Source organism: Vidua macroura, chromosome 4 (assembly GCF_024509145.1).
Source record: "Vidua macroura isolate BioBank_ID:100142 chromosome 4, ASM2450914v1, whole genome shotgun sequence".
NCBI lineage: Eukaryota > Metazoa > Chordata > Aves > Passeriformes > Viduidae > Vidua > Vidua macroura.
Window position 1 is genome coordinate 30,674,818 of NC_071574.1, and position 126,930 is coordinate 30,801,747.

A 126,930-nucleotide genomic window follows, 5' to 3' on the forward strand; every position below is an offset into this window, starting at 1 on the left:
GACGCTTGTAAAGTTCAAAAAACAAGTATCAAACAGAAATGCTAAGAAAAACGCTATTTTCAGGATTTAGAAAGAGGATTCTAAAAAGCCAAAGGCTTTGCAAAGGCCTGAGGAAAACGATGCAATTAGATTATTAGATCACTTTGCAAGTAACCAAAAAATCCCTGTAATAAAAATTACAGGATGTACAAAACAAAGCAACTGTGAAACACTGAGATGCTGTCTTTCCTGAGAATAATGATCAGTTCGTTGCTATCAAAACAAGATATAAACAAACCTATGCCAAAGTGATATTGTAGCATGAGATGATGGAAGTATATAGAGGTAGGGAGAGATAAAGGAAGGAAGGGTTTGGGTTGCTAGTGCTGCAGGTGGGGAAGCAGCACGAGGACTTAGGATGCTCCAGGAAGAGACTGAGCAAGGGCTGTGCCTTTTGAGTGGAAAAGACAGAGAAGAGGAGCCAATTCAGACCAAGTTTGAAGTCTGCAGGTTAGTCATTATTAGAATTTATAGCTTAGTTCTTTCAGATGTTGAGAGTCAAGAAGTTAACACATTACATTAAACACTGAGTTAGTTCACCTACTGTAAGCAGCAGCTCTGTAATACAAAAAAAACCCACACATGCTTTCATTTAACTCATTATATCACTTAAGTGGTTGAAAGAGGCAATGCATCCAAGGACATCTGAAGATATTACTGCATCTTTTTGTTGCACTCTCTTCAGTGTGGTCCTACCGCTAAGCTTTGGCAGACATTCTGAGAAAAAAAAAATTGCATTTTTAAAAATTATATATCAAATTTGCAGGCCTAGCTCTCACAGCTGGGGGCAGAGGAGGGGCCGCCTTAGACTTTTTTGTCAATTTTGGGTTGAGTACTAGAGCTAAAAGAAAAAACCATTTTCCCCCAATGAATTTCTGACAGAAGGGAAAGCTGAGAAAACTCGTTTTGGCTGCTTCATGCTTAGCAACATGTAAACTCTGCAGCTTGTGCCTGGCACGGCTCGGCTGCCCCGGCCAGCCCTGACGGGCGCCTGCAGCCTCGGCGACGAGAAAGGTCACGAAAAGCCAGCACAGGCGGCCGCTCCGCATCGCCTCCCGCTAGCAGATGGCATCGACGGGGCTCTTTAGAGAACACCTGGGAGTTTTTTTTCCCTCCTGCTCGTTAAGGGGAGAGGAGAGCCTGGCCAAGGGTTAATTAGCGAAGGGGGTGTGGCAGTGTGCTGCAGCCGAGCTCTATTCCAGCTGGCCCTGGGCGGCTCTGGGGCTTTGCTCCTGGGGCATGAACGCCCCCAAAGGCACGTTGCCGGCTCTTTGGGGAGGTGCTGCTAGGAAAATGTTGTTTTGTGGGGGCACCAGGCTGGCGGCCCGGAGCCCGCCCCTCACGGCCGGGCCCGCCCGCACCGCCGCTGGGTGGCGCCAGAGGCCTCGCAGCGGGCGTGCGGCCGAGGGCCATTCCCCGCTGGCCGGCGGCCGTGCCGTGAGAATTCCCGCAAATTCCTGAATTTGACGTGGGAGGAAGGAAGTACGAGGCACACTAAGGGCATGGCACATGGCACAGTGTAGCAGAGTAAGAGATGAGGCTGGGGTTGAGAACCGTTTAAAGTCCATGTTAGAGCTGTTCATTGCGTGGGTGATGTGCGTTTCACTCGGGGTTTAGGTATCTGCTTGGAAACAAAATTTTGCCTTTCGTGACATGCATTAAAAAAATGGTCGTGCCTGCTCACCAACCTGCTTAAAGGTACGTGGAGTGAGGAAAGTAAAGAAACCTGAGACTTGCTGGTGGGAGAGGATGAATCTTAGCAGCTTCTTGGTGACTGATACAGGAGCTGGATCTCAGCACTGTGAGCGGGACCAAGACCATGCAACTTCTGAAGTTGAGCACCACAGGCTGAGAACTGGTGCTTTTGGTAGAATTTCAATTTTTTTCCCCCTTTAGTCTGAAGAGTCAGACTCAAGCTTCTGTTCTCCATGAAGAGATTAAGTCTTTATTTGGAAACACCAAGCAAAGATGAAAAAACTTTCCCTGGGTACCTTGCTTTGGTTAATCACCTTGTAGATTACACCTTTGTCTGATTTCACAAATTAGTTTTCTTGGCTAGAACTACAGAGTTTTTCTAGTGTGCGTGTGTGTGTGTCTTTCTTTACTGTGTTAAAGATCTCTCTAATTTAATTTTCTCCTTTTGAAGGATTTATATACTGTAACTGATTAATCTCTTTAGTCTTCCTTTTGATAGCCCAAACAGCTGGAACTCCGTAGGCCTCTCCTGCAATTTTCTTGAGCTCTCAACTTTCCTTTGTGGTGCTTTATACCTCCTCCCAAGTTCTTAATCAAAGATCTGAGAAACAAGCACTTCTTCCACTGCTGCCTTCCCCTGCAGCACAGGGCAAAAACAGAGACTGTGTTGCACACTCATTGTGCTTCTTCAGATGTGTCTGTAGTGTCTTAATTTTATCTTAAAAATTCTTTTCAAGTTCTTTGCTTTCTAGAATATACTGTTGTCCTGCAAGACTTATGCTTGCTATTCTAACATTTATTGTATTGCATTTGCTTGAGTGCTATGTATTACTGAACTGTACTCACTTATTATTAAGTTATTTTACTCTTTGTCAGTCTCAGGATGTTAAACATACACGTGTATGCATCAGATGTACAATCATGTATGCTAGGTACGGTTTTATTTCATAGAAAAGGGAGGAAAAGACTTCTTTTTATAGGCTGTGTACCCAGAATGAAACCCTGCAGAACCCCACTAGAAACTGGCTCAGCTGATAATGTTTCCCCAGCATCTTTGTGAGTCTGCCAAGTTAGCCATTTCTGAGTGCATGTGTTGTGCTTTTGTTGTTGCAGGGTAAGTGCTGCCTTTTAACGTGCAGTGCCCTTCAGCTCTGTGTCAAGCGCTCTACGGAAGTTGTTGCACTTCCCTGATAACCACTGGTAATCAATTCCGCAGTCTCAGAGCGTGCAATCACGTTTGTGAGCCCGTGTCTATTTCCCGGATAATCGGACAGGCCAGCCCTACTTATGTTCTCGTCCTTTCATTCTTTATTGATTGCCTTGCACCGGTTTTGCCATTATCTTGCCATGCACTGAGGGTTATAATTACTGATGTCAACCCAATCTCCTCTTCAGTGAGTATAGTACAATGCTTCAGTCTCCTGGCATGTTCCCAGTTGTTTGACGGGGAATCTCTTCTCAATGTAATCAGAAGAGGTATGAAATTAGATACTGCTGCAGCCCCTAAGTCTCATGAGCAGCTTGATGCCGAAGGCCTGGATAAATGAAAAGTAATCATGACACTGATACTGTTCTGATTTGTTGTTCCACAAGAACATCTTGTATCTTTAAACCTCTATTTGACCTTCACGTTCCTGTAAATTTTATACTCTTTAAAACTGTAGTCTGGAACAGTAAATACTGTACTTTTTCTATGGCAATGTGTTTTGCATAATCCCTAGCAGATATTGAAATTCCATTTTCATTCTCATCAGGGTATTTTATTTTCTTCATATGGATAGTAAAGAGTAACTGAGGGACTGTATCATTTTACCAGACTCAAATCTTTAACTGGGTTGTAACCAATTAATCTGACTAGTAACAGACACAGTTATCAGAGCAAACAGCCATCTGTTCATATCATCCCTTTTAGCCACTGCACAAAGTAGGCTGAAAGATGTAGGGCAGGAAAGAGAACGGGCAGATAAACTGGTCTCCAGAATGATCCTCCAAAGAATCTTATCTTTCTTTCCAGGAGAAAGGGATATGAATTGAATCCTCAAATCTCATTTGTAAAGAGGAGTTTCATAATTAATTTCCTTCTGCTTTGCCTGATTCAATGCAATTGGAGCTGTACCTTTTGCTAACTGGAAACTTCTGTTTCAGTGGTGAGCACTGTTTGCCGTTACCAAACCCTACAGATAGGTGCAGGCAGCCATCTTGGATTTCACAGTATGGCTTAGCCCTATCCATTAATATCTATAAAAATAATTTGAGAGTTTTGGAAGGTCAAAGATTCACACATGCAAAATAGAGCGTTAATTAGACAGGGGGGTTTTGGGTTGTTTGTTTTTTTTAATTAGGAATTTTTTTTTTAGATATAAAAAAATCCTTCTTTAAAAATTTGGTTTTAAAATTTTGGAATTATATTGCTAAACTTAGGAGATTACATCTGTGCTTAGTCTCTCGAGGTGTGCACCAGGGTGGTTTGTAGTGGTGACTGTACTTGTGGGTATACCTAGAAGTTTGGAACAGGAGCAAAAACCTTACAGACAGTAGACAGCAATTTCAATATTGATTGAAATGGAAGGTCACTTAGCCATTGGTCTTCACAGTGTGGTTGTTGAACAAGAGGAGGGAGGTGTGATTTCAGTCATATTGGTAATTTTTGGCTTTTTCATGTAATTCTGTGATACAATGTGTGACTTTTGTGGTCATGAAAAAGAGAAGTGTTTTGTATGACAGGTGCTTTGTGAACCTAAAAGAATAAGCTTGTTCTGCATCCTCCCCTGATTTTCCTGTTATTCCAGTCCTAGCTTTAAGTCCTTCCCTGAAGCGCAGACTCAGCAGCATGTTGGATGCAGGGCTGCGTGGTGACGTCAGTCAATTGCATGTGCGTCAGAGCTCTGAAATGCAATATGAGCTATTAAGTGAAGCTCCTGGCTAAATCTGTAGCTGCTCCCAATCTGTAGAACTGCAGCTGTTTCCTCTGGTGGTAATGTCCCTTTGGTCTTGCACCCATACCCCAGGCCTGCTGCTGTCACTACTCTGCATGGGGTGCCTGTGGTGATGGCTCTGCTCTGTTTCAGGGTACAAAGCTGGTGTGCCCAGCTGTGTGCAGTGAAGGGATAATGGGCAACATTGAAATGTTGCCACAAGGAAAGTTCCATTGTGACATGGAAAAAATGTCATTCCCATGGGGGTGGCAGAGTACTGGAAACAGAGCCAGAGATGTGATTGCTCAATCCACATTGACCCTCAAGTGGACAAGACCCAGGATCTCAATATCTACCATGGACTTAGCCCTGTGTGAAAAACATTTTGACTAAGTAACCTCCACATATTATTTTCGGCCAACATTTTATCCTTTTGGATGATTCTTCTGCAGTCATTAGTACCCATTTCTCATACCAAAGTTCATTCTGACTTTCTGGATGATAGAAGTCGTGTTTTCACCACAAGATGATTAAGAATTGTCCTTACGTTGCTCTCTGAAAATTACTTTTTTTTCCAGGCTTCTTATCTTGGTGACTACACGTGGGAAGTCACTCAGATTCCCAGAGTAGCTGGATTCTTGTCTCCTTTCCCAGGTGTGGGTTAAAGCCTTAGGCTGGAATACAAACTTCAGAGCATAAGGAATTAACAATGATCATTAAAAGAGGTGATTCTGAACTAATGCATGTGTTCTTCACTGATGTGAATCTCCCATTTACTTCAAATTACAGTAGTTAAGATCCAAACAGAAAATATTACTTTAAGGTGCAGAAGCAATAGCTGCATTTCTGGCTTCCTTGCTGGGGGTTAGTGGCTTAGGTAATTGGGTTCATTGCTATTTGGAGCATAATCAGCAAGCATTAATTCTCCATACAGCCAGCATATAAAATTTGCAAGAGCTGCATACCGTGTGTGCTCAGTCAGTGTAAATCATTTAGCAGCCCGCATAATGGATGTCTGGCTTTTGGACTAAAAAATACACTTGGTAATACAGGCAAATGAGTCATGAACAAGTCTTCCACTTATATATAAAATTATTATATCCACAAGAGACTCTGAAAGCTGAAGAGATTTTAGCTTTCCAGATAGTAAAGGGGAAGATGAAATGCTGTTACAGTATTTTCATTTATTCTGAGTACTTTTATTCAAGATGGCATTTTGTTCACTTAGTAATTATTACTGACATAGCCCAGCTGGAATTTCTTGAGGGACTGGAGAATATTCTTCTGTTCAGTGAGGGTTCATGGTAGTGATGAACAGATGTAAGCAGATCTGTCTTGAAAGTAAGTTTGCAGCAGTGTTCAATAGCTGCAGACTCTTCCCTGCCTGAATCGGAAGCTGGTGAATCTCCTTTGTGCTTGAGGAGCTGTGTGCAGTTGCTGTGGGAGTCAGAGCCTCGCTAATAATTCAGCAGAGATTTCCTGAGATTAAACTATCAGTTAGAGTATGGCCCTCATTTAGACCACTGACATCAGAGCAGGACTGTGTTTGCTGAGTATCAGCAGCTGCAAGGGAGGCAGATGATGAGCTTCCTCCTTGCCAGTGGATGTCATACCCCTAAACCTTTTCACTCAGTAGCTTTGCCAGTCAGCAAGTGCTGTGAGCAGTGAAGCATAGATTTGAGCTCACTTTCTCTCCTTCCTTGAATAGCTCCTGTGTAATAGGAGAGGAAACGTTGCCCCCTTGCATTGTATACCCTTCCTCTTGCTTTCAAAGTCACAACATTAAGGAATCAGCAGGAAAATAAAATATCTTACAACTTCTTATTTGAAATGAGGGCTGTTTAGCCCCTCTTCAGACAAAATCTATCCTCACTATATATTTTTTCCTGAATTTTGTCAACTCTCAGAAAATTTTCTTCTCTTGACGTTTTCCCGTTCTCTCTCCCATGCTTGTTTGTGCATCCATATCACAGATGAAATAGGCACATCTTTGTAAGTGTGACCTTTAGCTGGTTTGTTGCAGAGAATAAAATGCCAGGGGTCAAACTCACTGATTCTTAGGGTTTGTCTGGGTTGCCTTGTTAAGCAGAATTTGGCCCTGCAAGTCCTAAAGAAAAAGAGGTTACTTTTTGTATGACATTTCAGTTGCAGGTGTGAGGGGGTTGTTTTTTGGTTGGTTGATTAGTTTTTTTGGTTTTGGGGACTTTAAAGTAAAAAGCACTGATTGGGGTTTTGAGTTATCCTAGAAGATCCTGGGAAACTCTATCAGTTATATTAAAATAAGAGAAGAGGGAAGAGGCTCTCTTGGGTTTTAAAATATATGTATTGACACTGCACTTTTTTCCAGTCCAGAGTCTCCGAGTGCTCCATTATGATAGAGAGCTAGCACTACCTGCTGCATCAGGAAATGAATCCTGCTCCCAGAGAAAAATGCAGTTATGGAAATCTGTCTGTTTAATGCTGCCACAAAAGGCTAAAGCACTTTGCAAAGATCTGGTCTCCCCAGACTCACAGTTCTAGCTCCAAGTAAGATAAGGGATAACAATTGCTCATAGATGTAAAAAGAGGAGGAGGAATAAGAGAACGTGGATTACAGATCAAAGCTGTAACATTTTGTAAATGGTAATGTGAGAACCTCCTCTGGGTCACTGATCTTTTTTGTTTGATTTTTCTTTTCTTCCTGACTAGCAGATAGGGTTCTCTGTGCACAACTCTGTTTCTCTCTCCTTCCCCCACCTCTTTTCTTATGCCTAGAAACACCTGCTGGAGGTCAGGGTGATGTGAGCTAGCTGCTTATCTGCTGTACAGAATGAGTATAGAAAGGGTCCTGCCTGAAAGGGTGATGAGTGATTTGTGTGAATCTCACTAAACCCAGCCTCCAATTCAGTTGTTCTTCAGTGCTAATAGAAATAATTTCTCATTTACGTGGACAGTCTTGAGGTGACAATCAGACTCAAAGCTGCCCTTTGGAAAAAAGTAAGGTTTGTCCCTAGGACATAATGTATACACAGCTGCTTCAAAAAGCCATCCTGGGATGGCTGGTTATGGAATCAGTATCTCTGCCCTGTCTTGCATTGTGCTACAGCTTCAAAGCACTGAGCAATGACAAATGTGAAAGACTTCAGGGAGCCAGTGAAATTCAGCAAAGTGCATTAAAAATGGAGGAAGAAAAGTCTCTGGTAAGGCAATTAATTAGATTAACATTAATTAATTAGATGTTTCTTTCATTCTATTTCTACATGGGGAACAAAGAGATGACATAGACTTTTATTTCAGAAAAAATCACTCTCCAGTGAGAGAAACAAGGACTTCCCAAACTTTGCTGGTGATAGAAGGCAAGGAAGTGTAATTGATGAACCATCATGCAGATGTTTATAGAGCTGTTAAGATTTATGTGTGAAGATTGTTCAACCCTGAAGATGCAGTGTTTTCTGTAAGAAAGAAACTGACAGGTCTGTGAGAGACAACCTTTTTAATTTCTCTTCCTGTACCTGTAATCCTTCAGACCTGAGAGTGAGCTGCAAATTACCCACCTGCAGTTCTTGGGTGGTACAATACTCAGTGCGATGCACAAAGCTATTTTTTCCTATGTGATTTTTTGATTAGAAATAACATGTCTAAGTCTATGACTGGACTGATACAGAAAGATAAAGTCATCATGTACATGACATACCATGTACATATATATAGTGTCCTGGAATACAATACAATACAATATATCTTATATAATCCATATTTTATATATATTTATATATATATATATATATATATATATATATATATATATATATAATATATATTCTATAATATACAGAGTCCTGGAATAGAACATTTAAATATTTTTGTGTTGAGATATTACAGTGTTTATGTTGGTTAATTTAATGTTTTGTGTCTATGTGTTTGAGATTGGTAGCACTGCCAGGGACTCTGGTACTGACCTAGACTAGCCAGCATGAGCTGTCAAATATCAGGCATTACAGCCAAGGGATATGTGTGACTTTCCTCCTCTGAAGGCATTAAAGGCCTTGAAGGAACAATTTGTGTGGAGACTTCAAGTAAAAGGTAATACAATAAAAGGCTATTTTACTTTCTATTAGCATGGGGGAAAAGGGAATAAGAGTGTGGTACTTTTAGGATATTGGACAGAATTGATATAGTCTCAGTGCTTTAAATTAGTCTGGTGCTGAATGTGTACCAGCTAAGTAAGGAAAAAGATATTATCTGTACTGGAGAAGAAAAGTAAGCAAGTCCTTATTTAAAATTTAATCAAATTTAGACTTCAGTCAATTTCTAAAAAATAGTTACATACCTACTAAATTACTTTAATTCTTGACAGATAATGTTGTATTAAAGAAAATATAGTGGGATTGTAATTGAGTTTGGGGGTAATATACTTTGTGGGAAACCAGAATATTAGGATAATTTTTCAACTTGACTTAACCTGTTACCCTGTGAGGTTCCTGTCATTAGACTGTGACAGGCCAGACTGCCTTACTGACTTGAAATCTTTGTTCCACCTGAAATGTACCCTGCTCTTGTACCTACCTTTGCTAAGATATCCCATGGGTATTTATTTGCAGTCCTTTCCCTTCTTTAGACAAAATCAGGCTTGTGAAGTGGAGGGAAAACTTCCTGATGTTATGCCATTATCCCAGTTTTTAATGACATGTGGCCATCTTGAGACAATTTGTTATTTCTATACTGCTTTTTAAGGTCACTACTTAACCAAGGTAAGCAAATACATGATTTGTGTAGATGTTCTGACACCCAGATCAGCTTCCAGGATTCATAAATTATCAGAGGACGGGTCCAAATCTGTCTGAAAAAGTCATTGAGATTAATTGTGAAGATGAAGCACAATATGATATTACACAGTACAAGCCAAAGCAAGGCAGGGTGCAGAATTAGGTAGGGCTCTTAATTCAGCAGTGAAACTGCCCACAGTGCAAGTGAGAGCACTTGGTTGAGAAAGCACCAGTATGCAAATATTTTTCTACTTGCACACTGTTCACAGCTTCTTACTCAAGTCTTCCCTAGGACATTAATTTAAAAGAAAGAGAGTGACCCAGTTTTGGGGAGATCTTAATCTTTAACATTTTAGATTCCTTGCAGGCGATGCTTCTATTTAGATCTCGTATAATATCACACTGGCTGCACGCCTTGTGCAGCTGATGGCCTAAGGCCAGCTACTCTACCTACTTTCAAGCCAACTTTGTTCATATTATCCAGGAAATGGACTGCTGAATGGAGGAGGTTTTGCTCTGTGAAGAGCAGTGGGTTGTATTTAGATGTTTAGATCTTAATAATATGTCCTATGAAATGAAGAAGGCAGAAGTTGAAGAGCTAAAAATGTTGTAGAAGGCTCAGCAATGTTTTTTAGCTGCTGCAGAATTCATACAGGCAAAGTGCTCTGGCTGTATGGATCTGGGTAAGGGCCTAGAGAAATTTTGACCTTTTTTATAGGCTATTCTACCCCATATTCTTTCTGGTTTAGTCTCTCTCTTTTTTTTTTTTTTGTTTATTGACAGTTAACAAGTGTCACTTATCTTGTAATATGGAATGCAGATTGTTTGAACCAAAACCTGCATATTAATTTGTTTTATGAGGTATCTGGTACATAAAGTAATTAACAATTTAACTGACAACTCAGATAGAGAAGTTCTCCTGTCATGAAGACATAATGCAAATGTTAATAGTTTTTTTTTTTCAAAAGCAGTGCTCCCTTAAAGCCATAATAGGGAATAAATGTAATTGGGGATACCTGAGTAGGGAAGAACCCTGAAAGTGGGACATGAATTCAACTTTAAAGGCTCAATGCTATTTGTGGTAAAGCACCTGGGTGCGTGACAGCTGAGCATTGCACACCTGGCCCTTCAGGATGAAAATTTCTGCCTCTAATGCTTGTACTTGGGCCACTGTATAAATCAGCAAGTCTTTTCCCTGCATGTATCACTGCAACATACAAATAGGTGCCTATAGGATGGGAATTTACAGAATGCTGCGAATGAATGATTTTTGTCTGAGCTGCTAATGCAGCTCTTTCACTGGAATGATTGGTTGGATTGTAAGCCTTTTTAAATAAATAATGTTTTCTTATGTAAGAGGCTCTGGTGTTCTTCAAGGCCCCATAGTCCAGTTGAAGAGTAACCTACAATGTGTAACCTACAACATGCAGTTTGGCTGCTTTTGTGGCAGCGTCACACATGGAATTAGGATTTGGTGCTGGAGGGGAAGAATTAGGGGAAACAATAATGGCTAACTTTGTACATGTGACCTACTTTAGCTATTGGTGATGTGATTAAACAAAAGAGAAAATACATGAAGAAATATTTCTTCCTCTTCGTCTATAAACATATATAATACACCAGATACATTTCTGCATGTTTTTAATGCAGAACTCTCTCCTCTGTGAGCATATAGAATTATGCATTAAAATGAAATTAATCCCTCAATTTGAAACACACAAACTCAGCATTTGCCACATGTTTGCTCTAAGAAGGGGATTCAGACATTGTGGTCTCCACCAAAGAATGGCAGATTGTTGGCAGAATCTTTTTCCATTTGTTTCTGCAAGTGAAACAGTTAATAAATCAATCATGTGTTATTACTGGATTAGCAATCACACTCCCAAATGCTACTAGCTATTCTCACTCTTTCTCCTGAAGATTACCTTTAAATCCTATCAAGGGACAAGATTCTTTTTGCCTTGCCTGGCATTAGCACCCTAGTGACCTACAGCCAAAGTCAACAATCACTAAACTAGCTCTTTGTCATGGTGGAAGAACAGACTGCCTTAACCAGATCCACTGTTCCTTAAGAAGATTTTTGTTTCTCCTGTCAGTGCCTCCACTTTTTATTTTTTCCTTTGTTTAATTTTTTTCCACCTCAGCCACCTGAAGCTGAACAGAAGGAAGTTTGCCACAATGAATCACTCAAGAGTCTCTTGTGGGGTCACACAGAATGGGAGAGTTTTGCAAGGCTGAAGACTGCAGAGGAGCTGGATCCAAGAAAATGAGAAGGTAGGTACTTAATGAATTCTTTCTGGTTAATCAAGCTTATTTACCTCTTGTCTGCAGCTGAGCATGGTCTGTAAACCTGCCTGTTCCTCTTGGTCTGAAAGCAGAGAAACAGCACTGGAGACAGTCATAAATTGATGAGAGAAATAATTAATGGTCTTTGAGGTCTCCTTGTCTACAGTTTCATAGGAGAGTTACTTAAAATTGCATGTTGAACATATAAAGTGATATAACACTTTTTTGTTTGTTTTGAAATGCTCACCAATGAAATGGCTTAACTCAGCAGTGACTCCTTATTTTGCCTCATAAGCTACTTTGTGTTTGTTTTCATTGCATTTGTTTCATTATCACTGGGATTCATTTACAAAAGCATTGGAGTATTTTATATGCAAAAAAAAATTCAAAAAGTAAGATTACACTTAAGTTGCCATGTGCTTCATTTTTAAGGAGCAGTTATTTTTAAAATGTTTGGGTTTGAAACCTGAAATATATAGATACTAAAATATTTTTAATAGTAATGAATATTCTTGCAGTTTCATTATGTTTTACTGCATGGAGGATTCATGTTAATATATCTGTAAAGTATTTTTCTTATAGCATCGTAGGTTTTTTTGCTAACCTGTTACTAGACATGAAGGATGGGCTGGAGATCTAAAATCTTCTTAGTATGCAGACAGAGATAACAGGATATGAACTGAAAGGCATAAGCAGCACTTAAACTCTGCTTTGAACCAGTGATGCATGATTGTGCAAGTAACTTCTTCAAGTGCCTCCCAGTAAATACGCAGCCACAGTATGTTTGCAGCACTGTGCTTTCTGATATGATCAGCATAGTTATCTTCTGGGGTGAATGGTTAGATAAAGGAATGGGCTAGCATTCAGATCAGGGATCCCTGTGTCCGACTCTTAAGGTGTTAGACTGTTTCGTTCAGAACTGTTATTTCCTCGATTCACCACAATTTTAGTTCATAGTGTTTCTTCTCTAGAAACTGCAAACAAAAATGGTGGACAAGGAAGTGTGGGTGGGGGTTAATGTAAGAAAGCAAAGACCAATGCAACTGGACAAGAAAGAGCAGTTAAATGTTTGAGCATTGAATCGAAAAGTAAGAGAAAGCTTTTCCAGTCAGCTCAAATATTTTTTTCTATGTGTAGGGAGAGCAATCATGTGAAAAACAAAATCTGGGAGGCACCCAGACTGAAAGCAAACTTTGGTTAGTACCAAGAACTTCCTTAAATTAAGACCTAAATGGGCCAACTTGCTACCATTTAGTCCTCCACCCTCACCTAATACTTATTTCTCTGTGGACAGTCTCAGCTCACAAGACTGCATTGAAAATTCAGGTTATGGGCTCATCATTGTGCATGGAGTATTTTGCTGGCTTTCAAACTACCTCTTCCCTTTCTGCTGTTTAAGCAATGTTTTTCTGGCTGCTTAAAGCTCTGCTTCATGGTGTGTTCACTGACAGACTCGCTGCCTGTCTATGACTGTTGGAGCTCCAGCCCAGCAGACCATGCATGTGGTCCCCACTGTTGTCATGCCAAGCAAAAAAAACATGACAAAAGAGCCAGAGGACTCGCATGATGTTTCTCTAATGCTGGGTTACTTTCTTGCAGACTCAGAATACTTACTCACTTACTGTGTGAAATTTTATTTGTTCTCTTTGGGTTTCAGGGTCCCCTCAAACAGGGTAATAAAATTTTGCTTGCTGTATAAAAAATGTGGAGGAAATGCAGTGCAAGTGCAAATACTATTATACAACAGCTATTTGTGAAATGATGTGACTGTTTTAGATGAAACACGGTTAAGAAAATAGAGAGGTCTTAAGATAATTTTCAGTCCTTTAAAGCTATGAAGCCCTGTAGTGTTCAGGATCTTTTGATAGCATACCACTACCTTACACTTTTCTTTTTAAAAAGAAAGAAATTAGATGTGCTGTGTAAGCATTTGTATCTAAAGTTGATATGGTATGCAAACCTAGTGTGATGTAAGGAAAGGTCATTCAGAGAATAGTAAGCTCTGTGGCCACCAGGAAAATGTATTTAGTTCCTTTTTTTTTTTTTTTTGAGGGACAGTGAGCTGCCTCAGTGCTGCTCTGATGGCAACTATGTAAGTACCTACAGCAGTCAGCTGCTCTCCCTGCAGCAGACCCTACCTTGAGGAAGGTGGCTTCATATTTGGATAGATGATGAATAATACTTCAGCATTGCGGGTTGGTTCCCAGGCTAGTATTCAGTGGGCAACAAGAAATCATGTGTCCACAAAGAGACAAACTTGAAATGCTGAGCCATATTGCCAAGCTGGAGAAAGACGCAGTGCTTCCATCTTGTGGTGTGCATTATTTTTTTCATTGTCAGTACAGCCTCAGGACACTGGAATTGTGAGCCATGGCTAGGTTTTAGAGGTGCTGTTGTAATACAAACAGTACTGCTACCACTAAGCAGCTTGCTTTTTAATAGCGGTCTTCACAGCAAAACCCCAAACCCAAGTTAATTACAGGAGGCTAGGGAATTATTTCAATTAGACCAGGATAGCAGCCCTTGTGAAAAGCAGATTTAAGCACATCTCTGCTGGAGCAAGTTCAGTCCAGCTCATTAAGACCAAGTGTCAAGACCACAGCCAGATCCTAAACTGTCTTTTAAAAACTACCTGTTGCCTGAAGAGCTGCTCTGCCTTTGCTTGATAGCATCTCTTTTCTCTCCTGCCCAGCCAAGCTAAGACCAGTAGCTTTCATCTAATGGTGACTCTGCCCTCTGTACCTGTCCTGGTCTGGGAAGTCAGAATTTGTAAACCTTCTTTCATGCTCTTCAGATAATTTCCCATCTAATGTGTGCTTTTGTGCTGGTTTGATTGGATAAACATAGGTAGAGGAAAATGTATGTATGCTTGTCATTAGGGTTAGTTGCTACAATTTATTTATGGTGCCTTCTAATTATTGAAATTTTGTGGGACAAATGGATATCTTTTCCATTTGTTCCACGAATATTTAAGCAAGCTCTGTCTGAAGATTATGATTTTGCAGTTTTTTCTCCTTTTGAGTACTGACCTCTCGATTTTGTTCTGCCAAGTGAGTCTAATTTGATTTTACAGCTGCTTCTCCCTCACCTGTTTAGAAATGAGTCTGGATACGACTGTTACCATACTGCTATAGCCAATGACTCCTCAAAGGACTGAGGTCAGGCTTTTGATACAAATGAAATTTGTAGTCACTCAAGTTACGTCAATCAGAACGGAAAATTTTAACTGCAATTGTTCTAAAGATCAGTTAGGATAAGGGTTAATATTGATGAAATGTTGTAATCCCTGATTTTTTAAGTCTCCTAAGAGCAGGTTGTATCCACAGTGGCATCTTCTTGGTCTCAAACAGCTGTGAGACAGCAATTCTTGGCTTTGAGTTACAAATACCCCATTTCCTGAATGAATGCTAACTTTGAAGAAATGAATACTGCCCAACTGTCCACAGCCTGTGGACAAAAGAAACAATTTATCAGTTTGACACCATTAGGAACAGAGGAAGGTGATATAAGGCTGAGGAGGAAAAGGACTGAAAGAAAAAAAGAGATGGAACAAGTTGACAACTCCATGGATATGAGAAGTAAGCAATATGAGTGTATTCCTTATGAAATAGGATAGATGGGATTAAAGAAACCCAAGGGAATAATAGTGAGGAGATATAAAATATGCTTGTATCTAGTAAATAAGAGCACAGAAGTGAGAGGGCTTGGGAGGAAAAGAAAACAAAAAAAGAGAATATATAATGAAAAAGGCCTTGCTGAGCTGACAGAAGAATGCCTCTGGAGGAGAAGAATGCAAAAACTATAAAGAATTGGGTATTTTGACTAGCTTAAGGCAAAGCATAAGTTCTGGCAACAAGGGAAATGAAATTCTTTAGAAGAAAGAAAAAGTAGATTTTCAAATAGAATAGAACCGACATAGATTTAGCATTAATTTCAAGTGTTATTCTATTGAAAGTTGGTTGATCAGCTATTTTACTAAAATACTTATATTTGATTTTCCTGGGAAGCAAAATCAGGGACAAGTTTGCTGTCATTTTTTAATAGCATTTTCTACAAAGGTCTGATGTTTTGATTATCACTACTGGATGGTATAGTGAATGATCCAGAGAGCCTGACACCCAAGGATTTGTATTTTCCTCAATATGGGCATGCCTGCAACATAAAGGAAAGATGCCCCAGACAACTTGAGACAGGCTGAATGTAGGTGTTATTGTAGGGTGGTTGAAGCGGCACAAGACTCTGTTCTGTGTATGCCTGAGTAATGTCAGAGCTGAAGCCTCCCCTGTTGTCGTTGCTCTTCTTTCATGTGTACACCATGCTAGTCAGGTGCACGACTGTAGTGCAAAGATGTCAGGATTGGACCTCAAAGATGTGAGAACAGTGTCAACACTTACAGAAATGTGTTAATTAATAATGAACATTATTTAATGTTCTATGTACTGGCTTCTGCTTTTCTGCCTGCTGACAACACAACTTTGTATCTCACTAGTCCTGGTTACTGCTAGGAAAGTACATGCCAGAAGCAAACACACCATTTAACAGGATTGGCTACTGAGGGAAACCTGGACTTCTGAAAGCCTTCATTCACTTTAAATGGGCAGTCTAATTTTTGTTGGCAGGAACAAGGTTACAGTTAGATGATATTCTTATTCTCCAGCACAGTGAAGGCCATAGAAGGAATGGTTTTGGAAATTACTTCCTCTGTTTCTAGCTGAAAAATGACATTTCTTTGGAGGAAGAGTTGCTTTTTCAGCTAAGCTTTTGTTGAGACCAGAAGATTTCTTTTCAGGTACCTCAAACATCTTAGCATAAATGCTTATGAAAAGACCTTTTCAGAACAAGACTTGCAGTATAACAATATGGTTTTAAGTAAAAAGGGTAAAACTCCAGTTTAGTCCATCATGAGTATGGTAAGTGGTGTTTTAAATTTTTAAAGTAACTTTCTTAGAGTATCTTACCCTAATGCAGGAAAATAAACCCCATCAATTCAAATTGATACTGACCCCCACCTCATTACAACCTCCTTTTAGGCAGTTGTAGCGAGCAGTAAGGTCATCCTTGAGCCTCCTTTCCTCCAGACTAAACAACTCCAGCTCCCTCAGCTGCTCCTCATAGGACTTATTCTCTATACCCTTCCCCAGCTCCATTGCCCTTCTCTGGACGTGAAAAGTGATATAAGTAAGGTGTTTTCTGTTTGTTTGCTCTCTTCCTGACAATGCAACTGCTGGCAAATTAAAGGCCAAGTAGAGTATTGGAAAAAGACATGTTCAGGGAGAAGATGTAAGATGAAATGTCCAATAGAGCATGTGAAATCTTAGGGCTGATATAATGTGTAAAAAATTACATAGACCCTCTATAGTGAAATGGTTCTTATATATTATACAATATAATATATAATTATAGCAAATAAACAACTTTATCCATAGGCACTCATAGGCATCATTTTGGGTATTGAAACCCAAGTGCCAATATTCATAATATCATAGAAAGTTCTATTTGGTAATGGTTTTTGTAATTAACTCAGATTTTTTTTTTATAGAGACTGTGGAGTTGACATGTTAATAGGATATAACAAATACACAGATATTGGAAGCTGTGGTGCTTTTACTCTACTGGATGTTCAGTACTGTGTAAGCACAGAACAAAAATCTGCATATCCCAGACAGGGCTGTTCTGTTTCTTTTTTGAATGTTTCATTGCTTGGCTAAGTTAATTGTACACAAGCACAGCATGATTTTCCCTAGCTGCTTCCTTTCGAGCTGAGGGAAAACTCTTGATAAAGGACAAAAAGACTAGTTTGCAGCAGATCAGTCAAAGTAAATCCCATTTTAATTGGAAAATGTGGAGCCATTTATTCTTATTTAGTCATGTTGCCTGCCAAATATGTGCCTTCTATCTCCAGCCACTTCAGCACAAGTCTCTTTAAAGTTCTTTGTGTGTATGTTTAGTAATGGAAAAGTTTGTGTTTATTTTTCAAGCTGCAGAATTACTGAACTGCTTTTACTTAGGTTTGATACTTATCTTTTTAAAGACTAGCTGGAAATTACCACCTTGAAATGTGAGTTTCAAAGCTCCTCACAAACTGTAGAATTATCAGGAGATAAGGAGAGATGAAAGGAACTTTCAATAGAATGTTTATTAATATTGCTTCTTACCTTTGATTATTAGTTACCTACAAGGAGGACTCTTTCCATAGGACACTATGCTAGCATTTTGGACATCCAGACTGTTGTCCCTGAATAGTATTCTGTCAGTAGTTTCCAGTGGCTTACTTGTCTTTTATTTACTGGAAACTACCTTACCTTCACTTGTGTGGCTGACTTCAAACTTTCTGTGAAACATTTCTGTAAAATCATTCAGTTTTAAAATAAAATATGTTCACACTTCACTAGGGCCAACCCTTTTTGCAAATCTGTTTGGAGTGCAGTCCCATCAGTTGCTGGATTGTGCAGGGTATAAACCTCTGCCATGGGGCTGTGGCTGTGAGAAGCAGAGCTAGGAAGCTGTGCCAGTGGCTATTCTGTTGAAGGAACAATGACAAGGAACAACTGCCTGAAAATACAGATTCTCTTTAGAAGTAAAATGATAATATTCTTGCCATTTCTGCAGAGGGTCCTCTGGGTATTTTCTCCTATTACAATAAAGGAGATAGTCCCTTTCTTAGGTAATTCCAAGTTCCAGTTTTACTAGGAGTGTGTTCTATGTGCATGTATGAAGGAGTTGAACAGGTTGTACCTAAATTTGGAAGAGGATGCCTAAATAGATGGTGCTTATTCTTTTAGCATCTGATTCAAAGACCTTTTAAATGTAGTAGAAGGTCACGGTGAACTTCAGTGAATACTAAGCCAGTAACTCCTGTTCAACGATACAGTCACTGCAAGGCTGTATTCAAGTGGATAGAGGCGCTTTTGCAAAGGATACCGATCATCTCATGGCTCAGCCTGATTTCTTATCCCAGGTGCCTCATCAGCATGACTGCTTTCATCTTTTTGCCTAACTTTGCAATAGCCTGAAGCATCATAAAATCCCTCAACTCTATGCCCTTTGTTACATATAATTGTATTCTTTGACAGACTGCTGGGAACAGACATACTTCAGCTAGCCTTGAAGTCTATATAAATAGGAGTGTTTTGAGGTTCTTTTGTTGCTGTTTTTGATTTGTGTAGGAGGATGGTATGTTTTGTTGATTTAAGATGTTTTGGGAATTTTAGAGACTTTTTAGTGGTGTATTTGGTGTTTGAAAGCAGCTGGATTATTTTCTCTCTAAACTTGCCAAACGGAATTTATTCCACAAGCCCATTGGCATCTTTCAGAATATGCTGCCAATCCTGACTTTTTAAAATAACTGTAGCTTTCTTTCCTTATGCTGTCATCTTGTTTTCCAGGTATTTTTGATATAGAATAAAAGCTTGAAAACATATGCATAAGGTGGGTGCATTTCAAAAAGAAGTTCGAGTTTTTAAAGAAAAATGAGATGAGAGACAAAGGCATATCAGAATGCACACCTGCCAGACATTTAGGATCAAATGATGGTCATCTGTTTCATGCTGTGGCATGTAGAGAAATTTTAGAATTCACTTCCAGACAGTAATTGAGCATGTAAAAAGTGTTTTCTGTGAAAATGAAAAATCATAAAATATTGCTGTCCATGCAGTGAACACTGCTATTTTGTCATCAGTTTTCTATGCAAATGATTTTTATTTTGCTTGTATTGGTCTTTTCAACAGGGGTCTAATGCAGAGTTCCTAGTGAAATAGGAAGGAATACTCATTTTGAGCACTTTCAAATGTCACCACAAATATTTCTGCTGAGTATTGTAAATGGAAAGTCCAAAATTGTTAGAAAAGACCTCTCTAATCAAACATGATACAGAGTATAAAGCTGCAACTCATGAACCCTACAACACATAACCTTACAAAACTTTTTTTTCCATTTGTCTGAATGCTTGTATTGTATTGAAAAATCTTAGGAAAGAACAGTGATGATAAGCAAGCTAATAATGCCCTTAAAGAAGTGATGCATGGGGCATTGTTGCCTGCTTTGCAGTCGTGTCATACATTGGAGTTAGGACTGCTAACTACTCTTTCAGAGGGAGAAGTATCTCTTGTCATTGCTGAGCAAGGAACAAGAACATTCGGTCTTGAGGGATGTGCCAAACATTTCTGATGCAGTTTAGGAATATACATGTACACATCAGGTTCTTGCTTGGTGCTGCCTGGCCCAGATGGAGTCATAAGTCATGAATCATTGATGAGGTTTGATTCATGGTCCTGGCATTCTCCCTACAGGTCTCTTGCATGCTAGGATATCTCCAGCCAGTGCTAATCTTTGTGGATGACATTTTCTCCACACTAACACTGGATTGCCAGCTTCTCAGTGGCAGAACAGCTTAGAAAAAGGAAGTGCTCCTAACTTTTTCTTGACTCTATGATTAATAGTGTTGGGGACTGGGCACTTTGAAAATGGCTCCAATACCCATGTCTTAATGATCATCCACACCCATCCGAGCAGAATGTTGTATTTATTGCCAGTTAACCTAAATCCCTCATAAGATAAATCAAAGGATAATATATTTACATAAGCCAAATATGGACAGCAAAGTCAGTAGGTGTATAAGCAAGCCAAAAGAAATAAAAGCAAATCTTGATATCCACCTCTACTTAAGCTCATCTTCAGCTAGCAAGCAGTCAGAATACTTTGGTGCTTTCTGGCTGGGATCTAATTCTTGGACAAAGCCCACTACTTTGCATTTAAATGTCACTGAAAAAAACCCTGTCTTTATGGGTTACATGCATGTGGTAAGTGGCCAAACTTTTCTTGGAATTCTGTTCAGATTCAAGCATTCTGCCTCTTTTTGTTAATGTTTTCCTGTAATTCATCACTTTCTTCGGGGTCAGTTTAAATATTCTTATAGAGGACATGTAGCCATTCACCTTATTGTAGAAATGTTGATGTATTTCAGATGTTAGCTAGACAGTATTCTCTCTTCCAAATGACATACGGGCTGGTTCCTTCACTGGACTCTAAACTAGTCATTATCTCATTTGTGAGATAAGCATTCTTTCATCTGACTGACGATGCACAAACATCAGTACACAGCTTTTCACAAAGCCATATCTTTATACCAACAGTGCTACCAGGTACAGGCATGTAAGAGAGATCAAAAGTTAGGTACATTTCCAATTCTTGAGGCTCATCATGACAATAACCAGCCCCTTTGCTGAGACAGTAGATTTGAGATCAAGGGTTCCCAGTCCTTGAGAGATCCAGTGACAAGTTATTTTCTGAACCAGCAGATGGAAAGGATTTACTACAGTGATCAACTTTTTAGGAGATGTGTACAACTAAAGAAACATTGTTACTAGTTACAGAAAAACAAATTTTCATGCTCTATTTACAAATACCCAGGATAAAAGTAGATTCTATGTAATTTAAGAGAGTCATGGGGGAGGGAAGGAGTGCTTTCATTGCTGCTGAGGAATATGGAATATACAAGGTGGTTTCAGATAAAAGGTGATTGTTTTGAATTATTTAGCCGTGATACATTCCCTCCATCTAGCAGGAATAAACGCTGAGTCTGTGCCCTGGTTTTCCAGTGTGAGGGAGCTAGGTACTTCAGTACTGTGGTATATGATCTCTTACAGAGGATCTAGATCAAAGATCAGAATTAAATGTCACTGTGAAGACCCCTCACCACTATTTTGTAAGCTCAATAACTTTACGTGTGAAAACAAAAAAAGGTCTCTATTCTGTTCTTTATTACCCTTTGTAATTCTAGCTACACACACGGGACTGAATATTAGTGGATCTATGCTAGTGAGAGAAGGAAATGAAAAACAACACCTATCTTGACTTTTTAGCCTGTGTACATGTATGTACTGTTTCCAATTTCTTTGCATATCTACATAGATAAATTCATTGAGAGTTGCTTAAAAACTGTGTACAGCATGGCATAATTGATAGGGGCGGAAAAAAATCTTACCAAAACTTGCATTTTACCTATTAGTGTTTATTGTGACCTTTTTGTTTGCAATGGAAAAGAAAAACAAAACTTTTTTACTTTCTCCTTTCCTCTTCCTCAGACCACAGCTCCTCTTCTTTAATATTAGGTATGAAAGCCCAAATCTGTGGAGGCCTTTAGCAAATATCCCATTGACTTCACTGAAACCAAATTTTTCCCTGAATTTATAAAATGGTTAAGCACTACTAAACCACACATGCCATCATGCACACCCAAAATGCCAGTGGTTTCTTTTCAGGGACTGGCAAAAATGCTGCTGCTAGATCACAGGGTATTAAACCAGTGTTTCTGTTGTCAGATATCCAGCAGAACCACTGTTGCTATGCAGAGGAATGTTGTTAAACACTCCACTCCCCAACCCGTTCTTAATGTCAAAAGGAGAATGTACCTTTTAACATATTGCTTTGGATTTTAAATGTTTGCTTATTTGCAGTGCTTTGGAAATTACCTTTTATCAATACATGAAATGCATCTGCATTTGCCCATAAATATCAGTATTGTCTTTTAACTTTGCTTCAAAATATCCCAATTTTGTGTACAAGCACTGAGTAGGATAACCAACCTCTGAATACCTGTTATGAGCATCTCCAAAGTGTTTCTGATTTGTTTCAGAAGAACTTTGTCTAGGCATAGAAATGTAAGAATCCTTGGTTCTAAGAATTTCAGTAAGGATAGTTAACTGATTCTGTATGAAACCTCCCTAGGAACTGTAACAATTTTGCATAGATCACTGTATATTTCCATAAGTGGTACTGTCACTTCTGAATTCATGTAGATATAAACTGCTTAATGATCATCAACGAGTCTGTATTTAATACCAACTTCCATCTGTACTGATCTGCCCAAGAACTGGGCACATTGTAGTCACAGGCTCGAAGTGCCAAAGGAAACGTGGAGTTGTCATAATGGGGCTGCTTCCAAAGAGTTTGCTAGGACATGTGAAATAGACAAAGAAGCACCAAGGCTGACACATTTAAGACTGTTAATGTATTTTTTCTTGGGTATATGTGGATTGCCCAAAATTACGGGCCTTAAGAATATGTTCAAACCAGATTGCTTTTTGTAAAGGACTTTGCTCACACACTACACTGTTCATCTTGTGTCTCCACATTTAAATGGATCTGTATGTTTCATTCACTGGATTAAAGATTGCTTCCTGCAGGGACTTAATATAGAAGAGAGGCTTCCTAAAGGTGTAGTTCTCCTTACAGTCAAAAGATGGTAGTACAATTTCTATTCCAAGTGGCCCAGCAACACAGAGTAATAGCTATGTATCCATTGTTTGCACTTATAAGAAGGGATAGGGCAAGAAAAGAAAGCTGGGGCTTCATAGATGAGCCAGTTGCCAGGCTTCAAGCAGCCAGTTGTTATTGGTTATGGCGTTGGTTATGACCATGACCTTCTCTGGTAGTCAGTAATCCTGAATGTGGCCAAGATGGCCAGGTTTAATTGACTCTAGTACAGCCATCAAGCCACCTGGTGCCAGAATGGACATCTGTACTGAAGGGATTATTAAAAGGCTTAGGGGGTTGAGAGAGCATGAAATGAAAGTGTCCTTATCATCTCTGACCATAAAGTCTCTAAAAGCAACAACTTATGTAATTAAAGTAGCAAGTTTAATTAAATCTAACTGTTGATTAGTTCAATGTTAATCTCAAAGTATTTTATACTGAGGTGCAGATAGTTCATAGCAAGAAAATGGTGCTTCTGTGGAAAATGGTACTAGAGTTTCCTTAATTTAAAAAGGAGAGAAGTTGCCACTAACTGCTCAAAACAGAGATTTAAGACAGGCTGTTCCCTGACAAATGTGTACTCTTCCCAGCACATTTAATTTTCTAGGAATACAAAGCAAATAAGATGCTCATGCTGAATAAAATGAAATTTGTTTTTTTTTCACTAATCAACAATGGGATTTCAATCTCATTTTGTCTGTAATGGATCCTGTTAGAGCAGTTATTTGCTTGGGCATACTGCTGATTGTAGCAGAATCTGGGAAACTAATTTTACACAGAGGATGCATGATGTTCTTCAGCAAAGTAGGCTCAGTAAGGATCTAATATTCCTAGCACACAGATATTGAGATGCATATGGTGCTACATCTGAGCTGAGAAAGCAGAAACATGTCTGCACGCAGCATGTGCAAAGACTGTAATGGAAAATTTATATCCTTGAGTAATAGAGTGAGTGTTTCTGTATACACTGAAATGCTACTGTGAATCTGCTGAGAAGTAAAACTAATAATTTGAGACAAGTGCTCAAATATCAATACAAGTGCTCTGCTTCTAGGTGTGTAATATCTGTTTCAGGAATTCCAGTTCTGCCAGTGCCTGTAAAAATTGTGCTTGGTCCTAACAAGTTAAGCTCAGGCACCAGTATTAGGCAGTGTATGGGGTCACTGAAGTGCCTTCAGGCTCAACATAGAAGTAGCCAAAAGAAAACAGTGAGTACAGGAGCCTGTCAAAATTTTCTTGCTTTCAAGAACCAAGGTACAGTTGAAAGCCACACATTACCACATTTTTCTACCAAGGACTCCATTATAGATGTCATCCACTGCAGCAGGACTGTATTTGAAGAAGGCAAAACAAGTAGTGGTATTTTTCAATTCTCTGGCTTTAGATTGAAGGATACAATGAAAGCTATTGCCATGAAAAAATTTAGCAGAGCAAGTCAGAATCCCATCTCTGGAGTGGATATGAGAGCATTATGCTGCAAAAGCGTTTGTTTTCTGTTCCCTGATTTCAGGCTCAGCCTTTGAACAGGAGGAAGTTTGTGACTTTTAAGAGTTGAAATTTTAGTCTCAGGTACTGGAGTTATCTGAGATGTGTCTAAACAATTATCTCTAGAAAAGTATTGTAGAAGTAGACTCACTTTTTTGGTTCCTTCCCACCAAGCTAGAGCCCATTTACCTCTAGAAATCAAGAAACTGGTACATGGAGAATGACTTCTGCAAAACCTGAAAGAGATGAAAGATACTGCTAACATACATCCTTGCAGCTCTTTCCTCCCTCTTGCAACAATCTTTATCTTAATTCAGTAGTTTCTGAAGCATTCTAGTTATCTCTAGGAATTTATTTTTTTACGCATGCCATAGTGTGTGGTTCCTAAATTATATGTAATCCACTGAAATAGCTGATTTGGACTGGACTGCTGGAAAAGATTGCTGATGAGTGTTTTGAATGTGTGCTTTTATAATTTCCATTACCCTTGGAACTCCTACATGCCCAGAAAATTGCTCAACTCATTCTAAATTGGAGGTAAAGCCATAAAAAAGTCTTAACTAGCTAGATGCATCAGTCGCATTGGAATATAATTGTCTTGGTAGATAGTTTTGGTTTATGTGTTTTCTTTCCTTGTATTTAACAATTATAAAGACATTCAAAGTAAACAATGCTGTAGAAAGTTCCCTCTGGATGTCTGTGGAGTCTGGAGACATCCATTTCAGTTCAGAACTTCTAGGGCACAAATGGTGTCAGAGCAAGTGACAAGCTGTCTCCATGCTGAGTTGATGAAGCAGGAGACCTAAGGTAACTATTTCTTGTTCTTTTTTGGGCTCCCTGATCTGAAAGGGATACGTGGAGAAGTTGTGAATGCTGGTTATGGTGATGGTGTCAAAGTACTAAAATGCAGGGAGAATGGGGACACTGGACAAGGCTGTTGGACTTCCCTTTTACAGGTCCACCTTCCCCTGTGTATAGCAGCACCTCAGTTTCACCTGCTGTCTCTTACTACGTCCTGCAGTAACTGTATGCAAACCAAACTATTTTATTTAATAATAAAGGCAAGATAGACCACTTCAAACAGGACACTGCATGTACTGTGTTGAAGAGGCTCTTGCTAGATATAATGGCATTAAAACTTTTCCAGATGTGGTTGAAATCACTAATGGATGTTAAAGGCAGAACCTGCAGCACTGAAAAACAGGTCTTCCATGTGACTAAATCCATGAGACCGCTAAGAAGCCATGCTATGCCTCCTGGTTGCAGTGCTCTCTGGCTGTGTGACACATTGATTAGCACTTTTTCACTCTTCCAAAATTATGTTAGTAGATACAATCCAGATCTTAGCAGAGAAACATGGAAATTGATATCATTTTCTGCTGGAATTAGAAACCCTCTGTTCTATGGGAGCTTGCAGAATTGTTTCAGCTTTTTGATTATAATGCTAGTGATTATGTATCTGAATTTCCTGCCTTTCTGGATAAAGTAGTGAGGCACAGATGAGGTTATTACTTTTCATTTCAATGGGTCGAGGCCATCTGTATGAGTTTTATTTGGGCAAACTGCTGAGTCTGCACTTCAGTCACAGCAACCTGAGGCAGTGCTACAGATTATGGGCAGAGCGGCTGGAAAGCTGCCTGATGGTGAAAGACTTGGTGATGCTTGTCCCTGGTCAGATGTGTTCCCAGGTGGCCAAGAAGGCCAGTGATGTCCTAGCCTGTATCAGCAATAGTGTAGCCAGCAGGACCAGTGCAGTGATTGTCTCCTTGTACTCAGCACTGGTGAGGCCTCACCTCAAATCCTGTGTTCAGTTTTGGGCCCTCACTACGAGAAGGACATTGAGGTGCTGGAGTGTGTCCAGAGAAGGACAATGAGGTTGATGAAGGGTCTGGAGCACAAGTCCTGTGAGGAGCAGCTGGGGAAGCTGTGGGTGTTTAGCCTGGAGAAAAGGAGACTTAGGGTGAAATCTTATCACTCTCTACAACTGCCTGAAAGGAGGTTGTAGTGAGGTGGGGGTTGGTCTCTTCTCTCAGGCAACCAGTGATAGGAAAAGAGAAAATAGCCTCAAGTTTTGCCATGAGAGGCTTGGTTGGGTATTAGAAAAAATTTCTTCACTGAAAGGGTTTAAGCATTGGGACAGGGTCCCCAGGAAAGTGGTGGAGTCACTGTCTCTAGAAATATTTAAAAAACAGGTACTTAGTGCTATTGGTTTGGCGGTCATGGTGGTATTTGGTCAAAGGTTGGACTTGAGACCTTGGAGACCTTTTCCAGCCTTCTATGATTTCTATAGTGCTAGAATTCTAATTTCTGCTCAGTGACAAATTTGATTCTTCTGTGTATAATTTTCTTAATGCAGCCTCCTGTGGTGTAGCTGTATAGAACCAGCGAAGCTTCTTTCTAACTCTATCTACCCTGGACCTACGAAGAAAGATTGCTAGATAGCATTCTCATTTTGATGTTAAGTGGTAACTTTTCAAGTAGGGCCAATTTATTTGGCCTGATGATGTAAAAGAAAATCTGAAAGTGTTTGGAATATTATGGACTGGAAAGGGAAATGCAGTCATGCAGTCTTTGTTATTAGAAACTTCCAAACCCACTATCCTCCTGGTAAAGCAAGAAAGATCATCAGGTTACTAGAAGATAGTAGGACTAGGAGACCATTTTAGATTCAAAACAACCTTGCCATAAGCACAGACAACTTAGAGACTTCTTGACATTCTGATACAATAATGTTTGATCCAGTAAATGAGAGATCATTCTCAAACATTTATTGAAAAAAAAAATCTTAAATTATGAGAGCTATGGTCTTTGCATAGGAAAAAAGGTAAGATATCCTGACTGGGATAGACTTAAATTCCTGTGCTGGCCTTTTGCAGGACTGTTGATTCTTTCTCTACATTGCTTAGCCATCTTTGCAATAGACAGGCTTTTATTTAGCTAGTCACAAGGTTTACTTGAGGTGAAGCACCTTGTTCAGAGATGGTGCTTTGTATCTTACACTGTCGTACCATGTAATTTCACAGAGTAATCTATGTTCCACTCTCCAGGCAGTTACACATCATCTCTGCTTCTTACCCTAGGGAGTGACTAGTTCATTGGCCATGTCATGCAATCACATCACAAAAACCTTGGGGACTGTCAATGTTTAATCTGCCCTTAATGAAGCCTGCCAGATCAGCTTACGCTATTTGTCACTATTTTCTGGCCTGGCTGAGCTTTGGCAATGATTTGTGCTTCTAAAACAAGGAAAGAAATAGGCAGACCTGCAGTTGCAAGCGTTAACTAAAACTGAAATCCATGAGAAACCCAGGCAGAAATCCACCTTTGATCTGTTTCCTGTGTGTTTTAGGCTAGATGAAATCAGTTTAGTTTTAATCCTCATAATGATTATTCCTTGGCTGAACTCAGGCAAGATCCATGCAGGGACTGAGGCCAGATGTAAGGCCTGCCTACTCTCTGGGGTAGACTAGAGTTCAGGAACCCTCAATCTGGAACAGTTACAATGGAGCGCAGGCTTGTGCACAACACAAAGGCTTGTTAGTGGCCATGCACAGAGCCAGATTGTGTGTTTGTGCGCTGAACTCCCTGGCATTTCTGTTTTATGAGTCACTATGCAGATCCCTGCCAGCTCAGGTGGCCCTGCACCACATTTGTAGACATGGCCTTAAATACCTAATGGCCGCCTTAAATACTTCAGGCAGGAATGTCAGCCTTCAAAAGCTGCCACGTAACCCAGGTGTCTGGAGATGCTAAGCAGCAGCAAGGGCTGAGCAGCTGGCCATCTCCATCATACTTAGGCACAGAAGACACTGTGCCTGTCCTCTCTGAAGCAGTTAGTCTGGCAGAGCTCAGAAAGCACCTGTTGAAGCCCAGCAAAACAGCTCCTGCTGTCGGGGGCACAGAAACCTGATTCTACACCTAATGAACAGCCAATTACCGAGGCAGAGATTGGAATTTCAAGGTTAGTGCCTTAAACAACAGCCTGACTACAGGCTACGCAGTGGACTTTGTTCTCTCCCACATTTCCTTTGCTATTTGCTAATAGCAAGACAGCAGGTTCAGGAAGATTCCGAAGTTACAATAACCTAAAAAGATACAATTAAATTAGGGAATGTTGGTTATGCTTTTATCTGGCTGCTAGGAGATTTGAGCCCAAATCTGTAATCTTTTGAGTACAATAACTGGCTCTCATCTGTTCCCCAGTCAGCTTTTTTAAGAAAGGGAATTTAAGAGAATGAGTATATATGAATTCCAGTTGGAGATGGGCATTTTCCTGCAGTCCAGATGAGGATACCAAGTTCATGGAGAGAATTTAATATCTTACCATTCACAGTAGCTAAGTTAGACAGCTTTGTGCTAATGTGCTGGCTTTTGTGGGTGTCATTCCTGTGGATTGCTTAAGCACAGAAATCTTGGCAGGAGGATCTGCAGACTGCAAGGCACCTTGTGGTTAGGAGCTGACACCCCTGCCTGTGCCTCTTTGTGAATCTGTCTCTTCCTTTATTTACTGCTAAGATTTCTTTTCTTCATCCAAAGCATGTCAATTTAAGTAGATGGGGAGTAGGACTTTTTCACTATAATAGGACCATGAGAGAGAAGAGACTGTAGTATCAAAAGCAATGCAAATCTGATGAGCAGTCAGTGCCCTAGAAATGTAAGTAACCTGTCTGTGTAAAAGCCTGGTATGGAGTTAACTGAGGTGGTGCAGCAAGAGATTTCCTTTGGAATAAGTGGCGTAATATTGTACAAAGGGTTTCTATTGACACTTCTATCTCTGACCAAAGTAATATATAATATTGTGTTGTTAATACATTTTTTCATAAACCTGATGTAATGGCGTGGGAAAAGATGTGGAAAACATAATAAATACTGATGGAATGAGTGCAAGACATTTTAAATAACCACTGAAAGTCTGCCTTTCTCAGCTGTATGGTAGACTGTAGAGTTGCTATCATGTTCCATGAGGTGTGCCAAACAATGTGCAGATCATAACAGTTACATTTTTTTTTTTCTGAATCTATTTGCTGAGAGGCCATTTTTGCAGATCTTGGGCTGTCAAGAGAAGCTTGAACTCCTATAGTGAACTAACTCCCTGCTGGAAGGAAACTAACAGCAAGTTCACAGGTTACAGCTGCATCTTTTTGTGCCTGAGTCCTGCTATGAATGCAGATCTTTCTTTTGTTAGTCTAACTGCCTTCTCAGCAGTATCTCAGCCAGGTCGCTTACAGCATGATTGGAGTTTGAACTAAGAAGTGTAAGTGCTGTATGTTAACTTACTGGAAGCACACTGGCACTAGTGAAATGTCCACTCCTGAGCTGTGTGCCCAAACACCCTGTCCTTAGCCTGAGGAAGCCACAAGTGTCCATGAGTTGGATACTCACAGACTATCTATGTAGATAAAGGAGAGGACTCCAAGTTCATGCTGCTTCCACACTGAGCTGGGTAGATGTTACTTAGTTCAGACCAGAAGTCATGTAACCATGTTGGCTTTCGCTGTGCTGTGCTTTTCTGTGTTGGAAGACTAGGTGCAGCTATGAAAAGTAGTTGAGCCTTCTCATTCTATGTCAGATGTTTCCTGCTTTTTAAAAAACAAGCTGTTAGGTTCATTGCTTTACCTTGTTGTAATATTCATTTCTCAATTTGTCTCTGTTGCTGTCTTTGTGTAATGTACTCTTTGAAGTTCAAGGTTTTACATAGGAAAATATCAGAACTACATGAGTTTAAGTGACAGCTCAGCTCTTAATCTGCTTAAGGAATCTTTTTGTTTTATTCCTTTTCTTTTTGAATATATTGACTTTCCTAGAGCCACTAAATATATGTTTCACTATACATTGTCCAATTATTCTTTAATTTTGTATATAAGATTAATTCAGAAATGGATGTAGACATTTTGTTGAAAATATTTTCCAATTTTTTTTTAATTTTAAAAAGGAAAAGATTGATTATAATGCTTTGTAGTTGTATGTCTTGTGGATAGAACATGAGAGTCCTGAGGTTTAAAAGTCAAATGCCAGAGGGGCCTGACTCCTGTGTAATGTTTGTCTAGGAATGTGATACTTGATTTATCATAAAGTTTTCAGTCATGTAAGTTTTAGACTGTATCCTGCTGATGCTGAACTTCCTCAAACCCAATTGAAGATAACACAATGCATCAAATCTTCATTTTTCTGTGTAAAGGAGAGAGTATGTTTAATGCTTTTACATCTTTGTACAACCCTTGAGTTTTACAGACAAAAATGTGTGTTTGTGTGCACAGCCTCTGGTAAAATACTGCTCTGTGTGATTGTCAGAGTAAATCTCCTCTATAGGAGGGTTTGGTTGTTCAGTGCAATATATGGAGCAGTTTTCTTCTTTAATTTAAAAGTCCAGGGACTTTTGCCCATTGCAGTGAAACCTCTTTGAGGGATTTTGTATTACAACGTGTCCGATTACTTGTGGCACCAGCAAGTTTTTTGTGAAACTCTGGTCTGGAACAACTGTTAGAAGAAGCTACATCCCAAACAACACTTCACCTTCAGGCAGTGTGAGTCTCTTTTGTAAAAGTACGTCCACCGCACAAGAAAGGTAAATGCTGTGGGCTTTGAAGCAATGCTTCATGCCTGCTTTGTCACCTGGAGAGCCCCCTTTGCACTGCAGAATGTAGGAGGATCTTGCTTAAGTTTTGGGGAAATTTTTTGTAGGTCAGATGCTATCTCTTGATCATCTTCTGAATAGCAGGAGAGAAGAAAAGTCAGTCTTACATGTATATTAATGTGGTTCATGCTAATAACAGTTGCTGGGTTGACAGGTCAGGAGAGATATCAATCCACTGAGTCACAATACAGATATCTCTGAGGTAGGATTCTAGTGAAGTTTCCCCAACAGTATTGTTCAAACTGAAATCACCAATTTTGTGTTGAGTTAAACAGGTAGCTTTGCCTTCTTAACCATTTGACTTTTGATTTGTATAACCAGCATAAGGGTTATTTCCAAGGGCGGCTGCAGATAGAGAAGGGATGGAAGACATCGACCTACCTGTTTCACTGGGGTCACAAAACATGTGTGATGTGACTACTACTTCATGTCATTCCCAACCAGGCAGGTCATCAGTTGCTGACTTAGAAGGCTCACCCTGCCCAGCCCCATTGCTGGGGCCCTAACATCCCCCTGTCCCTGATGTTATCTGACAGACCTGCCCTGCCCTCCCCACCAGGGCTGTGTGTCTCTGAGCTGAGAGGAAAGTCATATAAACAGCAGTGTGCCTTCTCTATTTCTGCTTTGCTGCATGCTACACCTCACTGACTCACACAGCTCCTTTCAGGCACTTCCTTGAGTTCTGATGTAGCATGATTTCATAGTGTAGGGTAAGTGACTTTGAAGCTGATACTTCAGTTTTGAGTGGGGTAGATGTGAGCAGTATTTGGGCTTACATAATTAAATGAGGTCCTGGTTGCTGGAAGAATAAACATAGAGAGAAAATTTTGACTCTGCAAGATGCAATATTGATTGCTGCACTGAGCCATGATGTCAAGTATATGCTTCCCTTCCTCCTTGCTTCCCACAAGTGCTAAATAATAGACCTTGTTTACTGGCATTTGCAAATTATTTTGTCTTTGTGACTGATGCAATGACATGCCCCCTATACTCTCATTTAATTTGTAACACCATTTGGATTTTTTTAATCCTACATTTCTAATGCAATTTTTAAATAACTGTATTTCCTGCCCCCCAGACAAATCAGCTCTAATTTTATAATGAGAATTTCAGGATTAGATTATTTTTAAAAAGAATCTAGGCCATATACATTATGGAAGGTTACCATAGTAACAGTTTCTCCAAGGGGAAAACCGACTGTCCGTAGTTTCCACAGAAACCACTCCCTGCTGAGAAGGTGCCTCCAAGGGAAGTGAAAGGAATATAAATGAGAGAGAGAAAAAGACGCGCACAGATGTCATATGACCTCTGCGGCATCCCTGCACTGTTGCAGATTCAACCGAGCGTTTCTGGGTTTGTTTTCAGTTTGTTGTTTTTGACTGCATGAGTGGCACCTTCTCTTGTCATGTAAAGTCTGGCTGCCCTTCCCTCGCGTGGAACTGGTTTTACAGCTGGAGGTACTGCGATGCTCCACCTTGGCAGTGAACTGACCACAGCAGATCCTAAAGTCCAGTGCTCTAGGAACCACTGTGCGTGGGAGAATTTAAATGGTAAAAGAGAATTTCCCCTCTTTTTTATTAACTTTTTTTTTTCTCTGAAAGAATTCAGCAAAGACAAACAGGTATGGAAATACTTCCTTCCAGTTAGAAACAGGAGAGGAGGGAAGCTCAACTAATTTGTCAGTTAATAGTTTTGTTCTTTTGGGGTACAAGCATACACTGCTAGGAAAAATGTATTCTTAAAGGAATAAAAAAACCTCAAGTCCTAGGATTTGTTAACTGATCAAAAAAAAAAAAAAAGTGAAATGTCTTTAATGTACTTTAATATCATTGAGGCAAGTATGGATTAACATTTCTGAAATCCTTTTGCACTTATTTTTTTTTCACAAACAGCTTCATTTGTTTTTTTTTTCAAGGGCAATAAAACTGTGACATTCATTCAAGGCTTAGTGCAGCCATAACTACAGATTAACGCTCTGGCTACTTCATCCTGTCATCTCTCTGCTGTTTTCTGGGGAAAGCGGGCTGACATGGTTATTAAATCTGGCAGCTGTGTTGTATGCACATGGGAAGCAAGTAGAGCACAGCATATAGAAAATGAGTAGCTTTCAGATAGCAGCCTTCATTTCACTGCTGCAAGACTTGAAAGGCAGTCTAAAAAGCTCTTTCTCTTCTTTGTAATCACCAGTCGCTGGATCAGTGCGCAAATATCACAAATACAGTTGCAAATGTAAGTATTCCTTGCCTGTGTGGTGCTTTCAGATTGCTAATTAAGGTTTCTACCTTAGTCTTCTGCTTGAAAAAGCAGAGAGATGAAAGCTGAAAACATCCTGACAGGGGAAGCTTCTCTGCAGTATTGTTCTGGCTTTCAGTGGAAGAGCTGCTGAGGGAAAGGGATGCTTGAAAGCTTTCCAGAACAAATAGTTTGCAGTTGTGTTTGTTGATTTTGGGGATGTCTGCTTGCCATTTTTTCTGTGAGGGGAGAAGTCCAGCAAATGCAGGATGTACTTATAGAGAGATGTTTTTCTGCTTAGATTAGATATACAGCAAGAAAGATACTTCAGCAGTAATAGATGGTTTGTGAGCACGTAGAAGAAAAATTTTCCATGGTATTTTTCACCTGGAATCTTTTTTTAAAAAATCCATAAATGCAGAGCCGGACTTCTCATTAAGGAACTCAACAGTACTTTATTATCAGAAGCACAAACAAATAGTCATCATAAGGGGCACCAGTAAGTCTGCATCTGACCTGATAAGAACAATGAACGTAGCACGGTGAGCAATGCATGTTTTTCACCCATCTCATTCTGTCTGTACATGAAATGATCTTTATCTGCTACAGTGGCATCAAGACAGGATACTAAGGTGGTTGGGAAGCAGTGGAGCTGAAGGTTTCTCAGTGTTGTGGTGATACTGTAAGGAAGAAAATTGATATTTGTCAGTGTATTTTTGGTCTCATAGCATTGAAGAAGCAGTATGTTGGTTTTTATTCTCCTTTCTAATTCAAAGCTTCTGTATTGCCATTGTCCTATCGAGTTTATGGCTAATGAATTCTTACTGTGCTGTGAATGAAATCTGCTTCTTGAAAACAGCCTGTGATCAGTACCAAGTATAAATGTCAGATAACTACACAAGAAATGCAGGCTGTAGCCAGTTTGTTTCAATTGCTATGACATGTTTCTTGCTTTATTTATGGGTTTTGTTATTTCTTGGAGACCAGTGGTACTGTCAGCTTTTCATGAGCTGTGTGAAAATGTCACTTGCACAGTTAACAGGTGACTGCCATTAAGTGACTAGGGAGAGAATATGTGTGTAGTTTGCTGCAACAGAGGACTAAACATCTTCATGGTATAACCCATAATGATACTGTAACACAGGTATTTGGTGACTGTTGTGTTTATAAGCTGCTTTTGAAATACTTCAGCCTCATCTTACAGATGTATATGTATAAATACCTGTCTTCACTGTAGCAAGTAAAACCTGATTTTGAAGCTTCCTTTTCCTTCCTCTTGTCTCCTTTTTCCCCTCATAGACATAAATTCATAGCTTCCCTGAAACTTAGCTGTGAAAAGGGTCATTTTTGATGACAGCTGTGAAGCTAAGCTTCCCAAGCCTCAGTGGCAGCCAGCCAGCTGCTGAGACAAGTGGTGACCTTTCAGGACAATGTCTCTCACAAAAATGTCAAAATATTAAAATGGCAGGCATCAAATGCCATGTGCGTGGGGAAGGGTAGTCATCTGGCAGGCTTTCAACTGAAGACAGTTAATCCACTGCTTGTTTGGATTATGCATTGAAAGCCCCTGCCTAAATCTCTCAAATATAAAGAAATTATTCATATGTGTTCTGAATAATTTCAGTTCTTCTGGGAAGATTTGGGACATGGATGAAAAATTTCAGAGGTGTTTTATTTAAAATCTGCTCAGACATCTTCCTGACAGATATCCCCAAAAGAAGGTTTTGGCCTTTAATTTTGCTCCTTACGTCATATACCAGTTTCCCTCCCAAATCTCTTATCCAGAATGTAAATGGATCCTGATGAAGCTTAAGCAAAGTTCATTGATGTGCACAGGATGCTGAAATTCTGACTTTTTAGGCATATGCTCACTGAATATTAAACAATCCCCTGCAGTTCTCGGTGCTGCAGTCCTGAGCTGAAGTCTCATTTGCTATTACATGCATCGATGCTTTGTAACTTTCTCTAAATGCACTGAGGTGTGAGCATTCCCGTGCTCGCTGGTGTGTCAGATTCTCAGATACCTTTACCCCTGGTAACAGATCAGTGACACTGATAAGGTGCCTCATTGGTTTCAGCCCTGCTGTATAAATATTTCTGGGAGGTGTGAAACTGCCTGATGCTTTACCTTGGCCTGTAGGAAAGGCAGGCAGTGTGCGTGGCTGATCAGGGAACAAACCCGTTCACCTTGCAGTTGACCTCTCTTGGAGAGTAGGAAGGGGAGCACCAGTAACTGCACCAGACCAGTCTTGTCCAGCTGGTTTGCAGTTGGCCACAGTTCAAGAGATTTTTCAATATTCTCCTTGCAAAGCACAGGGTGAGCTGCCAACATGGATAACCCCTGCAAAGCATTAAATATTTAGATTTAATAGTGCCAAATCCATTACTACTTACCAAGATGCTGAAAAGGAAAATAGTTTCTTCCAGTATTCCTTTCCTTTCTTCCTTCCCTTTCAAGGTAGAAGTTCTGTGTCATTCCACGTTTTTTCTCTTACTACAAACCAGCAGCTTTTTTCTAATTTTGTTTTAGTGTTCTTCTCTTCTACTCATAGAGGAAGCGTTTCCTCCCCCCTCTGCTCTTTAAAACTGGGAACACTACATTCCATGATCATCTTGTCTCTGCTGTAGTTATAGGAAATGGTATGTATCCATGTTCATCTTTTCTTTCGAGTTAGTATTCTGTGATCCCTCCACCTTTCTCTTAATTCCCTACAAGAAGAATTCCAAGGCAAATGAACTATGTAAGGACAAATTCCCATAAACATCTTACAGTAATTAATCCCTCCTCCTTCCCTCACTTTCTCCTTTTCCTTGTCTTCAAAATTTTATCTGCTTTCACACAAATGTTTTTGTTATTTGAGAATTATTAAGATGTAAAAATTTGTTAGGAAGAACAACATTATGCTCATCCAGTTGAGGAGTAAAAAGGTAACTGAAGCATCAGTTAATGTAACTTAACATAGATCAGATAGCTAGGCTGAGTTTTGGATTTTGATTTTCAAATGACAAACCACATGTAGGCCCAGTCTATTTAATCATCTGATAATGTTAAATAAAAACATAAATGGGGATGCTGCTATTTTCTGTGAGCTTTGCTTGAAGAAAAAAATCTGAGAAAAATAACTGCAGCAGAGGTAATTTCGTTTAAATCAAATTATGCAATATTTGGTTGCTTCCTAAGAACTGTGCAGTGTCAGATTGATTCAGTGCAGTTCATTAAACATCTGTCAGTATACCTTATATGAAATTCTGACTTGCATCAATGGCATTTTATTCTGCATTTATATTTTTTTTACTCTTTGCTATTTCTGTAGCATCTAGGAATACCTTTTGTTGTTACTGAGCTAGGTATTGTACAGAAACAGAAGGTAATCCTTGCCCCCAGACTGCTTACAAGCTCTATTACAAATAAATCAAAACCTTCTTTGCACTCACTTACTACCTTTCTTGTTTGGATCTTTATCTGAATTCACAATATAGATGTCGGTACTGTGTTATCTGAATTAGTCTTCAGGATACCAGAATTTGCTTAGGCATGGGCTTGAAATTGCATGTAATTAAAATTAGGAAATGCCATACACTTACTGTGACCTTTTTAAAAGCTGTCATACTGGTTCACTTAAAGTATCTCCCTTAGGCTGTTAGTGTTTAGGTATTAAGTTAATGAATTATATTAATTGAAATTAACTCAACTGACCAAAACATGACTATAATTACAAAATATTTCTGGACCACCAACAAAGATTTCCCTTAAAATTGTTAAGATACTATTGCCAATTACTAAGTTAATAAGATTCATGATAAACTTAATTACTAAGGTAATAATACTCATTATTTAATGAAGTATGTTTACTTTTGATTATTTACAAAATCTAAATTTCAGTGTTGATTATTCACATGAAATAGCAGCAGCATGACACATGACCATCACACACTAATTGACGCATGGATGATGTACTGTGATTTGGGGTGGACAGTGAAGATCACAATATGGGCAAGATGAGAGTCTCACAGATGAGAATCTTCATCTACATGTTCTACAAGACAAATTTTCCCCATCACTCTGGTCCTTATCCATCTTACAAGTAGATTTCAGGAGCAGTCACACATCTGTTAACATCACCTTTTCTGCTACCTTTTGTTTGAATGATACGGTGTAAGGTACACAATAGTTTTTATACTCATAAACTAGGACTAAACTGCCATCTGAAATCAGTCAGGACAACTCTCTAGTTCACAAAGCCCCATTATAATACACTATTCCATGCTGAAGGTATTTTATGTGTTCAGTTTGTACACTCTTCAGATCATCTTTCACAAAGCAAGGCTGTAGCATGTGAATACAAGCTATAACTTAACTGAGCGACGTAATCAACATATCTGAGCCAAAAGGCATATTTATTCTTTCTGGAAATGTATATCACACAAACCACTTCAATTTCTAAGAGCCATTTTTATTTTGAAGTGATAAACTAGTTGTATATGCAGGAATAAAAAAACCTAAAGATCTCAGAGGGCCAAATCGCAGTTGAAAAGATATTGTACCTTGAATTTCCTAGGATTTTTAAATTTCACTTTGAAATTATTAGTTATGATATCTCTTTTTGCATTGACACCACAACTTGTATCATTTTAGTGACATATTAAAAATGAAATTTAAATTTATTCTGACAGTGTCACTGTTGTTCCTTCCACAAAGCAGTTGAAAGGCTCTACACAAATACAAGCTAACAAACATGAAGGGCTGTTGTACTCCTCAACTGACTTTTTTTTTTTTTCATACAGAGAATGATGAATAAAAGTCTGAAAGATTATTTGCTAGCATGAAATTAATGATAAATCCAGCTTGATCTGGATGGATAAAACAGTAGTATATCAATCTGGTTAGCTAGTACTTTAAAATGATTTTGCAGAACTCATTAGGCCAGGAATATTAAGATGGGTGCCTCTTTACTTATGAGACAATAATGTGATTCCCAAAGGGATAAGCTAGAAGGTCAAAGACAAAACAGTTTATCCCCAGGAATGGTATGGATTACTGTTAAGAACATTGTGAAATCCTCTCCCATCATTCATTTATTTCAAAGCATTCCTAAAAGTAATGACCTAATTTTAAAGACAGTAAACCAGAAATAACCAAATCCCTAAAGCTTGTTTGTCTTTTAGGAACATGGGTCGTCTTAATTTAAAGGCTTCAGTACTTTTGAGTCCCCTTTACATATCTAGGGGAGTAATCGAAAAAAGTTAAATACCTTTTCTATTCTGTTTTCCCCTGACTCTTCAATTCAGTGGGAATTCACTCACACAAGGGCCCTTTTTAAGAAGGTAGAGTTTGCAGACTGATATTGAGCTACCTCTGTTGAATACCTGGTAATGAACAAGCTTCTGTTCTTATTCAGAAATAGGTTCACTGAAACAAGTGACTTTGGCAGAATGCAGAGAAGTAGATCCTGCTGGATGTCATGGCCAGGTTTTTGAAAAAGGAAGTTGACATCAACTCCCTTGGCATTCTGAGTGTTGCCCTACTGACATACCTGAAATCCATAGGTTACCATAGCTTTGTTAGAGTATGTGTAGCCCTCAGATTTTTAATTAGTCAGTAGTAATTGCTATGTAAAAGTAAAGCAATGAGGCTGAAAATTGATTAAAGAATTAGATAACAGCCCAATTATTTTTGTATGTTTGGAATTCCCAGGACAATATACTTACTAACCTTGGGCCAAGACATAGCCATCCTAAAAGTGAATGCAACTCACTGCATATTCCCATGGCAAAATTTTACCCTAAATGGGCTTCCAGCCATCAGTGTCCCTACTAGGTGGAATGGCCAAAGTACTCTTTTCCTCTATAAAATGAATAGTGTATGCTTTAAAATGAGAAAGGGAGAATTTGTTCAGCTTTTCTTTTGTTTTCAAGAACATGTTGAGAGTTAACATAGTGAAGCTTGTAACATAGATGCCATTGTATAATGCTTATAATTAATAACATGCTATGACATCAGAAGTCTTCTAGGAGTCAATAATTATTGATGAGAAAATAAGTCATTATTTTCACTGTAATTATCAGGAGACATGTGATGATTTGCTTTGGTTCTGACCTTGATTGTTCATGCACTGAAATGATTGCAGTTAATTACTTCTTTTCCATAAATGTTCATAGCTTGTTCAGCATCAGAGAGTGTAGGTAGAGGAGGACCACCATGTAAAACACTTCTGTTTCTTGGGAAGCATGAGTTTGTCCTTTTGGGGCAACAAAAGGCCTCACCATTGGCTTACAGTAATGCTTTTTAAAAATGGTTCTGTCCTTAAAATGTTTTCTGAAAGGTTTTTCTTTGCTTTATTCTTGAAGATGTGAGGGCAGATAGACACATCTGAGTGCAAGGGCTATGGAGAGCAGAAAGAAAAAATCTCTTTCTGATGTTCCTTGATCCTCAGCCAGCTAACCCTAGGAGAAACCAGAACTGATGTTATGATTTATGGAGCTGGGAAAAAATAGCTTAGATCCTTGAGCAGCAGAGACCATACACTACTCTGACCCTATCATTTGGAAAGCATTTTCCTGTAAATATTCTTCCCCTCTGTTTGTCACTGAGGAAAGTTTGAGTGTTGTCAGAGCAACAAGTGGTACAATATCACTATGTCTGTCATCTGTGCTTCTGATGAATTATCTAAATAAAGGTGTTAATAGAGTGCCTTTATAAAGAGATCCCTTCAGCTGATTGCTTTTATCAGGTATGGGGATTAAAAGTAGGTATAGGGCTGCCTATCACACTGTCAAGGCAATTCCCTAGGTCAGTGGGTTGCTGTCTCTTCACAGGACTATTTGTCAGTGGGTATGTGTACATACCATAGTCCATAGCACTTTGTTTATCTACTGATTCAGAACAGATGCTCAAATCGCACAACTTCCATGAAGGAGAAATTGACAAAGAGTGCAGCTGGGGTGAGGATGGTACAAGAAACTCCATCCATCATTCTCCAAAAGGCACAATGAATGGCTTAATTGTTGCTGCTAACAATTGTTAGCCATTTTATTTGCTATAGCCAAAGTATGATCCCACTAAGAGCCAACTTGGGGAAATACAGTGACAGGGCAGTCTCTTTGTTCTGTTCACTTGGCATTATTCACTGAATAGATTCTACTGGCTTTATCTGGACCAAGACCTTCTACTATTGCTCACCTGCAAAGCATGCTGCTTGACCACAGTGAGGTCTTGAGCTGGCTACCATAGTTGTAATTAGGAAGGAATAGTGAGGAAACAGTACAGTATGCAATAAAACCAGCATATTTCATACTGAGGAGATTTTGTAGGACGGTATGTCTTCTGAGAGAGCTGCCCATGGGAATACTTCTCCTCATACCAGAGTTTCCTTCAGTGCCTTGTGAATTTAGTCTTTCATTGAACTGGATTGGATGTGTGTGGTTTAATATCTTCCTCTGTTGCAAGGTTTGTATTTAAGGGATGCTACACAAGCACTAGGAAAAGACAGAAAGCAGGCTGCCTGTATCACTAAAAAATTCATCTCCTAAGTGAGTATGCATTGGGTCACAGTGAAGTTAATGTGCATACTCATGTAATGTTTAAAAACTCATTGTCTGGATTAAAACGTCTCCCTATTCTTTAGTATCCAGGCTGCTACTGAAAAGCTGAGGCTTTTCATAGTTGTCAAATAAACACACCTGAATTTTTGTCATGCAAAGCAATTTGATTTTTCTTAATCTTGTTCTCAGATGTGTTTTCTCTCTCCACTACAACACTCAGAAACAACTCAATTATTTTGGCTGATTTTTTTTTAATGAGACAAACATCTAGCATGAAAAATTTCACGCTAGCCAGTAAAAACTGTCAATCTCTTAACAGCTGAAATAGGGTCACTTAATGGAGAAATATAAATTTACCATACTTACAAATTATAGTATTAAAATGCACAATTAACAACAAAATTCTGCTTTGGGCAAACATCATGGTATTCAGTACCTCTGTGTACCAAGGAGGTTGCTAAGTATAGCTGTAACAAGATTTCTTAGAAAAACACCGCAAATGGTAATTTATTCTGTTGAGGATGATATTAAATATCTCTGTGGGGTCTTTCCCTTCTCAAAAGTGATATTGGAACTTGCTGTGGATTATGAAGTTACTGTGGATGAGGAGAGAAGTGAAAGGAAAAAAGACTGGACCATCTTCAGTTTCATTTTTTGAAATGCTACTGAAAAAGTTTAACTTTTTCCCTCATTCACAAGTTAAACAGATTTTTGACTCTGCAGAATATTTGCTTTTCAGAGCACACGTGACCTGTTATTCTGTATTGTGGACATCAATGTTCTTGAATCCTCTGGAATATCAAGGGGTTCGCATGTGTTTAGTTTTAGGTATCATCATATCTATGGATGCCAGTGGGATGAATTCAAGATAAGCTTCCTTTATGGTTGACTTGTAGTTTTTTATGTCTTTTACCTGACCTTAAAATGACCAAGAAATATAACTTTAAAATAACTGCATGAATCTGAGCAAGTGCTGAATTTTAGCAATTACATTGCAATAATCATTGCCTCCTTCTGTGAGGTCTTTCTCAGCTTGAGCTTGAGTCGGAAAGCAACCAAGAGCAAATAACAATCCTTTCAATGCAAGAAGCCTCCTTTAAATGTGCCCCATTGCTGACCTTGACAAGCACGCAGAAAGGCACAAATGAATGCACACAAAGTTTCAAGATCTGCTGTTCATCCAGACCCTGGGTTCTATGCAGTATTACCTCACACAGATTTTGTTCCTTGCATTCCAAATAGAATCACAGTGTGTGAGCTATAATTTAATCCATGTTGTAGCCCGGGTCAGCACAAAGACCCTGGTGGAGCACTATGTTGCAGTTGGACAGCTCTAGCTGTTTTAACAGAATCAGGGGATCCTTGCTCAAGGAATGAGGCAGAATAGAGCAATAAGTAGAATTAATGTTGGAAGAAGTGGCCCTTTTTTTTCATAAAAACCTCTGTTAAGTAGGAAAAAAAACCCAGACTGACATGGAACTGATTTCATATTACTAGAAAAATACCATAGTGATGCTTGATGCAGGTTGTAGAGATTATAATTTAATTTCATGCTACATATCTTCAGGAAATCCTTACTAATTTGGGTAGCATTGGCATTACTTTTGCATATACATTTTTATTTATTTGCTTGAGCTAAAATATACAATATTTCCAAGCTTCTTTGCTGGCTAGGTGATATTTCAAAACATTTTAAGTTTCTTCTCCCCAGTTAACATTTGCAAGTAACGTATCTAGAATTTTTTGTTTTCAATTTAAAAAATATGTATTTTGGTTGATTTTATACTCACATTGAATAAATAATTAAATTATATGTCCTTTATACTTTCATTAATTACAAGATGTTCTTATATAGATTTCTCACTTCAATTTTAAAGTTGCTATATAAGCATACAATCTCATATAATACTTTCTTATGGAGAATTTGTTTTAAATATGTGTAGAACTCATAAGAAAATATGTATTTCTGAAGAGTTTTAGCATTCCATGAATTCCATTTCTTTTCAAATCAGTGAGCAGATATTGACCAGAACTCCATCCTTTCAGTATGCATTAGTTTTGTAGGTTTACTTGAATTTTGTAGACCATACAAAAATTTTGTGGTAGGTGCTATCACTCTGAAGTGAGCCATTTATCTATGGACTTCTTTGTTGTTGTTCTTGCCTTTAATTAGAACCTTTGTATGCTCAGTCTGCTGATGTTGTCTGTTATCCATTCTTACCCAGGTTCTTACATGTGTGATTGACTGAAGAATTATTCTAGGATTATTTGACCCCCAGTTCCATTTTCTTAGGCTGCTGTAAAATGGCACTGAATAATTAAATCCAGACAAGAGTGTGATTTGGTATTGATTACATGACAGGTTGAGCTTTTTTCCTACTTGGATCAAGGGGACTTTTATATTTTAATTGAGTTCTCCTGCATAACTGAGGTTTGTAGTATCTTTAATATGAAAGGTTTTCTTTTGCTCTCCTGCTGCTCAGAATACCTTTATAACAGAGCTTTGCTTGAGAACTAGTATGTCCCTATTTTTTGGGGGGGATAAGTAGTCACAAGGAACTTGACTTGAGAGCACCTGGAATTCATTAAAATTTCTCTTACTAGTCTGTTATATGAGGATACTGAAAACTTGGACTGTTGTGTTTGCTTGCAGGCTTATACAGGACACACCACCATCTCTTTGGATTTCTTTGTTCAAATGAATGATTCTGACCTTTATTGTGCCTCTGCAGTTTCAAGCAGTTAAATTGTTTCGGTGTTTCTCCATGCTTGGTTACTGACACGCTTTGTCTAGGCTTGCTGGGTAGAAAGGGGATGTAGAAGTAAGTTGGGTATAGTGTTTTTTTTTGTATCCCACTCACTCTTATTCAGGAAGAAAGCATAAAATGCATCAGTAATGTCATTCAAGGAGAGGTAAACTCCTGATTCAAACTGAGAGAGGGGAGGGACAAGTCACATCTGCACCATTGGGCACAGACCAGTCTGGCCATTATTCAGGGGGTGTGTATGTGTGAAGGGAGTTAATTCCTTTTAGTTCCTGGATAAATCCATGGCTGACCTCATTGATGTGACAGTGAAATCAGCAGGAGTTCTCATATGCTTGACAGAAAGGCATGTATTAAAGTGCTTTCTTTGAACCAAGGTCACTGCATCGCTAATCTGAGCATTTTTCCTGTGATGGGCAAATCCCTCTTGGTCTCTGAGCATCCTTTGCTCTAGTTGATGCAGGAATTTGGTTCTGTGCCAAGGAAACAAGTGGAATATTTACTACCAAGCTCATGATGAATAGGGTTTCTTATGGGAGCAGGAATCTTCAAAGCTATCTTGAAGGCAGTCTTCTAATTAATGCTGTTTGTTGTATAACAGCAAGGTCTTCACAAAAGAGTTCTTTTGGATATTTCCCTTGGGTTCTCCTGTCTGAGCAAGAACATAGCCCACAGAGGGGCGAGAAACTGGAGAGGCGATATTTTCCTTGTGACAAAGGCCATACCTAATAAGGAATTTGTCAGTTCCAAAGATACCACTGGAAATGTTTATACTGATATATAGGAAAGCATTCCTTGGAGACAAGTCATCTTGTCATCTTCAAAATTAGGATGGATGTGTGTGCTGCTGGGTCTGTGGCTCTTTTTTGGCTCTTTGTCAGCGTACCTGACACTCTGAACATAGATCTGCTCCAAAGCCAAAGCATCTGTCCTTCTGAAATATTTTTTGGACTCTAAACCTAATCAGAGATAAGGGGTGTTTCAGCATGGTTTGCAAAACCCTTCTAGAAGTGCATGAATCACCCCATAACAGTGGAATGTAAATGTTGTGTCTAGATTAATTCACAGAATTTAATTGAAAAATGCTTGTAGTGTTGTATAGCAAGGCTTAAGGTAGCTTAAGCTTATAGCCAGCTTGGATGTAGAAGCCAGTTATGGCAGCATGGTGCCCAAGACGAGCTAATTTGCCTTGCTTCTTGACTGAGTTTTCTCCTGCTTTACCAGCACATACATTAGACAGATATTTCAGAGGTAGCTTTGATACTTCTTGCTACCTTGCTGGCACAGTTCCATCTAGAAAAACCTTAAGGCTCAAAAACTCTGACTGCCAAATTCCAGGTGAGATGAGACCTGAGGCCATTGGTCTGCAAATAAGGTAGAGCACAACTGAATGGGGAATGAAGGGCATGTGCAAAGAGTAGCTTGTACTTGAAAGGCCTCCTCTGAACTCTATGGCAATTGAGGCCTATGAAACATCTCTCACCAGGAAATGGGACACAAAGAAGCTAGGGAGAAAACTTCCTTAGATGGACTTTAAACTTGTAGGTTTACTGTGCTCTACAGGGCCAAAGTTAATATTTACCCATAGTGCATGCATTTTTGGAGGTGCATCTCTTTTTATTAGTGCATTTGTGTTGTGTTTGAAATGAATGACCTTTGAGGTAGCAGGAAATTTAAAAAAAAAAAAAAAATGTAGCCAAAGTAGTTATCCTGTTTATTTGCTTTCAAAAGATATACTTCTTAAGTCAATAGTGAAAATAAAACCAGTTTTTATGTCTGAAATGTCTTCAGTGAGAGCTTCAAAGAACTGTAAATGTATCCACACAGAACTTCTGTGAAATAGGTAAGACATAATATTACCACATTACAAAGGGATATAAAAAATGAAATCACTAGTGCAGATCTAACTAGAACACCAGTGATAGTCATGACAGCTGTTGATGTACATCAGCTGTATAACCCTTGTTTCTTTCCTCACAGCTCCTAATGCTATAATTGTATTTTTAGTTACAGTTACAATTTGATAATACTCTGCTGCTTTTCCACTCCTGTGAAGCAGAGAAGGAGGTCTCTTGGTTCAGTGTGGTGTTATTTACACTATTAAGTTGCGGCAGGTATCTCTGTTTGATCTGATCCTTGGTGTAGCATTACTGATGAGGTTGAAGGAACTATTTTGTCTTGAAGACAGGCAGATTCTGGATGGAAAGCTGGCACATTAGGAGGAGATTCCAGCAAGCACAGGAAGGAGTAGTTGTAAGCCTGACCTTTCTGTGTGGGGAGCCATGAAAAGAGATGCTGACAGCAGTTGTTTCACTTAAGCTATTTGGAGCATAGGGATAGGTCCTATAGTCTATGTGGCCTCCAGGGGTTAGACACATCCCCAGAGTCTCTTCTGGCATTTGCTACACATCAGGAGGCACCACCAAGGGGTTAAATAGTTCCACAGTGTGTCATTTGCTCTCTAATTAGGAAGTGGTCCAAGAGCTCAAAGTTCAAAACGCACATGGTCTGAGCTGGGACTAAACCCAAATTCCCACTGACTGCAGTCTCATATGTTAGTGTGGTACATCTGCACACGATCTCTTCCCCTTCCCGTTTGTGCCATTTGCTTTCCTTTTTAACAGGAAAGAGACATTTCAGCTACACAGTTTCACTTTTGTGAAATCTCTGAAGTTTTACTCTCTGAAATCTTCCGTTGCTTGAGCTAGTGTGTTTGCTGGGAATAACTTGTAACCCCCTTTATAACTGAAAAGCAGGCCAGTAAAACATGACAGAAATCTCACTCCACTCTATTCTTCAGCATCTGTGGCTTCTGCCGGAGAACCATGGCAGGGCTCCTCCCAGCAGCAATGTGGGCACCAACTGGATAGCCTGAGCCTCAGGGAGACTGAGGTTCCTTGTTAGCCCCAAAGGGAGATACAAAGAACAGGCAAAATAGCATCCAGCTGAGCTTGTTTTGAGAAGAAAGGGCAGAGTGAGGGTGGGCAGAGTGAGTGAGGCCACAAAATAGTAAAAAAAAAAAAACAGTTTTGGAAAGCAAACAATAAATAATAGAAGCCAGATGCATGGATGGTAATATGAAAGGGACAGAGTCAAAATGGCACCCATGGAGCCTGCAGTTGAGGGAGTGGGCAAAGTTCTGCTGAATCATATCATAGAATCATAGAATTTGCTGAGCTAGAAGGGAATAATCAGCTTTTGGGATCTTGTGTTCAAGAATGGCATGGGTTTGGGGGTCATGGTTTTAAGTTTCACCCCAGGATAGATGGAAGCTTCTTGGGGGGATGACAGCCATCTTTTGCATATGAAAAAAAAGGTGGTGATTCTGGTCTCCACCTTTTTCCCTCTCTATCTTCAGCCACATGTTTACTGTTTCCCTCCACTGGCGCTTCGGGTGCTTAACATGGCAGGGATATTGAGTCAGATCATTAACCTGTCTGAAAAATATATCCAGCAAGACAGATTTGGGCTGTGAGCTTTCACACTGTTCCTGCAACACATGTGAGAGAGACACAGGCCTGTGCAGCAGGAATGGCGGTAAAGAGAGAGGGATAACCTTTTTGATAAAAGTAAGTTATTAAATCAGCTTGGCCATCACACTTAGCTGGTGCCTGGGTTAGTACTGTTGGCAGTGCTGGTAACACTTTTCCTGTGTCATGCCAGGCTTAAGGATAGAGAGGCAGCTTCATCCTTGGCATAATGCTATGATTGGAGTCACAGGAGTTGTACCCAGGTTGACTTTGTCTAAAGTGTGCCTTTTCAACAAAGTCCACTAAATCAGCTCATTCTTGTTCTTTTGTTTCTTTATTTGTGGCTACACTGAATTAGCATCTTAAATAAATTTCCATGGGAAACAGAAATGCAATAGCTAGCTTGCTTTCTCTTGTGCATCTACAGTCTTTTCATAGCAGTCTTTTCACAATTTCATGTACAGTGTTTGGGCACTTGATCCATATCCATCAAGGGCTTTGCATGCCTATCCTGTTCCATAAAAAAAAATCTATCAGTGTAAGGTGCATAACATGCAGTTTATAGTTGATGGTAGAAGATTTGTAGTACATATATTTTATATACACTGATGAAACATCTCTCTTTCTTGGAGTGACTTTTCACCTATTAATTGTTTCTCCTACTCTCACTCTGATACATTATTTCTATATTTTGTGACGTATATTGTAGAAGAGAAAGAAAAATAGGTAATTTGATTTCATGAAGGAGGGCATTCTCTGCTTAGAAGACAAGGTAAGAAAAGAGAGCTTTGTAAGGAAAAGAGACATCTGAAAAGCCAGGCCTTGTGATGAAGAGAGATGTGGGAGTGGATCAGTAAGAAAGGAGAAATCCTGAAAAGGCCTTGAAGCTCAAGACATGAAAGCATGGCTTTCATGGAGGTGCAGGCAATGTGGCTGTGGTATGGAACAAAAGATTACCCCAGTTGCTGAATTTTTTGTGGAAAGCAATGCAGGTGCATTGGGAATAAGTTCCAGGCTCAATAATCAAAATAATTAAAGTCATCATATACTGTGATCACATGGTAGACCTGGGCAGAGATTTACAGGTTAAAAATACTGGAAAAGAGCTCTGGTGAAATAATGGTGTTGGTGTGGATAGCACAGACTGAGTAAGAAATCCGGGCAAAGGTAGAGGCAGTGTATGCTATGTCCCTGGGTGGCAGCTGATGGAGCTGTGCAATTGCATCAGAATCTGAGATGTCATTGAAGAACGTGTCTAGTACGTCTCACTGTGAAGAAAAACTTGCAAACGTGACCTGAGCACTTTGCGATGCAGCGCTTTGTGCCAGAACTCTCGTGCAGCCTGTCAGCAGAAGTCGGAGAGCTTCCATACGCCCGCCCGTCTGAACGAGGTGCTAACTCCAGCATCTGCTTCTGCAGCGAGTTCAACTCCTTTATCAAAGCAGAGAGGGAGAGAAACGACTTGTGCCAAGACTACACGGAATGTGTTGTGATTGCACTGCTTTAATTTGACCCCAGAAAAGGATCTTAAAATTAAAAGCTGTCAGGGCATTTAATACAATATGCCTAAAACACAGGGTGAAATATGGGACTGGAGAAAAGCATAAAGCTGAAAAATACAAATGGATGCCCGTAAATCACTGACATAAAGTGGTACACGAGCCTGCACAAGCAAATAGTAAAAACTATATAGAATATAAGGAGAAGTAGGGTGCCTTTGGGAGTGCGAGAGAGGGAGGATTAGATGCTGAGAGAAGAAATAATCAGAAAGGTCAGAGAAAAAACAGTGAAAGCCAAAAAGATGGCATGGTTTTTAAAGAGGATAGCAAAAAAGAGCTCAAAGAGCCTGAGGCTTGAAGCACAAAACATGATATTTGTGCAGCGAGTTATTATAGAACACTTGATGAGACAGATTTTGGTGGCAGACAGGCCTCAGAGCCAAACTAGAGGCATAAGAAAGTAGGACAGAGCTGGGATGAAATGGGATCAGCAGCTGTAAGCAGGGTATTCAATTAACTAGGAACAATTCAATTCAAACAACAAAGGGAGAGAGGAACCTGGGCAGACAGGTGGGAACATAGATGACTGAGGCAAGATCAGAAGGAGCTTATGTTTCAGGGAGTATTTACTCCATGCAGTACCTCTTTTGTCTCTGTGTTAGGATCAGTAAACTGACTGAGAAGCATTTGCTTCTGTGCTTCTTGCCTTTCTTGAATGATGGGGGGACAGACAAGGAGGGCACAATCTAGTGCTAAAGAGAAGGGAGACTTGACACCTCCCCTTTTGACAGCAATAATTTGTCTCACAGAACCTTACTGTAAGTTGCCTCTGTTGTGACTCTGCTCTTTCCAGGAGATCAGGACCCAAAGAACAAGCAGTTTAAGATGGAGGTGAAGAGAAGCAATCATAGGAGGATCAATAAGAGTTGAAGGGTCAGGTCAAGAAGGTCAGGGTAGGACATTTGTGACAGAGAAGTGAGAAATGCCACTATCAGCAAATAAAGCACATAAAGCATGTTAGGAAGGATGAGAATAAGTAAAAGGATGGAGAGAATTAAAATTAGAGATTTTGCAAGTGAAACTTCTATACAGTGAACATGAACTAAATTTAATTTAGAGGTCTTTTGTTTGCTTGTATGTTTGATTGACCTAAAAGAGACCGTGCCTTGGAGATGCCTGCAGGCTCCCTAGAAGTGTTTGTATGAATATACAGCAAATATGTGCTTTTCCTGAAATGATCTATTGATTTTTGTTTTTCCTTCCACCTTAAGCATTTTAATGCCTAGCAGTAAACCGTAAAGCCTTAGCCCTTCCCAGTCAGTCCCTCTTGTTCTCCTGCTTAAGAATGAAACTCAATATCTTGAACACCCAGAATGCGAAGAAGGAGCTAATCATTGGCTCACATTGTGGCTGGCAGGGCAGGCCCGCCTCTTTGGCTTCTGCTGACAAGCTGTTTATGTTTGTGCACGGCCACCCTTTAACTCAGCCGCCCGATGGCTGTAATGGGACCAACTGTCTGAATGCTGCCGGGAGCTAAATCTTCTCATCAGAGGCACGGTGAATTTCAGCCTCTGATTCTCCCTCCTGGACTCTATGGAACACTAGTAAGTAGCCTTCTGTCTTGTTGTGGCTTTTCTCATAAGACTAAGGGCATGTTTTAGCAAGGCAGGTAGGTGCTGTCATTCAGAGAGGCAGCTATTAAAACATTTTCCTCTGTCTGAAGTAAAAGGGCAGCTACTTTGTATGCGGTGTCATGACTGCAAGGACCACAGGATTTCAATCTCAAATGAGACCTTCCTAGAAGACAAAAGGGAAGAAGTTAATAAGGACACAATCCATTTAAAATTACTAAGTTGTTGAGGTTTATATATATACACACACACAATTTAATCTGCATCTAGTTCTTATTTTTAGAGGCATTTACAGTATTTGATCATCCAGTCTCATTTTAAACAGAAGCGAATTTTGCAAGGTCATGAGTAGTGTGGTTTGGAAAATTGTGAAATGGCTGGAAATGAAATACCATAAAATGAATGGTCCCCAAAATGCTGTTAGGTGCTGTCATGTTTGAAGATATATACCTAGCAGTAGAAAAAGAAAGTAATGGTCAGAGATTTCAGTGCTCTTTGTTTACTGGGAACTGTTACTGGGATGTGTTTACAGCTCCACAGAGCAAAAGACTGCGGAGATGGAATGAGCATGACTTCTTGCATCTTTAGTATGTCTTTTCTAATTTTCTAAATTTGAAGTAAAATATTGCCTTTTTGGGCAGTATTCTTCAACTGATACCTGCACTGGATATGTTTATGGACTCTTTAGAGTTTGTCTTTTATCATTTACACCGGCAAAGAAAGTCTTAATGTCCATGTCAGAGCTGGCCACAATGCAGAATCTCAGACCTAATCTGCTCCTGAAGTTTGTGCAAGTCTGTGTGTAGGTTTTGTGTGGTAACTGGGGCTCGGGTTGTGAGTTCAAGATACCTGAGGGGGAGAAAGGTGCCTGTCACTGTAAATAAACATGTTTATTATTCCTCTATTCAAAATCACAGGAAAGGAAGTTGCAATTAGATCTTCATTAGCCTTGACCCATGAAAAAAAAAAATTAAAAGCAAAAACAAAGCAAGGCCTGCTGCTATATTCCTTTCAGCTTGTTTAGCTTGCCCCCTGTGGATGGACCCAATAGGGAAATACCCTGGGGATTGTGCCTTTGTCTCCGCTGTGCTGCTTGTGTTTTGGGGCTGTGCACAGCTTCTGCAGACAGCCCTGGTGCAGTCTGGAAACTTTTGGCACAACAATCCTATTCACCTGTAGGATCTTAATGACTGTATCATTCAATGAGCTGTGATTGCAGAGTGCCAGTCAAGCAATATTATGTTTGGAAAGCAGTGGCTAAGAGACAGCTAGACAGAAACTTTCTAATAACACTGATCAAATTATAGGCAGCTGTTGTACTTAGTACATTTTAGGTGGGCCTTGATGCTGATGGTTGTTCAGTCTGAGCCTTCTCTACAGCAGTACAGTGCATGTGTGGTAGTGTATGAATTAAAGCTAATTACTGCAATAAGCTGCTTCTGTGCCAGGCTATGAATACAAGCCAGAGTGTTTCAGTCAGTTGCACTAAGCAGCAGATAGATACTAAGCCTTGATTTATAAGGATGATTTTTGTCTATAGATTAAGAAAGCAGGATCTCAGTAGTTAAATGAAAGCCATGAGATACACCACGCATCTAGGAATTGTTGCTGTGCCCTCGCAGTACGCAGTTAGGAGTAATCAATATGCTCACCACATTGTCTGTCTCTTGACTAAAGAAAGAAATCCCTTATGCATCACGAGCTCAGCACAACATGGCTGGCTCTGAAGGGGCAGACTGTGTCTGTTTGATTTGCATCAGGGTAAACAGGCAGAAAATTAAAATTGATTTTTTTTTCCTCCCAGAGAGATAATTTTGAAGATGTATTTACAGGGCTTGCTAAAACAAGGTGCTGAATCAACATCATTCATAAAAGAACTGCTCTGAACTGAATAAGCTGTAATTGCACTTTTTGATTCTGAGCTGGTAGGCAGTTTGTAAAAACAAAGTTATTTACTAATACTCATTAACAAAGCTTTCAGATGGCCTGGCAAGCAGAGAACCATATCATACTCAATCTACAAAAGGAGATAAAATCTGCAAGGAAGCTGGAAATAGAACTGCTTACTGTGGCTCATTTTCTTCCTCTGGTTCTGTAGGTGCATTTGCCAGCAATTTCCTGTGGCTGAGTATTTGGTCTGCAGGCACACTTGTAATGTAGCTATTGTTCAGTTGTTCAGAACTTGAAGAAAGGGATTCATTTGGGGTTGACTGAAACCCTGACTTCTTACCAGTATTTTCCAAATATACTCATGGTAACCAGATTATTAGATTCACTGTATTTCCCCTACACTGCCCTTGGGAATGTCAGACTGGCTCCGAAAATGGATGAATATCTTGGGAAGGAACAACTCTCTAAATGACTAAGGATTTTGAGTTATTGGAGCTCTAATTCATGACACTGGGCATTTGAATCTTTAGTGAAAGCAGAAGGCTTTAAGGGTACTTTTTGCCTCAGGGTTTATTTTTAGCAGGTGCTCTGCTGGTATGTCCTATATGCTTGACACACATCAATTAAGGTTATGATAAAGGACAGCCTATGAGTGAAATATTGTATGTATCTCCCTTCCATCAGCTCTCTGAGTCTGACCAGGAAACTGAACTGTCAGGTAACTGAAAAATGTCTGAAGGTCTGAAAGAAGCAATGGCAGCCTTCTCTTAGGTTTGGATAGATTTCCTTGTAAAATCACTCACTATCAGAAGTCAGGTCTCCCTAGGGATAAAGGCTGAAATTTGCCTCCTCAGTCTCCTTGGGTAAGTTGTCCCCTCTCTTAAATCTGAACCCTGTAACTGATATCCTCAGTTTTCACCCATGCCTATGAAATTTTTAAAAATCTTTCACTGTGTCTTTTTTTTTTTTTTTTTTTTCCAAATCCCTTTCCTAGGTATTAGATGCTAGGTAAGGGATGTTGTTGCCACTAAAGTGGAACGTACTGGTTGGTTCTGAAAAAATGAAAAATGCTAAGCATGCAGCCTTTTCTATTAAAAAAGCAGCAGGGCTGTAGTACCCAGGTCTCACTCATACATTAAGAGCAGAGGATCTTCCTCTAATGTGTGCATTTTATTTTGGTGATGTTACTTGGAAAAGGTGTTGTAGATGTCAGCGAATGGGAAGAATGATGATGTCTGACTTAGTTCAGAAGGCTGAATGATTTCTTTATTATAATTATGCTATAATACATGAATACACTATATAAAAGAGGATACTAAAAACTACATGCTACTTTCTCTAACTATCATATCTAACTACCAACTCATTACCCTGTTCTCCAGAGTCCAGACACAGGTGGATCCGATTGGCCATCAGGCCCAAACAATCCACCATGATCCAACCAAGCGCTCACTCCAGGTAAACAATTCTCCAAACACATTCCACAAGAGAAAAACAAGGAGCAGAAATAGAAATTATTTTCTCTTTCATTTCTCTCTGTGTACTTTTATGAAAAATCCTGAGAGAGAGAGAAATCTGCTTGCCACAAAAAAAGTACTGCTCTTAGGAAAGAAAACGATTGCTAGGCAGGTTATATGTGCAAAATTCACCCCAGGAGACTAGAGGAAGTCTGTCAACCAGGTATTTGCCACAGGTCTCCTTCTATAGGGTGGCCTGCCTGAAATATAATAGAAAACTTGGGTCAAGACAGAAAAAAGGGATTATTTCATACCTTCTTTGCCTGTGACAGAGAGTGAACGGCAGTGGGTAAGTTGTCTTCAGGTCTGTGCTGTCTTTAAATCATCAGTGTCTACCAGTTTACACTGGTTCCTTTGCCTCATCTCCCTCCTGTCTGACATATCTGACCTCTGTGCTATCCAGCAATGCTGAAAGAAACAACCTTCAGTGGCATTCCAGCACTTGCACTGGCTATGCTCTGCTCTCATGCTGGGAAGATGTTTCCTTGGACTCCATTGGCAAGCCCTAAACTTTCTTCTTACTGGAATTACTGCCTTACAGAACAGGCTCTCTGCATTGCTTTAATAGTGTGTAAAAGGCATAGTTGTGCAAACTACCTTCTTTTAGGGTACATGGAGGACTGGTATATTAATTGTAGCCTCCAGATGGCTCATTTCTCTCTCTAGCTCACCTCTCTCTGGCCCAGAAAGCAAATTGTATCCCAGATTGTGCCCAAGTAGGCAGGAAATATTATAGATGCTATGGTTTCTTCTACCATGAAGAAGCTTTAAAATATTTCAGTTTCCTTCTTTTTGCCTGTGTAGTTGCCCAAAGGTCTAATAAAGCAGCAATTTTAGCTTGTAGCAGAATGTCCCTAATTAAGAGGGTAGCTTGCTGTGTTCTTCGTTGCTGCTGTCTAAAGAAATTATCATGGCTGTCATCAGCCTTTTCCTCTTATCACTACTCATTCACAGCATGTGAAACTGAGAAGCATTGTATCCATTAAAATTCAAGGAGTGCACTGCAGTTTCTTTCACAAAATGAAATCATACCTTGGCTTGTTTTCTTCTTGACATCTTTCTTCTTATGCAGTATCTTCAATTGACACTTTACCTAATGCTCCCTAATGTAATCCCTTAATGTTCTGTCAAAAGTTAACATTTTTTATACTAACATCCTGGCATGGAATTCTGCAGGTCTTATTCTGGCAAAACTCTTGCTGAAGGTGATAGAGAGGCTGATTACTTAAGGACTGAAATGGGACTGTGAGAATTACAGTCTTTTCCCATATATGTGGTTTAATTTCTGCTTCTGACTGGGATGTGTAACTTTGGCATGATACCTTTGGCCTTCTTTTCAATTAGTTTTCAAATGTGTAAGAGCAATTTGATAAGTATTTGATGAGGTTAATGTTAACTCCAGCATTGCAATGACTGAACTTTCAGCACTTTTCAGACATTGCCTTCTTGAGACCATCTGTCTGAAGAAATGTCTCCTTCTCTCTATTTTCCTTGTAATTTTCTCCTGATACCCACTCTTCTCTATCACTTTGAAATCTATGCTTAACACTCATACACACTTTGGGATCCAGAGCTACATCAAAATATTTCCTTGGCTCATACTGGCTGTGGAAAATCTTACACTGTCACATTCCAATACATAGATGGAAAAATGTGAGCCAGGGCTGATGTGGCTCTGGCTGCAAAAGAGAGGATGCAAGAGTGGGAAGAGGTGTTCATGTGGATGGAGCAGGGACAGCATCTTTTATATGCATACAGGTATGTAGATAAGGATAGTTTCAGTAGAGAAAGTCTTGTTCATACCTGCCCCAAAGCTCTACTCAGCTTCAAGCCTGTCAGCCTTTCACTCTGGCTTGTACTATCTTCCAGCCTCAGGCCCCTCATCCTTAGTGCAAGTCTCCAGCTCATGCCTGTGTAGGGAGGACATGTAGCGTCTTCCTGTCATCTGTGCCCCTTGCCTCGCTCACAAAGTTCACAGGCTCTTCATATTTCTGCCACAACTCTTTTCCTACCCTAGAGGCACCTCTTTTCCTTGGCCTCCCATGTCCCATCCTCCTGAAGCTCTCTGGTCTGTGCCATTTAAGATGCTTGTTCTCCCTGCCTCTCAATCCTCAAGAGCTTTCCCAGAGCTCTTTGCTCCTGCTGTATTCTTTTCCTAGTCTCTGTCTTCTCACTACAGCCCAGTGTTTGCTGTCTGAGAGACAGGGGGCTCTTTGTTTTCCCCTGGAGTCTCAGGTTCTTCAGTGCAAAGGTCTCAACATACTTTCTTTTTCCTCTTTATTGTACTTGAAGGCAGGAAAGTAGGACAGGTCCAGGGTAAACCAGGCACATACCAGTTTTTGTGTGCTGTAAAGGGGGATAGCTCCAGGCAAGGTCAGAGAAAGACTAAGCCAAGAAATATATAAGCATGGTACTTTTTTTTTTTTTTTTTTTTTTAGAAAATGTAGTCTTTTCTATTTTTCTTGGCAAACAAAGTGTCCAGTGTTCAACAAATATCTTGTGAACCAACTTCAGACCTAGAGCTGCTTTTGAACTGTTTGCTGTGATTCTTCATGTGCTCATTTCTTTGTGTTGCCAGTCACATGGTAACATTTCTGATTCTTGGATGAATGATGTTTTCAAACAAAAAGAGGGATTTGGACACATTACTTTTGGTTCAGAACTTTTCATGAATGCAGACATATGAAAATGTTTTACATCAGTGTTTCCAGGATACTTGCTTTTGAAAGGAAGCTTAAATGAATGGAAGTTTGTGAAAACCAGTAATACTGAGATAGTACAATTTTACAGGAGCCAGGGCTCATGGTTAATTTCTCAGAGTAGCAAACTATGATTCAGAGCAGTGCAGAGTAGAAACGTGAGCCGGGCACAAACCGAGTGTATGCCCATAGTTAAGGGACACGATTGCCACAAAAGTGTGACTGAAGACCTTGAAGTAGGACTACAGTCAGGAGGAGTGTGGGGCTTACCTGCTCTTACATGGTATATAAGAAGCTTGAGCATTTGGTTGCAGTTGTCTTTCTTCCCCTGCTCCAGTCCATGATGTCTGCAGCACTCAGTGGACACCTATGAGCTAATCCACCTCTCTCAGGTTGCAGAAAATAGATGCATTTTTTCACAGGGCAGTTTTCTGTCATGCAATGAACTGTATCTGTTCACTGGGAGTTCAGCAAGTGCCTCAGTGTGAGGTAAGAATCGTGAGGGTGCACTCAGAGGCGAACAGGGGCCTTTGAAAACAGTTTGTCTTTTGAAATTGTGTTCTTTTAATATTTGACCTTCTCTGATGAAAACAACTGGGGCATATGCATTGCATAGTTGCTTAAAGAATATGAAGTATCCAGCCATTAACTCCTGGTCTGTGGATTTCTGGGTGGGAAAAAGGAATCATCATTTCATCTCACTTAGAAGGGAAAAAGCTGTGTATGTCTCCATCACCAATGTGCTCAGAATGAGCTCATGTGCCCCAGGCAAGCCCAGATCCCTGCAGTCACTGTGAGACTTGGTGGGAAAAGTGGCTTAGTTATGCTTATTCTCTTTTTTTTTTTTTTCCTGAGGACAGCCAGGGGCTACTGCAGGCAGTAGTGAAAACAGCAGCAGCCGTGGGGCTTCTCCAACGATGACATCAAGGTTATGATGCATTGTGGTTTTGTCTGAGCTGCATTTTTTCTTTCTGTGGAAGAGAAGTGATACATTATAAAGCAAAATACATACATCATAAAAAAAGCACTGAAACAGCCCCATTCTCATCTTAAGAGTTGGAGCAGGCAGCAAAAGATTATCACATGATATCTCTTTGGAAGATCAGCTAACAATTATGTGCCTTTCTGGAGGGGGACGGGCTTTTGCTGAACTCAAGTCACTGGGCACCAAGCTGAAGTGCTATGACAAAATACGTGAAGGCAGACCTATCGAATACAAGTTTAGCATTTGAACCCAGACCTAAGGCAGTGGTTCCATGTGCTGGCTTTAAAATGCTGCTGATAAAATGTTTCATAATGTCACTGCTAATTTGTCTTTTAAAAATTAGTTATTGCCAGTGCCAAAATTGATGTTATTTTATTTCATTAAGTGAACTGAAACTTCACCTTGAACTCTTCCAGGGGTAGTTTTGTCTCAGTTTATCAGACTTGTGGTTTTTCAGTAGGTACAAAGCCTGCCAGCTTGTTTGCATCAGAAGACTCATTGAGAACTTCAGTTGTGACTGACTAGAAATCTGCATAAACATATTTAAAGTCCTACACCAAGTGGTCTAGTGTTAAAACCAAAGGTGAAAATATACCTGTGGTGAGACCCAGGCTTGTTAATCTACCATCCTGAGCTTCTATCATTTAGGTAATTTCACAGATTCAAATTAAATGGAAGGTGTATCCTTGACCAAACCAAGACCTTTCACTTGTCACTTTCTCAGTATTTAAGCTGCAAAAAAATTATTTGAAAACCAGATTGGTTTCAACTATACCTTTGAAAGGCAGTGCTTCCAATACAACCACACTAGACTAGATGGGAGCAGAGTTCAGACCAAGAGAGATACGTATTTTGCCATTTCCTGTGCGTCACAACCTGTCACTGACTGAGGAGGGACACTTTTCCATTGCTTTAAGGAACACATAATGGTGTTTGAAAAAACCTTTCACGCATCTACATATCAAGATACATAATCACCATAATCAGTATCTAAGCTGCATCCTACTCCACTCTTGTCCTACTAATATTGCTAAGATAGTTGATCTTGGTGAAAAATTAATATGGAAAATAACAGGGTAGTTTTGTATAGGCATTTGAAAATATCCTAAATGGAAGCTACCATTTTTCTTAGAAGACAAATTGCTCCTAGAGAGTTGTTTTTCCTATCTGATCTGTTCTTTGATGCAGTCTTTCTGATATGAAGCTTTCTAGAGTAAATTTTCTCACCATTAAAGTGATGAATATCTTCCATCTCCATTTCTCCAGAAAATCAAGATCCCTGTGCTCAATAGGAACATGGTGCTTGACTGCCCCCAAATACACAAAGAGAGAGAATGTGAGCATCAAACGATGCCTTAGATCCAGGCAGCAGTGAGGGGACACACAGCTGACTTGCCTGGAGGCAGGAGCTATGTATGGACAGTAGGATACTGGTACCTCATAGGGATGAGATAAAAGAGGAAATGAAAAATACAAAAAAAAACCACAAAAAAAACCAACCAACCAAACAAACAAATATGTATATATATAAAATTAGTGAGTAAGATTGATCCCCAGAACTTGGAAAATGAAGGGTCATTTAAAATTGATCTGTTTTTAAATCTTGAATTTTCTTGAGGTTTTCTTCAGGAATTGCTATTTGTGAAAATCACCTTTGATGTAAATGGACTGGTTTTTTTGAGAGAACAGATATCTTGAAGACCACCTGAGAGATCAGTGTGAATTAATACATTTGCTCCTTTGGGAGGAAAAAACAGTCAGCAAAAGCATCACAAACTGAAAGTGGTTATTTCCACTTACTCTTCTCTTTATTACCATGTCTCACCAAGAAAAGTGTTCTTACTCCAAAGATAGCAGTAATTCAGCTTGTCCTTGTACAGTGGGGAGACACCTGCATGCCCAGAAAACCACACAAGGACTATTCTGCTGTGGCCCATGAAATAATTTCTCTACCCAAACCTGTAAGTCTGCTCTACAGGGATCAAGTTCTTTGGTATCATGGAAAATATCAGTAAGAACATGAGGTAGTCAGTTCACCCCACTTGTTTATTACTAACTGGGAGAATAACTCAACTGTTACCAAAGAGTTTACCCTGTTTGGCTGTTTCAAAAAATGCTATTATTTGCTTCAGCTGACATCTGTGCATTTTGTGTGTTTTGGTGCTTACTACCTTGACAGGAGAACAGAAGAGAGGGAAAATGCTAGAATGTAGGCAAAGTTATCCAACTTTGGTAGCAGCTGAGCTGTAGGGCACATGGAATCTGTTCTCATAGATCTCTTGTTTGTGTGGGGTGCCCTGGTGCCTAATAATACAGCTGAGGTCATGTGTAGCCTTTTACATTGGATAACTGGATTGTATTTCACTTATCTGGACAGCTGCCTTTTTTTCACAAAAGCTGTAGGAATATAATACCTTTGGGATCTCTACCTGATGTGACTGAAAGTATTCAATGGGTTATACAACTACTGGAAGGAATTGTGACAGCACAGGCAAAAATAAACACCAAAAATTAATTCCTTTGCTTCTACTGATTAGAGAGCCTTGTTTTTTGGGTTTGGTATTGTTTTTGTTGTTGTTTGCTTGTTTGTTTTAGGGATTTTTTTAATAATTCAATTGCATTGGCTTTGACAGTCCAGTTGTGTCAGTCCTGGATCCAGGTACAAATGAGCAGACAATCAACACAATCCTGATTGTGCCAAGATGAAAAACTGAGCAAGTGACAAGGCTCAGGACTTTTAGTCAGAGTGTTTACAATGGTGTTTTTATTTTGTTAATGACTCACTGTACTGATTCACCGATGCTTTAGTGAAAGCTGCCTTGTTCAGAGTCTCATTGTTCAAGCAGAGTAAATTATTCCCAGTAGAAAAGCTTGAAAAAGTCCTCTGCTAAAACTAACAACTAAATAAAACTTGTTATTTTAAAGAACATACACATAACAACTTTAATTTTAAGCAATGGCAAAACTTTTTTTATCCACCATAATTTTTCGTGATTTTTATTGGGAAAAGAATCTTCTTCAGTCCTGACACAAAAGGCATGAAGTATCCAAAAATATAGGTCACTCCTTAAGCCTTTGCTACTTGAATGTAATCAGGACACTAGACCTTTAAATAGATGAAAATAGGGGCTGAAAGTGACTTGGTGGCTTTGAGTCATGGACTTTCATGGGGTATCAAAACTTTGCTTCTGCTGCTTTTGGTAAAATGTTCATTCTGGTAATGAATGGCTTGAACCACCCTAGAAGGTCCCTATTTAGCAGCTGTCCACTGGCTCTGAGTTGCCTTTGTAGGAAAAAAAAAACCAACCAAAACAACAAAACAAAACTTACCAACACATTAGATTTGCTTCCCACCTGGAAGCATTTAGAGGATGTAAGAGGATCAGCATTCACATCCCTATTTTATAAAAAACAGGTTGTTCTAAATTACTTGCTAAACTGTTGACAGTTTCATATAATGCACTGGATTTTCGTGCCCCTTTCCAGAGAAGCTGTTTGTGCTGGGAGCGAGGGAGGGCTGCGAGCTCGGTTTGTTTCCACAGCGGGGAGTGCGGGGACCCGGCTGCCACTTTCCTCAGTGGTGGGTGGTGCTCCGGGCTGCTGGGCGCTGCCTGGGGGAGCGGTCAGGCATCTGCAGACGGGAGACCATCCCGGCAGGGGGCCAGCTGTTTATTTTCAAAGCCTTTGTACCTCAGGTTACTTGTAAGGCCGATGCTTGGGGAGTTCTGCTAAAACCGGACCGTGTACGTTCCCTGGTTTGCCTGTAATTTGCAGTATATGAAAACCAGATGGATGGCTGAGCGCTCTGCAAGTTAGGGTAGGAATGGGATCTTCTGACATAAGAGCAGCTTTTACAGAAAACATTGAGTTAAGAAGATTCAGGCTCAAGCTAGATTGCTTCTTCCCTCCCCCCCCACTTTTGTCTATTTTTACTGCATCATTGGTATGTGTCCAAGGAAAGTCGGCCATATCATTCGGAAATACAAGGGGATAAACTTTTGACTGTCGGATCACTTCAGGCTGAGAGACTCCAGAGTAAATGAACTGGGAGAGAGAGAATTAAAAGGAGGGATTTCTTTAGGTGAACTTTTTTGGTTGTCTGCTCTGCCGAGAGCAGTGTAAAATAACGAAGAAACGGCAGCAGTCCTTTCCCACTGTCTTTCTAAATAATGTAAGTTACCCTTTCAAACTCATCTCTAAATGTTCGTGTGCTGTTTCTGCTTTCGAGTATTCTGTGAGAGTCACTGCTCTATAAAACCACTGCTTTATAGCCAGTGAGCTCTTGCCAGGAGCTCTGCTGTGTGAGTGAATTGTTTTGTCTTTCTTTTTCTTTTTTAAGTCAGGGTGGTAGCGGGGAAGCCGAGCAGTTTGACACCGCCTTTCTTTGACAGTCGTGTTAGCTCGGCTTTAGATGGCTGTCGAAACCTTTAAGCCTTTTTAGTGTTTGTGCAGAAATTTGTTTGTAGCTGGCAAAAGACAATAGCAAATGTTTTGATTGAGCTGTGCATGTCAGGCTTGCCGTAAGAGCAGGCGTTTCAAAGGGGACTGTGTGATGCTATGTAAAGAAGACAGGATGTGACAAGGGAAAACAAATGTTTCCTGCTCTTTAATATTTAAAAGAAATAATTGAAACAGAGCCAAGGATTTTGCCTAGGAAAGAAATAGTGATGTTTATTCAAAGCAAAATAATGACTCTGTAAATCTGAGAGGACAATGCCAAGGTTTAATTAGGGGAGACAGTTTACTTTTCCCAGTGGTTCATTTTTTGAAGCTGGAAGTTGACATTAATGTTGCTATATTCTGTTGTGCTTTTGTAAAGTGTAACTTGAGCCATTACCTGATTCATAGCTTTCCATAGGTTAGTGAGGTAGGTTGATTACTCTCCTTTTAGTTAATTTTGCTATTTTCAAAATGCAGTCTAGGCAGACTGTCAGGCAGATTGATAGTAAAGTAAAAACAAGGGGTATAATTATAATTATAAATATACCAGGTATTATACTAAGAATAAAGCAAGAAATAGACCAAGAAAATAATCCTGAACTCAAACATTTATCAGGCTAAAGCAATGACATAGATGTTCATTTACAAGGGAACAAATGAGAAAATTGTTGTGAAAGTGCAATGACTAAATAAATATTTCTTAGATAAGGATAGATAAGAAAAGTTGCTTTCTGTTCCAGCTTTGGATTTTTTGTTTTTGTGGGCAAGGAATTTATTTTCTAGATAATAGTCTATGGCCAATTATTATGATCTAATAATCAGAAGTTTTTTTCCTCAAATTCCACATTACTGCTTGAGTGAAAACAAATTACATTGAGGAGCAATACTAATGAGAGCTTCTAGACAATGTGAATATTTTTAATAAACTTGGGAATATAAACTATAGGGCTTGAAAAGCATATTAAAAGGTTTGTTTTGTTAAAATCTGTATAAACTTGTTTATTTTCAAGTTTGTCCCATCATTTTCTGGATGGTATCTAAAGCATGGTTATAGAGAGAAGGTACTGGAAAGCTGCTGTACCTGGTCTTGGGACTGCATCATCCTGCTCACAAACAAGGGCAGCAGAAAGAGGAGGTTGTTCCCTGTTTCCAGAGAGTTTGGGGGAGGAATCAGTCTGTTAGCTGCTGACAAAATGAAGTAAGGCTTCTGTGCTTTGGCCCTCATCCAGAATTGCTTACCATAAACTATAAGTTTCCTCAAACATCTCAGCAAAGCATTTGACAAACTTGAGTGGTGAAAACACTCCCACGTCTAATCTGGACCTGCAGTGCCCACAATTTGGTTATAAAGAACAGGTTTGTGTTTTCTTCATGGAGGGTTCATTTCAGTTCTTGAGATTTATCCTTTTTCATGAGAAATGGCTTTGATAGACCTTTAATAATTATATCTTTCTTCAGGGAGAGGGCTAAACAGAACTTTGGTTCAAGGAGCATCTCTAACACTGCTTGAGGGCCAGAAGGAAACTTTAATTGGGTTTTATTACAGAACAAATTCTAGATTTGATTACAGGGTTTTTGGGAAGAGGGAAGGATCAAAATCATGCAAACAATTATTTCAGTCAAGATATTTCAGGGAAATACCTTTTGATTTCTTTATGTAATTTGTTAAGGGAGACAGTGATCCTTCTAGACACAGAATAAAAATTAGAAGTACATATACATTTAAGGCTTTGGAGGAGTGGTGGGGGTATGTGTGTCTTAAACGTTCATCTTTTTCATGGCATTGATTTTTGATGGAATTTTGCATTTGAGGCTAGATTTGAGACAAGCAGTGTCCATGGTTTGGTGACACATGCAGGTGCTGTCTGAATTCTGCTAAGTTCAGCAGCATGCACAACGTTTGGAACATTAGACCTTACCTGGACAAAGATGATAATTCTGCTGGGGGATTTCCCCAGCCCATGATACTGTTCTTTCTCTGGCAGTTCTGGTTTTAGGTTGAAGCTCAGGTTGTTTACTGGGAAATCCCAGATAATTGGTGCTTGAAGCCATCATGAAAGCATGCTGGGCCTGTCTTTGCCTGATAATGGAATTTCATTAATTCATAACAAACTAGAATTTGGACACCTTATGTAAACACAGCAATGCTCCTGATTCCTTTGAAGAAAAGTGAGGAATTAAATTAACTGGAAAGGTGCTGGGTATTCTAATCCAGAGAACAAAGTGCTGTACATTACTATACTGAAGCTGAAATTTAATCATCTGCATAAAGTATTAAAGATACAGAGTTTTGCAGAAACATGTAATACTGTGTCTAGACACATGAACTATTTTTATAAAAACAAAGGCACAATGTATAGTAGGTTAGGATAAATCCTTGAACCACATGTAAAAGCATTTGATTTGATCTGGCAAGCATATTGTCTCATCAGAATTAAATGTGTCTGAGGATACAAGTGTAGCTAGTTAGTACTATTTTTTTATACACAGCAGCAAGCATATATTGCTGCAAATAATAAGGTCAGTTTATAAAGACTGTTCCTTGACACAATGGTATTATATAAGGGAATAACATTTTAGATTTAATTAGTTGTTTTACAGACAATGCAGTATTCTGTATTATAAAATGCTACTAATTCCAAAGCCCTAAAAATTTTCTCCTGGAATTCTGCCCATCCATATTTTGCATATATGGGTACCATATAGGAACTTGCCTTTTTCAGTTATTGAAGATAAATCCAGTAACTGCCAGATTGCAATCCACTGTTGCAAATGCTACACTTGACTGACAACTTCAACCAAAATTATAATTATCAATAATTATATGCTATTTACAGAGACTGCAGGTTATTCTTATGTTTTCCGTAATATTTCCTGGAAAAAAAAAAAAAAAAGGTGGGGAGAGCTAACCATGTGAAATGCATGTCATGAGCTGTTAAAAAACAGACTGAAAACAAAAATCAATATTTGTTGAAAGAAATCAATATCGGAAAGGAAATAACAACTATTTAGAGGTTTTTAAAATACTGGAGGGAAAAGAACAGGGCTTAACAGTCACATAAATGCACTTCACCTCTCTCAGTCTCCGTTTTTGTTAAGTTACTTTTCAAGACATGATCCTTCTGTTAGAATTGGACATGCTCTTCTATTTGTTATGTGACATGAATGGATTGCAGGCAGTCCCTTGGTGTGTTGTAAGGTTTGTATTAATGTGTCTGTAAAGGAAAAAGCTGCTTGATTGCAAACACTTAAATGAAATTTGGAAGAATTTCTGTTTTGTGCACTAGATCTTTTTTCTTCCTTTTTGTTTTTGATCAACTGAAATAAAGAATGCCTTCCACTGAACAAAGCTCAGGCTGGCCTTTGGAGAAATGAAAATGGCATTTCATATCAAACCTCCTGAATGGTTTTATTTCTATAAAGACCATGCTTTATTTCTGTGGTTTAAATAGATAAATATTTATTGTATAAATTGTAACATTAAAGGCATTTGCCTTGGTTTTCTACCATAAGACTGTCTAAACATTTTCTGTCCACAATCTGTAGACATACTGCATGTTACTCCTTCTAATAATTGGGGTGCCTGGTTATATTTAGATTGGGCATCACTTATTTTGAAAGGTGATTTTAGCTGGAAGTCAGTAATGTAGCTTGATCAGAAATAACAGTTTATAACTGGAATACCATACAGTGAAACAAATGATGTAACATGTCACTAATGTTCTGTGTGGGGACAGCCAAGGATCTAGTCAGCTGAGAGGTCTGCTGGCAACCAGGTAGCCTTCCTACTTGCTAACTGGACTTTAGGGCAAAAACTCAGAGGCAAATCCCATTCAAAAGGAAGAATTGAAATTGTAAATGCAAATGAAATATAGTTCTTGAGGTACTGAACGTACTTGAGGAAGACGTAGCAGGTAGATGTTGGCTGGCTCTATCCATCTGGCCACTGTCTAGTTGCAGTAGGGTTAAAAGGCACAGCTAAATTAAGAACAGACTAATCATAGACATGTGAAAAATGTTAGCAGCTTGTATTCCGGCACTTCTTACATTACATGGTGACCCTGCTAACACAAGCATCAAAAGAAACTCATGCTGAAATGGTTGTGTTGATTTATTGTTGAATATTAATTCTAGGTGGTAATAACTTAAGAATACGCCCTGCCACTAGGAGAAGAGAAATTACTTAAAAATTTACTGTAATCATGTACATACTTAATATTCCCCTGGAAGAACTCCAAACAACTCTGCTTTTTATGGTCAGTACTTTTGCTCATGTGTAAAATTATTATTCATTCTGTCTCACTTTAGAACCATCTGAATATTATCAGTTTTGGATGCATTGTAGGAGTAGTTAATTACATGGATGGTGATTTTCAGTCCTTATGCCAAGGTGGAACTCTTTGTGAAAGAGACATAAGGATTGAAGTAGATACAATTACGTTTGATCAGATTTTAAATGATTGAGATTACTGTTCAGCAATTTGCTTGCTCCTAATCCAGTATGGATTTATTTGTCTAAGTGTTATTAGTCTGCCTAAACATGTGTATGATCAGTTTATTTATGGGTGACTTTCTGTTCGTTTGTCATGGAAAGCTATTTGTTTTGTGCTGCCATGAGCTTCTGTTCTTGATTTTTTTCTTCTAGTTCTGGAAACCAAGAGTGACAATCTTTTCTTTTCTTTTCTTTTCTTTTCTTTTCTTTTCTTTTCTTTTCTTTTCTTTTCTTTTCTTTTCTTTTCTTTTCTTTTCTTTTCTTTTCTTTTCTTTTCTTTTCTTTTCTTTTCTTTTCTTTTCTTTTCTTTTCTTTTCTTTTCTTTTCTTTTCTTTTCTTCTAATGGGTTTTGAATGCTAGTTTTGAGGATACTCCTTCAGTGAATGTGTAATTTGGAAATTTGTCATGCCTGGACCGATGGCTTTAAAAAAGCTTTTTAGTCCCTGTGAAGATCTGTACTGTTCCTGCCTCCTCCTACATCAAAGCTCAGCAGAACCTGGTTATTTGTGAGCTTGAAGGTGTGTGATATCTACCAGTTTTGTGAAGTGCTCAGGAGCTGATTTAGCAAGGAAATAACAGTGTTCATATTATTTTGAACTACATAATTCTGAATAGTATGAAAACACAAAAGTGCAAAATGTTCCTGCACCTTTTGCAGAACAAAGCCCCCTGAAGTAGTGATGGAATCTTGAGCAAATACACTTGAAACAATTACTTACAGAACAACAACAGATTGCACTCAAAAGATTGTGCTGGACTTGGAAATGTTCAAAAGATCCCAACCATTATGGGGTTTGTGTGCCTCTGAATGCATTAATCTTTCTAGTGGTTCTTGGAGAGACAGTAAGTGTCCCATATTTAGCCCCAGCCATATCTGGCCCATGATCTGTATTATTAGAGAGCTTGCATATTTTGTGAGAAATGGGACTTCCAAAAGAGCAGGTGTTAGCAGTTTCAATGATGTCTTTGGGACCCCCTGGTTCTTCTGTGAACAGCTGTAAGTTGCAAATACTGTAAATCCCTCTACTTAAAAATTCCTCAGGAATTCCTCCTAAAAAATGACCACCAGGAATGAAAATGCAGGACTGAGGAACAAGCCATTTACAGCATACATAAACTCATGAAGAGGAAAAGCTGCCATGTTTCTCTGCAATCACACAGTTTTTTGATTTGGTTTTGCTTTTTCTGTTCCTTTTCCACTGAGGAAACAGTATTCATGAAATTCTCTTCTACAACTTTCTCTCCTGTAATCCCCCTATTGGTGGAAGTGTTAATGTAAACCTTCAGGGATTAACTCCCACAAGATAAGCCTCTGCAGGTGCTGGTTTGTTTTGTTTCTAGGTTTTTTTAGTTGGTTTTTTTTAGTTGGTTTTTTTAGTTGTTTTTTTTTATCTTGAAAGCAGATTTAATTTGATATCTAGAACTGGAAAGGACTAGATATCAAAATAAAGTACTGGAATTGTCTGCCTGGGGAGGTGGTGGAGTCACCATCCCTGGATGTGTTTAAAAAAAGACTGGATGTGGTGCTCAGTGCCACGATTTAGTTGAGGTGTTAGGGAAGGGGTTGGACTCGATGATCTTGAAGGTCGCGTCCAACCTTGTGATTCTGTGATTTAAGTAATTACGCTGTGCTGAATTGCACTAGGGCCAACATGTCAGGTAGAGCCACAGATAATTTCATAGCATCTGATGGTGTTTTCTTCTCCTGAGTGTTACTCTGACACAGTACTACATTATGGGTTAATATGTGGTCTTTTTTCCAAAGGGCTTTTAAGTTTTACTGGACCCTCTTCAAAGAACTGATTCTTCTCTTGTTATGTAATTCTTAGTCTGCTCTGAGTAGTTTTGGGAACAACTGGCCTTTGTGTATCTCAGCTCAGAAAATGTAAGAAAGATAAATTTAAGTGTTGCACCATGAAGATTTCATTCTATTTATCAAATAAGCAGTGATAACTTTTTGTCTTGCATCTAAAACAGCTGGAAATAAATTCTGATTGTAAAATACAAACATGTTCTGAGATACATTCCTAATACATTCCTGCAGTTCTGAATGAAAGACAAATAATTTTTCAATAATTTACAAAAGTAATCCTTGACTTAAAATCTCTCCGTGGAGATAAGTGTAACCCTTTATTACACAGAAAAAGACGACATTAAGTATTGGAGGATTGTTCTGTGAGAATTGCACTACCTGTTCTGTGTAGGCAGAGAATCTCCTCATCCTTTAGCTTCCTCATTCTAATTAGATTTTACTATTCCATCCTATAAAACTTAGTTAAAAGCCAGACTAGATTAGAGCATACAAAAATGTTTGTGTATATTAAGGTGGATTTGCAAAAAAAAAAAAAAAAAAAGAGTAGTTTCATTTCCTCTGTTGGCACAGTTTAAAATTTTTGTTTGTCTTAGGAGAAGCTGACATACTACACAGTCTTGAATACAGTTAATTGTAAAAGCAGGAAGATTTCTTCCCATATTTAACTTTTGGGATGGGTTTTTACCTGTGCTCCTGAATGGTGGCCTTTATTCTTTGAACAGCCTGCTCTGAAGATGTGCACTATCCAAAGGGACCTCTGATGATGAAGGTGGGCAGCCTTTAAATGAGAAGAACCAGGATTGTGATCAAGGCATCATTTCCCCAAGCTCTATGACATTGCTTAATACATTAATAATACCTGTACACATTATATAATATATAATACCTATACAGAGAAACCAGAAAAAGGAAGTATCACTGGAAGTCTCTTTTTTTTTTTTTTTTGTCTTAAGGATGAAGTAAATTAAAAAAGGTAAAAGGAAGGGGGAAAATAAGTGCTAGGTTATTATTGTATTCACTGTAAAAGGGTTCTCTGCTTGGAGTGATGCTTAGTCATTCACCATTGCTGGGAGTCTTGTTTTTATGACTTTAAATGAGTGTACCTGCTAAAGCTACTCTTTGACCCTGAGTGGCATTCCTCATGCAACTGTGGTGTAATAAGGCAGATGTCTGAGGGATTCATTTCACCTGACATCCCTAAATGGCCCAGCTTTGCAAAGTGATAGAAGCAGCCCTGTAAAGCCATTCATGGCCATTAACTATGCCAAAAGGGAGTGGTTACTATGACGGCTCCTGTGATGTCTGCTCTGAGTAATTGGAAGGTTTGCATGGGTCAAATCAAAAGTAAATCTAGCCTAGCCTTATAATTTGGATGGTTGCTGGCAGTAGATGCCTACAGAAGAGCACAAGAATGGATCAGAGATATATTATGGTACTCTTCAGAATGATCTTCTGTATTCAATGATTTGTGCTTCCAGTTCAGTTTCTGGTAGAGGTGGTGTCTTTAATAAATTTATTTACCAGGAATTTGTCCCACTCTCCTGGAATGTCTGTAAATTATTAACAACTGTAGCATCCTGGACAATGGGTTTCACAGCTCACAGGGTGAAGAATTATCCAGCTCATTACTGGTGTCCACAAAAGAGGCTTCTCCTCTGTGGCCTGTAAAAAGGAATAGTAAGAAGCAATAGATACAAATAGTGAAGAAACAATACATCGTGAATAAAATTTAACTCAAGTGGACTCCACCTGCCAAAAACCTAATGACTACTGTTTCATCAACCTTCCAAAAGCATTTAAGTTATTTGAAATACATCCTAAGAGCTGCTCATTGTGGAATATGAGTTGGAGAAGTGTGGGAGGATAGGTCACAGCTGTGTCCAGTAAGACCTGCCCTTAATAGGGTGCAGCTGTGTCCAGTAAGGATGGTCCAGTAAGGATGGGTGTTCTAAAAGAGTGGGTTAGCTGGTTGAGAGGAGAGTTGGAGTCAGTTGGCTCTGCTGCTGTGAGGAGTGAGGGTCAGGTGTTCATGATAGGGACAGTAAGGGTTAGCATGTGCTGCTAGGGACAGAAAGGGTCAGGCAGTCATGATAGGGACAGGTAGCAGTCAGTCAGCTGTAAGAAGAAAGAGAAAAGGAGTCAGTGTTGTGAGAGCTGCCTGTGAGAGCTCACAGAGAGAAGGTATGAAAGTCTTACAGTAAGATAATAAACTAACAGTGACAGTCAGTTCCCATCCATCATCAACTGGTGCCAAGCACTGATGCCAACAATTGATGGCCTGTAAGGGGATGGATCCCAACAGAGAAGTTCAGTACCTGAGGTAGGGTTGTCTCCATGTCCTGTTTGTAACTGGTTTTCCACTAGGATTTCTCAATGTATCATCTGTTTCAGTAACAAAATGGTGCAGCTTGTCACAGTTATCACAAGGACTAGTTCTGAAATCTCAGGCAGTTTATATCCACTCACAGAATTTGCAAAGGAAAGAGGGTGCTAAGATCTGCACCTATGGAACTGCAAGAGTTTCATGCTATATAAGCCACTGTCTTCAGCCTCTTTCTTTACAAAGATAGTCCTTATCTAAATTGATGGCTGGCTATGCAAACTTCGTAGTGTAGAAAGTACCTAGTGTCACAGATGCAGTCACATAGCAACAGTCTGTGTTTGGCCTAGATACAGGCTACCTATGTTTGCAAGGGAGCTTGTATGCTGTGTCGCAGGTGCCTATCACAGCAGGATTCTGGTACTTGAAAGAGATTGCCAGGTGCTATCACAATCCAAGTGATAATGTGATTGATTTAAGACAATATTGTTCCTATCTCTCCTGATGCCAGACTTTTTTTTTCCAAGTGCCTTTTTTGTTTAAACAGACGGATGCATTCACACGTTTGTTATATTATAGTTTCCTATACTGTCTCCTAATTTGCTTTTAATGTACACAACAATGGACTGGTTTTCCTGTAACGTAAAATGAATGCGTTTTCATGTAGAAATGAATGGCCTGTATATCTCAGTTCAGCTTGTGAGAGTCTTAAAATTGTGCGTATGAGTGGTTCTGCTTTTCTCCTCTTTCATTAGCTGTTGCTTCCTAAGTCGTGATGCCAGTTGAAAAGACTGACATTCATGCAGGAGTGTATGTACAAGGTCTCCTGAGAATGTAATTTTTGCAGAAATCTAACCTACATCAGAGCTGAGCATTTGCTTATGAGTAGCCTGGCAATGCCCCGTAAGGGCCTTTGGGCATCTGGCCTGAACCTGCAAGAGATGTCTAAGAGGAAGTTTAGGAGAGTTGTTTTTGGAGATGGAAGGGTAGAGATAGACAGCTTTGTGTCATGTATAAAATCTTGTGCCTCAGGGAGAAGGCTTGAGGAAAACGTGGGCTGAGCCAGAGCGGCTGCTTGGAAGGACTGTCTGGGGGTCAGGGGTTTGATGGACTTTTCAGGCAGATAACGCATGTTACTGTGGCTGTGGTAAAACTGCTGTGGAAGCACATGCTGGGAATTGATGCATTCCTGCAGGCAAGGCCCAAGGTGCAGGGAGCACTTAATCCCTGCTGTAGAAAGGTTTCAGCTATTTCCAATAACAACAGTTCTTTAAATAGGAATGCTGGCATGCAATCAGCAAATGAGTGCCCTTGCTGGGGACTGGCATGTTTACTGGGTGAAGTTCAGCCATTGGGTGTTTCCAGGTTTTGAACTGCTGGAACTGACTGCTGGAAAGTCAAATAGAGTGTCCCTGTGAGTGTGGAGGTAGAGGACACAGCGTCACAGCTGGCACACTCAAGCTCTGTGCACTTTGAGCTCCCACCGAGAGCTGTAGATGGCTTTTTGCTGTGGTTGTTTGGTCTGTTCAGCTCCTGTGCCCACAACCATTGTTAAAACCCACAGAGCTCCTTTTGCCAAGGTTGTCCTGACATTGTTTCTCACTACTGCTAGTGCTGCCAGACTACCTGCTGTTTACCTACTTGCTGTGAAAGTTCAGCATTGCACTTTTGCCAACATAAAGAGCCTGCCTGGGTAAACTTCTGCCGGCCACTTAATGCTTGAGCAAGGTTTTCTCTGAACCCAAGGACGATATACATGTTTAGACTTTCTGCTGTGTTTTTGAAAGCTATTTTGGTTCAGAAGAAGACTTGGCAGATAGAGAAGTTAACCTCACTGCTGGGCTGTGGACAAGAAAATGAGGTGGGTACTGTTCAAAAGCTAAGGTAAATATGGAGAGGCAGCAACCAGTATTTTGTATTTAAACAACATAAATGTTACAGAGGATGTGAACCTGATTTCAGGCTGTTCACATGCTTCAGAGGGGCTCTTTTCTCTCCCTCCGTCTTAGTCCTTATCCCAGTAATGTGTTTTTGTGCTAAGAAGATGATAATTCCTTCCCTTTCTGCCTCCATTTTTGCTTTTTTTAATACTTAGATTCTAGCTCCCATTTCTTGCTGTGAGACACCTAAGGTGGTTTAAGTTTCTTTACCTTCTGGTTTATGTTTCATCTGTTATATTTGATGGGGGGCGGGAGTTTTGAAGGCTGCAAGAAAAACATTCTAAACGTTGGCACTCTCCTTAGTTAATTTTGTGAAGAAGTTACATGGCTTGTAGTGATTGCTGAGTGCTACCTTCTCCTTTGCTGATTTGAACTTCATGCTAGTTCACCAGAATCCTACTGAATTAAATGGAAACAACAGAGTAACTTCTTGGTGGTCATCAGAGAATGTGTGACTAAACTCCAGCACCTGAAGTGTGTTACCTCTGCTAAAGTGAGAGCTGCAGTGGACATGCAGCGTGGGGCAGATCCAGTCTCAGGAGGGAGTGGAGGGGATGTTCTCTACAATTTTCACCACACAGCTCAATATCAAAAGCATTGAGCATTTTCTGTTTGCATTTTTTCCCTGTTGCTCAGCAACTCTGAAGAAAATGCCTAGAGCATTTTTCAGCATATCTTATATCTAACAGTATGTAGAAAAGACGAGCGACAAAGTTTTTCCAAATAGACTCCTGATCAGCCTCCTTTTTGCTCTACTGCCTGTTTTCCTGCTCCTGGAAATGCTAACAGTATTTAATGTGGAGTCTTCATGGAGCACTTTTATTTCAAGTAACGTTTCACAGCAGGTGTTTATGGAAGCAGCAATGTTTTGATGTGCAGTTTTAATTATTTGTCAGTTCAGCTTGGTTTTATTTGAGCCTGTGTACCTATAAAGGCTGAACAGAGACCTGTCACTCTTCACAAAATAGGTAGACCTAGAGAGTCAAAAATGTGCAACTCTAAGAGTGATAGTAACAGTACTGGTAGCCAGGGTAGGGTTTTTTCAGTAGAGATGCTCTGACTTACTGCTTTGGATGGCAAGTATACAATTAAAAATTCTTTTACTCATGACTGCACAACATCTAGTCCCTGAAATAATTAATTGGACATACCTTATTGCAGATTTTTTTAGAAGCTCACCTGAGAATATGACATTTTATTAAACATGGAAAGGACCCTAAATTACAATTCTGATGCTGTAATTTAACCTGATACTTTTATCCTGTTCTTTCCCTTGGTGTGTCCTTTCCATTCATTTCCTACCCCTTCTCTTTGAAATCTCATTTTTGAGAATTTGGGGTATTTGGTTGGGGATTCATGGATGCCTATTCATGCATCGTCCTCTCACGTGCAGTAAATTTAGTGTGTTCCAGCTGTTTTGGAATTTATTGTGCAAGGCCTTGACTCAAAAAGAGGTCCTGAAAACCTGAGTCAGACAAATAAGCTCTCAGTTGGAGATGACTGTGTGATCACAGAAATTCTAACCTGCCAGACTTGTCCCTTGGTGTGTGCAGTGCAGCCACCAGTAGGTCCCCTCTCCATCCAAGGACAAGACAGCTGGGAGATGGGGTCTCTGGGCATAGAAGCAGGACTATTCATCTCCAAGCCGGGGTGGAGAAGGGGTACAGCAGAGGTACAAGTTGTGGGATGAAGAGAGAGAAGAAACATGGGTATTAGATGCCAGCCATAACCTTCCCTCCAGAAACTGGAGTATAAAGCATTAGTATGTCGATGTCTTAAGAGGTCCACCCATGTTTCAGGGTCTCACCCTTTTGTAAGCTTTGATTACAAGATGGAGAAAGGAGGAAGAAAAAAGAATAAATCATTAAACATGTAACACTATTAAGCAAGGCTTTAATTTGTAGCAGTGGATTCTATTCCTGTTATTCCTGTGCCTTCAGCAGCTGAAAACTATTTAAAAAAAATCTAATTAATGACATCTGCATCTGACAGTGATGGGATAACAGGTCAGCCCATTGCTGTGCAGAAGGAATGCCAGAATACAGAGCTTGTTTCTGGTGGCTGCAGTGCCACGTTAATGGCAATAAGGGGAAGAGAATGGATAACACGGAGGGGAGAAAAGCAGTTTGTGTCTGGTGCTGCCTGACTTGCAACTTCCGTGGTGGAGAGAGGCAGGAAATGCAGTCCTGCCAGAAAGGCTCAGGCTGGCTGAGCAGGGAGGCCAGGCTGTCCCAGCCGTGCTGCAGTTGTGCTGCAAAAGCCGCAACCTTGGCAAGCTAAACTAGACATAAGCAGAAGGTAGAAGGAAATAAAAGAATGTGGCAAAGTCACAGGAGGATGGGTGCTGGGCTGCTGGGAAAGTTTCCAGCAGGCCAGCATTACAACCCAGGTAAACCTTTCAAGTTGTTTGCCTCCCAGGCTATGAAAAATCCCTTATGTTGGATGACAAGCTTTGGGAAAAAGCATCTGCTCTGCTGGATCATAAGATGAGGGAGTGACCATGGCCCATGGCTGTGGCTGGTGGGAAGGAACCAGGACCTAGCAGAGCTCCTTTTGGGGCAGATATGCCCTCTGGCTACAAACCCACAGTGGGAGGAAGCTGTTGCTGTTCTCAGATGGTGTGAGCTGCAGCCTGGACCATTGGAGAATGTGGAGTGAGGGCTGGAAGTTGCACTTGCTCTCTGGAAGCTGCTGGGTCTGTGTGGGTTCACAGCCACAGTGGTGAAGTTAAAGGCCACTGGCTCATAAGGAAGACTTAGGCCTCTTGATTCCTGGTTGTGGGCATGGCTCCACAATGACAAAGATTGGCTGTTTCACCCCACTTGCTCTCCTGGCACCAGGGTCAAATTAAGGATGTGTGGAGCTGTGTAATGGCTGTACCAGCCCATCCTATCCTATATTTGTGATCCTAAACTAATCCTCATTTCTAGCATGTTGGCTTTGGGTAATTGATTTCTGGTCTCTCACATCTCTTGCTTTTCAGTCAGCCTGAATTGCCAGGACTGTATTAGCTGGTCATTTAGTTTGAACTAACCCAATAATTTTTTTCTGCTGACCTTAAAATCACTTTTGTACAGCAGACTACTCTCCATTCAGTCAGTTTATAGTGTAGGCTTCAGTGCAGACCATTAATCTTAATTTGGAGTGTTTGGATGACTTATTTAATATTATCAATATCTACCTGTATTATCAATATAACCTGTAAGTTAACTGTGAGGTTTTTTGGTTGCTTACTAATCATGGCCTCCCTAAGAAAATGAATTCAGGTTGTGTTTGGAACAGGGAAAACAATAAGTTATTCAAAACCCAGGACATTTACAGAGGATGACAACAGAAGTTAGATCACTCTTCCATGGCACTGTGAAGATGGCATGTACTATGTATTTTCTTCTCCAGAACTTTCTTCTGTAGTCAGCAGTGACACAGATAAGTCAACAGCAACAATGAAATGCAGCAATTTTCTGAGGAAAAGTAGCTTACTCTTTTTTAAATAAAACCAGAAAAACAACAAACAAAACAAAGTATATAATGACCACCCCCACCCCCATCTCCCAGCACAAAAGACATACACATACAATAAACCTATTTGAATGAGTCTGGTTGTAATTGCTGTGGGGGTAAAGTGCAAGACTGAATCAATTTCCTCCTCACTAAGGAGAAGGAACCCACATATCAACACGTAACAAGGAAAATCTCAGGGAAATGCTATGCCTTTTGTCTCAGTTTCCTTGCCACAGTAGCACGTTGTTGTTCTTTTGAAGAAGCAGGATAATTTGTGGAGTATCAGCTCATTGTCAGCAGGCAACTTCTCAGAGTTAATTGTAAGAGAACAGTACTTTGAAGGAATCTCTCATTTGGAGGTGTATTTCCCTATCAGAGTGGCTGCAGCTGTGGCTCCAGCAGTCTCCTTTGGCCATGAGGTATGTTATGGAATCTGTTCTGAGGGGTATGTAGTCCTTACTACTGACCATAAATGGAAATAGTAATTTGAGTGATACTGGTCATTCTGTTTTAGTGTATGTAAATGCAGTGTATGTAAATGAGCAAGGGAAAGCAAGCGACTAAATGATGTCTGCATGCTTCTGTCCGACAGTCTTCCACTTCAGTTCTGGGGGTTGCACTCCTGAATTTTATCACTTAATTTTTGTTTAAAGTGTCTTTGTTCCACTGGCAGAAATAAAAGCCTTGGATCTTCTTGCTGTGGGAGTGAAATCTTTTGCTTGTTCTTTACAATAGGGATTCCCCAGACAGTTTAAAAAGAAAAACAAAAAACTCCCTGAAACAAAGATAAAAAATCTACCTCTCCAAAAACATGCCTGAAATCTCTGGCTTTCTTTTAAACTGTGAATTCTGCTGCTCCTGAATGTTGGAGCTAAAATGAAACATACCTTGTGCTCTCTCTTTGATTGAGTTCCGCATATGTTAAGGGAGTTAGAGGGGCAGTATTTTGGCACAGGCACCCCAAATTGTAATACATGCCACACGCTGCTTGATGTTTCATTTCAGGTTATAAACTGGATTACAACATGCCATCACCCTGTGGGCATATTGTCCAGGGAAACCAGGCTGGATCTGCCTGATGCATAAAATGATCTGGCTAAATGATCGCCAAGTAGAAAGTAAAGGATGTGTGCAGAATTTGTATTTTCAACAGGAATTTAGATTACAATTCAGTCACACTAAATGATTATTAATACTACCTAACTCATCAGTTCAAGAATGGAATAAATATTATCTAGAAACTGTGTTTAAAGAGCTTGGGACAATATTTTAAACTTCTAAAATGTCTATATGTGTCCTAATTAAGTCAGGGTAGCAAAGAGAGTATTTAAGCCCCACGTGTTTTCTTATTGATGCAAATGGTGCTTTGTGTTCTTTTATTTGTGGGAAGCTTTGTTAGCCTCAGTTAGCTGAAATGCTTGCATATGATTTGTTTTTTTCAAAAGAAAAGATACACTGTATTTAGAGATGCAAATACTACCTTGTCTGTGAAACCCACCAGCTGTTATACTGGAAGACAAAGCTAATTCTATGTTGCTTTACTTCGTGGTGTCTGTGTATTCACGAGCATCTTTTTAACAAGGTTCTCAGCATAGATGAAAAATAGCAGGCACCAAATTTTTTTATTTCTTTGGTAACAGCCTAGTAAAATCAGAGTTGATCTGTGAATTAAAAAAAATGTAAGCAAGTAAATAGATCAACTATGATAATATACTTTTACATTAATGTTTATAGAAAACTTGAACAGTGTATTAGCCTTGATTCTTAAATTCCTTGAATATGAGTTTACTATTGCTGCCTTGAATATTTGACTTGAGACTGAGTCAGATCAAATATATGGCTCTGTAGCAGAAGAAGCTGCTGCTGGTTTGTGTGTCAGTAGCACACTTTTCTGGAGAGGCTCTTTGATTCTGCTTTAAACATCCGGAGAGAGACAAAGATCATTTGTGGGGTCTTTTGTTGCTTCTAAAAGTTGGAGCAGGGAAAAATTACGTTCCAAGAAATACCAGAATCCTGGAAAAATCCGAGTAGAATCATTAAGTGTTAAACTTTATCTTCTTTATAAATGAAAGTGCTTTCGTTTTATCTCTGGCAGCTATCCTGATAATGGATGTTATGTAATATTTACTCTCTCCTTCAGAGTTAAATCCTTTTCCGATTTGTGAGTAGTATTTGCATATGTATTTCTTAGCTACATTGACATGCCAGATGCGCGGTGGTAGCTGTCTCCGCCTGCTAATCCTGTAATAACATTCTGGTGACCAAATTCAATGGCCGTGCTCTGAGCCTCGGAACAGCTGATTGCTGAGTAGGGAGGAAAAAAAAAAAAGAACCCAGCGAATCTGGTTGCAGCTCTCTGCTGCATCCCCATCCCACAATCCCTTGCACCATTTGCTGCAGTCTTTCTACACAGGCTGAGTGAGAAAAAGATGTGCTAAATAAAGATTGATTGGTTTGAATCCTGAAGGGGTCTCCCACTTGTAAATGACCCAGGGAGGAAAAAAAATTCATGACGACTTCACTGGGCCTCCTCTTATTCTTCCATTTTTCTTTCCACCTGTCCTCTTCATGGAATGGAGCATCATTCCTTAGAGCACAAAATCTCTTGTGCCTCTAATAATGATTGTGCTGTGATAGGGATTCCTTAGCAGTTTTATGTGTGAGGCTTGAAATATTAACAGATGATGGTTTGTTCGTTTGGATTACTGCGGAACTGCAGCTCCGTCCCTGCAAGATTTTATCCTCAGCACTGCACTGATTAAGCTATTTTTCTACGAAGATGGGTAGGTCTGAAATGCTCAAGTTTGCTCAGTGTTATTCCTGGTGGCTGCTGCTGGGTTGCTTCTGTTTTGGCCCCTGATTGTTCATTACATTTCTGCATGCTGTAAGAATGAAGAGGGTTGCTGTGTTTTAAACGAGGCACTAAGCTGCTTGCAAGAGTGGGAGAGAAAGGAATGCAAATTTAGCTTATCAAGCCTTTTACACAAGTGGACTGTGTGGCTGTTCTGATTATTAATTTGCTCAGTGTGTTCTGTATTGGCTAATCTGGGGGCTGTTGCTAGAAATGGCTTGAATCTGTTCTTTATTCCTACAGACTGTGGACAGGTGATTTATCTGTTTTAAGGACTTTAAAGGCTCAGCTCTCCCAGTCCTTGAAGCAACATTATTGAGGTTCCCCACCCTTTCTTATGGCTCTGGAGGCCTAACTGTTCCTTTGGAAACGTTGCCATTGGAAACCTATTCATTCATAGTACATGAATAGACCCTCTAGGTTGTGAATACCATTGATAAGAAGAGGATGAATTAGCTGCAAGCAATTCGTTCTCCTCAGGCTGTACTTTCAGGCTAGTTGCAGCTCTGGCTGGGTAGATTTCAGAGACAGCAGTGTATCGTAACACAGAATTCTGCTCTTTCAGGAATAAAATCCTGTGACGTGAACAGTTACTTGATTCCCCAATATCTTTTCTCGACTGGAAAACGAATAGAGAATTTTCAGGAGTTCCAGAGCTCATTTGAGGATACCTGTAGAAAGGGTGCATTTTTCTATTACATGTCTCTATTTACCTGAAACAGCTCTTCTGGAACTGTTATTTGCTATACCTAACTTGATTTTTTTTTTTTCCACCCCTTTCCCAGTGCTATAGGAAGTTCCTTTCATATGGGTGGGGCCGCACCCTGGCTTTCCTGAAGGCATGCATGCATAGCGGGGCAAACCTTTCCACTAGCTTAGAGAGCCATTGTTTTCTCCTTTCTTTGCGGTCTAGTTTATTTTAAATGAAAATCGTATCTCCAAGCAGAAGGAAAAAGAGTAATGCTGTTTCTGGGGTGGCTGGGAATATCGCGATTCTTGAGCCTCAAAAAGGCGACAAAGGGAGTAAATTTCAGAACCCTTTAGCGAACCCGAATTTGGTTTTGAGTGTGTGTTTGTTTGTGGCATAGATAAATGGGTGGGGGCTTATGTCTTGTTTGGTGTAATGTTTCCTAGTCCTTTAGCTTTGCATGTTTAAATTATGAAGTGTAACTACATGGAGAAGTGATAGCCCTGTTTTCGAAGCTCATGCTTTAGCTGCTCTATTCTGATTGTGAGACATAATGAACCTCTGAAAAGCACTCTGGCAGTTTTTGAGCCCAGAAGATGCTGCTAAAAAACCGAACATTTTTCTTGTAAAAGTAGTGTCACTTTGCAAAATCTCCCACTGCTAATGCATTTAAAACTTATGTTGCTGCAAGCATAGCAGTAAATCAGAAAAAAATACTGTCTGGTGAAATTCAAAAACATTGTCTAAAATGTCTAAATTTTCTTCAAATAGTCTTTGATTGTACAGTTGCCTTCATTGAGTAAATGAGCAAAATCATCCTTCTCATAGCTACATCACATTTATCAAGATTACATCAAAGGTGGAATTGCCTTAGAGAGGCTGCAGAATCCTGCAAATCTCATTCTCAAAAGATTTTTTTAAAGGGACTATTTGTGTGAGAAGTTGTACCAGGTAGTGGCCAAAGCTTGAAATGTACAGATGAAATTCTGTTTCTAGGTGCATGTTTTAAATCTGATTTATGTGAACACAGGGGATAAATGACAGTCATGGCCTGCTGCATTTCAGACAAAATACAGAGTACTAAAATCACTTATTTCTGAATCATTAATGGTTTCTTTCACTGGCAAAGCTTAAAGCATGAGCATTTGAAAAATAAAGTAGCTGGCATGAGATTTGTGTATGAAATGCTAAGAATTACTTGATTTTGTGGTGACATTGGGGGAATGTGCAAAACTAAGCTGAAAAACAGGTTAAATCAATATTAATTTTTTCAGCCAGAAGCAGATTTTCTTGTGCAAGCACTATTTACTGGTGTAACTTTACTTGATAAGGGAAAGATGAAATACAGACAATACCTGGGCGCTAGAGGACTTTCTTCTGTTAAATGACAGGCGGCATTCACTGGAGACCTATTTTTTCATATCTTAAGTACAGCTTTTCCCAGTATGTGTTCAGTCTATAACAAAAAAATTATACTGTTGGTGTGTCCAATTTGGAAACCATGCTTTTGATAAGAAATCCTCCTGCTTCTGATTATCTTCCCTGTTTTATTTGGGTCCCTGCCCCTAACATTTGGGGAGGGAGAGTGGGAGGCAAACACAGCTGTGTAAGCGGGGAAATGAACTTTCTTTTTGAAACACTGATGTTCTTTTTCATGCTGATGTTCTGCATGTTATGCTGCCAAATGTATGAATATGTTAATGGGTATTTGATTGTCTGGTCTTTCTACTCCGTTTTGTAAAAGCCAGATATTTTGGTTCCACTTCTTGTAAAGCCACCTTTAACTCAAGCTTTTTAAAAGTAACATGGTTTGCTAATTGATCCCCTAAGGTTTATTCTTTGTGATTTTTGTCATTTAAATAGGAAAAAAAAAATGGCTTTATGTAATGCATTTTATCTTACTATGGGGAAAGAAATTTTTTTTTAAGTATTAAAAAAGATGAAAAAGACATGCAAATATTATCAGTCCACAAATCATGCATTTTTGGGTCATGAACAAACATGATATGAGTATTAGAGCAATTTTTGTCATTGCAGTTTCCCCTTCCTCAGAAAAAAAAGGAAACAAAAGAGCCTGCCATAAGTGTTTCCCATTGAATTAAATGTCAGTTACTGCTGTTGGGTATTTGAAGTGTGAATAACTTTATGCCGCTGTATTTGCTAACACCGAGGCTATACCCCAGGAACCTGTTATCAGGGAAGCCAGAACAGCTGACTTAGGATCCATAATCACTGTCATTATCCTAGAAACAGCCCCTTGCTCAGTGTAAGAAGTAAAACATACCCGTATGGCTCATTACACAGCTCAGGAAGAGCAGCATGGGTTCTGACAGACTAGTGTGCCATTCATTCAAGTACAGGAAGAAGACCTAATGTAACATTAACAATAAAATGCTACACAGGTCATGCAAAGCATTCTGGAATTGAGAGAGCTTTGAGCATGATCAGTAGAGGGCTTGTTGTTTCTGTCTTGGAAAGCCTGAACTGCCCTCAAGCTAGATCTAAATTGTCTGAAATGGGTGACTAAAAAGGGGTAGAAATTGTTTAGGGAGAAGGTAGACTCCTCAGGAGTGTACCTGCAGAGAAGAAGCCCAGCTGGGCTTGCAGCTCAGAGAGAAGAGAAGCCAGGTTCTGCTGTGGGTGCGGGAGGTCTGGCAGAACTCAGTGCTGTGACAGTCACGCCTGCGCCTCCCGGCACTTCAGCCTGCTAGAAATGCTGATGGAGAGGAGTTCCTGCTGGGCCACCCTGCCGGGGACTCTGCTTGCCAGGTTTTCCTAAACTATTTTAGCAGGCAGTTTACTTTTTTTCTATGGTTGCTTCCATCCTTTTCCTCCTGTCTTCTCTTCACATTTTATTCTATTATTGGCTATAATCTGTATCTCCAGCTGAAAAGAACCTACATTTTTCTCTCCCTGTGCCTTGTTCTAGGACAGGAGGCGTTCCAAGCCTGCTGCCATCTCTTTAACCTGCGATTTTAATTCTAACAGTTAGTAGACCTTTTTCTTAGCCTTTTATTTCATGCTTTGTATGCCAGATTATGAAGAATCCTCAGTCCTAGAAACATGATTCTTACTACTCGTTCTGCCTAGAATGACATTTTTATTGCATTTATTATTTGGATGTGCTTCATGTATCCTTCACCGTACTGTTGCTGGTTATCAGTGGCTATCAGTTGCCTCTTCTTTGCTCTGTTTCTTTTATCATGAGGATTTTCATTGTGCCTACCTCATCCCTACTGGTGATGCAGAATTTGAGCATTCCCTTCTCAGGGGGCTGGCTGGTTCTGGAGCTTCCTTCTTGGGGTCTTCCTGAAGTCAAAATCTACGATATTTTTGGCAATACCAGCACCGACAAGGGAAAAAAATTGTTAGGTAAATAATTCTCAAACTCTGTGATGCAGCCATTTGACTGGCTGGTGCAGTTCCAGTTTGAGCATTTTGCCAGTGGTACTGTCGATGTAAGAAATCCGATGTTTGTTAGCACTGGCTGAACCTATTGGCTCAAGAATGTTTTTATCATCGGTTTTCTTTAAAACCAGACAGCCCCGTAACTTTCAGTCTAGAGGCAGCATGCCTTTCCAGAATGCTCAGGCAGAGGTATTGTCGATGTTGCTGACTGTTTCCCTTGCTGTCATCAGTGATAAACCATATTAGAAGTTTCATTCTTTCTTGTTTTGGTTTTATATGGAAGTATGAATTCCTGCATAAGGATAAAACACGAGTGGATTAGTCAATGATTTTGTTATTTCATGGAGTTTATAAGCCATTTTTCTTCTTTTCTTATTTTCCCCACTCTGCTCCAGCACTGTGCAGGGTAGAAGGGAACAGGACCCATATGTCAGTGGTCTAGGATGGCCAGTGAAGGCTCCAACATCCCAAGTCCTGTGGTCCGTCAGATTGACAAGCAGTTTCTGATTTGCAGCATATGCCTGGACCGTTACAAGAATCCCAAAGTACTTCCCTGCCTGCACACTTTCTGTGAGAGGTAAGTCCTTTCCTCATGCTGGTAACTCCAGATTTGTGTCCTGCTGCAAGCAGAGGACAAGGCATCCTTTAGTGGACAGGGACTTTTCCCTCTACTTGTGAATGTGGTGTTAAGGCATGATAAAGTCTGGGAAGGCTGGAGAGGCAGGGATGTAGAAAAACACATTTGTGACAGGCAGGAAGAAGAGACAGCAGTGGCATATTTGGAATACATTCCCTTTATGCATGAGTAAACAAAAAGTAAATCTAATTAAACTAATGAATATGGTTACTACAGTGTGAAAGGTGATGATAGCCAGAATTTGGACCTCAAGTTAATGGTGTCAAATTTATTCTGGTTATCATATAATTAGAAACAATTTTAAAAATTCTTTGTTGATTTACTAAGCCGATAAGTAATTATCCCATCCTTTAATGTCCAAGAGTTAGACATGATACATGCATTATTAATAACCTGAGATTAAATGTCTTCATTATTCTGCAGTTTGGTTGACTGAAGTGGGAAACTCTCTGGAAAGAGATGTGATAAACCAGCAACTTGCCTTTTACTGTATTCGGCTGAATGAACTGAATATGCATAATGAGACTTTAATGTTGCATTATCCATCAAATTGTGGAGAAAATACAGCACCTGCATAAAAGTTAGCTGAAGAATTAGTGGTTAGAGTTCTCAGTCTGATGATGGGATGCAGCTCTGGATTGTATATTGAATGGCAGGAGAATGTTTATAAATGGTATGTGGTGTGAACACTTATTTAATTTAGGAGATTTCCACCTCTTAGCAAGAATTGTGGTGTGAATCTCTACCTTTGCACAGGGTGAAAGAAAATTGTGGATCTCTGCCTGTGTCAGATGAACTGGTCTTTTGTAGAACAACAGGAAATCCCAGCATTCAAAAAGACAGCACTGAAACTCTTACTGAAGTCAGTGAGACAAGATTTTCACCATCATGTGTTATGTTTCCTGACTTCTGTTCATGTGTAAAACCTAAGGTTAGCTTCTGGTTTTCACTGGAATCCTCTTAGGCTGGTCTGGTTATGGAGAGAAGATGGAAGAGCTCTTCCAGTGAAGTGCTGATGTGCAAAGCCTAAGCTCTCCTTTCACAGAGCCCTTACTGGGGGGTCAGGAGGAGGGCTGCTAGGGGAAGATGATGAGTGGTGCAACCAAAACTCTTTTAAAAGGACAAGAGCTGTGGTGCTGTGTGAGGTCAAACTTTCTCAGTTGGCATCCTATGAGGAATTTGGTGTAGCACTGCTCCCTCCCTTTAAAAACTGCATTCTGCAAAGTTTCTTCTTACAGGATCATACTTACTATGGGATATTGCATGTAATTGTATGTTGCATGCCCAGCCAGGTGTTAACTTTATTTCCAAGGCCAAAAGTGGCCTTAAGTCTCACCTAGGCCAGCCTGCTGCATATTGTGCATATTGTTGATTGCTGAACTTTTGTGTCAGGTTTATACTCTGTGAAATTTATTTTTTCTGAAAAACACCAACACCGCCGTCCCAATCAAATACAAACAAAAATTTCCTCCAAAACTCCCCTTAACATAAACTGTGATAACCTGGCAGGTAGTTCCCCATGTTGTAAAAAAAGCTCTGTTGATTTTGGATAGCTGCCAAATAACTTCCCAAATTGAAATAGATGAAAAAATTTCCTATGGTTTTATTTGGACCATGTTTTACCTCTGAAACACTAAACCCACAAACACAAGTTATTAAAAGAGATTCTGTTGGACAGACAAGGGTCAAGCACCGGTTAGTCAGTTAAAGGCACAGGCTCAAATATTTGATGCAACTTCATGTCTGTCAGACTTTATCAGATAAATTCAAAATTTTTACTGCATAAAACGTCCTGTGAGCAGGATGCAGTAGGTGTCTGAAATCATGATCAACTGCATGAATATCTCAAAAAAAGGCATGTAACTCTTTTAATGATGTCTGCTTATTGAACCTTTTTTTTCATGTGGCAGAGTCAAAAAAGATTTAGAAGAAAAATTATTCCCCATAATCACTTTTGCTTCAGAAGCCTGTTTGATGTGCTTTTATAAGTAGGGGTAGTACTATTTCAAACTAGCTCTTTAACTGATGAAAGGGTTTTTTTTCCCCTCTTTGATGATACTTTCCCTTTCTTTCTCCTTCCACCTTCCTTCCCCATAGGTGTTTACAGAATTACATTCCAGCCCATAGCTTAACCCTTTCTTGCCCCGTGTGCCGCCAGACCTCCATTCTGCCAGAGAAAGGGGTTTCTGCACTCCAGAACAACTTCTTTATTACCAACCTGATGGATGTCCTGCAGCGAACGCCGGACAACAGCATTGAGGAGTCCTCCATCTTGGAGACTGTCACTGCTGTTGCTGCAGGCAAACCACTCTCCTGCCCAAATCATGATGGAAATGTAAGTGAGACGGCCTCCTGTGCTATGTGCAGGTATTGATATGTGCTGACTTGTCTGGGTTTCATGGATGTCTTTTTCTAAAGAGAGAGCAGGGGAAGTGGAATCACACTGTTTCTTTGATTTTATAATAAATCAGCAAAAGACAAGTGATTCTTGAAATTAACTCAAATGCTTTTAGTGGAGCATCTTGAAGTAGTCAGGATGTTACTTTATCTTACCAGTCATCTTACCAATCATCTTGCCAATCATCATGATGATGTCTTTTGGCACATTTGGTCAGAATTATTGTCCTGCAAGTACTAAACCTTGTGCCTTTACTTCTTTGGGTTGGGTTTCCTTAGCCCTCGTACTTGTAGCAACAACTGTTGCTGTGGGTACCTGTATGTTTGTTTGGCAATATGTGACAAGGACCTTATGAGTTTTACTGACCCTGCACACTGGGGCAGTACCAAAAGGTAAGTGAACATATTAACATAGAGCCAAATAAAGGTGAGCCCTCGCTTAGGATGCTTTGTATCAGCACAGGCTAGAAACAGAGTGCTTCTGTTTATCTGCAGTGTTTTGTGGATCTCTCATATCAGTTCCTGGAGGCTGCTTTGTTTTTTCCCTCCACCTACTCTTTTTACCTAGCATGTCCTCACACACATCCTCACATCATATCAGTATATTCATTGGCAAGTACCCCCAACTGAGTTAATATTCACAGATTACTGCAAGAACAGCTCTAACTCTGCTTACTTCACAATTTTCAGTGTTAACCTGTGTAACTTCATGATAGGCATATGAGCTCCTGACTCATAGCTAAGCTTATGCAAACATGTAAGTAGAGACTGCGAAACTCAGCAATGCTGTATTGTAAACTGAATGTTGTGCTTCTATGCAAGCCAAGAAACACATGTCAGTAGTTTAGGACAACTTTCTGGGGACTGTTTTATTTGATACTCAGTGTAGGTACATTGGTTGTATAGGAGTAATTCAGCTGATAGATAATGATTACTGTAATAGAGGAATAGCTCAGTTCCTTCCTTCTCTGTTGGAATTAGGTGGACTGGTAGAACTCACGTTGGACTCTCTGATTAATGAATAACTGGTATAATGTTTTTTAATGTGTACTATACTTATGTGTATGTAGTGGTTACTGATTAGTGCATTCCTAGTTTTTGTTTGCATTTTATTTGCTCTCTTTAAAATGAATCATAGTTGTTTTCTGACATAGCCATTCTGATAGGAGCCATTTGATTGAGAAATGCAGAAAAAAAGTCAAAATTATGGTGTTATTTGTTTTATATTTTAAATTATGAGCTGATTATTCTTTGGGTGTGTTTAAAAAAACCTGTCTTGTCTACAATCAAAAACATGCCACCTTATGCCTCTCTGAGAACTCATTTATAGGGAAAGGTGCATTTGTAAGTCCTCTAAACTAACTTGGCTTGCCTTGAAACACAGCATGCCATTTAGGATGCTGAGTAAGTGTGTGATGGGAACATCCTCTCGCTTCAGTAAGTATCTGGGAGGGTTGGGGATAGCCTGAGGGTGACTCAAATTTAAAGCTTTGTGAAGCTAAGAAATGAAAAGCTAAGTGCACACATTAGTCCTTGTGATGGGAGGAACTGAGGTAAGATTTGGGGAGAGCTGCTTGAGGCTGGCCAGGTGGGTCTGGCTGCAAGGGTGCACAGGGCCTCACTGAGGAAATGGGATTATGCTGGCTTCATAGGTTCAGGACACAAGAGCACTGTGTGGCAAGTAGGTTAGATATTTGGAAATGTCTAAAACATCTTCATCCAGAATGTCTTCCCAGGGCAGTGATCACAGCATCAAGCCTGCCAGAGTTCAAGAAGCATTTGGACAATGCTTTTAGGCACCTCAAGTCAGGTGTGACTCTTGGGGTGGTCCTTGGCAGGGCTAGGAATTGGACTTCGATGATCCTTGTAGTATCCTTCCAGCTCAGGGTATTCTATGATTCTAAGTGCCTGGCAGCTGGAAACTTTACTGGGAGCTTCAGGAAGTGAAAAAGGATTGAGCTGGCAGCTGGAGGAGAATGCCTTTACAAAACCAGCAGTCATTCTGCACTAAATCCACCCTCCATTAATTTTTACATATTGCTTTGGGTAGGGTCAGACACATTATATTTTTACTATTTGCATCAAATATATTTCTTTTAAATATTACCAGGTTTTCTTCATATTAGCTTGGAAATAAGTTTCTGATTAAACAATTTTTTTTCAATTATTTCAGCCATCCGGGACTTAAACCTCTCTGATTGAAATGAGATAGAAACTGATGCAGAGATACTTCCTTATTTGCTTGCCTGTCTGCTTGTAACGTAGCTTCCTCAGTCCATGCAGATTAGATACTTTCCCTTTCCAGTTGGTCCCCTATTCCAATCACTCATATTTTCAATATGTGTGTATGTTTACTTTATTCCTTCCGTGCACATCCTCCCATCCTATGTTGTGGCATCTTTGTTCTGTGTGATCTTACGAAGAATGAAACTTAGTTTGTAGTATCTTAATACAAAAGATGGTTACCTGTGCCTGAACTATAAAAAAATGCTTTCTCATTTTGACCCAACATGGAGCACAAGTGTATGTTCTTGTTAATTCAGGATAATAGGGCACATAAGTTCATAGTCTGAACTTACTAGGAGATTCTTATCTTCTGCCTACACATTAAAATAAAATTGGCTTTCTTCTCAGCTGTGAAACACCTGTAGGTCTTGTGTATAAAAGCATTCTGGACTTGAAACATTGATCTACAATCATTAAGGGGCAGGTATAGAAGCCAGGGCAGGGAAAACGATGAAATTCTAACTCCATTGTATGTAATGAGTGGTGTAGCCTCTGAAATGTCTGTACTTGGGTTTTGTTTGAATTTGAACCGAAAACCAGCTCAGAGGGGAGGATCCATGTTTTCACAATGTAGAAGGTGGGCAATGTATTTTCTGCCTCTAGAGTGTAACAAGAGAGGATACACAGTATTAAATTCAACCCTTTTAACAAGAGAGATTGCCTTAACTCTGACTACCTTTTTCTCAAAAGATAATAGCATTGCTTGGCAACTTGACAGGCATAAGATCTTGCTTACAAAAACACTTCCTGAACTTTTGGAGCTGTTGCTTATTGCCTGTATGCTTCCCTTAGGAAAAAAAAAAAAAAACAAAAACCTCTCCTTGATATTCTGATGAAATTACTTCATATCTTACCTTTTAAACCCTTGTTTTTTCTCCTCATCTCTGTACTTCCCACCATGTCACTTACTCATGTACCCCATTAAAGTGTAATCTGTGGGTAAGGCAAAAGCTGTGACTAGGGAGGGAGAAAAACCCACATTGTAAATTTTACCAGGTATCTCAGAGGTACCCTCAGGTAATTCAAACTTATATTCTTCAGAAAACCAAAGCATACAAAGCTAAGGTGCACTCGAGCCCTGGGACAGAGGAATTAAGCAAGTGTGTGTGACATGAGGAAGGTGGGTGGCAAAGAGCTGACTCATTGTTTTTCTGTAGACTGCTCTTTTAATTCAAACAGATAGTAAGCAGAGGATGAGCAATGTGATTTTTCAAACGTGATTTTAGAGAAGAGGGACTTGTGATTGGTGAGAGCTTTTTCCTCAAGACCAGAACTTTGAAGGGCTGGAATTAGTTTGTCTTAGCTTTGTGAAATCTAGTTCAGAAGTACTTGCATCCTTGATTATGCAGTTTTAAAAGTTTCTGTAAATTCAGTTTAATTACAGTAGTGAGATGTGCATGGGTCTCCAGTTACATCATTGTGCTGAAATATGCTGGTTGGGTTTAAGGTGGGAATCACTGGATGGGATTTCAGAACCAGTGGATATAAATTCACATGTCATTACAGCTGATGGGAGTGTTCTCGTTGAATTTGGTGGAAATACAGCTGAAGCCAGTGCTGGATGCTACAGTGTATCCTGCCCAAGAGCTGTCTTGTATTTGGAAGGTAGAGGCAAATGTCATTTTCTGAGATGTTTTGTAAGGCAAACCTGTCACAATGAAAAATTTTCTGGGAGTGTCACAAAATGTGATGCCCACATTGGGTGTGGAGGGGAGAGATAAAAAGCCAGTGATGCTTGTCTGTCTGTAGTTAGAAATCAGTCTTGCCTGATTAAGAGATGCTAGGAAAAAAATCGTAAGAAATCAGCCTATCTGGACAGTTGAAGCCTGAATTGTATTATTAGGTTTTCCTTCTCCTTCATCTATGCATAATACAAAAACTATAGTGGGAAATAAAAGCTGCTTCTCTCAAAACATTTTGAATTTGAGTCAAAGACAACTATTTCTATATAGAGATACACATTAGGTCTTTGTGATGTGTTTGCTATTATCATTTGTGCTTCTGTGTTTGCCTGATGCTTGAATGAAGAGGAAGAAAGTTGTTTAGGCTGAACAACCTTTATGCCAATGAGATGCTTCCTTTCTTATATATGTGGCTGCAAATATAATGATGTTTATTATGGGGTGGTCAGTAGAAAACAGAAATACTAAATTATTCTAATCACTGTATCCAAAGATAAAAATACCAAACAAATAAAGGGCTTGTTGAAACATCTTGAACCTAAGCATTAAATTATTAGGAGGCAGAAAGATGAATTTTGGACACTCATGCAAAAGAAATTAATTAATTTTTGGCCATATAAGAAGATTTCAGAGTTTCCTATTAAAATATTCTTCCTTTTGGATGCTTCTGATTGCAGACGTTTGAAGCTTTTGAAAAGAACTTAAATCCTAAACTCTGTTTAACTGATTTCCTCTGTGCACTGTAAGAATGCATCACATCACAGTGCCTACCAAAGTAACTATTAGGCCTTGGAGGATCTACTACAATGAGACTGGTAAATTCACAGTGACTGGAATAGTCATGAGGGTTGACATTGTTTTGAAGGTCTACTATTTTTTTTCCTGTTGCTGATCTATTTGATGTTACACAGGTTATTTGGATCAATTTTTAAATTTTCTCAGCTTACATGAGTGGCTGACAAATGACTAAATTCTCACTGCATGTGAATCCTATATCTTGTGAATTGAGATAAGAGGGAAGAATGGGAATAAGACGGAAAGGAGCTTATCAGAGGAAAATCTCTGTTAATGCTAACAGCCATGTGCAAATCATGGTTCTTGCTTCCCCCTCCTTAATTCTCAAGATGCATCAGAGCAGCCAGCTATTTTGCACGGTGCTGTTACAAATCCCTCTGCTCACCTTAAAACAGCTGGGTCTACCCAACCATCTCATCAACCAACAACTCCAGCACAACCATCTTTGTGCAAGATGTCTGAGTGCCAAAAGCATCAGCTGAATTATTCAAGATTCTGATGCTGTGCTCTGAATGCAAAAGAGCTGCCAATGTCTTGCTTTGAAAGATATACTAAAACCTCCTTATATCCTTTTTAATAAGCCTAAAATGCTTTGTGCCCGAGGACTTCCTAGCTCTCATGTCATGAGACTTTCAAAGAAAGTCTCATGCCAAATTTGCATATGTGTGCATTATTTTGACTAACATGTGATTTTGGGCACAGGACTTCTCTGTTTCTTTCCCTTCATTAATATATTTAGAATTTGGGTTATCTATTACGTGTAAAGATCTATTTTTATCTGTAAAGAGCATCTTGCTGGGTACTTAACAGTTTGAAACAATCGCCTCCTCTTTCAAGTGTAGATCATCACTCCAATTACAATCTCAGATATGAGATTTTAATGGTTTTAAGGGATTAGTAATGGGATATGGAGATTTTTCCCTGCAGCATGTTGATTCATTTAGGGTGCTTTCCTCTAGCAAATAAACTTGCTGTTTGATGATTTCCATTGAGTTTGTGTTTCAAGAGTGGCCCTGTTATGAAAAACAGCCACAAGACAGCGTAAAGAAAGTTTACGCTTTCTTTAGCAGACCCTATGGGAAGAATAAGGATTGAGTTAGCGAGGGTAGTTGAATGCCTAGTTTTTTTTTCTTTCATGGAGTAAGAGAAACACCAAAACTTACTATTGCGCAGTATAAAGATGATGTTAAGACCAGCAGTTATGTCCAGTGTTCTTCACAGGCTGCTGTTCTGACACTTTATGATAAATAAAATGCTTTTAAATGAGCATTTTGATATAAAATATGTAAGAATAACGGCCATCTTTTAGGCAGTAAATTATTGGTGCATAAGAAAACAGAAGCTTTGTCTCAGAGCTTGGCTAATAAATGAGTTCAAGACTCCGTAAGTTGTGCTTTATGTTACTGCTGCCATGTTTGAGTGCAGAGTTGTGCACTTTTCCAGGTGATGGAGTTTTACTGCCAGTCCTGTGAGACAGCCATGTGCCGGGAGTGCACAGAGGGAGAACATGCAGAGCATCCCACGGTACCGCTCAAGGATGTGGTGGAGCAACACAAGGCTTCCCTCCAGGTTCAATTGGATGCTGTCAACAAAAGGTATGGAGACTCCACTGACTATTTTCCATTTTCAATTTTATTACTAGCTTCCTGTGCTGTCCGGCGTAGACGTTTTAATGTGCTGGTTCCGTGGGTATTTACCTAGGAAGTGGGGATAGTGAGGACAAAAAATAAGGACAAAAAATCCATTGAGTGGGATGTACTGAGGGGTTAGCAAAAAGAGCAAAAGATTCCTATCTGTCTTTAACAAAACAGAGGCCATTAGAAATGCAAATGTTGTGCAAAGAAGGTGCATAAAATGCGAAGGAGGAAACTACTGTCCAGTCATGGACAGTATTAATGTCCAATTTAATAGCTAAATAAATTATGCTGGTTGTTAAAAAGACTGGTACAAACACTACAGTGCAAAATGGCTTAAAAAAAAAAGGATAAGTGGGATAAATCTGGTTATATCTTCTTGAGTAGATATATAGCGTAAAGGACAGAGGATCCAAAGCCTCATTGTTGGCAATGCTTAAAGTCTAATGGATTTGCACAGGGGAGGACTGTGGCTTAGCCTTATTTTATCAGACCAGACCCACTGTGTGGTTACAAAAGGAATGAACTTACTTCTGGGAAATTACCACATTTAAAGACAGCCTGCTGATGAGAGGGTTTAATCAAAAGATACCAGGGCAGGGGCCAGTGTTTAACGACTTTTGAAACAGCAATCTTTGTAATTCAATTCCTCCCTCAGGCTTCCAGAGATTGACTCAGCACTTCATTTTATATCTGAAATCATACACCAGTTAACCAACCAAAAGGCTAGCATCGTAGATGACATTCATTCCACTTTTGATGAACTCCAGAAGACTTTAAATGTGCGAAAGAGCGTGCTGCTCATGGAGCTGGAAGTGAATTATGGCCTTAAACACAAAGTAAGATGCATGTTTTGTTTCAATGCAAAGCTGTTAATTTAATCAGCCAGTTTTTACAAATGATGCAGGACGCCAGTTTGACAAATCATGTCTGAGATCCAGAGAAATTTGTTTTCCTGAAATCAGGTGCTGCAGAACCTCACTTGTGGGTGCCCAGCCTTATAAGATGAGCATGAAGATTCAGGCCAAACAATTTATCCTTTTAAGATGTGCATGAAGATACAGGCCAAACAATTTATCCTGAAGAACTGAGTAAGGCTGCCTGTTTTGCTTCAAAGCACTGTTTTTTTTTTCCAGTGCTTGGTAAGCTATTTCATGTTAGATGTTACCTGTTGGAATACAGAAAGTTTGGAGGGACATCTCACTTTCTTAAGGGAATGAGGAGAGTAACAAATTGCAGAGCTGTATTCACTCTTTTACTTTCTATCTGAATGGTTTTCCCTCTATATTGTAGATGAAGCTTCAGAGGAAGAAAACAGAAACCTGTACTTTTACAAAGCAAAGCCTGTAGCCTGGTGGGTAGAGATTTTGTTGAGGCTTATTAGGTCTGAATCAGGATAATGAAAGAATTTAGTCCTTATTTTCCTGTGCATCAGTTCTCTGCTTTATAAAGAAAGATTTCTCCATGAAAGTTGCCTTTAAAAGAAAATCCCATCAATAATTGGAGATTCAAGAGTGCCATTACTGAACGGCTTGAGCATCTCCAGATGTCAGAAGTGGAGGAATACTACATTTCTGGATGTCAAATAGGCTTGAAAACATCAGTAGATGTTTTTAGATCATTAGAAAGGTGCTGAACTGCAGAGCCTGTGGAAATGGAGGAATTCTAACATGCACAAGATACATACTTTTAGGAACATTGAGAGCCCAAAACCATTGGGGCACACAATTTAGTAATCTCCAGAGCTAAGCAGCAGCTTACAGAAGTTTGAGCATCAATAATGTTGACTAAGATCCCAGGTTCATCTAAATGTATTCATGATGTCACAATGTATTCAAGATGTTGCACTTACTTCCATAGTAAGCAAATATATTCTCTATGTGTACAAAGTCTACACAAAATAGAATATGCTGTTAAATTATCTTATTTTTGTTTAAAGAGATTTAAAATAATTTAATAACTGTGAGCATTAGAGAATCAAATTTTTATGAACTTGTACATAAGCAGTAAAAGAGGCATCTACCCTGTTTGTATAAAAAAACCCCAACTGAAATTGGATTTTACTTTTGAATGCCCAGTAGTCCTGCAAATACAATCATTCTGATCATATATTAAAAAAAAAAAAAAAAAAAAAAAAATAAAGGGCTATCCTTTACTAAGTAAAACCTGGCAGTTGTTTGTTGTCCAGTGGATTGAAATAGTGTAAGATGTAAAATACTCTACGTGCATTTTAAATATTATTTATGTTAGGATTTAATATTTTCCATTTTTATAATGAAAGAAAACTGTCTTAAGAAAGTATTGATTTTAAAACATAGCTGCAAATTGTCTTCCTTTTAGTTTGTGGGCTGTTATCTGAAGCATATAGGGTTTTGTCATCCTGGGACCTTATTGGCTATGCTCTCTTTTAACTACTTACGTCTTTGAATGAAGACAAACAGATTAAAAATGCCTTGTATTGCATCCCGAGAAGTTTGTGTGCCTAGAAAAGCAGATGACTTGAAATTTCAGTGTAGTCTTGAAATTTGTTCATTCTGTTTTAATTGCAAAATATTTTGTGTTGCTATCCTTTTCCTATAGCAGTAACACATGAGCCTGGATTTTCTCCAGTGGATGAAAAGCTTAAAGCTTTGGAAAATTCAGAAAAAAATGCCTTTAGAATTCAGTGTCATTACATAGTGTATCTCAGCAAGGAAGGAGTATTTCATAGCAATAAATACACCTAGTCTTTAAGTTTACTTTACATCAATTGAAATGTTTCAAAAATATTTACTTTACAGTGATGGTTAACAAAACAACTTCTCTAATCCAGTCATGTCTGTGCCATAGTTCTTCTATGTAGGAAAAACATACCAACTGTGTGACTGAGTACGTTCATTTGGGGATTTTATCAGTGGAGATTGTTGGGGGCAGCTGCAATGTTTTCTTGACTGTCATGAATGTCTCTGCTAGGTTGTTGTAATTCAGGGATCCTTTTTTCCAGTTCATTGCAAAATTAAAAAAAAAAAAAAAAAAAAAGCTAGCCCTGTTCCCAGCCCACACCTAGCAATTTTGAGGTCAATACTGTTTTAAGGATTTTACACTGAGGGCCAGAACTGACCCTATAATAGAAGCTCTTTCATAGTCTTAAGTATGTAGTGGCTGCTTGCTGCTCACCAACATTTCTGGCTACTCAATCCAGCTCTTTCCACTACCCACAACCCATTCTGTATATTTTGCTTTCCTGCCTGCTGAAAGGGAGAAAGCAATTTACCTTCTGCTAGGGAGATTTTTTTCTTTCTTCATTTATTTAATTCAGGAATCTCACTTTTCCTCAGGATGGATGTGCATCCAGGTATTGAGGCCTTCATCTCCACAGAGGAGTAACCCACAGATTCCTTTGGCTCTCAAGAAATGGTATCAAGAAGTTTCTTGCAGCCTGTTTTATTAATGGACCTCATGACTGCAAAATATCTCTGCACCTGTGAACACAACTCAGTTCCAGGAACTGTCTCATTAACTGTGACTGCTGAGAGTTAGATGGAGCAGGGTTCAAACTTCTACATTTGTTGCTGGACTTCTGCTCAAAAAAACCCAAACAACAACAACAAAAAAAAAAACAAACCCAAAACAAAACAGAAAAAAACCAAAAAACGCAAACCCAAACAAGACAAAACAGATGGGGCAATAATTCAATCTGGTGTGACTGTGGGTCTATAAAGTCTTGAATGCCCAAACCAGGGTATTTTTTTGTGTTGCAGTATTGTATTCCAAGTACAGGTTGGCGATCAGTGTGCTACTTCTTCTAAAATGAAGGTTTAAATTAAACTCTAGAATAAGACCTTATAAATTTGGTTCCTACAAAGACCTTTAGATGCTACATCTTCTTGGGATAGGTCTTGTAACATGATGCTAATCTGGTGTTTGGTAATGCACACAGGTCCTCCAGACACAGCTGGATACCTTACTAGAAGGACAGGAAAGCATTAAAAGCTGCAGCAACTTTACAGCCCAAGCCCTCAACCATGGCACTGAAACCGAAGTGCTGCTGGTGAAGAAGCAGATGAGTGACAAGCTGAACGAACTGGCTGAGCGGGACTTCCCGCTGCAGCCCCGAGAAAATGATCAGTTGGACTTTATAGTGGAAACAGAAGGCCTGAAGAAGTCCATTCACAACCTGGGGACTATTTTAACTACCAACGCTGTTGCCTCTGAAACAGTTGCCACCGGTGAGGGACTGAGGCAGACGGTGATTGGACAGCCCATGTCCGTTACCATCACGACCAAGGACAAAGATGGGGAGCTCTGTAAATCTGGGAATGCTTACCTCACTGCTGAACTGAGCACACCTGATGGGAGTGTAGCAGATGGAGAAATACTTGACAACAAAAACGGCACTTACGAATTTTTGTATACTGTTCAGAAAGAAGGGGACTTCACTTTGTCACTGAGACTTTATGATCAACATATCAAGGGCAGCCCGTTCAAACTCAAAGTGGTCAGGTCAGCAGATGTGTCTCCTACCACTGAAGGGGTTAAGAGACGTGTTAAATCTCCAGGCAGTGGTCATGTGAAGCAGAAAGCTGTGAAAAGACCTGCGAGCATGTACAGCACTGGCAAAAGAAAAGAGAATCCCATTGAAGATGATTTGATCTTCAGAATAGGTAGGTGACTTGGCTGCCTGTTGACATACTTAAAAACAGTTCAGGGAAACGGAATGAAAAAGTTTAGTTATTGTAAAGCTAAAGCTGCAAGTAGAGCAACTTGATAATACCATAAAGCCTCTTGACTTTTGTTTATATGTACATTTTGGAAGTACACACTTCAAAAATAGTTTGCAGCAAATATTTAATTGAGATTTCAGTTGAAAAATGGATACATTTGATTTGTGATATTTTAAAAATCATTAATATTCATATTGCAAAGCTTTTGGTATGGATTAAAGTAATTTCAGCTCATAATTTCTGCTTCTGTATCCCTTGCTTGTAGTGAGCAGTTTCTGGCTTAGCTACTAGTGGTATGGTTTGGCTTTTGTTGGTAGTGGTGTTGTTTGTTAGGTGGTTTTGTTTAAACTACTCTCTCCAACACATCATAAACTCTGGAAGTCTTAAATGTTTTCCCAGAAGTGCAGAGCCTTTTAGTTCTGTTGTGATGCAACCATGACCATGTACTTTATTTTTGAGTTCTACCTTCTCCCCTTCTTCACCACTCAAAACAGAAAGATGTATTTCATTAGAACAAGAGCTATGCATGTTTCAGAGTTTTTGCTCCATGAAATCTCTTGGAATGTCCACATTTGGGATATATGGTTCACTATTTTATAGGAAAAACAGAGCCGAGAGTAATATTTTGTGTTCAGTTTTCAGCCACTCATTTCACAGAATGACCCTACATAGAGGTGTTCCTCTGGTCTTCTTTGGGCTTACGTATGCATTGTCTGAAAGGTCACAGCTATGATGGTCTAGGGTTTTACACTCTTCCAAAATATGCAAAATTATTGAGGCAGGTAAAACTTCTGACATTTTCACAATGATTGCTTTCATGGAGTTAATTTACTTCTAGTTTCAGCTCACTTCAAAAAGTTATGGTTTGGTTCATTTGTTGATGAGGTAATGTAAAGTTTATCACTGTTCTCCAGCACTACTGTGTATCTCTGTTTTGAACCCATTGTTGAATTCCTCTAACAGCCCTGGCCAAATCTGGATCTGTATTTTAAACTGGGCAAGAAAAATCTTCTATTTGGCCTGCCAGAAGCTCGTACAGCTGTGCTGGAGAATCACACTGTAATATTCCTCTGGGCATCCAAGTCTGTGGAGTGTGCTGTTGTATGTATGCTGATGTATGGTGCTTCAATGCACAAGTAAATTGATCAGCTGCTAGCAGGGGATTGTTCTGCTAGTATTAACAAGAGATAGCATTAATATAACATTGGTGCATTTTGTTCATGGGGATGTGTGCATTGTATCTTCTGCCAATGCTGTGTTATTTGTGGCTTTTAAAATGGCATGTGGTTCTCTTCAGACATTCCAAGGTCAAATTATTGACTACACATTCGTACATTTGTGTAATTCATTATTTACAAGAGCAGAGTATTTTCTGCATTCTCTTTTTCTCTCTCAACAATTTATATCCTCAACTTACTATTCTTTTTAACCAGGTGTAATCTCTAAGAGTGTGTACATGCACATCTGTGTAGCATGTCCTTAAGTCTGTACAAATGCAAACAAGAATGTTATGATAATCTAGAAAATAATTGTTGCCCAATGGTTTTGCTACCACTCCAACTACAACTGGTAGGAAGCACTAAAGTGAGAGGGAAGTCTTTCTTTCATTACCCTGCTTTTGTGCCTTAGACCCATGCTGAGCAGAAGTGAGGGGCGTTCACAGTGTGAGCCACTTCCCCCTTCCCTGGAAAGTCTCTTCCGTGCCCTTCAAAGAAGGGTTAAGAGGCATGGTTGTCATCAGCTGCTCTGTCCAGGACCCCATCTTGTGTTCTAGCTCTGCCAGGCTGTGCTGTGTGCCTTAGTAGTTTTCCCCTTTTGGCACTTTTCCTGACTGGGTTCTTTGACACCATTTAGCAGTAGTGGTGCTATTTCCCACTTTAACTGCTTTTTTTCTCTTCATTTACTTATATTTGGAATTGGCATCAGATACAGCCAGATGGAGAGTTGGCCCTCTGCTAGAAAGTTCAATTTTCAAATATTCCTTTTCCTCAGACTGTTTAGTTGTCTGTTCAGTCATGTAACTGAGCATCTAAGTTTAGCTGGTACATTAATGTGTAAAAAAAAAAAAAAATTGCCTTTAACAGAACTTCTGTCAGCCCCCTTACTAGGTGTGAATGTCATCTTCTGGTCTGTTATAAATGCTGAAAGCAAATAGAAACCTTACTGTGAATTTACTTCACATAAAAAAAAATCACAAACAAAGTCTGTGTAATCATAGCTTTAATGCAGTTAAAAAGCAGACTTAGAGGGAGCAAAGGGATTCTTGATCAGGTGTTTCACAGAATAACAAAAGAAATCAGGTTGGAAGGGACCATACTGGGTCATCTGGTCGAGCCTTCCTGCTGTAGAAATAGGAATGCCTAGTAATAGGAACATAGACTTTCCTTTTCTCATTTATTAGCTCCAATCTCTCTGATGCTCATTGTGAACTCAATGGGGTTGTGATAGTCAGTGTGGCATTTTGCCAGGCCTACATTGCATTGCAGTCATACCTGTATTGGACAGGGAGGGAAGAACTCTTGATGCCACATTGCTGGCAAAGCTCCCAGTATAGTTCTGATGTGCTGACAACAGAGACCTGGCCTGGATTTGGCTCTTGTTATTTGAGGTTTGGCTGCCGTGGCAGCAAAAAACTTCTGATTTGCTCTTACCCCTAGGCTTGTGTGTACCTCTCTGTGGTGACAGGGGCTCCTCTACTGCATGAGCAGGGCTTGGAGGTGGTCTTGGCCAAGCTTTTAGGGGCAGATGCAGTGTAAAGCAAATTAACACAAATCAGTCCATCTTCACTACCAACAGTGTGTGGGCATATCTGCCAGAGTTCCTACTGAATTATTCATTCCTCTTTAAAGGCTACAAACAATGTGCCTTCAACCAGCAAACTGACTGATTTTAAAACTTAAGGTTATTTGGGAACTTGGATTCGAAAGACTGACATTCATTTTACAGCAAACACATAGGGTTAAAAATTCAGTGCAGTTTTACTACAGAGACTTTTGTGTTTCAGCTGCATCTATTATGAAAGGGGGCATCACAGCCTCATAATGTGTAAGATTTGACTAAATATCTTTTGGCACTCTGAGGAAAAAAGAAAGGAAGCTGGGAAGCAAGAAAACTCCTTGATGCCTGTCTTTGCAGTATGTATGTAGGCCTTTCTATGCTGTTTAGTTTTACCCTTTTTATTTTTTTCTGTACCACATAGGAAAGAGTCCAAGAAAAATTATTTGAAGTGCTGTAGGCAAGAAAGAAATGGTACCTACACAACAGGTTATGGCCACTCAGAACTTCTTAAGTCTTCCCAATAATCTGTAATATTTCTGCAATTTGATTTTGTCTCTGAATCTATTCCCTTCCTCCTGGACACACAGACATGTTTTTTCTTCATGTTTTAGGAAGCTGGGGAATCTAGGTTAACAAGCAGGGGGGTTATTATTCATATTAGTAAAATGTGGAAAGCAAAAAACACTCCTTCTCTTACTGTGAGCATCAAAAATATACATTACACAAGTTTGTTCAGAATCCCAGGACTTAAAGAGCAGATTCTTATTACAGTTACATGATGTTATTTTTAACATCTCCTATCACTGTTAATGGGCTTTTAGATTTTTTTTTCCTTCTTTTTGGTGAGACTCAGTATAACCTCTATTGCTCAAGAGTAAAAGATTTGAATTATGAAGCATTTTATGTGTGCTAGAATCGTCTTGAGCAGAAAATGTACACTTTCTTTGTTGAAAGCTAAATTAATTGGTTTGTGCAGGCTATGCTCAGTAATACCAGAAGGAATTAGATAGGGCTAAAACAAATCTGATCATTATCTATATACAAAAATGGTATAAAAGGAGATATTCCACAGGCCACAATAACTCTGTTCAGTCTTCTCCTTTTGAAATCACTCCTGTTTTCTCCCAATCCCCAGCAGCTTGCAGTAAAATCTGTCTTTTCCTCCTTTGTGCTCTGCAGTAACTCAGAACTGCAGGGAGATAAAGCTGGGCAACGATGGGCACAAAAGATGCAGGCTTTCATCTGTTAACCAGACTGCTTGGGAAACACTGGAATGAGGCTCCTACTGGTTCCAGCCCTGTGCAATTGAAATGTTGGTGCCTCCCTAGGCTAAGGAGAGACATATGACTGCCCATGATGGAGAGAAGACAAAACATGAAATGCCTTGATACAGGGGGTAGTATCTTGCAGTAAAAGATTTGCTGAAGACTCTCTCTTAGGCAGGTATGTTCATAAGGAAGGAATTTCTGCTTACAGAGGGGAGCTATCATCTTTGGTATTGCAGAGTCAGCAGCAAAAGCCTGCTTTTCCAGAGGCTGACATGCTTTCCTACAGGTTTTCCTCTCATCATCTGAAGTGCCTGCACTTGGGTTCAGCTCTTTGCTGGCATGGTGAATTACTCAAAATGGAAAGTTCAAAGTTATCTGATTTCCTCTTGAACATACATTAGGAAGTAAGCTTTCTTCTGCAGAGGAATTTCTGCCATTGCAGAGGGGACTGTCTAAGGGCCTGTATGCAGATTAGGAGTTAGGTGATAGGTTTAATACCTGCAAAGTGCTGGATACAAGGACATTGCATGGAGCTGAATTTCATCTACACACTGTGCTAATAAATTGTTATTTCTTAAACTTACTGCAAAACTTAACTATGACATTCCTGGGCAATTTCTTCAGTTTTTCCTTTGATGTATATTTACAAGGTTCCACTGAAGAATGCTCTGAGTAACTCTTTATCTAGGTGTCTCTTATCTTTAAAAACAAAATTCCTTGACTTCCAAGAACATTTTTCTAAGGCTAAAGAGCATACATTCCATAAAGTTTGTGTTAGTTAGTTCCAGATGCTCTAGCTTATGCCTCCTTTTTTCTAACAAATGTTTTCCCTTTACTCTCAGTAGTAAAAGGAATGTTTCTCTCTTTTCATCCATTCTCTTTGGCTAAGAAGCAAGAAGGAAACTTATCATTAGCATATGGTGGGAAAAAAAATTGCTGCATGCATCCCTCAGGCACTGTTTATTAAAAGAATAAACAGAAATGGCTCAAGTATGGGTAATGTAATTAGTATGTAACTCACTATTCCCTGAATATGTACTTTTCCCTTGCAGTACAAAAACTGAGAAACATTTGCCTTGTTTAGAGGATGAAGCGGATGGAGTTGAAGAAAATAAGTCTTGAAACAAAGGGACATTCCTGCAGCTTTGAGTGTAGAGAAATTAAATGTTACTTGTTAGCCAGTGACAGGAAATATGCATCCCACAGCCATCACCTCAGAAGAAAGAAGGGTTGTTACAAGCTTTCACATCCCTGATGAAAGCTAAATACAAATTAGAGCTGATATGTATGTCTTACACTAGGCGTCACAGTCAGAACAGTTTGAATCACTGCGCTCCAGAATATTTTGGACTGACTAAAATGAAATACAAGTTTTTCAGTTAAAACCATATATTAGAACCAATTAATGCCTGATACACAGCCAGTGAATGCTTGTAAAAATCTTTCACCAGGAAAAACAGCACTGCATCCATGTCTTGGAAAGGACAGCTTATAGAGTTGGTGGTTGTTTGGTGGGCTTTTTTTGTTTTGTTTCAGGATTCCTTCATTTATTATGAATAACCTTGGAGTCCAAGATCATAACTGGAGTATTTTCTAAGGATCCTTGAGTCTCCTTTACAAACAAATCAGGAATTTGGATCCTGTTCCTGTGTTCCAGGTGTAATTTGGACCAGCCACTTTGGGGCGGATCTTTTAAAGACACCAGTTTGCTCTGTGATGCCCCTTGGAATGTCTCAAAACAAACACCTAAGTAATAAGTAAAAGTTAATGAACTTTTGTGAAAAATTGACATTTTACAACTCCTTATCACCTTAAGCAACTGGGTAAAAGACTTACAGTTCTATGTAACTCACAAGTGCATTTATCCTGGCTTAAAATGAGACTTGTGTGTGTGTGGACACTGCTTTATTAGAACAACCCAAGGTCTCCCCAGAAGCATTCAGCCTCCAGGTGTTTGTCTTCATTGGCCCACAAGTCCCATTCATTCAAAACTAGTTCTTCATCTCAATCTCCCTGCTAAGGGAGTCTTTGAAGCCTATGACTGCAAACTATATATGTGGGAATAGGAAACTTCCCTGTCTTGAAACAGCTCCATCCAAAGTGATCTGTTCTATCTCATCTGTTCACTGAGGAGACTTAGCTAAAACCATGTCATCTGTCCAAGTTCTAATCTTAGCCCCTCTCTGTATGTACTCCCCCTTTCAGTAGAATAAAAATCTGCAGTGTAAAAAAGTCCATTGCTTATGTAAAAACCTTTTACCGCTTCCCTCATGCAAGAGGCATTTTGTGAGCACTGATTTAGGAAGGCTGAAGAGGCAATTAATGTTAATGGGGGCTTGGGTGACACATGCTGAAGAGTGAGAACAGTCCTTTAAACAATCCTGTCTTGTCGGTAGAATTGTGTATCTGTTACTGAGAGGGTTCTTTGAAGTTGTAGCAGTGAGAAGAACTCTTCAAAATAGAAATCCTTTGATCAGAAATGTAATAATTGCATGTGTTGACATTTGGGTCCTAACTGATTAGTCCTGTCTAACTTGATTTCTTATGTGCTTTGTGTTCAATTTTAGGCACCAAAGGAAGAAACAAAGGGGAATTTACAAATCTTCAAGGTGTAGCTGCATCTACAAATGGAAAAATATTAATAGCAGACAGTAACAACCAGTGTGTGCAAGTATGAGAATATGCCACTTTCAGTGTTTTTCTCCTTGCCCCCACACCTCTCCCTTTTTTGTAGTCTCAGACACATTTTGTACAATTCAGGCAGATGTAGAAAATAAAAGGGAGGCTTAATTTATCATCCATTAACTTTCCATCTTCTTGACCTGCAGCTATCTTTTTCAGATCTATACTATATCTAGTATATAATCAGAGTTTATTTCCCTTTCTTACGGTGTTTGGCAATGAATGAAAAAATAAGATGTGCAATAATTTGGAAAAATGCCTTTCTATAAATATAATTTTACACTGTAAATTTTATCACTCTCATGTTTTCAGATGTAAATCTAGAGCAAGGTGCCACAAATACAATTTTTTGGGAAGTACAAATAAAAAAAATTAGATAGATGTAATTTTCAAGTGGCTTTTAGTCTATTTAACTGGCTCCTCTTTCTGATATCGTAATCAAATCTTTTCTGTGGTAGCACCCCGACACTCATAATTTCTTGGCTTCTGTAACCTGTGTGAAAACCAAGCTGCATTTTTTCTTTTGTTTGCTATATATCCTTTTTACCATTAACAATTTGTCATCACTCTCCAGGCTGCCATGTGGTAGCAATGAACACAGCAGCAGTAGAGTGTCGCTTGTTCATGTATGGGAGAACCGGCAAGCCACATGCTGTGAGAACTCATTTCCAGGCCTTTTCAAAGAGACAGAATCAAATATTCATCAGCACCCTCATGCTTTGTAATTTGCAGCCTCTTCAGAGGAACTTCAGTGTCTAGTTACCTGGCCTGGGGACAGAACCACTGGACATATTCCTATGTTTTCTACAGACTTAGTGTTTGACTGTGTCCGAGTCACTCTGTGACTCAGTTTCCTCATTTCTAGTAAGGGAATACCATTCCCTCCCCCCTGAGAGAGATATTGTGAAGCTAATTCATTAATGTTTGTGAAGTACTTTGAGATCACTGAAAAAACAGTGCAATAAGATTTTCTTTTTTTTTTTTTTTCTTAAATTAACATCTTAAATTAGATATATCACTTTCAAATATGGACTGTGTAAAAGTGGTTTGTGTTCCTAGCTGTCTTCCTGACTATAGTGTTGATTAGTGACTTGCTAAAATCTAAGCTCCAAGAAATAGGTTAATGTAATATGTGGACATAATTTTAAAATTCCTGTTTTCTATTACAGATATTTTCCAATGATGGTCAGTTCAAAAGCCGTTTTGGCATACGAGGAAGGTCTCCCGGCCAGCTGCAGCGGCCAACAGGAGTGGCTGTGCATCCCAGTGGTGACATCATTATTGCAGACTATGATAACAAATGGGTTAGCATATTCTCATCAGATGGAAAATTTAAGGTACGAGTTACTATGTGAATTCTCCTGAGCTTTCTCTGTCTTACAAAGGAATGCAAAGTAACATTATTTTTCAAGAAAGTACATAGTTTGGCTGTAGCTTAGTCTAAATTCCATTGTTGTGATGTGGAAACCTCTGACCCAGCCACATGGTATAATTAATAGGAGGAGATCACAGCAGTAATGCTAATGTTACACCAAGCAGAGACAACATGTTCCATACTGGGTGCTTAGAGGCCTTTCTGTAACTTATGGCCAAGGATAGCAAGTGCCAGGAAGGCTAGTTGGACTAGCTCAACAACCTTCATATCATTAGTACTCTGATTGTACAGAAGGGTGTGTGCAGATATATGTATGCACACAGACAAACATAAAATCTTACAAGGAGTACATGAAGCTCTTCAGTGACATATGGAGGAGAAAAAGAAGGTTGCAGACTGATGATGACCTCCTCTTTTATTCCATACTTCTCAGCAATTACAGTGTATGATATATGTATGGCCCTGTTGGTAATAAAAGCAAGGAAGGGTAACCCAGGGTGTTGTTTCAGTGCTACAGCATAGACAGGAGTGTTCTAGCTGGTGTGTTGTACACTGAAAAAACTGAAAGACAGTAATGATATTTTAGGTTTCAGAAATCAGAAATTCTAAGGAAAGCAACCTCATATTTTCATAGCAACTCTGATGCCTTTAATGAGAATAAAATAAGACAGCAGCTACTACACTACACTGATGATTTCCAACCTGCAATATTTATTTCACTTGGGTTCAGTCCTAGAGTGCAGTTCTAGAGAGAATTAAAGGTTTCCTTCATTTGGTGCTGTTCTCTGAATGCATGATACCAAGTCTGGTGATGCACATTAGAGAGAGCCACCTCTGGCAGAGGCAAGAAGTATTCACTAGTCATGGGGATAATGGACCTGTAAGGAAATTTCTACCATAGTTACTTAGTTCTGGAGTCCTGCATTGGACAGATACAGCCTGTTTGGCTAATTTTCTGGCAGCCTAATGACCAAAAAGGTCAGGTTCTGAGCTGCTCATGTGTGCAGCAAGAAATGACCCTTCTCTAAATAGTCTTTGTAAAGTGACAAATGCAAATAGGTGATTGTGCTTCCATAGTCCTCAGTGACCTCCATCTGAGAAAAGAGTGTGTATGGTTCTAGAAGTATCCAAATCATGTATAGACTTCAAGCTAAAATAAAACAATACTAAAATGTAATGCAAGTGGTAAAAAAAAAATACAAATTATTTGCATTTGCAGAGAGAATGTGATTTTACTTGTCAAGTAATTTTGAAAATGTAGAGCTATACAGGAAAACCTTAGTTTTGGCTGAAGTCCTTAAATGAAATGAAAACACCAAAACAAACCCAAAGAAGTATGTCATTTAGTTAAAAATCCAAATATTCTGATTATCCTAGGTGTGTTTTAAATAATTATTAACGTCTTTAATGTCAACTGGAGACAGAGCATGGAGGGCTTGTTTTCCTGCCTTCTTAAGATACGCTGTAAATCCAGCATTTTGGATGGTGTCAGCTCTGGAGGAAAAAGCTCTGGAGAAGCCAGGACCCTATGGGTGATATACTATCAGCAGGGAGACAGGTATTGGAAAAAAATAATCATTAATGTAGTTCCTCTGATGTAAAGCCTAGATTTGATTTCAGTCAATGTTTTTGTTGGATTGCAAAAAAAAATGCAAAAGCTGTGTGATGTTGGCAGTGTTTGTGTGGTTAATACAAATTAATGCATCAGACTTCATAGCTCTTGGGACTAGACTGATTAAATGAGAGATGAAACATCAATGGTATAAAATACTATTTTTAGATTGGATGCAATAAGCCATGTTTTTGAGAGGAAAATAAATGTTTGTAGAAGTATTTTTTTTATACCAAGGGTAGGCCTAAGCACATAAGTGCAGAAGCTGGGTGGAGGGCAGGTGGCAGAGCAAGTGCACGGGGAGAGCAGGAGCGAGGCAGTGGGAACACTGGGATGGAGACACAGATGGGCACTGGGCACAGGGCCACACTGAGGAGCTGTAATGGGAGTAGGGGGTCCTGTATTGGTGCAGCACTGGTTCAGGGGATCCTGTACTGCACAGTGTAGCTGGAGAGCTGAGCTGGGCAGGAGGGATGCAGGTAGGATGAGCACAAGGCCTGGGGAAACTGTGGGAGGACACACACAGGGTTGGGAGGTCATATCCACTGAGGATGAGGCTGTGATATGGGGACAGTCAGTGCCATGAAGGGATGGGGCTTGTATTGGGCATGATGGTGTAGTACCAGGAGTTGGACTCGATGATCCTTGTGGGTCCCTTCCAGCTCAGGATATTATTCTGCGATGGGATTAAATAAAATATATGGGAAGCACAGAACATAGATGTAACAGATCTAGCCTGTGGGAATCTGGGGAAAGCCTTGTAATTTCTTGTGTGCTGGCAGTGGTAATTCTTACAGCAGCATTGTCAGATTAAATTGGGCAGCACTTGCTGAAATAACAGAGAGGGAAAGGGATAATGGCATTTGCCTTCAGAGGACTGTGCCTGCAAGTCATTGTGTAAGACCTCTGATGCAGGTGGCCTGCTAGTTGTTAACTCAGCAGTATCAGGGGGCTGTTTTGAGCTTAATCTAACTATTTTTGATGTTGTCCCCTTCCTTCTGTATCTACTTATACTCACTCTCCCTTAGTGGAATTTTAATAGTCATGTGAGCCATAAGGCAAATTTCCCTGGAGCCAAGCCCAGGCATGTCCCTGATTACAGCACTGGACTGACTCCCCTTGGCAACTTCCACTGCCAGGCAGAAAAGTGTCACCTTCCTCAGTTCTGGCAGCAAAAAAGACAGAGTTCTGTTTTCTCAAGGCTGTAAAACTTACATAAGTGCTGAGGTGGGCAAACTCTAATCTAAGGTTGCACCAAAACATGAGCTTCTTCACATGAAGGGCTGCACTATCCTGGATATGATGAAGACTCAGATTGGGTCTTAGGATTTGGGGCTTCTGTTTCTGGCTGTGCCACAGTTCTCATGGGTGACTAGTGATCTTCCATTTCACTGCCCAGTGCTTTTTCTTCATCTGTAGAAGGCAGATAACATTGCTGGCTTTCTCTGCCAAGTACTCTGAAATTGCTAAGAAAACTGTTGCAGCAGATACAGCACTAGGCTAAGGAGAGAGGGCATGGTGAAGCAGCTGTAGCAGCTCCTCACCAGGTGGTGTTCAAGCCTAGTGAAGGAACAACAGAGCCAAGAGAATGATTCCTGTTCCTCTGAGAAGAGAATTGTTTTCTTTCTAGTCTTGAAGAGCTGTATGTAAGATGACAAGCTTGTTATCAACCAAACAGGGCTCAGCAAGTCAAGATCAAGTTTAGATAAGTGCGAAAAGATTAAAGGAAACATTTTATATGTCAGACTTCTTCTTTGCCTCACTAGTAGAATTAAGGAAGGAGCTGTCTGAAGCTGGTTGCATGTTCCAATGGGAATAGGTAGTGTGGTTAAACAGTCACAGTTGAATTTTGACAGTCACACGAATGATAAATCCACTTATTGTGCGATATTGCAAAGTGTGACAAAGTGTATCTCCTTATTAGAGAGGTTCTCAGACAGGAAAAGATGGTTTGTTGAATGTTTTTAATTAATCCCTGACAATCTTGAACTTTTCAGACAGCAGCAAGATTGGTAAAGTTAAACTTAGCCCTAACATGCTTACTTCTTTCAGTGGAAAAGTCTTCATAAATTTTGAGGGAGGCTAGCTGATATTTTTTTTTAAATTTTTTTTTTAACCTCTAGGAATATCTGACAGTAGAATATTTCCAACCTGGTAGGGTGACTTTATAAACACGTGCTGGAAAACCAGCCTAAATTCCTAAGAGCCTATAAAATAAGGGACATAACGTCCCTGACTGAATTCAATTAAACACATTATTTGTATTAAGGGTTTACATGATTCATTATACTGTATTTATTTCTAATGGAAAAAAAGCCTGAAAATTCTTCCATTCATACATTTAATGGGAGTGACTGGGTTTCATAATGTTCTGTTCTAAATAATCAAACCTATAATTCTAAGAAACTTTCTGAAATAAAAATATACAAAAAATATGTTCAGCCAAATCCAGTAATGTGTCATCAGCATATTTTGATCTAAACTGGGAACAGATTTTTACTAAAAAGCATTGCAAACTCTAGCTGGGCATACTTTATTGCTGCTTGCAAATTATATTTTAAACCTGGCCCAAGAATAGTGATTTTTATTACTCTTCTCAGCACTGACTGCCCATTAATGTAGTACATGATTTATTTGTTATATTTTTCCATATGTGTTTATATGGGCAGGAAGACACTGTACTCAAGAGTCTTGAGTCATTTTCCATAGGAATCCTGGAAAGATGGTAAGGAGGTGGTGCAGTGCTCAAGCAGACAACCGCATGGGCATCCCAAAGGAAGAGGAGAATATGATTTAATCACCCCAAAGGAAATACATCTACACATTTGCGTTTGATTTATGGTTTTGCTGCTTTGTTGTTATGCAAACAGAATACATTTTTTAAATCTGCTGATATCTTTCCCCTGGTGAACACAAAATAATTTTTAATAGTTTTTCCTATTATCCTAGGGATATTAGTTTTTCCTATTATCCTAGGGATGTTTTAGCATGTTTCAATTAGGTAGATTTTGCCTAAATATTTTGCAGTTTATAACAGTATACATTCATGAACATAAAACTGACGCAGGATGATTGCATGTTGGCTAAGCATAGTCTTAAAGCTGCATGATTTACACCCTGGAATTTTCTTTACTAGAGACTGAAAAAGGTTGTGTAATGGCTTACTAGCAGCCATCCTCAGGGGACCTAGGTGTCTTCATTTTAGAATCACTCCTATTTTTTACCTGCATCCCCACCTACGAGAATGTAACATGAAACAGGAGCATGGGACTTACTTAAGGCTAGGAGAGCTCCTTCTGTTTGCTTTGAAAACATCAGGGACATGAGAAAAATGAGTTAGCCAATGGATTTTCTCAATGCCTTGTAATTGATCCCACTGCTACTCACCAATTGCAGGAGGGAGGGGAGAGGGGCAGAGAAGTCAGAAGTAGATGTGGTAGTTGTGAACACAGTTTAATGGTAAATATGACAGTGTTAGGGTAATGCTTGGACTCAGTCCTAGAGGTCTTTTCCAACCAAAATGATTCTATGACTCCCAGCATTGCTTGTTCTTGGGGGGTGAACTGTCTCACTCTGCAAAGGCAGTGAAGTGAAAGATGGCCTTGTTTCAAAAATAAGATGAATATCTTAGTATATATTTCATTTAAATTCCAATGCAAACAGAAAAATATGTTCTTCACCAAGATATGAACCTCAGTTTGTAGGATGTGTCTGTCACAAATTACTACAGGATCTGAAAGTTCTGGAATCCCTAATTTCAGCATAGCCTCTCTGGTGGATTGTCTGTCCAGTACACACTTTTGAAACCAGCCTGAATAAGTGCTTTCAAATCTGTCCATCAATTAAAAAAAAAAGGTCTGTAAGCAGAATGCAAGTTGCTCCTTTCCAGTGCAAACAATTGGGTATTTACAACCTTTTTTAACTGAGAGGTCAAATCTTAACTGATTTTATGTAGATTAAAACAGTTTCTAGAATCATGGCCTGAAAAATAGCTGAATGGTAAAAAACGTGGACTGGATTATGAAGTGATCCTAGAGTCTTCTTGGGTGCATGCCCAGGTAGCTCATGGATTCTTTGAAGGCTTAGTCTCAATTTCTGCTTGCTCTGTTGTTGCTTAGATCCTTTTTTAAGAATCCCTTATTTTTAAATCTCCTAAAGCATGCTTCTAGCATTTTTGGATTTGACAGCTCTCTAGCCTTTCCAAATAATTTACTGTTATGAGATCCATCTCATCACCACTGAACATTTTTCCAGTGAAATATTGTATACAATTCCCCTCCTGTTGCTGATTATGCCAGCAGATGGTTTTGGTAATCACAAGGCCTATTTAAAATTATGGAAATAATTTTATTTACCTAAGACAGGAACAAGCTTTGATTTGTTTAGTGTTTCAAAGATTGCTTCATTTGCTGTTTGGCAACATGATCCTCTCCCCTTTGCAGTTTTCAGCTGACACTTCATATGTCTAAGCAGCAAGTGAAGCAATCTCACGTGGAATCTAGTGGAAGATAGAGAGGTTAGCCTGAGCTTTAGCTCTGCTCAAATTCTTTCTGAGAGCACTCAGAAGGTGCTGTTGTCTTACTAACCAAAGAAAGACAACAGAGGACATCATAGCCTACATCCCACCCAGCCCTGATGCTTCAAGAGCTCTGACTTCTTTGATGCAGGCAGTGATAAAGATGTCCATCAAGGTGGTTGCTGGACTCAGGAACAGCATGCAGTAGGAGACAAAATTCCTTTCTGCTTGTCTGCCTGTCCTGCTGGTACCCTAATGCTGGATATACAGGCATTTCTGACAGGTTTATCAAGTCACACAAATCTGATGACTATATTTCTTATTTGGACTCAGTTGCTGAGGTTGCAAATTTTTCAGTCTAGAAAAGACATACAGAAAGCAGACTTTATTTTGAGCTGAAGAAAAAAAATAATGAAGTACATGGTAAGAGCTGACAAAAACTATTGCTTCCAACTTTTTATGAAAAAAATACCTCTCCGTTCTTCTCTGTGCCTGTAATACAATTTTTGAACTGTACTAACTAATTTCTATCATGCCAAAATATTTTCCTGTTTTGTGTTTTCCCTTTTAGGCCAAAATTGGATCTGGAAAGCTCATGGGACCTAAAGGTGTTTCTGTGGATCGTAATGGACACATCATTGTAGTGGACAATAAAGCATGCTGTGTCTTCATCTTCCAGCCAAATGGGAAAATAGTCACCAGGTTCGGAAGCCGAGGAAATGGTGACAAGCAGTTTGCAGGTACACTTGATGGTAATATGTAAATCCCCTTTTCTTGCCTCTTCTGCTCACATTTGCATGATGTTTGAGCATGTTGAAGATGCTGTAATCTACCCCTTTATCCTCCAGGGGAGAGGTTCTGCTAGACATACAGCTCCTATTTGCTTGATTGGTCAGGCAGACTGCAACATCTGTTCTGCAAATGTAACTGTAACCAGATTGTTTCATCTACCTCCCTATGCCTGGAAACATTTCAGATCAGTGACCCAAGAAAGACTGATCTTAACTAGCATTTTATAAGTGCTTTGCAGTTGCCACACTAAGCTGTTCATCACAGTCAACTCAGATGATGTGCTTTGTGTTTCCAATCACCAGACAGACAAATCCCAATGCCCTAAGTGGTATCTCTTAGAAAATGAGTGTAATGGGGTAGTGTTAAGATTGAGATCAGAAAGGCAGAGTTATGGAACAGCCAGTGTAAGTTTGGGGAAATTGCCATTTATAGTCAACTGACTGCTTGCACATGCTGTCTTTCATATAGAACATGCATTTAAGTTTAAAAAACAGAGCAACCCCACTGATACATTTTAAGTGAATAGCTGTTCTTTCAAAATTTAAAATAAAGATGCAAAACTAGGTATGCAGGTTATTTTACAGGTGTTGGGTCATTTTTAGTATGTAGTTTCATTAGTCTGATGTTTTGACTGGTTCACAGTGAAAGAGAGGAATAGCATCAATGTGTTTTTATCCTGAGATCTCTTGTAATGTTTTATGGCATAATATATATAATTTATGAGAGCTTGAGCTCTAACACAGCTAAATTTTCTGGGTATCTCAATTTCTTTTCATTCAAAAATTTGCAAAAACACCTCCTGAAAATAAGTAGGCACATACTTCCTAACAGTGCGTTTGAGAAATATATCACTTGTTCTTGCTGATAAGCTACAGAAGACAGGTAAATTGTCAATACTTGAATGTTTTCAATGCAAAATTTTTCACTTTTTTAATAGATTTCCCTGATATACTGTGAAAACTGAAACTGAGTTCTGTTCTGTTTAATAACTCAAAATAGCATAAAGTGTTTTAATTTGGGTACTTGCCTGTTTTCAAGCTACCATTTGGTTATTTTCTCAAATTTGCATACATATTTCAATACACAATGTAAAGCAAAAAATGCCCTTTTTTCCTTGACAGTGGTCTTCTAATTAACTTTTTTATTTATCCTAAAACTTGTTAGCTCAAATGCTTGTAAGATGTGAGCCCACAGTGCATAAAATATTTCAATTAAGAATTTACAGGAACAGTTTTGATAACAATTTTCAGTGTATGCTTTATGCTTAAGCACTTCATGTTTTGTCTTGTTAATAAGCCCATTAATCTCTGCATAGTCATATGTATACAAGAGAGGGAGAAATCAACAATGCCTATTGGTAACAATAGCTGACAACTGGTTGAAAAAGAAATTATTTGTGTTTGCAAAGAGCATGCTGAGCTTTTAAAAAAAACACAAAGTAAAATTATGCTTAATTTGAAATTGGTATTCCCACTTGGACTACTGTTGCTCAGAAGCCAAACATAATATGCTGGCAGGCTGATTTTTTTTTTTTTTTAATTGAACCATACTTTTTATTTTAATGGTATTACTATTTTTTTCTTCTTTTTTTTTCTGCATTGCAGGTCCTCATTTTGCAGCTGTAAACAGCAACAATGAAATTATCATTACAGATTTTCATAACCATTCTGTCAAGGTACTGTCAATGGCAACTTGGAAAGTTGCCACTTTAATTTTATTATGGTACTTCCTTGGGGAAAACAATGTATTGTTAAAACCAAAGAGAACACACTCCATATAAGGAGTGTGATATAGCTCTGCTACAGGGACAGCACTTTCAGAGAACTTTGCATGCAGTGCATTGCTTTGGTGTCACTATAACGGTCTCTAATTCAATGGCTTAAACATAAATAAATAATTTCAACTTCACTTATTTTTAGTAGCCCTCTGCCAAACCTCTTACTGACCCTGTGTTCTGTCTTCTTTTAAAAGTTTGGCTTTTGAACTTCCCAGTAAAAGCTTTCCACATTTCTAGTTGTAAAATTATAATAAAGTAAAGATACTTGACAGTCTTTAAATTCCATACCTATAAGCTTTAAGAGTACTGGACCCATTTTACAACCTGATTCTCTCAAAACTTGTGTAATTATTTGTTTTCATTCAGTGCCTCCTGCACTGGGCAGAACTGGCCACTTGTCCTTACACCCATGGGAATTCCTGACTCTCATCCTGTTAAAGTCATGGTATGATAGGAAGTTTGTTTGTCCCAGTAATAAACCAAACCAAGGAAACCTGCTGAGATGTGTTGGCAAAAGTCTGTGAAGGAGATACAGGCCACTTCAGAAATGCCTCACCTGTGTGTGTTTGTTCTCCGGCATTTCCTTTCCTACACCTCCTGCGCGTGCTCTTGTGTCCTCCCTCTACAGGAGAGAGCAGCAGGAGGACAGAGGCAGGATGCTGTTCTACCTGGGCTCTCAGGACACGTGTGTCAGTCCCACACACCAACAAAATAATATCCCTGGCATTTCACCTAATGCCTATTTTGACTGAACACACAGATGAACCCTCAGTCTAGTTCTTCACTGTTTCTAATTGAAAAAAAAATAAAAATTAAATATTCACCTGAAATAGGAAGTTGCTGCCTGAGCATAGACACCTTTGTGTCCTGAGCAGTGCTGAATCACCTGGGTCTGGAATAGCAACCTTGCTTGCATATCCTTTTGGAATTAGTGAGGAAGTAGCAGCTTGTGGTTTGGATTACAACACACAAACCAAGACTGCTGCAGGAGCCCTAAAGCAGCAGGAGGCCTCTGACTCCATAAATTACCTCTCCACAAGCAAGGTTTGCCTGATAACAAGAATGCCTGGAGAAGCTTAACAGCAAGGGGCAAACTGAAATGAAAAAAAAGCAAGTGAAGAAATGTAAGAAGTGTGGCATCCTAGAGGATTTATAATTATTACATTTTTAATGAGAACAGAGTGTCCCATCTGTCTCTGGTGTGACTCAATGGGATACAAATGTTACTTGTTACAATTTGGTACTAACCAGAAAAGATTCTTATTTCTGTAGTGTTCTCTAAATTGGTACATATAACTGTTGACACTCTGGAGACATTATAATCTGAGAGCAGAGAGTACATCTTCTTTTAAATAATATATTAGTTTATAAATAGCTAATAAATTCATTTCACTTTTATGAGTCCCAAAGCTGCTTCCTGCCACCAGTGTCTTGAATTAAGCAAGCTCACTCAGCAACATTTTTCTCCCGCCCCCATTAACCTTCAAGGATGTTCCTTTCCTCAGGCATCTTTTATGGAAAATCCTGTGCAATGTAGGCTTCTCTCTCATTTGGTCACTTCAGCCCAGGGAGAGAGCAATATATCTTTGTCTATTTTTTTCATTAGTTGGCTATTTTTTATTATTATTTTCTTTAATCATTTGAGGCACTAACTTGGTACTTCATTAATTTCCTTCCTCAAATGTTTTTTCTCTGTTCACTGGGGGTGTTCAAGAACGCAATAATTCCCTGACATCTTCCACCTTATCAGCACTTCAGTGTGCACTTGGCGCTTGTCAGGTCTTTGCATTTTCTTGTGCAAGCCACAGTCAGTCTCTAAGAACACTGTTGGACCTCGTGCTACAGCTGGATCCAAGATGGACAAAAATATTTTAGAGATGGCTGTGTACTATGTAAATGACACATTTTGTATCTTGTTTGGTCCCATTGGTGCATCCAGATCACTGACAGAATAGTCATTGATCAGCTCCATTTTTCTGCTGTCTAAACCTGTTACCATCACAGAGAATTCAGTTGTTGAACTGTCTACAGAGAGCAGCATGCCATGATTTGCAATGTGTGTTAGATTATGGAAGCAGAGAAGAGAGCATCTGCTCCATTGTATTTTAGCTCCAAAGAAACAAAGAACCCAGTGCTCCATCTGCATTCAGCTCTTTTCAGTTCAAGATGCACAAGCTGCAGAAGAATTCTGGGGCTCTTTGCCTCCATGTCTGAGATGAATCAGATCTTAAGTGAGAGGAGAAATGCTATATGGTGTAATGGAGTGAAGGGAGAGATGGGCACCTTTTCTCCCATCTTGTGTATGTGTGTGTGTGTGTTCCTAGGAATTCTTCAATTCCTCCTTTAATTAGCAGGTGAACTGGTAATACTAGATTACTAATACTTGATACCATGCCATATTTAGGTTGTTGTTTTAACCCATACAGGTCTTTAACCAGGAGGGAGAGTTCATGCTGAAGTTTGGATCAAATGGAGAAGGAAATGGGCAATTTAATGCACCAACTGGAGTAGCAGTAGATTCTAATGGAAATATTATCGTAGCAGATTGGGGAAACAGCCGAATACAGGTAGAAATTTCTGTACTTCAAAGGTGCTTGATTAAAAAAAAAACGAATGGGTTGCTAACTCTGGCCTTCAGACTGCCCAAGAAACACCATCATCATTAGAAGTGATGTGGTTTCTCACACCATCCTTTATATGCCTCATTGTCCACTTTCAGACCTGGTGGTGTTAGATTGTCAGCTTTTCAGTGTGGCTGCTGGCAGCTCTGATGGCCACTGTGACCAAGGATTTCGGGACCAAGTAGTTCCCCAAAAGTTACTTGATGACTTAAGAGACTTCCAAGCATTGCTGAGATTATAGTAATTTATAATCACCATAAGAGAAGATCAGAGACATAGTGGAAAATATGAAAATGCAAATGACCTGAGGTGAATGCAGCAGATTTTTATCATCTTTTTTAAATGTTGAGAAATTATTCTGCTTTCAAGTTATGAGAGTTGCACTCTTTTTATCTTTTAAGTGCTAATCACAAGGTCTTCTTGTTTGCCAAAGAATACCTAATAAAGTGTATGTATTAATTCCACTGAATATAAAACTTGAGGGAGCTGCTTATGAGTTGTTCTCAGGAAGCACTGTGAACAGGGTAAACAAATTCCTGGTTTTCTGTGTGGGAACCTAAGAATCAGGCTAGCCACAACAGTGATATTTGTTAGGAAAACAAGGTGTTGTTTGAGTTGCCAATTAAGTTTGATTTATCGTAGTTGACTATTTTTAGAGCAAGAACAGCTGAGGTTCTTATTTTTTATTATAGTTATTTCATTGTGTGTTAATTCTTGCCAAAGATCCTGGCGGCTATAATAAGAACATGTTCTTTTTAATAAGAACATACATTTGTATATAATCTTGCATATTATGAGATAACAGAACAGATTTTACCCTTTTTTATTCTATAGTATGTCAACTGTTTCAGAAATGAGAAGTATAACACTCTGAGAGCAGACTGGTGTCTGTTACTTTCCTTTTTTATTCATAACATTTATTCTGTGCTTTCTCACCCTCAAAGGTTTTTGATGGAAGCGGATCATTTTTATCCTACATTAACACCTCTGCTGACCCACTTTATGGTCCCCAAGGTCTGGCTCTTACTTCAGACGGCCACGTTGTAGTTGCAGACTCTGGAAATCACTGCTTCAAGGTCTATCGATACTTACAGTAGCAAGGAGCTCTGGAGCTGGATAATCACCCACCCTTAAGAAAAGACTCGTCCTAGAGATCCAGTGCAGGATATCTCCTACTTGGTGTTTGTTTTTAATAACAAAGGCATCTCTTATGGACTCTCATGATAATTCCCAAACTTACCTTGTTTACATAGGACTTGCACCTCTTATGTTTCTCACTGAAATTTTTGTTGTAAGTGTTAATAAAAAAAAATCCTCTGTAACTGAATTCATAAAGACAATGTGAAATTAAACACAAACTGCATCCTATGAAACTGGAATTAAATAATAAGGCAAAAATGAGAAAAGTCTGGGGAAAGTCCCCAAAGCTTTTTGATGACTGCGAAGGATAGCTCCTGCTCAGAGCTTCCAAATTTAAATAAGTATCATTCTTACACGTTATTTAACCCAGAGGTGATCCTGGGAATCTTCTAGATCTCATTATCATGGTAGGTATTACACTTTTAACATTCTTCAGTCTTACTGTGTATAACAAGTAGATCCTTTTAGTATAAGGTTAAGTCTCACAAAATCCGTCTAGCTCTAACCGTCAGACCTAACACAGCTCAGTGTTTAGCACTATGAGAATCAATGCAAATTCCCTACTCATGTGGCATTAATGAAGGATTCTTTCATGCGGCCGTTTTTCACTCTTCCTCTTGCTCAGTGTGCAGGAAGGACTTTGTCTGAAGCTCTGGAAAAACTTAATTGTAATGATACATTAGTGGGAGCGGAATTTCTGTATAACCACAGACCTTCTGACACCAAACTAGTTCATTAGGATCCAGGGTTATTACAATGTCAAGTCAATTAACCTCATGTGTGCCACTCTTTCTTACGTGTTCATTGCCATGTTTCCTTACGGCAACTCATTGTATTAACCTCTAAAATAAAATGCAGCTTCACACAGGACAGAAAGCCAGAGAAGTACCCTGTGGAGGACCTACGTTATACAACCAAAGGAACTGTGGTAAACAGAGGTTGTATAGGAAAGCCAAGGGTTACCAAAGCTATTTGTTTTTATGTGAGAAAAAATATGTTACAAATAAAAATGAATTTGAACCAATTCCTGAAGTCCTTCATCAAAGGGAATTTTGTTAGAGGACAAAACAAGGACTGTGAGATTTGTTCCAATTTGTTTGTATGTATGTATGTATGACTGATTGACATAAAAATTAAAAAAAAGTAAATGTGGGTTATTTCAGCAAACTGGAACATATATTATGGAACAGATATTTGACAATGGCAGTACTCCGAAAAATGACCTTTCTTCCTCTGCCAGATCTCTCTACTGTGTTCTTTGTTGAAGTATTAATTTAACTGGAAATTCTTACAGGCATGGTTCTGTTTTTAATGTTTGGTTTGTTGGGGGTTTTTAAAGTATGAACTTGTCTTTCTAAAGTAGCATTGGCTTTATTCTTATTTCTATATCCAGTGGTCAAAGGTTGAATTGCTACTGTAGCCTGATATAGATAGAGTGGTGCTCCCTTTTAAGTGTTTTTTGAGGAGCTGTGAGCTTGCTGCCAATGCCTACAATAGCCTGGGAAGTGCTGTCTTTATTTTCTCATTTCTAGAGCATTAAACAAAAGGGCATTGGGTCAGAAACAAGGGAGTAGTATTTTAAGCATGTTTGCAAAATGGAAAGAAATCTTTGATAAATTTTTTTGTTACAAGTATTTGTCTTATTTCTAAAATGTAAGGTGATTGTTCTGATGAATTTGAGAAAAACTAATGGTTTTTTTCTAAAGTTGCATTTGACTTGTAAAAATGCAGACCCCAAGCTTCTTAAATGGGGGGTTTGTCTGGTTTTTAATTACTGTTTCCTGAAGATATTTCCTCTTCTTTCCTTTGTTTGTTATTTGCACATAGAAGCAATTTAAAATTTCTCGTGCAAATATAAGTTTCCTTAGTTCATTGGAATAAATATTTTGTGCATGAAGCTTAAGGACTGTATAACGAAGCTAAGAAACTGGTGGTAACATTTATTAATATTAAAACTCAAGTTTGTTATTACTAAGAGAACAAAATATCCTCTGCTTGAACTGAGTTTGTCCTAAAATTCTGAAGATGGTATCTCAGTTATTACAAATAAACTGTCCTATCAAAATTTAACAAAGCTGTAGATCAAATTTTCATTCTAAGTGTCCTTATAACACTTTCTGACATTGGAAGACCCTTGAATGGCACATCAATGAAGAAAAGACATTTGAACTGTATTTAGTAATAAAGAGAAGAAGTTGCACAGATTGAGATAATTTTTTTTTAAAATGTGCTGTGGCTGTCAGTTATATTTAGTTCCAAATATGGATTTTTATAGTACAATTTTACTAAGCTTGCATATTTACCCCTCAGAAAACATTGCCAGATCTCTGTTGTCAGGTACTTTGAGAAGCATGAAAATTAGATCCTAACCCATATATCAGAAAAGATACTTAAGACTGTGCTATTTCATGTATACACTTTTCTTCAAAAGTTTTTCAGTCCTTTGGTCCAGCATTGTTTACCAGGATTTTAGATAACCCTTGTGAATCCAGTGCATCCTGATGAAATAAGTGAATTCTGCACATAACCCCCCTCACAACCCAGATCAAAGCTATTAGGAGTTTTGTAGATTTTTTTCTGAAAATTGAATAGTCTTTTGCATTTTCAGACATTATCAGCAGAGCAGCACCTAAAGAATGTCATGAATTTGAAGTTATTTCTGATAGTAAATGCTCAACTTCAAATTTAGTGGCACAGGGCAATCCCTTCCAAGGTCTGACCTTATCCGCCTGGCACTGGGAAACTGAGAAACACATTGCTTTTATGGTGCTTCTGAAGCTAACTTCACTAAAATGCTTGGCTTACAAACCTTACAAAGAGCAACCAAAGCAGAAATTCTGCACTTAAAAGCTGGCAGACTTTTTTTCTCATCCAATTAAAGGAAGGTCAGAATTGCACTACGTGATTTGCTGAGTTGTTAGCATTTATTAAAGGCTTTATAGGCACGCTGCTGCCAGATTTCAGGTATAACCAAATGTCCCTTTAACTTCCCTGGAATGCTAATTGACTAGCAGCACAGCATGAATGGTGAAAGTATTTGCTTCATTTAACTAATCTTCAACTCAAAAGTAATCTCAAAAGGTTATTAGATCTTGTGTCATATGGAGCATTTTAGGACAAACTAGCCAACTGTATTTTCATTGTTCAGTGAATAGAATAAAAAGATCTGTTCAGATAAATACAATATAAACAATAGGAGAGTTTTACATAGGCTAAACCAGCACCAATGCATTGAAACAGAAAAGGAAAATGGTTAAGGCAAGCAATTGCCTCATGGAGTGCTGTTTACTAGTAAATGTTCATCTGTTCTGTAAAAGCTAGAGGGCTTTTGATTTTATGTCAGTATTTTTTATAATAAGGATCTAGTGTTGCCCTAATGAGAACTATAAGTGCCCGATATGTTGTGTTTGTTCTAAAGAAATGACTTTCATTTGTGGGAGACAGCTTGTTATGAAATCATGAAGTAAAGTCAAACTTTTCTTCAAGAATTCAAGCAGTGATTATCTGACCTGTTTGTGGAAAGTGTACAAAATACCTTTTGTACTATGGAGTGGGAAGGTTCCTAACAGGTCGTTTTATTTCTGACGAATGTACAGCACTTCAGTTGATGTTTGTGAGCAACACAGCCTTAACCCTGACACTTTTTCTTTGGCTTTATGACATGGGAATGTTCCCTAAGTTGCATAGTGTATGGCAGCAGCCTCTGATAGAAATCTCTACCAGTTGATATGCTGCAGCTTTCCAGTTCTAGGAGTGTTTCCAGTTCTTTTTTTCATGTTCTTTTAAAAGTTTTTGTACATTCCATCTTTGTAAGTCAATATATGTTTTGTGTATATGTAAACTTGCACTCTCTTGACACTCATAATGAAATATTCTTCTCACTTGTTTTTTTGTTGTCGATGATGATGTTTTTGTTTGTTTTTTTTTAAATCCCTATGAAGCTAAATACAGACTTTTTCTCCTTAAGGTCAAGGATGAAAGATGCACATCAAAGTGTTTGTGTGTGTGCGTGTGTGTGTGTGTGTGTGTGTGTAGTTTTAGCTTCCTCTGTGCCATGGTATTCATAATGCTTTAGCTGACAAAAAAAAAATTACTCTGTCTTGGAAATGTAGGCAAACTGGAGTCAAATGTGTACCTTTACCACGCACAAAAAGTTCAAATAATAAAAATAAAGCTTGTTTCCTCTGTTATTTTCATGCTTGAGGATTTATTTTTCATATGTCTTATACTCACTTGTGCCTAAAAGTAACCCCATAATGCAGGAAGACAGGTAATTTTTTCCAGTTTTCTTCCCTGACACCACAGGTCACAAGCCAAGGAAACTGTGGTTTTTTTTCATGGATGTTAATTTTTTATGTTGACACAGAGCAAAGAGGGACTTGAGCTGTTCTTGGGAAGAAGGTGCAGAGTTGGAGCTTCCTTGTTTCTCTCTTCCTTCTTCAGTCCAGGAATCAAAATTAAGATTTTCATTGGTGGCAGTAAGATTAAGAGCTGTAAGCTTCTCTGCTTGCATCACAGGTACACAGTACCTTTTAGCTGAGGTGTGATATAATCTTTCAATGGTCTGTTGCAGAAAACAAAATTAAATTATTGTAGAGAACAGAAAATTTGCCTTAGGAGTTCAGTCTGACGCTGTTTCTGTAAGAACAAATTTCCAGCTTGTATTAATTTCACATAGGTCAAGCTTCAATTTCACATAGTTCCTATGTCTTCTTGGTCACTGAATCATCTGAGAACTGAAGCAAACCGGAATCATTTGAGAACTCAGTGTGACTGGGAACTTGCTCATGAAGTAAGACAGAATCTTCAGATGCATCATTTGGCTTGGATGCAACCTCAATGGAGGGGACTAGCAGGGTCAGTGAAACTCCTAGTGATGAGTGTTTGCTCAGTGGCAGGACAGTCAGAAATGAGAAAGCTGAAATACTGAGCAGCTGTCCATCTTTGTGGATCTTTCCCCTAAATGCTCTAGAGGAATATGTGTTTTATTCTTTCTTGCAAGTCATAGGGAGTGTCAGCAGCCATGTTTCAAGGCCTCATTTTTCTCCTAAAGACAAACGTAGTACAATGTAATGGATCAGTTTTGGTTTTCTGTCAATCTCCAGATGAATACACGCTCAGCAAATAGACTTGCTCAGCAAATAGACTCTTGGTGCTGAATGTACTTTCTATCTGCCCTGAAATTTAGATAATTACAAAAGGCTTTATTTGTCTGCCAGCTAAAAGAACATCACATCTTGAAGCCAAGCAGTGTTGGATTGACATTCAGAGTTGCAGAGCACTTGTTCCTTCCCATGTAAAAAAAGATCATGAAGAATAGAAGCAATAGCACAGGATAGCCTGAAACCACTGGGCTTAGTAGGTAAGATGCTTGTTACATTCCAAGTCTTGTCTTTTTGATAGGCTAGAAATGTTTTCTGTTCCCTGGGGTACTAGAGCAGAGGCTCTTCACCACTGAGCAAAATCAGACAGGCCGAACACTAATACTGGGGAACACTTTTGTTTACCAGAAAATATCTGCAGTAAATGGCAGAATCTTTTAACAATTGTGTAAATATGACTAGAGAACCCAGTCTCACCAATGAGAAACAGTGTCAGGGAGAATAGGGCCAAAGTAGCTAAAGGAGCAGGTACTTTGGGCAGTCACCCTTAGGCAGGCCTTCTCTCTTTAGAGTGGTACCCCTTAACATGCCATTGCATGTTCAAAAATGTTTCCTTGTTCCTTAGGCTGATGTTCTCTCTCCCATCCAGCTGTGCTGCTCTGCAGTTAACTCTGCCCACAGTTTTATTGACAGTTCATGTGAATGCTCTCTAATTTGGACCAGACTGAACTATCTCAGTGGAGTGGAACAGTCAATGTCATTTCTGTGGATAGATGTTCTCCCTAGAGAGGCCCCAGCTGTGCTGGTGCAGGAGATACCCAGCACTTGCTGCTCGTTGCTACATGCAGTAGAAGGCTGCTGCCCTCAGATTTATTGTGAGCTAGGCGTATGAATGCCTTGTTCCTTCCGAGAAATGCCTTGTGACCAAAATCCTAGTGTTTGAGCTACTCACTTCGAGGATAACTGTAATGCTCACTTCAGCAGCTCTGCCTAGCAAAGCTGTGGAAGCAGTAAGTTTTGGGGGAGGGCCAGCTAGCATTTCTCACCAAGGGTTTTTCATTCAAGGGTTAAATGTTTGTAGGGAGAACACCTGCTTACAGTCCAAAAGCTCATTCAAGGATGAAATGAGGCAGCAGATGCTACAGACTGGCCTACACGGGATACTCATGGATCATATTGTTCCTTGATGTGTGGCCATGGCCCACGACAGACTGCTTGGATCCAGAGAAGTTGGTATCACCCTCCATGGGTGAGCAACTCCTTGTCCTCCATGCTTAAGCTCTACTGCTGTCAGTCATATAGGTGCAGTGGGAGGCAGCCACAGGACTCGAAAGGCTTGATCTTACTCTTCTAGAGATAAAGTGATCTGCTATTGGGAAGGAATGAGAAGGAGGTGTCTTTACAAACAAACTATGGGCCTGATGGTAGATAAGGCCAGATACAGTGAGGTGAAAGAAGCAATGGAGGAAACCATAAATTCCATAGGAATTCCACTAATTGACACAGACTGTTACTCACTCAAGACTCTGCTAAATCTCTGGTTTTAGAGAAAAAGAACAGAGACACAAAGAAAAAGAAAGATGGAGGGGGTTATACATTAGAAAGGGTCTTAGGTATTAGGTGTTTCAGGGAGTCTATACCTCTCAAGTACCTCAGTCAGTGGGGAAGGAAATAGGGAAATGCAGCTGGGAAATCAGGATAAAAGGGAGGCTGTATCCCCTACAAATTTGAGACACCCCATGGGAAATGCCCTATGGCCTCTCTGTTTGTTTGAATTAAGTTGCAAGACTCCTCTGTCTCCTTTTTGGACATAAACCTCTGGTGTTTGTGGATTAATTTTCCTGATATATTTGACTTGAGCTCTTCCCTTATGAAAAAAATAGCTCTTGTAATTAAGACTGTGCTATGGCCCATATGGATGAAAAGAACAAAATTAAACTAGGACAATTTTCATTCTCTACTGGCTAAGCTTTCTGCCATTGTCGCTTTTTTGTCCTTTCAAAACAGAATTTCTGATTGTAATTCAGCTACAGTCAATTGTAAGAGCAAAATTAAGGAGAGTACAAATTTCATCTCATCCAAGCATAATTACATTGACAAAGCACTGTATTTTCTCTAACTCAGGAACAGTGGAAAACTATTTGGACTAGTACTTAAAGATCTCAGTCAGACTCCTAGAATAGAAAATGTAGCCCAAATCGTTAAAGCTTAAGAAAATCACAGGAAAATGAGAACAATATTCTAACAGAAAGACACAGTTATGAGTCTCCATTACACTGTATTTCCATCCATTGTCTTGTTTTTAGAATCATAGCATAAGACTAGCAGTTTTGTGAAATATCACGTTTAGACATTCTGAAGCCCATTAAAAATGCCAGGCCTTCATGTATTTTAGGAGTAATTCATTCCACTTCTTGCAGTAATGGAAAACCACCCCTCAAATGACAAAGCGTGACATACACCCTTTTGTTTGGGGCCTCTTTCACCCCACGGTCTTTAAACTAATTAGTTTTGATCAGGTGCTGCAAAATGTAGAAGGTGTTAGGGAACATTGTATTACAGAGCAAATTGAACCCGGTGATGTGGCCTGGAGAGGAAAGCTAATGTCTTTACAAACAATTTGCTGGGTGAAGGTATGGGTGTTAATATGTTTGAAATGGGTCTTAATGTCTGTGCTAACTTTGGGCAGCGGGTTTGCTGCAGAGCCCAGACAGCTTAGCTCCTGAAACAAACAAGGGTCTGCACAAGCTGGAGTTTCTGAGCTTTGGGGTGAAATAGTAGGTACAAGGGGGAATATGTGGTAGGCAGTTCAGGAAGGCTGTACCTTCCGAGTACCTCAGCCAATGGGGAAAGGAAGAGGCAACATGAGTCCAGGAGTTTATGATAAAAGGAGGCTGTGCCCTCTGAACCCTCCAGAGAAAAAACCCTGCGGGCGTGTGCCCCAGTGAACTCTCCCTTTATTTGAGTAAAGTTGCAGAACTCCTCTGTCTCCTTTTTGGACATAAACCTCTGGTGTTTGTGGATTTTCCTGACACTGTGAAAGGGCTTCAGGGCCACCAGGGCACTTGGGGCAGCTGACCCTGGCTGTCCCCATGATGCCTTGAGAAGCTACCTAGAACAGAGGCTAGACAGTGTCAAAGGAATAAAGTAGGTATTTATTAAAAGGCCTTCAAAGGATACACCTTGGGCAGTACAAGAGCCTGGCCCTGGCTCCACCCAAGATGGACACTAAATCATGAGTTTTCACACTTTTATAAGTTTTGGTCCATTTATATATTTGGGCTAACTGACCAGTTAGAGCTTCAGGTTATGAAGTCCCATCCTCCCAGACTGCTCTTCTCAATTTGCTGTTGTTTATACCTTTTGGGACTGAGGCTGCAACGGTGTCCTTGGTTCTCAGGCTGGAAAAGGATTGTTTTGTCTTACTAAACTGTGAGGCAAACTTGCTAACACTTTATATGAAGTTCAGAGTTATATACTAATGCAGTACAGAATCTGAAAAATATGAAAGCTAAAACTTAAGGCATCACCCAGGGGCCATGGGCAGAGAAAACCTGCTGTGCCACTTGCCCCACCATCACTCAAGAGCATGTTTTGGAGGTGGATGGGCTCTCTGGGTTGCTGTGATCACATTCAACCTCTGAAACAAGGAATGCATTCCAGCTGTGGTTCCAGGTGTGTGCTCCAGCCGTGTGCTGGTTCTGTTTGGGGGGGTGACACCTGGGTGTTTGCTGCCAATCTACTTTCACAAGTAATGGGTAGATGGGAGCACTGCTGCCTCATGAGTACTGAGCAGAAGACACGAGGTGCTTGCCCCATGCCCACATCAAGAGTGAATGCCCCTCTGAAAACGCTTCCTTCCTCTCCTCTTCCTCTACTGCAGGCAGCACGTTCAGCTCTGACACCCACCCTGCCACTCATACGTGTCACTAGGAGAAAACCCACGCTGCAACGGGGACCTTGCAAATGTTGCAGCAACCATTTGCTCGGCAGCAGTAGAAAAAACAGTGGAGCTCAGTTTTGTTTCACCGGGGAAAACAACACAACGCGGCACTGAAGGAAAGTGATTTACAACAAATAATAATTAAAACAAGCCGTCAGTAATTAAAGTTGCTAGAATAGCCATTGCAATGAACAACTGTTGCCAACAACACCAGATGTGGCCAGGCCCTTCCCTTCCACGGGCAGCGAGGGCTTTACTTTTCCACGGCCCGTGGCTCCTGTGACAGGCCGGTAGTACAGTACAGGTGGCGTCAGATCACGGTTAACACGTTCTTTTCGTGCCCTCAGTTTTATTCTACGGCACCACCCGGCAGGTAAAAAAAGACAAAAACTCAACAAACGAAAACCCAAACCAAACGAACACGTTTAACAAAAACCACGCGCACGTTCGCCGCG

The 126,930-nt window shown here is 39.4% G+C and overlaps 1 protein-coding gene across 2 annotated transcripts; it reads left to right on the forward strand.

Annotated features, from left to right (window-relative positions):
• Nucleotides 1–61,209: 61,209 nt before the first annotated feature.
• On the forward strand, nucleotides 61,210–121,620 carry TRIM2 (tripartite motif containing 2). Of its 2 annotated transcripts, none has more exons than XM_053975725.1 (12): nucleotides 61,210–61,453; nucleotides 83,131–83,312; nucleotides 85,470–85,707; nucleotides 91,976–92,127; nucleotides 92,825–93,005; nucleotides 96,086–96,809; nucleotides 103,483–103,586; nucleotides 104,767–104,934; nucleotides 111,672–111,852; nucleotides 113,497–113,567; nucleotides 116,096–116,236; nucleotides 117,235–121,620. In XM_053975725.1, exons 2-12 carry the CDS (start codon nucleotides 83,179–83,181, stop codon nucleotides 117,385–117,387), a joined length of 2,247 nt encoding a protein of 748 aa, XP_053831700.1. In that variant the 5' UTR covers nucleotides 61,210–61,453; nucleotides 83,131–83,178; the 3' UTR covers nucleotides 117,388–121,620. The 2 variants fall into 2 exon arrangements, with proteins under 2 accessions (XP_053831700.1, XP_053831701.1); XM_053975726.1 differs by having other exon boundaries at nucleotides 111,672–111,840.
• Nucleotides 121,621–126,930: the final 5,310 nt, after the last annotated feature.

Coding starts and splice junctions, on each gene's coding strand:
- TRIM2 (XM_053975725.1), top strand. CDS start 83,179: ATGGCCAGTGAAGGCTCCAACATCCCAAGTCCTGTGGTCCGTCAGATT. Junction 93,006..96,085: donor ATTATGGCCTTAAACACAAA/GTAAGATGCATG, acceptor TAATGCACACAG/GTCCTCCAGACACAGCTGGA. Junction 104,935..111,671: donor CATCAGATGGAAAATTTAAG/GTACGAGTTACT, acceptor TTTCCCTTTTAG/GCCAAAATTGGATCTGGAAA.